This window comes from Scyliorhinus torazame, chromosome 4 (assembly GCF_047496885.1).
Source record: "Scyliorhinus torazame isolate Kashiwa2021f chromosome 4, sScyTor2.1, whole genome shotgun sequence".
In the NCBI taxonomy this organism is placed as follows: domain Eukaryota; kingdom Metazoa; phylum Chordata; class Chondrichthyes; order Carcharhiniformes; family Scyliorhinidae; genus Scyliorhinus; species Scyliorhinus torazame.
The window spans coordinates 171,209,271-171,353,449 of NC_092710.1; the positions used below are offsets into that span (position 1 = coordinate 171,209,271).

The 144,179-nt window shown below is 47.3% G+C and overlaps 1 protein-coding gene and 1 long non-coding RNA gene across 2 annotated transcripts; one reads left to right on the plus strand and one right to left on the minus strand.

The window, feature by feature from the left end:
* Positions 1–4,919: 4,919 nt before the first annotated feature.
* Positions 4,920–58,195, minus strand: tdrd15 (tudor domain containing 15). Its single transcript, XM_072498869.1, has 3 exons — positions 58,047–58,195; positions 30,408–36,572; positions 4,920–6,909 (listed from the first exon to the last, which is right to left on the minus strand). The coding sequence occupies exons 2-3, from the start codon at positions 36,565–36,567 to the stop codon at positions 6,890–6,892; spliced, it is 6,180 nt and encodes a 2,059-aa protein (XP_072354970.1). The 5' UTR covers positions 36,568–36,572; positions 58,047–58,195; the 3' UTR covers positions 4,920–6,889.
* Positions 58,196–58,847: 652 nt separating this feature from the next.
* Positions 58,848–64,066, plus strand: LOC140410591 (uncharacterized). Its single transcript, XR_011940694.1, has 2 exons — positions 58,848–59,266; positions 63,782–64,066. It is a non-coding gene; the product is annotated as an uncharacterized lncRNA (long non-coding RNA).
* Positions 64,067–144,179: the final 80,113 nt, after the last annotated feature.

Genomic DNA, 144,179 nt, shown 5'->3' on the forward strand with positions numbered 1-144,179 from the left:
GCCGTCGGATATGAGGGAGTGTTTGGGGCAGTTGGAATGCCCGGTGTTATGGGTGGTTGTGATAGGAGGAGCCAATGGGGGTGGAAGAAGTGTAGGCAGCAATAGGGAAGATGCAGATGGGTAAGGCACCAGGGCCAGATAGTTTTCCTGTGGCTCTTTCCACTATCCCCTCTCTCTCTCTCTTTCACTCTCTCATGCTTCATATCTTCCGTTTCCTTCGCAATTCTCCTCACATTTCCTGTTCTTCTCTTCCTTGCCTCTCTCACTGCCTTTCTGTCTTGAAGTGGGGTATGGATACATTGATGGTGATGTGAAAAGTTTATAAAAATTTTAAGTATAAGTTGGCGCCGTTGCTGGTAGAAATGTTGGAGGATACGATGCTCAGGGGTCCTTGCCAGAAACGATGGGTCAGGCATCCATTTCATTGTTGCTTAAAAAAGATAAGGATGCGGTGGAGTGTGGCCCATATCTCTGTTGAATGTGGATGCCAAGATACTGGCAAAGGTGTTTGCGTTGAGTTTGGAGGAGTGCCTTCCGAAGTTAATTGGGGACCATCAGACGGGGTTCCTTAAGAGTAGACAGTTGTCATTGAATGTGCAGCTGAATGTGGTGCTTTCTCCGGCGGAAGGGAGTTGGAGGTGGAGGGGCTGTTGAATGCAGAGACGGCGTTGGATTGGTTGGAGTTGAGCTATCTGTTTGCAGAGTTGGAGAAGTTTGGGATTGAGCCCAGGTTTCTGGCATGTGTGAAATTGTATAGGGATCTGATGGCCTGTGAATTCAAGATACTTTTTGCTGCATCGTAGAATGAGACTTGAATGCCCCAGTTCCCCTCTTCTGTTTTCGCTGGCGATAGAGCTCTTGGCCAGTGCACTGGGGTGCTTGGAATTATGGAAGGGGATCGTGAAGATGGGGTGGTGGAGCACAGGGTCTCTCTGTACACATGATCTGCTGTTATATATTTTGGACCCAACCCCTTTGGACATAATGGGTCTGCTTAAGAGATTTGGGGTGTTTTCGGGAGATAAATTTGGGGGAAAGCGAGTATTGTGTGGTGTCTTCTACAGGGGTGGGGGTGTTGCTGTTTCGGGTGGCAGCAATCCATTTCAGGTATTTGGGGTGCACGTGGCCCGGGATTGGGTGGGGCTTCGTAAACTGAACTTTATGAATCTGGCTGGGAGGGGACAAATGGATTTATTGAGGTGGGACAGTCTTCCCGTCGCTGGCAGGTCAGTGCAGGCAGTCGGTTTCTATTCCTACGTCAGTGCCTGCCGGTCTTTTTGGCGGTCGTTTTTTAAGGGGGTGGACAGGGTGGTTTTATCATTTGTTTGGGCATGGAAGATGGCCAGGAGAAGAAAGGCAGCACTTTAGAGGGGAGTGGGCGGTGTAGGTCCTTCCGATATTGTTGTATTATTACTGGGCGGCGAACACGGAGAAGGTGCGGGACTGGAGTAGGAAGGCGGAGGCTTTATGGGTGAGGCTAGAGGCGGGTTCTTGTAGGCGGTCGGGGTTGTGGGCAGTGGCAACAGCGCCGCTTCAGTTTGCCCCAGGGAAGTATTCGGGAAGTCCTGTGGTGGTTGCCATGTTGAAGATTTGAAAAATGAAAAGAAAATTGCTTGTCACAAGGAGGCTTCAAATGAAGTTACTGTGAAAAGCCCCTAGTCGCCACATTCCGGCACCTATTCGGAGAGGCTGGTACGGGAATTGAACCCGCGCTGCTGGCCTGCTTTAAAAGCCAGCTATTTAGCCCTGTGCTAAACCAGCCTCTTAATAATTGCTTGTCACAAATAGGCTTCAATTAAGTTACTGTGCAAAGCCCCTAGTCGCCACATTCTGGCGCCAGTTCGGGGAGGCCGGTACGGGAATTGAACCCGCGCTACTGGCCTTGTTCTGCATTACAAACCAGCTGTTTAGCCCACTGTGCTAAATGTCTTGTCTGTTGGAGGCAGTTTTGGCAGCATTTTAGGTTGGGAGTGGGGTCAAGGCTGATGCCGATCCAGGAAAATCATGGATTTGAGTCTGGGAGAATGGATGCGAGGTTTCGGGATGGGAAGAGAGAGGGGTGAAGGAGATGAAGGATTTGTTTTTGGAGGGGTGGTTCGCAAGCTTGGAGAGGGGTAGTTTAGGTTTCCGCGTGAGGTGGGTTTTCAGTGTATGCAGGTGCGGGACTTTACTACAAAGGTTTTCCCGACCTTTCCGGTAGTGCCTGCCTCCTTGTTATTGGAGGAGGTGCTGTTGGGAATGGGGTCAGAGTCATCTTGGCGATTTATGTATGATTTTGTAGGAGGATAAGGTGTCCATGGAGAGGGTTGAGGCCAAGTGGGAGGAGAAATTGGGGATGGCACTGGAGGAGGGACTGTGGTGTGAGGTGTTGCGGAGGGTGAATGCCTCAACCTCGTGCATGAGGCTGGGTTGATTGAAGGTGGTGCAAAGGGCACATTTGACGAAGTCAAGGACGAGCCAGCAGTTTGAGGGGGTAGGGTATACTTGCAAACAGTGTGGGAGGGGTCCAGCTAACCATGTTCTGGTCCTTCCCAAAGTTGGGGAAATTTGGGGGGTTGTTTTTCAGCACGTCGGCAATCCGGATTTGGAACCGGTCCCCTGGGGGCCATATTCAGGGTGTTGGATCTGCTGGAGTTACAGATGGGAGCGGGGGGGCAGATATTTTAGTCTTCGCCTCGTTGATCACTTGTAGACACATTATGTTGATGGAGGTTAGCTTCCCAACCCTGTGGCTCAGAGATCTAATGCATTTTTTACATCCTGAGAAGGTGAAATTTGCCCTAAGTGGAGCAAATGAGGGGTTCCACAAGAGACGGGGTTTGTTTATTTAGCATTTCGAAGAGAGCTAATTAGCATCAACTGTTGGGGGCAGAAGGGGTTGGTTCAGGGTTTATTGTATTTGAGGCTGTAATGTTTTTGTTTTGTAAAATGTTAAAAATTTGAATAAAAATACTTTGTACAAAAAAAGTCTATAAGAATTATTTGTCAATTCACTTATGTTGCAACTTCGAGCCAAGGAGCTGGAATTGACCGCTCCCTGGCCCAAGGTGCCTAAACTACTAAGTGAAAAATGAGCTCATCAGAAATTTAAAGCTAGCCAATTAGTCAGAGTGTGTTCTTCTGTGCAACACCCAACCTATGTACATTCTCTGATGCTCAGGCTACCAGAAGATTTGGAACAAAGAAAATTACAGCACAGGAACAGGCCCTTTGGCCCTCCAAGCCTGTACCGATGATGATGCCCCAACTAGAAAAAAAACCTTCTGCCCTTACTTGGCCCGTATTGCTCTCTTTCCTCCTATTCATGTGTCCATCCAGTTGCCTCTTAAATGTTGCTAATGTGGCTGCTTCCACCTCTGTATCCTATGGCAGCTTTTTCCAGGCACCCACCACTCTCCCTGTAAAAAACTTCCCCTCTCACCTTGAACCTGTGCCCCCTTGTAATTGACACTTCCACCCTTAGAAAAAGCCTCTGACTATCCACCCGATCTATGCCTCATAATTATGTCGACCTCTATCAGATCTCCCCTCACCTTCCGTCTTTCCAGTGAAAACAAACCTAGTTAAGTAAACCTCTCCTCATAGCCAACACCCTTGAGACCAGGCAACATCCTGGTGAACCTTCTTTGCACTCTCTCCAAAGCTTTCACGTCCTTCTGATAATGTGGTAACCAGAACTGCACGCAATACTCCCAAATGCGGTTGAACCAAGGTTTTATACAGCTGCAGTATGTTGCAGCCATTTAGGGCCATATTTTCTTGTATTCGATTGCAGTCTACTTGATGTTATCTGAAAAACTTTGCAATTGTACTTCGAATCCCATAGTTTGTTTATTTAAACACTGAAAAGCAGTGGTTACAACAGATTGCTGTGAAATATCAGTTCCACCATTATGCCAGTATGAGTATTTGCTTTTGACCCCTACTCTGATTTTTCACCTGAATTTGTTTGTTGCCAGCTTGCTATCTATTTTACTACATTTACCCTGACTCGATTCTCAGAGCTTAGTCATGAGCCTATGTTGAACCTTTTCAAAGGTCTTTTGAAAGTTCCGATAACTTAAATGGACTGCATTTTCCTTATTGATTCATTGTTACTTCTTCAAATAATTCAATAAGGACTTGTGCCTTGCGTTCCCTTCAGCCTTTGCATCCTGACTCTCCCTCTATAGTCTCTGGGGAGGTATCCCATTGGGACGACTTGGTCTTTGACCTGGCCCCTACAGTACTCAGCGGTCCAGGGCGGGGTATCAGTCCTGGACTGGGGGATGGGGGGGGGGGGCAGTATCATTCACCGGGAGAGGGTGTTTACCTCCATCCCCTAAGATCTAGGAAATTTACACAGCCTGAAGGTTTAGGGACGGTTCAGTTAGCAACTTACTTTGAATAGCCATGTTATTTCCGCTGCAGACCAAACGGTCGCGCAGCATTTCAGAAAGGGAAGTTCCGTATTCACAAAGTTTAACAATTTTTCATAGCTGTATCAAAAACATTGGTTACGGACACACCAGGGGTTCTCTCTTCGTATTAAAATGGTATCTTTGCAGTATTACAGACAGTCTAGGGTTGAACTGTTTCGCGACAGGGTTTACCAATTCTTCAACAGTTTTAGTGTCTGGAGCTACAGGATATGTAAAGCTTTTTATCACTCGTGCTCCACAGGCTGTCAACAATATTACTGTCTGTTGCTCATCATCTGTGATCGTGTTCACCCTGAAAAAGTAACGCATGCGTTCTGTGTACTGTGTCCAATCTTCTACGCTTGCAAACACGTCCAATCTTCCAAAGGCATATTCATTTTTAAAAAATTCCAGCCTTGGTCAAGCAGAGTAAAGGAGATGGTTCACCCAACGGTATAGCAGCAGACAGTCATCTAGTTACATCCTCGACACCCATTCTGTAGACCACAAACTAGTCCGAAGTGTTCATGGTTTATTGCAAAGCAATTATATTTACAATATACACCAGACCCCAGCCAGGTCTGCGCTGTCGGTTCCATACATGCCCGACTTTATACAGATCTTTTTGTTATTGTTGTTTTGTAAAATAAATTTTGAGTACCCAATTCATTTCTCCCCCCCCCCCCACAAAATTAAGAGGCAATTTAGCGTGGCCAATCCACCTACCCTGCACATCTTTGGGTTGTGGGGCCGAAACCCATGCAAAAACAGGGAAATGTGCAAACTCCACACGGACAGTGGCCCAGAGCCAGGATCGAACCTGGGGCCTCAGCACCGTGAGGCAGCAGTGCTAACTACTGCACCACCGTGCTGCCCCTATACAGATCTTAACCATGAAGGATTTAGAGCTCCCTGTCCCTCAGCAGAGCAATTTCATATTCAGCGTGACACACAGGGAATATGATTACTTCAACCTCATAGGTCTCGTACAATTTATAACCGCTCATTCCCAAAATTCAATATAAACATTAAATTCATGAAAATGCCTACTTTCACTCATGCTGTCTATTTGAATATATATTTTTTTTAAATCCAACTTTGTCAGGTTACAAGAACACTTATGGCCCTGTGGTTGTATTGACAGCAAAACCTTTTGTGCATGCCCTTACTCAATGAAACTGACATCTAGCATCCACACTGCACAGTTACACATAGAAATTGTCAGCGATTCTCCACTGATGGTGCATTGTTGAAATCCTTGTTGATGGAATTAAATTAGAAATCACTGATTTGACATGGACTTCATCGCACTTAAAAACCCATGAAAAAGGTTGAAAAGGGTGCAACTGGATTGTAAATTGTGCACCAAGTTATAATTACTGATAAACCTTAATTACATATTTAGTTTTGTGGAATGTACAATTTCTCCATGATAAAATGTCATAGTTTTTTTAAGTTTAGTTATGGTACTTCAAGTTCTACCTCCTTAATCCCATGTCCCAATCTTTATTTTGTTCTGTAAAAGGATTAAAAAGTGAAGGGCAATCACTGCATTTCACTCAGTGGTTAGTAGATCGGACTAGCTAGTGCTTTAGGTGCAAGTTTGTTTTAATGTTTTTGACAGACAAAAATCACATTTCATTTCTGGTTATATTGACTTCTAAGAAATAAACTAAGTGACATCGAAACAAACCTGTTGGACTTTAACCTGGTGTTGTAAAACTTCTTACTGTGCTCACCCCAGTCCAACGCCGGCATCTCCACATCAAGAAATAAACCATTCAATGTTTGTTATTCTTGTATTCTCCAATCCGTGTTTCACCTCGAGTTCCCAACATATATTCTCTACACTTTATTTTTCAAACAACATAAAAAATATACATCCACGTCTTTACAGCACAACACAAAGTAAACCTTTAATTTCAACAAGATAAATTTAAAAAATAGCATCCTTCACATCGTTGTTTCAAACATTGCACAATAACATTTTTTTTCCTCAAGATATGACTGACTGGATTTATTATCAAACATTTTAAATTAAATTTGACAGGTATTCTTGTATTGAAATATTTGAATAAGGACATCAATATTCATGGGAAGAAAAATGTCCTTTCAAGATTTCTGAAATAAATTTCAAACAAGCGAATTTTAACAAAAACAATCTGCAATTCAAGCAGTTTCAACAAAAGAAAATTAGTTTCATGCCCTGGTTAAACTAGTGATAGGTACTTAGTCTTCACTAACCTGTATGGACTATTTAACCTTATTTTTTTTAATACCTTAAAATAGTTACATTAATTACAACTTTTGCATTTGTGATATCGTTCAAAGATATACTACTTTGAAATGGTTGCTTGTTCCACTAAATTCTTCACTTTAATTGAAGCATTCAAGTATGTTTAACCAATTTGTGCATGATTCAAATCAAGACACTGAAGAAAATAACGTCACTACAGAGGCCAATCTTGTAATCTTGCAGAAAGACATCTTTATAAAGGTATGTCCACACCTAAAAATAAAAAGCATAATCTAGTACCGTACATATTTCTGCATGTATTTTTACCAGTTTGAAAAATAAACTTATTGGAAATTGCTAATTCATTAAGTAACATTTTTCCACTTTTTGTATCCAATGCTAGCAGATAACATTTTCTATGTTATTTAACTAATTAGAACATTATTTACGATTTAGTTATATTAAATTGTTTTGAGAAAGATAACAGATAAGGTACAACAGACCCACCAATGCATAATGTTAGCTGACTTTACATGACAATAAAGAGACAAGTTTTAAGTGAGGAATTTGAAATGTGATGAATATGTTCAAATAGATTTCACAATGTCTTTCTCAAAACAAGATTTCAATTCCATGTGCCAACAGCCTAAAGAAATTCCAAGTCTCTTTTCATTATAGTTATTGCTGTACCACTTCATCAATCAAAAATAAGGTGACAAAAATAATAGTATAATTGGGGATGAGATACTTAAACATTATTTAATGTATCAAAGACATGAGTATGTGATTTTTTAAAAAAGTTCATGTGGTGCTCTTAACAACAAATGATGAAAACATTAATAATATACTTAAGGATTTTATTTTCTTGGAAGCAAGCAGAATAATAACTACTAACTGTACTGAGACTAGTCTCCCAAGAGCCTCATCAAATCGAATTCTGTGGATAACTGTGTCAGAATGGTGGTGCATCTGTGTCTTTGATATTGTCACAATTAAAAGGTCAATGTTAAAGAGTGACTAACATCTGAAATGATTCATAGCATGTAATACAAATTTTAAAGCTTGATGTATGTTAGTGTTTTTCAAACTTTTTTTCCGGGGACCCATTTTTACCAACCTTCGCGACCCACGCCGGTCGACCTTCACGACCCACCATTTTCTCTTACCTTGTTTGTTGCTGACAAAAATGGAGGAAATGGTTTTGGGTCCCTTTAGCCCCCCGAACAAAAGGCTGCGACCATATTAAAAAAAATGCGGCCGCACTGCGCATGCGTGCCCTATCATCGGTGCGCATGCACATAGTTTTGCGCATGCGCACCGATGATCGGGCACGCATGCGCAGTGCGGCTGAATTTTAGAAATCTGTTCCTGGCCATTTTGAAGGCCGCTCGCAGCCAGCATTATTAAAAGCCGGCTGCTGAGGCTGTTGCGCGCTGATTTGCGTGATCGGGAGTGCCGCGACGGACAGCTCCGTGACCCTACCGACACCCACCCGCGGGTCGCACTGCTGAGTCTGACAATGCCTGATGCAAGTCAACAAAAGTGTTGGAAAATTTTGAGACTGCAAAATAAACAACAGGCGTGATTCACCAAAAACATTTCCAAGTCCGGTTTTGGACAGGGTGTTTTCTGGCGGTTGCAGTGTCGAGATTGACACCGCTATTCAACTTTGCCTTTTTTGGGCCTCGGGGAATTTCTCCCTGTTGAGGTCACACTTCGGACGTTTTCCTGCACTGGGGAAGAGCTCACCAACACGACCGGGTCCTCACAGATCGGGGTGCCAATTTGAAAGGCTCCCCGATCTCTTACACTCCTCCCCCACCCTTTCAGGACCGGCCACTATTATGAACCCCACCTCCACACCCATCGCCCCCCCAAACTCCTCCCCCACCCTTTTCAGGATGGCTCACTATCAGGAACCCCCCCCCAATCTTTCTCTGGCCCCTCTCAAACCCCTCTTTCATGGACGTGGTACTCCAGGCCCCAACCCTTGGCAGTGCTAACCTGGCACCTGGGCACCTTACTACTGCCCGTCTGACAACCTCACAGTGCTCCTGGCAGTGTCAACTGGGCACCTTGGCACTACCAAGCTGGTACTGCCAGGGTGCCTGGGAGGCACTGCCAAGGTCCTCGACCACCCGATGGGGGCTCCAATGGCCTGCAAGACCCTCCAGGATGCCATCACTCCTGGTTCACAATTATGGAAACCAGTTCTAAATAGTGTCCGGATATTTAAATGAGCCATTAATTTGTGTAAGGTTTTGTGCCTGGCTGGTGGGAAAATCGCACTCAAGAAATGTTTCTGGAATAAATTCTGAATTTTATTTTAATAAAACAATGATATTTTGGAACTTCACGGATATGGCAGACACACGTGTGCTGCCAATGAGAAAAAAACGATTGCAGGATGAGACTTTGCAAACTGCAAATACGAGATAACCCAACCACTCAGCAAAATCAAAAATATATGGAATAGTCATAGTAGGAAAAGGCTTGCATTTGGGGAATCCGTTCTATTTGCTGTAAATACACAGATTTATCCAAATTTGTATAATCTCTGTATCCTAAAGTTGATCTTTATATAACAGCATGATTGCAGGTTGTTTAACTACTGTAGCTCTTCAGAAGTGCAACTTTTGAACTAGTAAAAGCTATAAAATGGATGTTTTCTTGATTCTTTTTATATGTAGTACACATTAAGATGTTGAAAGACATACAAAATAAATAAATGTATTTTATTGGCTGGTAGGGAATGTGCACTAAATTTGAAAAAAAAAGAAATACTAATTAATTAACTAGGTAGTGATGGTTGGGCAGGTGACGTGCTGTAGCTGCACGATGTGGGAGCTGGTAGATCCCATTGCGAGCTGCAGTGACCACATCTACAGCAAGTGTTTACTGCTTGAGGAACTCCAGCTGAGTTGATGAGCTGGAGTCGGAGCTTCAGACACTGCAGCACATCGGGAGGAGAGGGTAGGGAGGGGTGGGGGAGAAGTGTTACCTGGACGCTTTGTTTCAGGAGGCAATCACACATGGAGATTAAGGACCTCAAATTCAGCTAGTAATCAGGGACATCAAGGTGTAACTGCAAGTGAGGCAGGTAGAGGGATCCTGAATTCAGAAATGGAGGAGTCTCAGCTCTTGACCTTGTTCAACAGGTACCAGTTACTTGCTCCCTGTGTGGTTGAGGAAAGGGGCTGTTGGGAGAATTGGCTAGCTGACCACTGCACCATGCTTCAGAAGGCCATTTAAACCGGTAGAGCAAAAAAAACAAGTGGTAGGGGATTCTATAATTAGGGGAACTGATCACATCCTTTTCAAGCAGGACCAAAAGTCCTGCATGTTATGTTGCCTTCCCGGTATCAGGTTGAGGGACATCTCTAACTGACTTGAAAGGATATTGAAGTGGGAGGGGGAGAATCCAGTTGTGGTCCACGTTGGGACAAACAATATAGGCAAGGTAGGAAAGAGGACTGTTTGGGGAATCTCAGGAAGTCACAGAGCCAGAGTTTTATACCAGGGAAAGAGGCCCTTTGGCCCATCGTATTTGTGCCAACCATCAAGCCCTTGGCCTGTAGCCTTGAATGCATTGGCATTTCAAGTGCTGATTTCAATACTTCCTAAACGTTGAGGGTTCCTGCATCTACCACCCTTTCAGACAGTGAGTTCCAGAATCCAACCACCCTCTGGGTGAAAAGGTTTTTGCTCTAAACCTCTTGCCCATTACCTTAAATCTATGTCCCACTGGTTATTGACCCTTCGCTAAGGGGAAATGTACCTTCCTGTCCACCCTATGTATCTCATAATTCATACACATCAGGTCCCCCCTCAGCCTTCTCTGCTCCAGAGAAAACAATCCCAGCCGATCCAGCCTCTCTTGACAGCTGAAATGATCCAGCCCAGGCATCATCCTGGTCAATCTCCTCTGCATCTTCTCGAGTACAATCATTTTCTTCCTATAGTGTGGTGACCAGAACTGCACACAGTACTCCAGCTGGGACCCAACCAGCGTTTTATACAGCTCCAGCATAACTTCCCTGCTGTTATATTTAATGCCTTGGTTAATAAAGGCAACAATCTCATAGAACCTCTTGACCACTATATCAAATTACCCTGCTGTCTTCAGAGATCTGTGAACCATCGTATATTCCCTTGTCTTGTTAGTCCTCCCAAAATGCATTACCTCACACTTTTCATGTTTAAATTCCATTTGCCACTCTTCTGCCCATCTAATCTGCCTCACTAGGAACTAGTAACAAAATTAAAGAAAAGATCCTCAAAGGTTATAATCTCTCAATTACTACCCGAGCCATGTGCAAATTGGCTTAGGGATGAGAAAAGCAGGGAAGTAAACAAGTGGTTAAAGGAGTGGTGCGGGAAAGAGGGGTTCCATTTCATGGGGCACTGGCATCAGTAACGGGACAGGAGGGATCTGTACCGCTGGGACGGTCCCCACCACCCGAACCGACCTGGGACTGGTGTACTAGCAGAAAGGATAAATGGGGTGGTCACAAGGACTTCAAAAACAGCAAATGGGGTGTGGGTAGAGAAAGAGGCCTCAGGGGAACTCAGTATAATTCCAAAAAGTAGCAGGGCAGAGAGTAAAGAAATACTCAGGAACCCAACTTCAGGAACTCCAGCTAATGACAAAACAACAGGTTTACTGGTTAAACCCAAAATGAAAAATAATAAACAAGCAAACACATCACCGCTTAGCGACAGCTTATGGGGAATAGCCCAATTAAGAGTTCTATATACAAATTGATGGAGCGTAAAGAATAATCTAAATGAGCTGCAGGCGCAAATGCAAGTGAAGGTTATGATGTAGTAGCTATTACAGACAGAGACATGGTTGCAGGACGGTCGGGACTGAGAACTAAATATAAAGTTTACAGGTGGGACAGAGAATATTGCAGAGGAGGAATAGCCTTACTGATTAGAAATTGGACACCATCACTTCAATGATGAGGGAAGATATAATGAGGGGAAAGCATATGGGTGGAACTGAGGAACAAAAGAGGATCTAAAATTGTAATAGGTGTTGTGCATCAACCCCCTGGTAGCAGTTCTGAGGCACTAGATTGTATAAAGGCAGAAATTAGGTATGTGTGTAACAAAGGCAGAGCAGTATTAATGGGGGATTTTAACTTACACATAGATTGGGAGAGGCTGACAAGCACCCGTCAGAAAGACAGTGAATTTCTGGAATGTGTTTGGGATAGTTTCCTGCAGCAACGTGTTCTAGATGTAACAAGGGGACAGGCAATATTAGATTTAGGAAGAGTAATGAGCCCAATTTAATTAACAGCCCAACTGTGTACAAACATTTATCAAATAGTGATCACAAAATGAATGAATTCAGTGTAGCGTTTGAAAGTGAAAATCACATTTCAGACACGAGAATTTTAGATTTGGGTAAGGCTGACTTTAATGGGATGAGACACAGAGACTGCCCACGGTAAACTGGGAAGCTCTGTTAATGGGTCAAATGACTGAAGATCAGTGGAGAATATTTAATAAAACATTTAACGAGATACAAAACAAGTATATACCCCTGAGAGGAAAAGGCTCCACGTCACAAAAACAAAATAGCCATGGACAACTAAAGAGGTTAGGGACAGCCTAAAACTAAACGAAATGGCTTCAGAAATGCAAAACATAGCACAGATCTGGATGAATGGGACAGATACAAAGACTCAGCAAGGGCCACAAAGCTGCTTACAAGAGCAACTACAATGAAAGGAAACTTGCAAGGGAGATCAATATCAATAAGAAGAAATTTTATATAAAGGGAAAGCAGGTGGCGAAGAGCAATGTAGGCCCACTAAAAGCTGAAAATGGAGATAGTCATTGATAATGGGGAAATTGCAGACATGTTGAACAATTACTTTGCCTCACTGTTTCCAGTTGTAAAGGAGGATAACTTGCTGGAAGCCCTGAAAAAATTAATAGTCGATAGAGGACAGGGACTTAATACAATTAACGTTAAGTACAACGTCACTAACCAGGAAATTGATGGAACTAAAGAGAGTGACAAGTCCCCAGGATTTGATTGTTTCCATCAGAGGGTGTCAAAGGAAGTAGGGGAGCACATTGTAGATGTTCTAATTATGAGCGTTCTAATTATGATCTTCCAAAGTTCCCTAGATTCAGGAGTAGTCCCTCTGGATTGGAAAAATGCACGTCACTCCAAGAAGGATGAAAGGAGGAAACCAGGCAATTTAGACTAGTTAGCCTAACATCTGTGGTGGGGAAATTGCTGGAGTTTATAATCAGCGATGGGGTAATTGAACATCTTGAAAATTGTTGGTCGATCAGGGAGAGCCAGCATGGATTTGTGAATGGAAGGTCTTGCTGAAAAATCTTATTGAATTTTTGAAGAGGTGACTGAGGCAGTGGACAAGAGAATGTCTATGCATGCTATTTATATGGACTTCCAGAAGGCATTTTATAAAGTCCGATATGAGACTGTTAAGTAAGGTGGAAGCCCATGGAGTGGAGGGCAAATTATTGACATGGTTAGGAAATTATTTAAGTGGCAGGCGAAGACAGTGGGGAGAATGGGTAGTTACTCTAATTGGCAGGAGTGGACCAGTGGTGTACCATAGGGACCTGTGTTGGGGCCTCACTTATTCACACTATTCATTAATGACTTGGAAAATGGCATAAAAAGTCATATATCCAAATTTGATGATACAAAGTTAGGTGGCATTATAGATAGCCTAGACAATAGCAAGGAGATATTGACAGACTAGGTGAATGGGCAAAATTGTGGCAGATGGAATTCAATGAATGCAAACGTGAGGCTATGCATTTTTGATCAAAAAAGGATAGAACAGAGTACATTTCTAAATGGAAAGAGGTCAGGTGCAGTGGATGTTCAAAGAGACGTGGGGGTTCAGGTGCACAGATGCTTAAAATGTCATGAACAAGTGCATAAAATAATCAAAAAGACTAACTCATTAATGACTTGGAACATGGCATAGAAAGTCATATATCCCAATTTGCTGATGATACAAAGTTAGGTGGCATTGAGATTCAGGCTACTAGACTAGAAGGGCTTGAGGTTCATAAGGAGGAGGTGTTAGCAGTTCTGGAAAGTGTGAAAATAGATATGTCCCCTGGGCCGGATGGGATTTATCCTAGGATTCTCTGGGAAGCTAGGGAGGAGATTGCTGAGCCTCTGGCTTTGATCTTTAAGTCATCTTTGTCTACAGGAATAGTGCCAGAAGACTGGAGGATAGCAAATGTTGTCCCCTTGTTCAAGAAGGGGAGGACAGACAACCCCAGTAACTATAGACCAGTGAGCCTTACTTCTGTTGTGGGCAAAACCTTGGAAAGGTTCATAAGAGATAGGGTGTATAATCGTCTGGAAAGTAATAATTTGAATAGAGATAGTCAACACGGTTTGTGAAGGGTAGGTCGTGCCTCACAAACCTTATTGAGTTCTTTGAGAAGGTGACCAAACAGGTGGATGAGGGTAAAGTAGTTGATGTGGTGTATATGGATTTCAGTAAAGCGTTTGATAAGGTTCCCCACGGTAGGCTACTGCAGAAAATACGGAGGCATGGGATTCAGGGTGTTTTAGCAGTTTGGATCAGAAATTGGCTAGCTGGAAGAAGACAAAGGGTGGTTGTTGATGGGAAATGTTCAGACTGGAGTCCAGTTACTAATGGTGTACCACAGGATCTGTTTTGGGGCCACTGCTGTTTGTCATTTTTATAAATGACCTGGAGGAGGGCGTAGAAGGATGGGTGAGTAAATTTGCAGATGACACAAAGTCGGTGGAGTTGTGGACAGTGCGGAAGGATGTTACAAGTTACAGAGGGACATAGATAAGCTGCAGCGCTGGGCTGAGAGGTGGCAAATGGAGTTTAATGCAGAAAAGTGTGAGGTGATTCATTTTGGAAGGAATAACAGGAAGACAGAGTACTGGGCTAATGGTAAGATTCTTGGCAGTGTGGATGAGCAGAGAGATCTCGGTGCCCATGTACATAGATCCCTGAAAGTTGCCATCCAGGTTGAGAGGGTTGTTAAGAAGGCGTACGGTGTGTTAGCTTTTATTGGTAGAGGGATTGAGTTTCGGAGCCATGATGTCATGTTGCAGCTGTACAAAACTCTGGTGCGGCCGCATTTGGAGTATTGCGTGCAATTCTGGTCGCCACATTATAGGAAGGATGTGGAAGCATTGGAAAGGGTGCAGAGGAGATTTACCAGAATGTTCTTATGAGGAAAGGCTGAGGGACTTGAGGCTGTTTTCGTTAGAGAGAAGAAGGTTAAGAGGTGACTTAATTGAGGCATACAAGATGATCAGAGGATTGGATAGGGTGGACAGTGAGAGCCTTCTTCCTCGGATGGTGATGTCTAGCACGAGGGGACATAGCTTTAAATTAAGGGGAGATAGATATAAGTCTGCTGTCATAGGTAGGGTCTTTACTCAGAGAGTAGTAAGGGCGTGGAATGCCCTGCCTGCAACTGTAGTGGACTCGCCAACACTAAGGGCATTCAAATGGTCATTGGATAGACATATGGACGATAAGGGAATAGTGTAGATGGGCTTTAGAGTGATTTCACAGGTCGGCGCAACATTGAGGGCCGAAGGGCCTGTGCTGCGCTGTAATGTTCTATGTTCTATTGTAGACAGCCTAGATGATAGCATAAAATTGCAAGGAGATATTGACAGGCTAGGTGAATGGGCAAAATTGTGGCAGATAGAATTTGATGTCAGCAAATGTGAGGTTATACATTTTAGAACAAAGAACAAAGAAATGTCCAGCACAGGAACAGGCCCTTCGGCCCTCCAAGCCCGTGCCGACCATGCTGCCCGACTAAACTACAATCTTCTACACTTCCTGGGTCCGTATCCCTCTATTCTCATCCTATTCATGTATTTGTCAAGATGCCCCTTAAATGTCACTATCGTCCCTGCTTCCACCACCTCCTCCGGTAGCGAGTCCCAGGCACCCACTACCCTCTGCGTAAAAAACTTGCCTCGTACATCTACTCTAAACCTTGCCCTCTCACCGTAAACCTATGCCCCCTAGTAATTGACCCCTCTACCCCGGGGAAAAGCCTCGGACTATCGACTCTGTCTATGCCCCTCATAATTTTGTAGACCTCTTTCAGGTCGCCCCTCAACCTCCTTCGTTCCAGTGAGAACAAACCGAGTTTATTCAACCGCTCCTCATAGCTAATGCCCTCCATACCAGGCAACATTCTGGTAAATCTCTTCTGCACCCTCTCTAAAGCTTCCACAACCTTCTGGTAGTGTGGCGACCAGAATTGAACACTATACTCCAAGTATGGCCTAACTAAGGTTCTATACAGCTGCAACATGACTTGCCAATTCTTATACTCAATGCCCCGGCCAATGAAGGCAAGCATGCCGTATGCCTTCTTGACTACCTTCTCCACCTGTGTATCCCTTTCAGTGACCTGTGGACCTGTACTCCTAGATCTCTTTGACTTTCAATACTCTTGAGGGTTCTACCATCCACTGTATATTCCCTACCTGCATTAGACCTTCCGAAATGCATTACCTCATATTTGTCCGGATTAAACTCCATCTGCCATCTCTCCGCCCAAGTCTCCAAACAATCTAAATCCTGCTGTATCCTCTGACAGTCCTCATCGCTATCCGCAATTCCACCAACCTTTGTGTCGTCTGCAAACTTAATAATCAGACCAGTTACATTTTCCTCCAAATCATTTATATATACTATAAACAGCAAAGGTCCCAGCACTGATCCCTGTGGAACACCACTGGTCACAGCCCTCCAATTAGAAAAGCATCCTTCCATTGCTACTCTCTGCCTTCTATGACCTAGCCAGTTCTGTATCCACCTTGCCAGCTCACCCCTGATCCCGTGTGACTTCACCTTTTGTACGAGTCTACCATGAGGGACCTTGTCAAAGGCCTTACTGAAGTCCATATAGACAACATCCACTGCCCTACCTGCATCAATCATCTTAGTGACCTCCTCGAAAAACTCTATCAAGTTAGTGAGACATGACCTCCCCTTCACAAAACCATGCTGCCTCTCACTAATACGTCCATTTGCTTCCAAATGGGAGTAGATCCTGTCTCGAAGAATTCGCTCCAGTAATTTCCCTACCACTGAAGTAAGGCTCACCGGCTTGTAGTTCCCTGGATTATCCTTGCTACCCTTCTTAAACAGAGGAACAACATTGGCTATTCTCCAGTCCTCTGGGACATCCCCTGAAGACAGTGAGGATCCAAAGATTTCTGTCAAGGCCTCAGCAATTTCCTCTCCAGCCTCCTTCAGTATTCTGGGGTAGATCCCAGCAGGCCCTGGGGACTTATCTACCTTAATATTTTTTAAGACACCCTACACCTCGTCTTTTTGGATCTCAATGTGACCCAGGCTATCTACACACCCTTCTCCAGACTCAACATCTACCAATTTATTCTCTTTGGTGAATACTGATGCAAAGTATTCATTTAGTACCTCGCCCATTTCCTCTGGCTCCACACATAGATTCCCTTGCCTATCCTTCAGTGGGCCAACCCTTTCCCTGGCTACCCTCTTGCTTTTTATGTATGTGTAAAAAGCCTTGGGATTTTCCTTAACCCTATTTGCCAATGAATTTTCGTGACCCCTTCTAGCCCTCCTGACTCCTTGCTTAAGTTCCTTCCTACTTTCCTTATATTCCACGCAGGCTTCGTCTGTTTCCAGCCTTTTATCCCTGACAAATGCCTCCTTTTTCTTTTTGACGAGGCCTACAATATCTCTCGTTATCCAAGGTTCCTGAAAATTGCCGTATTTATCCTTCTTCCTCACAGGACCATGCCGGTCCTGAATTCCTTTCAACTGACACTTGAAAGCCTCCCACAAGTCAGATGTTGATTTGCCCTCAAACATCCGCCCCCAATCTATGTTCTTCAGTTCCCGCCTAATATTGTTATAATTAGCCTTCCCCCAATTTAGCACATTCATCCTAGGACCACTCTCATCCTTGTCCACCGGTACTTTAAAACTTACTGAATTGTGGTCACTGTTACCGAAATGCTCCCCTACTGAAACATCTACCACCTGGCCGGGCTCATTCCCCAATACCAGGTCCAGTACCGCCCCTTCCCTAGTTGGACTGTCTACATATTGTTTTAAGAAGCCCTCCTGGATGCTCCTTACAAACTCCGCTCCATCTAAGCCCCTGGTACTAAGTGAGTCCCAGTCAATATTGGGGAAGTTGAAGTCTCCCATCACCACAACCCTGTTGTTTTTACTCTTTTCCAAAATCTGTCTACTTATCTGCTCCTCTATCTCCCGCTGGCTGCTGGGAGGCCTGTAGTAAACCCCCAACATTGTGACTGCACCCTTCTTATTCCTGATCTCTACCCATACAGCCTCACTGCCCTCTGAGGTGTCCTCCCGCAGTACAGCTGTGATATTCTCCCTAACCAGTAGCGCAATTCCGCCTCCCCTTTTACATCCCCCTCTATCCCGCCTGAAACATCTCAATCCTGGAACGTTTAGCTGCCAATCCTGCCTTTCCCTTAACCAGGTCTCTGTAATGGCAACAACATCATAGTTCCAAGTACTAATCCAAGCTCTAAGTTCATCTGCCTTACCCGTAATACTTCTTGCATTAAAACATATGCACTTCAGGCCACCAGACCCGCTGTGTTCAGCAACTTCTCCCTGTCTGCTCTGCCTCAGAGCCCCACTGTCCCTATTCCCTAGTTCTCCCTCAATGCTCTCACCTTCTGACCTATTGCTCCCGTGCTCACCCCCCTGCCATACTAGTTTAAACCCTCCCGTGTGACACTAGCAAACATCGCGGCCAGGATATTTATGCCTCTCCGGTTTAGATGCAACCCGTCCTTGTATAGGTCACACCTGTCCCGGAAAAGCTCCCAGTGGTCCAGATAACGGAAACCCTCCCTCCTACACCAGCTGTTTAGCTGCTCTATCTTCCTATTTCTAGCCTCACTGGCACGTGGCACAGGGAGTAATCTCGAGATTACAACCCTAGAGGTCCTGTCTTTTAACTTTCTGCCTAGCTCCCTGAACTCCTGCTGCAGGACCTCATGCACCTTCCTGCCTATGTCGTTAGTACCAATATGTACAACGACCTCTTCCTGTTTGCCCTCCCCCTTCAGGATGCCCTCTACCCGTTCGGAGACATCCTGGACCCTGGCACCAGGGAGGCAACATACCATCCTGGAGTCTCTTTCACGTCCACAGAAGCGCCTATCTGTGCCCCTGACTAGAGAGTCCCCTATTACTATTGCTCTTCTGCGCTTTGACCCTCCCTTCTGAACATCAGAGCCAGCCGTGGTGCCACTGCTCTGGCTGCTGCTGTTTTCCCCTGATAGGCTATCCCCCCCGACAGTATCCAAAGGGGTATACCTGTTCGAGAGGGGGACAACCACAGGGGATTCCTGCACTGACTGCCTGCCCTTTCTAGTGGTCACCCATTTCTCTGCCTGCACCTTGGGTGTGACCACATATATATAACTGCGATCTATGACGCTTTCCGCCACCTGCATGCTCCTAAGTGCATCCAATTGCTGCTCCAACCGAACCATGCGGTCTGTGAGGAGCTCCAGTTGGGTGTACTTTCTGCAGATGAAGCCATCCGGGACGCTGGAAGCCTCCCGGACCTGCCACATCTCACAGTCAGAGCACTGCACCCCTCTAACTGACATTGCGTCAATTAACTAAAATTAAAAGTTAAAAATTTTTTTTTTTATTTATATTTTACATTTTTTTTTTTCAAAGTTACTGTTAACTATCTGTTTCCTAGCACTCGATTTCTAATATAAATGCGGAAGCTAAATATAGTACTCTCCGATCTCTGGCTTAGATACCCCTCTAAATTATAATTAAGTAATTATGTTTAATTAGTTACCAATGCTTACTTTTTTAAATTTAGTGTAGATTCCCAAGCAGCCACTCAGGTCACAGCTTTTCTGTGATGTCACTTCAGTTTCCCCCCGACACACACAATTTGAAAAAGGTATAAAAGTAAAAATAAGTAAAAATCACTTACTTACCTTCTGAGTGTCTTAGATGTTCTCAGGTTCTCTCCCTGACAGAGACTGCTCCTCCTCCGAATGGCTCCCGAAACTAGGCCGCGATCTTTTAATCTCCGCTCTGACTCGCAGCTCCTGCGCTTTTTAAATCTCCCGCGCTGTTTTCAATGTCCCGGCTCACTCACCTCTCGCGCTGTTTTCACTGTCCCGGCTCACTCACCTCTCGCGCTGTTTTCACTGTCCCGGCTCACTCACCTCTCGCGCTGTTTTCAATGTCCCGGCTCACTCACCACTCGCGCTGTTTTCAATTTCCCGGCTCACTCAGCTCCCGCGCTGTTTTCACTGTCCCGGCTCACTCAGCTCCCGCGCTGTTTTCAATGTCCCGGCTCACTCAGCTCCCGTGCTGTTTTCACTGACCTGGCTCACTCAGCTCTCGCACTGTTTTCAATGTCCCGGCTCACTCAGCTCCCGTGCTGTTTTCAATTTCCCGGCTCACTCACCTCTCGCGCTGTTTTCACTGTCCCAGCTCACTCACCAGTCGCGCTGTTTTCAATGTCCCGGCTCACTCAGCTCCCGCGCTGTTTTCACTGTCCCGGCTCACTCAGCCCCCGTGCTGTTTTCACTGTCCCGGCTCACTCACCTCCCGCACTGTTTTCACTGTCCTGGCTCACTCAGCTCCCGCGCTGTTTTCACTGTCCCGGCTCTTTTGGACCAAAAAGATAGAGCAGAGTACTTTCTAAATGGGAAGAGGTTACGTGCAGTGGATGTCCAAATAGATTTGGGGGTTCAGGTGCATAGGTCATTAATATTCCACAAACAAGTGCAGAAAATAATCAAGAAGACTAATGGACTGCTAGCCTTTATATCTAGAGAATTGGAGTATAAAGGCAAGGGTTATACTGCAGCAATACAAAACCCTGGTGAGCAGTTCAGGCACTACATCTTAGGAAAGGTATTTTGGCCTTAGAGGGAGTGTAATGTAGGTTTACGTAGGATACCTTCATATCTTTCCTAAAATAGTGTCCAGAACTGCATGCAATACTCCAGCTGAGGCCGAACTAGTGCTTTATATAAGTTCAACATAACCTTCTTGCCCTTGTACTCGTTGCCACAATTAATAAAGGCCAAGTTACTATGCTTCATTAACCACTCTTTCAAGCTGTCCTGCCACCCCAACGACTTGTGTATACATCCAGGTTCCTCTGCTCCTGCACCTCCTTTAGAATTGTACCTTTTATTTTATATGTCCGTTTTCTTCCTACCAAAAATAAAAAATAAATCACTTCACATTTCTCCACATTGAACTTCATCTGCCACTTGTCCACATATTCCACCAATTTTTCTATGGCTTTTTAATCTTGTACACCATCCTCCTCACACCTGATGTTGCTTCCAAGTTTCACATCGCCCACCATCAATCCCCCATATAACTTAGAATGTCATATGCTAAAATGATGGCCCATTCAATTCTACAAAACTCAGGAAAGAAAGGGATTAAGAACAGTTTAAGAATAAAGCGCACCTTGGGGGTGGTTGGTGAAGAGGAAAACGACAAAGTATAATGTAACAAGAATTATGGATAAGGGTTCAGGCGTACCGAAGGTGATGTAGCTGTTTGCAGGGGGTGGTGCAGCAGATGTGTCATGGATTGAAAGGGGTGAAATTCAGTTCAGAGTTTATGCTGCACAGCAGTTGCGGTTAGCTGAATTCAATTGAACACAAGAGAGAATGGGGCTGGGACAATGGTACAGATTGAGAAACTTGAGTTTTCATCATGTCACCATAACTTGAGAAATTTGTGGTTTGCTGTCAGACAGGCAGTCTATCAACAGAGGGTGCTCTTGAAGAAGGTAGCAGTGATAATGTAGAGGTATTGTTCAAAATAACAAATATTTAAAAATTTTTATGACCAGTTTCAAAATAAATGTCCACTTGATTCAGTGACACCACTCACTTTTTAGTGTGTCTGACCCAGCGAGTGCAGCTTGGGATTCAGGTCGGTGTTTAAACTTGCTCACAGGTTCCAGCGGCCTTCATTTCCGGGAGAGAGAGAGCCGGAGCGCAGCGAGTGCAGCTTGCGATTCAGATAGGTGTTTAAACTTGCACCCAGGTTCCAGCGGCCTTCATTTCCGGGAGCGGGCTTGGGAATCAGGTAGGTGCTTAAGTGTGTGATTTTTACCTCTACTTAAATTGGGCGGTTGCTAAACCCGAGACACTACACTTGTAGTGTCTCCCACCCTTCCACCTCCTCTAACCTAAGGGGGTGAGTGAATATCAGGTAAGCCCTCTCTTTTCCTTTTCTTTTATCCGCAAGTTATAGCTTCAGATTTTCGGTGGGGGAGTGGCCAGGGGTCTGTCGGGAAGGTAAGTTTACCCTTTAAAAACTTACCTTGCAGGAGAAGCAGCCTTCAGATTTTCGGCAGGAGCAGTGGCCAGGGGTCTGTTGGGAAGGTAAGTAGCTGGGAGAAATTTAACTCTTCGTGGGTTGGTAAGTATTGTGATTGGTAAGTAAAATCCTTATTCCTTTCACTTATTCATTATTTGATATTATATTTGTAATCAGTTAAGGTAAAGTGTAAAAATGGCAGGAGATCCCAGACCCGTGTTATGCTCCTCGTGCTCAATGTGGGAGTTCAGGGACGCGGCTGATGCCCCTGACTCCTTCATGTGCGGGAAGTGTGTCCAGCTGCAGCTCCTGTTAGACCGCATGACGGCTCTGGAGCTGCGGATGGACTCACTTTGGAGCATCCGCAACGCTGAGGAGGTCGTGGATAGCACGTTCAATGAGTTGGTTACACCGCAGATTAGGATTGGTGAGGGAGACAGGGAATGGGTGACCAAAAGACAGAGAAAGAGCAGGAAGGCAGTGCAGGTGTCCCCTGCGGTCATCTCCCTCCAAAACAGGTATACCGTTTTGGATACCGTTAGGGGGAGAGGACTCACCAGGGGAAGGCAGTAGTAGCCAGGCTCATGGCACCGTGGCTGGCTCTGCTGCACAGAAGGGCGGAAAAAAGACTGTCAGGGCTATAGTCATAGGGGATTCAATTGTAAGTGTAGACAGGCATTTCTGTGGTCGAAAACGAGACTCCCGAATGGTATGTTGCCTCCCGGGTGCACGGGTCAGGGATGTCTCAGATCGGCTGCAGGACATACTGAAGGGGGAGGGTGAACAGCCAGTTGTCGTGGTGCATATAGGCACCAACGATATCGGTAAAAAACGGAATGAGGTCCTACAATCAGAATTTAGGGAGTTAGGAGATAAGTTAAAAAGTAGTACCTCAAAGGTAGTAATCTCAGGATTAGTGCCACGAGACAATCAGAGTAGAAATTCAAGAATAGTCAGAATGAATACGTGGCTTGAGACATGGTGCAGGAGGGAGGGGTTCAGATTTTTGCGACACTAGAACCGGTTCTGGGGGCGGTGGGACCATTACAAATCGGATGGTCTACACCTGGGCAGGACTGGAACCAATGTCCTTGGGGGTGCTTTTGCTAACACTGTTGGGGAGATTTTAAACTAATGTGGCAGGGGGATGGGAACCAGATTAGGAAGTTAGAGGTTAGTAAAGAGGCAGCAACTAAAGCCAGTATGGTACTAGATAATAAACTCAATGTGACTAAGGGGAAGAGTAGACAGGGAAGAGATGAAGAACGCAAAGGGACAGGTGGTCTGAGGTGCATATGTTTCAATGCGAGAAGTGTAGCAGGTAAGGCAGATGAATTTAGGGCTTGGATTAGTACCTGGGAATATGATGTTATTGGTATTACGGAGACTTGGTTGAGGGAAGGGCAAGACTGGCAACTAAATATCCCAGGGTATAGATGCTTCAGGAGGGACAGAGAGGGAGGTAAAAGGGGTGGAGGAGTTGCATTACTGGTCAGAGATGATATCACAGCTATGATTAAGGAGGGCACGATGGAGGATTCGAGCACTGAGGCAATATGGGTAGAGCTAAGAAATAGGAAGGGTGCACTAACATTGTTGGGACTTTACTACAGGCCTCCCAAAAGCGAGCGTGAAGTAGAGGTACAAATATGTAGACAGATTACAGAAAAATGTAGAAGCAATAGGGTGGTCGTGATGGGAGATTTTAACTTCCCCAACATTGACTGGGACTCATGTAGCGTTGGAGGCGTAGATGGAGCAGAATTTGTAAGGAGCATCCAGGAAAGGTTTTTAGAGCAGTATGTAAATAGTCCAACTCGGGAAGGGGCCATACTGGACCTGGTACTGGGGAATGATCCCGGCCAGGTGGTTAAAGTTTCAGTCGGTGATTACTTTGGGAATAGCGATCACAATTCTGTAAGTTTTAGAATACTCATGGACAAAGACGAGAGTGGTCCTAAAGAAAGAGTGCGAAATTGGGGAAAGGCCAAGTATAACAAAATTCGGCAGGAGCTAGGGAATGTTGATTGGGAGCAGCTCTTTAAGGATAAATCCACATTTGAAATGTGGGAGTCTTTTCAGGAAAGGTTGATTGGAGTGCAGGACAGACATGTCCCTGTGAAAATGAGGGATAGAAATGGCAAGATTAGGGAACCATGGATGACAGGTGGAATTGTGAGACTAGCTAAGATGAAAAAGGAAGCATACATAAGATCTAGGCGACTTAAAACTGATGAAGCTTTGGAGGAATATCGGGAAAGTAGGACAAATCTCAAATGCGCAATAAAGAGGGCTAAAATGGGTCATGAAATATCTTTGGCTAACAGGGTTAAGGAAAATCCCAAAGCCTTTTATTCATATACAAGGAGCAAGAGGGTAACTAGAGAAAGGATTGGCCCACTCAAAGACAAAAGAGGGAATTTATGCGTGGAGTCAGAGGAAATGGGTGAGATTCTTAATGAGTACTTTGCATCGGTATTCACCAAGGAGAGGGACATGACGGATGTTGAGCCCACGGATGGATGTTTAAATATTCTAGGTCAAGTCGGCATAAGGAAGGGGGAAGTTTTGGGTATTCTAAAAGGCATTAAGGTGGACAAATCCCCAGGTCCGGATGGGATCTGTCCCAGGTTCCTGAGGGAAACGAGGGAAGAAATAGCTGGGGCCTTAACAGATATCTTTGCAGCATCCTTGAGCACGGGTGAGGTCCCGGAGGACTGGAGAATTATTAATGTTGTCCCTTTGTTTAAGAAGGGTAGCAGAGATAATCCAGGGAATTATAGACCCGTGAGCTTGATGTCAGTGGTAGGCAAACTGCTGGAGAAGATACTGAGGGATAGGATCTATTCACATTTGGAAGAAAATAGACTTATCAGTGATCGGCAGCATGGTTTTGTGCAGGGAAGGTCATGTCTTACAAACCTACTAGAATTCTTTGAGGAAGTGACAACGTTAATTGATGATGGAAGGGCTGTAGATGTCATATACATGGACTTCAGTAAGGCGTTTGATAAAGTTTTCCATGGTAGGTTGATGGAAAAAGTGAAGTCGTATGGGGTTCAGGGTGTACTAGCTAGATGGATAAAGAACTGGCTGGGCAACAGGAGACAGAGAGTAGTGGTGGAAGGGAGTGTCTCAAAATGGAGAAAGGTGACTAGTGGTGTTCCATGGGATCCGTGCTCGGATCACTGTTGTTTGTGATATACATAAATGATCTGGACGAAAGTATAGGTGGTCTGATTAGCAAGTTTGCAGATGATACGAAGATTGGTGGAGTTGCAGATAGCGAGGAGGACTGTCAGAGAATACAGCAAAATATAAATAGATTGGAGAGTTGGGCAGAGAAATGGCAGATGGAGTTCAATCCAGGCAAATGCGAGGTGATGCATTTTTGAAAATCTAATTCAAGAGCTGACTATATGGACAATGGAAGAGTCCTGGGGAAAATTGATGTACAGAGAGATCTGGGCGTTCAGGTCCATTGTACCATGAAGGTGGCAATGCAGGTCGATAGAGTGGTCAAGGCATACGGCATGCTTGCCTTCATCGGACGGGGTATTGAGTACAAGGGTCAGCAGGTCATGTTACCGTTGTATAGGACTTTGGTTAGGCCACATTTGGAATACTGCGTGCAGTTCTGGTCGCCACATTACCAGAAGGATGTGGATGCTTTAGAGAGGGTGCAGAGGAGGTTCACCAGGTTGTTGCCTGGTATGGAGGGTGCTAGCTATGAAGAAAGGTTGAGTTGATTAGGATTGTTTTCGTTGGAAAGACGGAGGTTGAGGGGGGACCTGATTGAGGTCTACAAAATTATGAGAGGTATGGGCAGGGTGGATAGCAACAAGCTTTTTCCAAGAGTGGGGGTGTCAATTACAAGGGGTCACGATTTCAAGGTGAGAGGGGGAAAGTTTAAGGGAGATGTGCGTGGAAAGTTTTTTTACGCAGAGGGTGGTGGGTGCCTGGAACGCTTTGCCAGCGGAGGTGGTAGAGGCAGGCACAATAGCATCATTTAAGATGCATCTAGACAGATATATGAACGGGCGGGGAAGAGGGAAGTAGGTCCTTGGAAAATAGGTGACAGGTTTAGATAAAGGATCTGGATCAGCGCAGGCTGGGAGGGCCGAAGGGCCTGTTCCTGTGCTGTAATTTTCTTTGTTCTTTAAAGCTGATCTAGGATATGCTGGGACAGACCAAGGCGATTTCTACAAAGAGCCACCAGATGGCAGCGTCTGTTACATTTTCAAAAGCTCCCGTTTTAAATTATTTAGGCCTTCAACAGTAAATATTTGATAAGGAAAATTCACAAATTTCCTTTGATTATTACTATTTAAGACAAGCAAAGAAAACCATAATCTTCTCTATGAGGTTGCTTGGGTTCTTTCTGGCTGCTTGAAGTACATATTGTTCGGATTAAATCCCTACCTCAGCTGAAGTGCTCTTGATTTTCTGCTTCAATGTAACAAATTCAACAAGAACTGTTTTGCTATAGTCAGCCAAGGTCTCTTTCTAAGTAGGAGGGTAAGCAAAAGCTAAGTAGTCAGTTACAATTTTTTAAAGAGTTACTCATTTAAATTGATTTTCTTGGTGTTTGTCATAGAAATCAGAACACAAAACAGGCCATGTGGTACATTAACTCTGTGCTTATTTAATTTATGGACTCCACTTTAACAAAAACATGTGGTAGAGAATTCCATATTCAAAGAATTCAAGGGGATATTTTTTTAAATGTCAGAACGATTAGAATGGACTTGGGCAAGAATCTACTCAATGACTGGACTGAATGAGAGTAGGACGCAATGCCAACCAGTTGTTAATGGAACGGAGGAAGAAGTCAGGAAAAGAGTCCAAGTCGAACTTCCTGTATTGTACGAAGAGAGAAGCCCACTATTACCCATGCTGGTTCACATTAACCCAACCCACAAGTCAGGAATGTGATAGAATACCCTCCTCTTGCCTGGATGAGTGCAACTCCAACAAACAAAAGGCATTTTGCATAATAATAATAATCTTTTATTCTCACAAGTTACCGTGAATCGGTACCCTATCCACCATCATCTTAACATGCACTCCGTCCTCCACCAACACACCGTGGTTAGCGTGTTCCATCTACATATGCATTGTGGCAAATTGTCAAGGCTTCTCAACAGTATCCCCAAACTCATTACCTCCACCACTCAAAAGGACAAGTGCATCAGGCACACTCTGTAACACTACCACCTGCAAGCTCCACTCCCAAGTTATACACAATCCTAACTTAGAAATATATGTTTCTTTAGTGCCACGGGTTCAAAAGTCCTAGAACCCTGTGATAGACTAAGGTAAGGACTTCATACGACATCAGGTAGGCAAGATAACAACTAGGTTTATTTACTCTACTCGCAATAGTACAAGTACACTACTCCTCACCTCCCAGGGTCACCCTCCCTGACCTGCGCCCAGGTCAGGGTTTATATCCTGTGAGCTTCCTCCCATATCGGGGGTGGCGGAGCCTCCCCCACAATCACCTGGGGAGTTTGTGCTCAAAGATGTAGAAAGGGAACTGTATACAATGTAGGGTTTGGCTTCTGAGGGGGTTGTAACAAACCGATCTAACATTTCCCACACAACTTGCATCGTATTCAAACATGAAAATAATTCTATTCTGGAACTAAGGCAGTATCCCAATTTGTCATTTAAAACCCACAGCACACTCAAAAATTGCCAATGTCTACAGAACTGAAAATCAACTTTCCTGGAATATTTATTATCTATTAGCAGGCCTACATTACAAAAATCAAAAAAGATGCTTTGACAGCATTAGAATCCTGAAGGAGTTACATTTCATGGAATATACTTCCTGCTAAACAAAGATAAATAGCAATGAAGTCATTAAGTGATTATATTACTTAGAAATTGAATTATGGGAGAATATCTTCAGGTAATAATAATTGACTATTCTGTATTAAATAAGTTGCTGGTCAAAGGAATGCTTAGCCACTCGCTATTTTGTGAAAAAAGCAACACTAAATACACATAACCCCTTCTCCATAGGGAATAGCAGAAGTAGGCCATTCAGCTACTCGAGCCTGCTGTTCTCATCCGGTTAGATAGTGTCTGGTCAACATTTCAACTCTATTTACCTATCTTTAATAACTTTTAATCCCCTTGCTGAACAAAAATCTTTCAATTACAGCCTGAAAAATTCAACTGACTGAAAATCTACAGCATTTAGAAAGAGAATTCAAAGCTTTGCTATATTTTGGTAGAAGTGCTTTCGGGCATCACGGTAGCAGTGGTTAGCACTGTTGCTTCGCAGTGCCATGGTCCCGGGTTCGATTCCTGCTTGGATCACTGTCTGTGCGGAGTCTGCACATTCTGTATGTGCGTGGGTTTCCTCGGGGGGCTCCGGTTTCCTCCCACAAGTCCCGAAAGACATGCTGTTAGGTGAATTGGACATTCTGAATTCTTCCTCTGTGTACCCGAACAGGTGTTGGAATGTGACGACTATGGGACATTCATAGTAACTTCATTGCAGTGTTAATGTAAGCCTACTTGTGACAATAATAAAGATTATCATTACTGAATGGCCTAGCTCCAACATTAAAGTGGTGTTCCATGTTCTTTATTTCCACCCGCCCCCTCCCCCGCAAGAATTAGTTAATCTGTTTCTACCCCATTGAATTCTTTTATCATTTCAAATTCTCAATTATATAGGTCTTTCCTTAGTACCTGAACTTGGTAACTGGGACATTTGCATGGCAATCACAACCTGCAGGTCTTTGTGCCTCAAAATAGGGATGGAAACATCCACACGACTGCAGGCCAATAATTGCTTCAGGGTCTTCCAAGCGGATGTTGGAGCTGCTGCTTCAGGTTGAATGACCAAAGGGAAGTTGCAAAGAACATTACTTGCTAAATTTGCAGATGTTATAAAAATTCTCACAGGTTTAGGAATGTGAAGAATTTCATGGGTTGAGAGAGTGGGCTTGTATTTGTTAATAAAATATAGTGCTACTATTGGAGTCCTGAATCAATGGTCGGCATACCTACAGTTAGGACTAAGAACTGGAGTAAAAGAAAAAGATCCTGGTATCATGTTTCAGTGCTCTCTGAAGGTTTCAACTAATGTAGTCAAACCACAGCTGAAGGAAATAAAGTCCAGTATTGCATTCAGAAGGGTATCCACTAAAAAACACAACGTAATTTAGTATAGTGTCTGGTTTTCCACCCCCTCAAATGATTGGTAACTGAGGTTGAGGATCACACAAATGATTCCCAGTTTATATCACTTTAGTCACCCAGACAGACTTAAGGGGCGAAATTCTCCGTAATCGGTGCGATGTCCGCTGACCGGCGGCAAAAACGGCGCAAATTAGTCCGGCATCGGGCCGCCCCAAAGGTGCGGAATCCTCCGCACCTTGAGCGGCTGAGCCCTAACCTTGAGGGGCTAGGCCCTCGCCGGACTGATTTCCGCCCCGCCAGCTGGCGGGAAAGGCCTTTGGTGGGCGGCGCATGCGCGGGAGCGTCAGCGGCCGCTCACGGCATCCCCGCGCATGCGCAATGGAGGGGGTCTCTTCCGCCTCCATGATGGAGACCATGGCGAAGGCGGAAGGAAAAGAGTGCCCCCACGGCACAGGCCCGCCCACGGATCGGTGGGCCCCGATCGCGGGCCAGGCCCCCGGAGCCCACCTGCGCCGCCTTGTCCCGCCGGTAAGAGAGGTGGTTTAATCCACGCCGGCAGGCCAAGCATTCCAGCAGCGGGCCGGAGAATTGCCGGGGGGGGCCGCCAACCGGCGCGGCGCGATTCCCGCCCCCGCCGAATCTCCGGTGCCGGAGAATTTGGCAGCCGGCGAGGGCGGGATTCACGCCAGCCCCCGGCGATTTTCCGACCCGGCGGGGGGTTGGAGAATCCCGCCCAAGGAGTCTATAATCTTTCGAAGTATATGCGAAAGGACAATTTGATTGTGACCTAGAAAATAAAGAATTAGAATGGTCACAAATTGACAAATTATTTCAATTAGATTGGTTGAAGAGGATGAGTTATGTGCATAAATTTTACAATGGAAGAAATAGGTTGGATGCTAGGTAGTTCTTTTTCCAGCAACAGACGATCTCTGGAAAGCTTTGGTGGTTGTTGAATTACTTGAAAATGAGCTACTATGCCAGGTGCTATTAAGGAATAATGGACAATGATGCTTAATGTCTCCATAACTTCCATGCAACTCAAAAGATCTTCCTCATTTGTGATAAATTTTCAAAATTGTTGAATTAAATGCATCAACGACTTTGTAATATTAAACATTTTCAATATCATTGCCCAATTTAAAATAGCATTAATTTCTATTTATAAAACAAATAGCAATGCCATGCATTATAATATAAATATTGTAGAAAATAATTACTCACATTTTATTGAATAACTGGAGTCAAAATTCACAAAGGCAGGTTCTTCATTTTGTAAAGCCATTGTAAGCTCATCATTGCTTTTGTAGATTTGTTGCTCTAAAATAGGTTCAGTCAGTATTTGTGAGCTCTCTTCAGAACTAATAGAGTCTTCCATAAAGGAGTTGCCAATTTCTTTCCGAAAAGCAGCATGTCCCACAGCATGTAAATCTTCTGCGACACTCTTATTATTTACAAAAAGATCTACCTCCCAAAGCAACTCAGAAATACGTTGTCTGAAAAATACAGTCAAAGACTGTTCATTTAAGGATTTTTGAAAGAAAACAATGGCTTCATCTGTCCAGTTATGTCCAACTGAAGGTACCACATTATTTAAACTGCAGTGATTAGTCAAGCGTGGAACTTCTGCAAGTTCTTTCGGAAGTTCTCTTAGTCTGTTCAAATCCGAAGATGGCACAAATATATAATGTCCATAATCAACAGCTCTAACAAGAACAAACTGCTGACAAACTTCATAAATTTCCACCCTAGACCACTGCTCATCTGTGGCAAGCTTGATTAGGCAACCTACACCAGGATTCAATATGTCTTGAGATAAAGGATGAAATTCGTCTGATAGTTGAGCCAGGAGTGAAGAGATTGTTTCCATTATTTCAAAGGTATCTTCAAGCTGGATGTAGAATTCTGAAGGGTCAATCACAGAAGTAGCAAAGCCAGTGTACTCTACTCTTGTTTGAATAGGGCCACACAAAATTGGGTTCAATGACAAACACATCATGCTGTTATCAACAGAAAGCAAAGTTTTTGATGCTATATTGATCTCCGTTTCTGCAGAAGTAATTTTATTCATCCATCCATTCAAATCAGATGAACAATTTTGCGACGTAATAATACTGATATTCTTGTGGACCATTGCTGGATATTTTTCAGCAAGAGAAGTCGCATCTTGGCAAATCGCAATCTCCCAAAATCCAGAATCCAATTTTCTAAGTAATTCGATAAATGTCTGGTCATTTAATGCAAACACGGGAGGTAATAGATATTTTAATAGCTGCTTGTTTTCAATGGCGTTCCATGGCCACATCATGACTTGTTCAATAAAGTTCAAAATGCTGTCATTTAGTACTTTAATCCACTGCAATAAACTAATGTCAGTACGACCGAATTCCACCCATTTATCTTCCCAGTGAAGAAGTTTGATTATAGATTTGTCCTGCTCAGAAAATTGTTGAGACTGACATTTTCTTCTTTCAATTGCATTCGAAGATGATATATTTTCTATTTTTACATCTTCACCAACAGCCAGAGTTAAGGGAAACAACTCCTCGGTACTTGCATTAAGTTTGATACTGAAGCTTCCACTGTTTGACACACTTAGCAGAGTGTTAGCTTTAACAAGCCAAACAATTCTTCTTGAACAGACAAGCTTCTCAAGTAAATGATTATCTATCTGAAATACAAATTCTTTGTTGACTATACACTGGTGCTCATAAGACATAATTGCTGTGCAGTAGTGTTTATCCTCAACACTCATTTTCTCAGGTGCATTCCTCATGCCCTGCAAGGATAGATCTAGCTCAGAAATAAGAATTTCTATTTCTGAAGCTTTGTTAAGTGTTAAAGCCTCCTGGCTGGATGATTTACTACTTGCCATCTCACTTAAGAATTTGCCAGCTGAGGATCGAGTACAATGACCAAGATGAATCTTCCAAAACTGACTAAACTGTTGTACAAACTCACAAACTATATATTCCCTAGTTAGCTTATTTGTAAAATGTGAAACTTCAGAACACCGCAGTCCATCAGATTGCATACCCTGCAATTTTGGCTTCAAGAATTTCTTGAACAGGCCTGTTTTAGAATAAGTCAAATCTGGCATGGGATCAATGAACTTTGTGAACAATGGGTTCAATTTGATTTTCTTGACAGAAGAATGCAAAGCATCATTTTTGATTGACACATCACTATCATCACTTACGTGTGTACTCTGAAAATCCTTACCTTTAGATTTGGTAAATGCTGCACCACCCATCTCTTTTCCCTGGTCTGGGGTTCTGTGCTCATTATGTACTCGTTCTATGAAGGAGTCTGAAGAACTATTTCCACTTTCAATATATTTTTCAAACCTGGTGATCAGCTTAGCTTGAGGCAAATCCATCAGATTTTGAAGAAGCCATTTGCCCTGACAGTGTTTTCTAGTTCGACATATCATTTCAAAGCGATCCATTGCCTTTTGTGTTGCAGGACTGTTTTGCACAAGGTGGCAAAGTATAGTAGATGGCAACATTTCCTTGGAGTTAATCACATGATAAGATGTCATCTTCGTCTTCCTTGGTGGGAGTGTTACCTTGCCTGCCTGGCCTATTTCACCAGAGTTCTTTCTGCTATATGTTGTTTTTAGTTTTGCTAACTGTGCAGTAAATTTAGGGATAATTTCATTCTGGCGATGCTTTGAGTATTTATTTTTGTAATAGTTTCCGGTCTTACATGGAGTATTTTTCTTTTTAAGGTTATAGTTCTGGTCTTTATTTTTGTGTCCCATGTAGGAATGAATAAGTCGGTTTGTTTCTTTGATCAAGTGTGCTATGTAATCAGGTTTCTTATTTATCAGTACATCTGTGGAAGGAACATTTTTTGTCGGATGGAAAGATTTGCCATTTTGCCATTTTGTTTCATCAAGGCAAATTACGTCTCGTCGATAATGATGATGCATGTATTGTTCTGTTATTTGAGCACTAATTTTCACACTTCCATCATAAAGCTCAAGAACCAACTGACCATCAGACTTCTTTGCTATCACAAAGGCGGTGATAGGATTCCCAATTACAGTTTGTTTAATTACAGTTTGTTTAAACAAGGCAATACTTTCATCAGACAGTTTCGGAAGACTAAGAGGTAAACAGCACTTCACCGCTTGCATTGGTATCAAAATCAGGTCCTTTGCATCTTCGGGAATTGGAACCACATCATTTTTATCAACTATCTCCGTGTTTCCATAGTCTATGAAAAACACTTTAAAATGTTCAGGTGAATGCACTGAACGGGCTAAAGCACGGTACCACTGACCATCTTCAAAATACCTTGCTAAGCAGATACTGGTTTTGTCAAGGTCTAATCTTTGTTCTTGCATTTTTTTACTAACAATGTCCACCTCAGTCCTAAGTGTATCCAAAATTACAGTATTTTTATCAAGCTGACAATAGAATTTTGAGAGACTAGACACGTGAGTTACATATACTTTTTCTTCACTTCCAACTTTTAGACCATGAGCACTGTAATAAGGCGTGTATAGTTGAACTGCAGGACTAAATGAACATGGTGTTTCAACGCAAGCAGCTAGTCCCATATCTAAAAGTAACTGGCATACATTAATCAATGGTGTATGAAGGTCTACCACATTACATAGACCCTTTCCATCCATCAGAGCCATAGCAAATATTGTGCATTTAAGACGCCCACCAGAAATTAAATTGTCAATGAATCGCTTAAATGTACAACAGGAAATTTTATCCCAAACAGAAGGGTCATGGTTTACAGATCGAATTATGCTGTTAAAAGTGCACCTAAATGCCTGTCCTTCTAGTCGAAGAAATTCTGGATTAATAGCACGAAGATTTTTCATGGCTATTTTTTGTTGCATGCCATAATCAACAAACAATACAGTAACCTCTTCTTTTGGAAAATTCCTTTGAATAACAGATGCTCTGTACCATTGACCATCTTTAGAGCACCTTGCAACACACCCAATATGTCCAAGTTGAAAAGCATCCTTTGGAGTACTGTAATAATGCTGCATATTCCTCATAAGTAATTGAAGTTGATTTGAGTTTCTTTGCAGTTGGCACCAAAACTCTGCTGGAGAATTTACATGAGATACTCTCACATCAAGAACAGACCCAAGTTTAAACACTTGTTGCCTGTATGGTGATGCTATTTTGGACTCTCTAATCCACGTTGGCATGGTAAGATGTACAGATGAAAAGTTATTACTCGTTGTACCAGCTGGAAATAAAACAGTAGATACCAGGATATTTGAAACTGGAATGTCATATGAATTTTCCAACGTTGCGTTTTTATCTGTGCATTTCCTGTTCTCATTTGCAATGAATTTGGTTGTCCTAGCTCTCGAAGATTTCAACATACATCTCTGATGAAGCAATGCATCATCTGACTGCACATTCCAAAAATCAGCGTACCCAGCTTGAAGCATTAGTGTACCAATAGATGACTGCTCCCTGCATTCCATATCTTTCATATCAATCGTATATTTGCTGCCCTGTCTTGAGATTACTTCAATAAAAAGTTGTTTATGGAATACAGCATTCTTAAAGTAGTTAGTGGCATCTTTGGTCCACACTTCTTCAATAGGAAAAACATAAGCAACAGAACAATTCATAGCCATAGCAGGTAGATTTGTGTACTCAGGAAGCAGGGATTTCACAGCATTAAAATCTACAACTTCAGCATTTCCAAAATCAACAAAAAACACTCTGAGTTGGTTGAAAAGTACTTCAGTAATAACTGCTCTGTAGTAATGTAGATCTTTGCTATACCTAGCGCAGCAAAATAAACCAGGTACTGGTTCCTGAAGGAGTTCTTCATTTATGCCAATCTTGCTGTAGTGGTTTGTTATGCTCATCATTAAGCATTCAAATTCATCATTGTGTTCCGACGTTCGAATCCAAAAGTCAGATGGGTTAATTACATATTCAACAAATCCAACATAGGAAGCATTTATTTTCATCCCAACAGATCCTAATCTACGATGCATTGATTTACATGTCACTTTCCTAGGCGCTGTCATCTTAGTTTCTGAAAATTTTCCAAATTGACCATCAATATCCTTATTTTCCTTCTTTGGGCAACACTCAATCACTGGATTTGCTTCTGCCAACATTCCAGTCATCTGATGGATATGAATGTTTTTCTGCTTGTAAAATGTAACATAGTATAAATGCTCTTCACAGGAGTAGGAATCAATACAAATAATTAATGTTTCCTCAAACAACGATTCCTTGAAAATTTCTGTCTGCAATCTTATCCATTGTTTTGTTTGGTTTGATAAGCCAGTTAGTGCACAAGGAAATGACATCAGTGGCATCGTAAAAAAGTTTGGCATCAATTTTTTAATATGATCAGGAAATACAATTTCAGTCCTTCCATAATCCATGAACCAAACTTCTATCTGGCCAGAGGTTAAGAGTTGCTTTACAACTCCCCTGTACCATTTTCCATCTTTACCTTTTGCAGCACAAAGTGCACCAAAATTGTCAATGGGTTCATCGTTTAATTCTTTTCCTTCATTTTCATAGTAACATTTCAAGTCTCCAGTCATTGCTTCTAGCTCCGAAGTCAGCCTTTTCAACTGGCAATAAAAGTTATGAAGGCCTGAAGCACATGTTATTTTTACTGCCTCTGTAACACCAGTTTGCAAACTGGGACTCAAAACATCCAGGATACGTTGGAAACTAGGAGATAATGTAATTGTTTTATCGAGCACAGGCTTCCTGCAGCTTTTATTTATGTACCGAGTTTTAGTATTTTCATAACCAGATCCAAGTAAATCTTCTGAAATTTCCAGTATAAAATGGAAAGTGTTGCCATCAAGAATATTTGCTAAACCAAGGTCAAAAAGCTTTTGGTTAATATTGGGGACTTCCACCAACATAATTTGGTCCATTAAGATATCTTCAATGTAACCTTTGATTTGAAAAGTTACTAGTGACAAAAAATATTTGACTGCTGTTGGGGACCATGTTCCTTTTACTGGCACTATATTGGCAAATATTCCACATACCACTTTTGGAGGCAATTGAAATAAACTCTCCTTGGCAGAAGCGATGTGACTAGGTTCAACTGTCAATACCATACCAACATCTACGAGAAATACGTCGTATGATTCTTCATCTTTTCTTATGACCTTTCCTCGATACCATCCCGCATTGTAAAGGTCCTCTGCAAAACAAAACTCACCAATTGCGATGTTGGCACTAGTCTTTGCTGAATTCTGCACTTCATTGTGCAATATATGATAGTCCAATTCACATACGTTATTGCTCCGACCCCAGAAACGTACTAATAATTTTTCTGGACAACATTCCACATGGGTTATATTCAGATCAAGGTGGTTGGTGTGAACAGGCGAAGTAAAAGTTGAATACATAAGGCCTGTAAAGCAAAGATTTGAGAATAAATTATTGAAACAGGAAAATTCTAATATTTGAAAGCCTACCTTAAACTCAAAATATTGAAACAATTGTACATCAACACAAATGCAGACTGAACAAACCAAACATCAGGATAAATAGTTACAAGGATAAACTATATTACACAGGAACCATTGCTATTCTTAGTCAGTCAATAATCGAACTACTGCAAACAATTATCTTACGATTTCCAGTGGCGGCTATGAAGGAGTAAGTCGCACATTTGGTGGCTCCCGCTCGGGTCGGACTTTTGGACCTTTTCCCCCGATTTTCTACCAGACTTTGACATATCATAGAATTTACAGTGCAGAAGGAGGCCATTCGGCCCATCGAGTCTGCACCGGCTCTTGGAAAGAGCACCCTACCCAAGGTCAACACCACCACCCTATCCCCATAACCCAGTAACCCCACCCAACACTAAGGGCAATTTTGGACACTAAGGGCAATTTATCATGGCCAATCCACCTAACCTGCACATCTTTTGAACTGTGGGAGGAAACCGGAGCACCCGGAGGAAACCCACGCACACACGGGGAGGATGTGCAGACTCCGCACAGACAGTGACCCAAGCTGGAATCGAACCTGGGACCCTGGAGCTGTGAAGCAATTGTGCTATCCACAATGCTACCGTGCTGCCCTTGGGAGCTGTGAGCATTTCATGTGCCATGATGCGGGCGGTTGTTCTTGCCTAGCATCCCAATCAGGCTGTGAGGCCTGGACACTTGTCCTGAACTCCAGAGGCATCAACACCACAGAGGCAGCAGCCAACATTAGAGTACAGAAGAGCTGATCATCAGCACTGGGGACATCTCCGCGACTAGAGTGGTTGTGTAGACAGGCGAGGGAACCAGCGCCTGGTCCAGGGGACGTTACCAGCCTGTGACCGGGGTACAGGGTTTGGGGTCCGGTGCCCAGGACCAACTACTGCGACCAGGGTGTGTGTGGAGCGCGTATTCGATGGCACCCTGAGGGAAGCAGGGGATGCAGACTCGATGGGCCGAATGGCCTCCTTCTGCACTGTAAATTCTATGATAAGGAGCACATTCTACAGTGGGCCAAGCAGACATGGAGCTGTAAGTGGGACAATAGTATCCTGGGGGTCTACCAAGACCTGAGTGTGGAGGTGGCCAGGAGAAGAGCAGGCTTCAACCAGATTAAGTCAATCCTTTTTAAGAAAAAGGTGAAGTTCGGACTGTTGTATTCGGCCCGTCTCTGGGTCACGTACGAGGAACAGCACTTTTATTTTGAGTCTCCTGAGGACGGGCTGGACTTTGAGAAAAGGAAAGGACTGGTGGTGGACTGAGAACTTTTGAACTTTGCTGCAACGTTCATGTTTTTCTTTCTTTTTGTTTCTCTGTTCTTTAAAAAAAAGTTTCTCGTTTTTCGTTTTGTGGAAGCTGTTTGTAATGCCTTCTATATTGATTTGGGACCAGTGGCAGAGCTGAGTTAAGGTTTTCATTTGCACTGTTGGGGGATGGAGGTGTACTTGTTTAGATTTTGGTGTTTTTCTGTCGGGCAATTGTGGGGATTGTTTGATGTTGGTGTATGTTTGTATGAGCGGGGGTGGGGTGGGGAGGGAACAATAGGTGGGAGACTATCCGGCGCCAGGGATGGGGGCCACCAAGCTAGCTGGGTGGGCTAGCGCATGGAAGCACAGTGGGGGTCTGTGCATGTGTTTGGTTTATCAAAGAGGTTGGGTTACAGAGTGTTGTTACTGGGGGGGGGGGGGGTGGAAGGGAGGGGGAAATGTTCTGCTGACAAGGGACAGAGAGGAGGTTGGGGACGGAGGCTTCCTGGGGTGGGCCGGTGGAGGCGCAGAGCATGGGTTGGACATGGGCCAAAAAAAGGGCTTGGCTGATCGGCGAAGGCGGGGGGGGGGGCAAATGAGCCCCCCAACTAGGCTGATCACCTGGAATGTTTGAGGGTTAACTGGGCCAGTCAAGAGGGCACGTGTGTTCGCGCATCTTAGGGGACTGAAGGCGGACGTGGTAATGTTGCAGGAGACGCACCTTAGAGTAACTGTCCAGATTAGATTGAGGAAAGGCTGGGTCAGTCAGGTCTTTCACTCGGGACTGGATTCAAAGAATAGAGGGGTCGCGATCCTGATCAATAAGCGGGTGGCGTTTGAGGCGGGTAGAATAATTTTGGATGTGGGAGGTCGGTACATTATGGTCAGTGGGAAATTGGAGGAGGTGCAGGTGGTATTAGTAAATGTGTATGCGCCAAATTGGCATGATGTGGAGTTTATTAAGAGGATGCAGGGGAAGATACCGGACCTGGACCCGCACAGGTTGGTCATGGGAGGGGATTTCAACACAGTTATTGACCCTGGCTTGGGCCAGTCAAGCACGAAAATGGGCAGGGTGCCAGCAATGGCCAAGGAACTAAAAGAGTTCATGGAGCTGATTTGGGGGGGGGGGGGGGTATCCATGGAGATTTGGGCAGCCGAGGGTGAAGGAGTTCTCCTTCTACTCACACGTGCATAAATTGTACTCCCGGATCGATTTCGTAATTTTTAGCAGGGCCTTACTGGCAGGGGTGATGGACATGGGATACTCGGTGATCACAATCTCAGACCATGCTCCGCACTGGGTTGACCTGCAGGTTAGTAAAGACAGTAACCAGCAGCCGCACTGGAGGTTAGATGTGGGACTTTTGGCTGACAAAGGGGTTTGCGAACGGCTGAGGAAATGTATTCAGAACTACCTGCAGGTCAACGACACGGGGGCAATTTCAGTAGTGATTGCAATCGATGCAGAAAAGGCTTTTGATTGGGTAGAATGGGATTATCTGTGGAAAGTACTGGGACGGTGCGGATTTGGACGGGGCTTTATTGACTGGGTCAGGTTGCTGTATCAGGCTCCCTTGGCAAGCGTACGGACGAATAGCACAACATCGGACTATTTTAGACTGCACCGGGGGATGAGACAGGGATGCCCCCTCTCCCCACTGTTCGTGCTAGCTATAGTGCCATTGGCAATTGTTCTGAGAGCCTCAAGGGGCTGGTCCGGGAGGGAGGGGGGGGGGGGGGGGGGGGGGGAGGAGCACGAAGTCTCGCTCTATGCAGACGACCTGCTTCTGTATGTATCGGACCCATTAGAGGGGATGGAAGAAATCATGAGGGTTCTTGGGGAATTTGGCCGGTTTTCGGGGTATAAGCTAAATATGGGGAAAAGTGAGATGTTTGAGGTCCAGGCGAGGGGACAGGAGAGGCGATTGGGGGAGCTGCTGTTTAGATTAGTAGGGAGAAGCTTTAGGTACCTAGGCTTCAAGTGGCGCGGGAATGGGACCGGCTGCATAAATTAAATCTGGCTGGCCCGGCTAGTAGACCAAATGAAGGACGGGTTTCGGAGATGGGACACGCTCCCGTTGTCATTAGCTGGGAGGGTACAGACGGTGAAGATGACGGTCCTCCCGAGATTCCTGTTCGTGTTTCAATGTCTCCCCATCTTTAGTCCGCGGTGCTTTTTTAAACGGGTCAACAAAATGATCTCTGGCTTTGTTTGGGCGGGCAAGACCCCGCTAGTAAGGAAGGTAATGCTTCAGCGGAGTCGGAGAGATGGCGGGCTGGCGCATGCAAATTTTAGTAACTATTACTGGGCGGCGTATATAGCCATGATCAGGAAGTGGGTGGTGGGGGAGGGGTCGGCATGGGAGCGTATGGAGGCGGCTTCATGCACCAGTTCGGGGGCGTTGGTAACTGCGCCTCTGCCGTTCCTGCTGGCACGGTACTCCACCAGCCCCGTGGTGGTGGCGGCCCTGAGAGTCTGGGGGCAATGTTGGAGACACGTGGGAGCAGAAGGGGGCATTGTTCTGGTCCCCAATCTATAATAATCACCAGTTTGCCTCGGGAAGTATGGATGGCGGAGAGCAGGGATTGAGGGGATGGGGGATAAGTTTATAGAGGGGTGCTTTCCTGAGTATGAGGACGCTGGAGGAGAGGTTTGGGTTGGCGAGGGGAAACAAATTCAGGTATCTACAGGTGCGGGACTTCCTATGTAAACAGGTGCCGACCTTCCCGCTCCTACCGCTAATGGGGATTCAGGACAGGGTAGTTTCCAGAGGGTGGGTAAGAGAAGGGAGCGCCTCGGACATTTACAAGGAACTTATGGGGTCAGGGGAGACGCAGACCGGATGAGCAGATTCTTTGGGGTGGACGGCAGGTGTGCAAAATGTGCGGGAGGACCAGCGAACCATGTCCACATGTTCTGGACATGTCCGAAGCTTAGGGGATTTTGGCAGGGGTTTGCAGATGTCATGTCCACGGTGTTAAAAACAAGGGTGGCGCTGAGTCCAGAAGTGGCGATTTTTGGAGTGTCGGAAAACCCGGGAATCCAGGAGGAGGAAGAGGCAGACGTTCTGGCCTTTGCTTCCCTGGTAGCCCGGAGACGGATACTATTAGCTTGGAGGGACTCAGCTCCCGAAGTCAGAGACCTGGCTATCGGACATGGCTATCTTTCTCTGTTTGGAGAAAATCAAGTTTGCCTTGAGAGGGTCACTGTTAGGGTTCGCCCGGAGGTGGCAACCATTCGTCAACTTCTTCGCGGAAAATTAATCATCGGCAGAAGGGGGGGGGGGGTTAGTTTAGTTTAGAGTAGGGGTTAATAAAGCTGGGACCTGTAAGGGAGGGAGACGGCTTTTGTTTATATAAACTATGTTTATAGTTTCATGTACATTGTTTATTGTGTTGTTGTTATACCAAAAAATACAGCTTTCACTTGCGCAGGATTTCCCACAGCACTAGCCAGCCAACTGATAATTTAGGAAAACATGATATTGTGCATTTATGAACAAGTTCCTACAGAGAACAAAGAGTGGTCAGTTAATCTGTTTTGGGTGTTGGTTAAGAGATAAATGTTGGCCAGCTCTAAGAGAGAACTCACCTGCTCTCCTCTGGATAGCAGGTGGATATGTGGGTTAGTGGGGTATCAACCAAGATTATTGGACCTTTTCAGTCAATATTGATTGAATGCAATCACTTTGGTGCATTCTAAATGTCAACTTGTTTCAGTTTTAAAAATTGTAAATCTACACCAATGAAGAATATGGACACAGAATCCTCACAGATCCTAATGTATCCTTATGTTTACTACATTTTAAGGTTAAAGATATCACAGAAATACACAGTGCAGCAGAGAACTCTTCAGCCCATCGGGTCTGCAGTGACACATAAAAAACACATGACCTACTTAGCTAATCCCATTTGCCAGCACTTGGCCCATAGCCTTGAATGTTATGACATGCCAACTGATCACCCAGGTACTTTTTAAAGAATGTGAGGCAACCCACTTCTACCACCCTCCCAGCAGTGCATTCCAGACCATCACCACCCTCTGGGTAAAATTGTTTTTTCTCTAATCCCCTCTAAACCTCCTGACCCTCACCTGGAACTTGTGTCCCTTTGTGACTGACCCTTCAACTAAAGGGAAAAGCTGCTCTCTACCCACCCTGTCCATGCCCCTCATAATCTTGTACACCTCGATTAGGTAACCCCTCAGTCTTCTCTGCTCCAACAAAAACAACCCAAGCCTATCCAACCTCTCTTCATAACTTAAATGTTCCATCCAAGGCAACATCCTTATGAATCTCTGCACCCCCAGTGCAATCACATTCTTCCAGAAATGTGGTGACTAGAACTGCACAGTACTCCAGCTGTGGCCTCACCAAAGTTCTATACAACTCCATGACCTCCCTGCTTTTGTAATCTATGCCTCTTACATTTAATACATTTTAAAAATTCATTCATGGGGTGCGGGTGTCACTGACTAGGCCAGCATTTGTTGCCCATCCCGAATTGCCCTTGAGAAGGTGGTGATGGGCTGTCTTCTTGAACCACTGCAGTCACTGTAGTACACCACTATGCTGTTAGGGAGGAAGTTCCAGGATTTTGACCTAGCGACAATCAAGGTATGGCAATACATTGCAAAGTCAGAATATGATGTGGAGGTGCTGGTGTTGGACTGCTGTGAGCGCAGTAAGAAATCTTACAACACCAGGTTAAAGTCCAACAGGTTTGTTTCGAATCACTAGCTTTTGGAGCAGAGCTCCTTCCTCGGGTGAATCCTGAGGAAGGAGCTGTGCTCCAAAAGCTAGTGATTCGAAACAAACCCATTGGACTTTAACTGGTGTTGCAAGTCAGAATAGTGCGTGGCTTGAAAGGAAAATTCCAGGTGGTGGCATTCCCATGCATCTGTTGCCTGGTCTTTCTAGATGGTAATGGTCCTCTGTTTAGAAGGTGCTGCCTAAGGAGCCCTGTTGAGTTCCAGCAGTGCATCTTGTAGGTGGTGCACACTGCTGCCACCAAGTTGTGGATGGGGTGTCCTGGATGGAGCTGTAGGGAAATAGTTAAAAACCAAGTTTTCATAACATTGAGTCTGTGGGAACACATCAGTTTTGCAGAACCCAGACTACAAATGTGACAATGTAACAAAGGGAACACAGCCAGCAATATAGATACTAATGAGAGTGACGGTAAAGGCCACTATTCATAAGTCATGATTTAAAACTGTAAGCCAATAGGGAGCAGAGAAGAGGGTGGTATCAAACCATACAGGTATAAAAGGTACCGGAGCACGTGTTGCCCACTCTCTTCACCTTTGTTCTCTTTCTATTGTTTTCTTCCTTGTGCCCCGCTGAGCTTTTATTTATTTTGTTTTGTATTTTTGTAGTTTCTGAAGTGTACCAAGTTAAGTATCGTTGCTCTTATTAGCCTTAGTTTCATTAGCTCTAATTCTGTCACCTTTGCTCACGAGTCGCCAGGTATCTTTCTGATACCGCCACGTGGTTCAAGCTCTAGTTATGATTAATAAGACAGCACACCGCTTAGTAAGATTAAAATCAACGGTCATTTATTATGTACAGCAATAAATACTTACACAATAATCCTACTTTCTAGACTACTACCTACCACTACTGGCCAATACTTAACTTTTGGGAATGGCCCACCAGGTCAGGGAAACAAATGGTTTATCGAATTGGGTCTGGCCCGCGGGATTCAAAGGCTGATACAGGTTGACGGCTAGGAGTCTCTATCGGGTAGCGATCGCTGGAGTCAAACTTACGGTTGCTGGTCGATGGTTCTTGCGAAGGTTGCGAGGAGAAGAAGGGAGAGATCTGAACTTGGCCCCTATTTTTATAGTTCCCGGAGGCTTCTCGCCTCTCGGGGCGGACCTTGACCCTGGTCCCAAGTGATTGGACTTGTTCCCAATCACTGGGTTCGATATGCTCCAATAATGGGGCGATTCCTTGATCGGGGGAGTGGTCGTTCACCTTTCTTTGTCTCGGCCACTGCTGGCGCCGAGAGGTCTGGATCAGCATTCAATTGCTAATATGTTGCAATTGTTCCCGGGTATAGCCGATTAATGGCTGGGTTGATGCGCTGCTAATGGTCGCAGGTATCGATCTGGGCCGACTTCCCCAGAGCCGAATACACTGTTCTGTCTGCAGCTGTCCGTTTGTGCCCTGTTGGCTGCTTTTCCCATCAGCCTTTTCGGATAGCCATTTTACATCAGGTTTTGGCCAAATTAATCGGGGATCAGCCATTTTAGGTGGGTACATTCCCTACTTGTGATCCTAACGCAAAGCGTGAAGGATCACATAAATTTTGTCCTTTCCGTTCCCTGACCGGGGGGGGAACACCTCCTACATGGCCACTACTCTGACCCTAGCTATGCACAAAAATTTTTACCTAAACAATTCTACGGGCACTATGTCAGGCAGGGGCATGCATCTACAAAATAAAAAACTTGGAACCTCTAATTTTACCTAAATACACTATACTCACCAAACATTGCATTATCCTATCTTCCTAAAACATACAACAACAATCATCACATTCAATATACTCTTTCCTGGCTTGGCAGTCAAGCTCATGATCATACATTTTTTGTTTATGGGGGTTTTGTACATTTTTTTTAATTTACAGAAAAACGCAAGTGCATGTTCTTTATTATTGTGTTGTAGGTCACGGGGGTCTGGTCATACCCGAATATAGGGGATCGGATCCGATATACCGGGGTTCGAGTGCGGTACGCTCTCCTTCTCCATTTGCGGAGGCGCATAGTCTGCACTGCACAGCAGAGTATCGCCAACGCTAACAGTGCTTCAATCACGTAGGACAGGGAGTACCAGGTTATGAACCTGGCACAGCAGGAAGATGCAGTGTCACTGGTGACTGGGCTTTGGGTACTGCGGGGCAGTGAAACATTAACGGCAGGGAGGTTTGGAGTAATGGGGTCCGTGTTCCCGCGCAACCAAATGTCCAAAAAAAAAGATGTTGAGCACGATGAAATAAGCCCTCATGGCTGGCCTCTTTCTTTTTCTTTCTGTGTTCTCTGTTTTCTCCGGTCCTGGAGCTTCTGGAGTTCTGTAAAACAAGCATAGTATCTGGAACTACCGTGGTATAATATCCGGTATGTTAGTGCAGTCTTACCATTTGGGTATTTGATTTTATATACCGATGGGCGTACTTTATCCGTAATGGAGTATGGACCCGAGTATTTCGGAGACAGGAATGTGCTGGGGTTATACACAGCCAACATCACTTGTTGTCCTATATCATACTCCGTTGCATGCACTGCCTTCTCAAAACAGGCCTTGCTCTGTTTCTTTTTGGTGCCCAATTTAACTGCGGCTGCTAACTGAGCCGTTTTTACATTCGCAACTAATTGCTCAACGGCTTTCTCGTGGGTGAGGGCCGTAACTTCAGTGCTGGTCAGGTCTAAATCTAACAAGGGGCAGCACGGTAGCATTGTGGATAGCACAATTGCTTCACAGCTCCAGGGTCCCAGGTTCGATTCCGGCTTGGGTCACTGTCTGTGCGGAGTCTGCACATCCTCCCCGTGTGTGCGTGGGTTTCCTCCGGGTGCTCCGGTTTCCTCCCACGGTCCAAAGATGTGCAGGTTAGGTGGATTGGCCATGATAAATTGCCCTTAGTGTTGGGTGGGGTTACTGGGTTATGGGGAAAGGGTGGAGGTGTTGACCTTGGGTAGGGTGCTCTTTCCAAGAGCCGGTGCAGACTCGATGGGCCGAATGGCCTCCTTCTGCACTGTAAATTCTATGATAAGTATTCTGTCCCTTTCATGGGGCGTCCGGTCATGAGGGTGTGTGGGGTGTAACCTGTGGAGGTGGAAACAGTGTTACGCAAAAACATCAGCGCAAAGGGGAGGACTGAATCCCAAGTGGTGTTGTTCTGCTGGACCATTTTTCTGAGGGTAGTTTTTAGGGTCCGATTCATGCGTTCCACTATACCACTCGACTGTGGGTGGTATGCAATGTGAAATTTTTGGTTTATGCCAAATATCGTGAGGACGTTCTGCATGACCCGTCCCGCAAAGTGAGAACCTTGGTCCGATTCAATACTGCGGGGGAGTCCCCATCTTGTAAAGATGTGGTGGGTTAGGATCTTGGCTGTGGTTTTCGCGGTGTTGGTGCAGGCTGGAAATGCTTCCACCCACTTTGTAAAAGTGTCTATGACCACCAGAACATATTTATAGCCATTCCTGCAAGGGGGCAATGGACCTATAAAATCGATCTGGAGGTTATTCCAGGGGCCGTTAACGGGTCGGGTGTGGCTGAGTTGTGCCTTTTTGGCATATCTATCTGGGTTGTTCTGTGCGCAGATGAGGCAATTCTCAATGTAATGGGATATATCTTCCTTGAGATTTGGCCACCAACAAAGCTGTTTGAGGTGGGCTGTAGTGGGATCGATTCCCTGATGTCCGTGACCATCATGGAATAAACAGATTAATTGGTTCCTATCCTGCTCAGGAACTACATAAAGGGTGTCCTTTAACACCACACCGTCATGTGTGGTTATCGTATTTCTGTACCTCTCGTATGAGGCTGGAAACTTCCCTTTCATGATCTCAGTGAGAGCGCTATCCTGCTTCTGGGCCTCTACTAGATCCTCAATCCTAGTCTGCGTGACCTGAACTGCACTCACTGGCACGCTTTCGGGGGGCTTCCAAAAGTACCCATGTCTGGATCCTGCCTTAGCCAGTGCGTCGGCTTTTACATTTCCGGGGGGGGGGGGGGGGGGGGAGGAGGAACGATGGTGGCTGCGGACTTTTATAATGCCAAAAGTCCTGTCCTTGGCTTTTTGCAAAATATGGCGGAGTAATGGGGCTGAGGGGAGGGGTTTCCCACCCGCGGAAACAAATCCTCTTGTTTCCCAGAGGGGCAGAAATTCTGTGAGGCTGTTGCAGACGTATAGGCTGTCTGAATACATGTCTGCTGGGCTGGGGAAGGAATCTGGGTGCTCTACAATGTAGGCGATGGCCGCAAGCTCTGCCGCCTGCGCGCCTAAGTGTCCAGGTAATTTTAATGCGATTTCCTCGAGGGCGCGTCCCTGCGTGTCCTCCACATAAATCCCGCAACCTGTTATGCGTTGCCCATCCAAGACTGTGGAAGATCCATCCACATAGATCCTAATGGGGTCACACGTGTCTGGGTGAGGGGGGCTCTGAGATGGAGTGGCTAGTTTTCTGGGGGGTGTTTTAGCTATAAAGGGGCCTGTATTATGGTGGGGCGAGATGATTTAACACTCATGGGGGGTTCCGGGGTACTGTAAATTGTCCGCTAAGTATGTGTGGGTCTTTGTCTGTTTTACTGTGATGTCCCGTCCCTGCAAGAGAAGGGTCCACCTAGCAGCGCGGATTTGGCTGACGGTACCGTCTTTAATTCGTCCGTCTAGTAAAAGTTGGGTGGGGGTGTGCTCGGTCAAAATGGTGATGGGGTTCAGTCCGGTAATGTATGAAAAGTACTGGACTGCCCAGAAAACTGCGAGCAGGTGCCTCTCACAGGCTGAAAATCCCTGCTCCACAGCGTCTAAAATTCGGGAGGCATAAGCCACGGGTCTTAGCTGGTCATGCCGTTCCTGCAGGAGCACGGCTGAAAGGGTGCGGTCTGTGGTCGCTACCTCTATGGCGTAAGGGGAAAGCGGGTCTGGAACTTGTAGTGCGGGGGCGGCTATGAGTGCCTGTTTTAATGATTCCACAGCATTCTTATGCTGCGGAAGCCATTCCCAGGGGGCTCCCTTCTTTAGGAGGTCTGAGAGGGGCGCTGCCTTGCTGGCGAAACCGTCGATGTGGTTTCGGCAGTAGCCAACCAGTCCTAAAAACGACCGGAAGGCTGAAACGTTTGAAGGGGCAATTTAGCGATCGAGTCAATTCTTTTGTGCTCGATCCCGCGTTTGCAGTGTGTGATAATACTACCCAAATATACCACTTTTTCTTCCAATATCTGGGCCTTTTTGGGGTTTACTTTACATCCAATGGAATGTAGTAATTCCAGGAGTTCGGACAGAAGCTCAATGTGCTCTTCCTTAGTGTCTGTCTGCAGTAGATGATCATCTACATACTGTACCAGACATTCGGGGCGAGAAAATTTAGCTAGTCCATTTGCCAGCTGTCGGTGGAAAATGGAGGGGGAGTTGTGGAAGCCTTGTGGCAGGCATGTCCACGTGTACTGCTGTGCTCTGAAAGTGAAGGCAAATTTATACTGGCACGCCTTTGCCAATGGAATGAACCAGAATCCATTACTGACGTCCAAAACCATGAAATATCGGGCATGGAATCCCTGTTTGAGCATGGTCTCGGGACTTGCTGCAATGGTGGGGACTGCTGCGGGGGTGACTTTATTGAGTTCCCGATAATCAATGGCCAAGCGCCATGATCCGTCGTGCTTCCTTACTGGCCAAATCGGGGCATTATTAGTTGAGGTTACCGATCTTAGGACGCCCTGCTCTAATAAGCTCTCTATAACCTTTAGGATTTCTCCCTCGGCTTCTAGGGGGAATCCGTACTGCTTTTGGGGTCTAGGGTCCGGTCCTGTTATTTGTACGGAGCCAGTCATCCGTCCACAGTCGTGCTTGTGGGTCGCGAATGCTGCCCTGTTTTTTTGCAGGACTGCCCTAACCTGTCGGTCTGTGCTGAGTGTGGTGCGGTTGAACCAAAACTCGCCTACTGCGCTAATTTTGTTCATGTAGTCCCCTATGGTGAGCGTTGCGGGGGCTCTAGCGGATTTCGCCATCTTCCAGACACACTGGTTGACTGGATCGAAAGATAGGTGGTGGGAATTCATGAAGTCGATTCCCAAAATGTGTTCTGCTGTTTGGGGCAGGTCGACTAAAACTATGTTTTGTGCTAATGGTTCCGATTTGGATGGGTACAGGGGCTGTGATGTGTCCCTGCTGTGAGTGGCCTGTGAAGCCGCTGAGGGTGATAGTGGCTGTAGTGGGCCATGTGTCCTGACCAAGGGTGGAGGAATTTAAGGTGGTGCGGGACCCTCCTGTGTCCCAGAGAAGCTCGATAGGCTGTCCCCAAATTTTCGCTGCGACTACGGGTTGTCCTGACCTATCCCAAAGGGTATCGCAGACCCAACTGGGGGAGCCTGTACACCGTCAGTCCGTTCCGGTCAAGTCTGTCTGATCCGACCGGGGGCTAACGCTATGTGTGGGCTCTGCCTTTTTCTTACTGAGAGTGCCTGTCTGTTGGGCTCTCTGTGGCTTTTTAGGGGCATTGCACTCTTTGGCAAAATGTCCCAACTGTCCATTGCACTCTTTGGCAAAATGTCCCAACTGTCCGCAGTTGTAACATTCTTGCGGTTTTGCTGGGGGCTGCTCTTTCCCTCATTTACCCAGGCGGGGGTGTGAAGAGTGGTTCTTACTGCCTGCACGTCTGCGGCGGCTTGCTTTTCCGCGGGGGTTTTACCGGCAGGTTTATTGTGAGCAGACTGTTCCCAAACGCGGGACAATCTTTTTACCACCCACTTCTCATTATGAGCCTCCTCCGAGGGGTCATAATTACTACAGGCATTCTGTCCTGCCTCTGTTGCATGGGAGATAAGGGTGCGGGTCCATTTGGCCATATTATCTGGGGACAAATGGGCACGGTCTACGTTTCCGAAAACGGCTTCAAAGTGAATCCACAAGCGTCCTGCGAACGCTGTGGGGTGTTCAGACTTCTTCTGTCTGCACTTATTTAGGCCATCTACGGGGTCACCCCGGTTATACCCGATCGCATCCAGGATCGCGGTATGCATTTCTGCAAGGGTGCCTCCTCCTACGTTCTATGGGTCGGGAAGGGCTGCTGCTACTGATGGGTCTAAGCTTAGGACCATGGGCTTTACCTGCTCTTTCGCATCCAGGCCGTACAAGGTCGCCTGGTGTTTGACGGTGGCAAAGAAATGGTGAGAGGCGGGGAGGAACGGTGTGATTTTCGCACACGCGTCCCGTAATTGGGTCACTGAGGGGGGTGGAATATAGGAATTCCACCTCGTCTGATGTGGCTGTGCGGTGGGTTGTTACAGGGTTCATGGGAGCCTGAACTACCTGCTGTGTGGGGGGTGGGGGTGCTTTCCTCCTTTGGGGCTTTCCCTGCGCACAGGTTCCCTGAACATATCTCTGCGCTGTCTCCTGCAATTCTTCCCAATCAGGGCCGTCTTCCTGTTCTAAACTTTCCCCAAAGGTTTCTTGGAATCCTTTTTGGACAGAAAGCAGTGATTGCAGGTCTGCAATTTGCTTTTGGCACTTTGCATGGTATATGGTACTCTGCCTTTGTTCCGTGGTTGCAGCGTGGAGCGCTCTCAAGGCTGCCTTGAGATCACGACATTGCTTCTGTAGCGTCTCCACCTGCTTCTCGGTCTCTTTCTTTACCAGGACTGCACGCTGCGTGTCCTGATAAGCCTTCTCATACTGTGACTGGAAACTACTCAAATGAGCCAGACAAGACTGGTGACCCCGTTTGGCGTCAGCCACCTCTTCGTCCTTTGACACTAATTTCCGCCTTAACTCCAGATTCTCTTTCTCCACCTCGCATACATCGACTTTACTCATACGATGTATGCCCTCTACCTCTTTGCGGAGCGTCCTGACGACCTCCTCTGTGCCTCACAATTGTGCCAGACAGGACACAATTGCCATTGGCTTGCACGCTTTTGCTAAACTCTTCTTCTGGATTTCACTCATGTTCTCCCCCCCAAGTATGCCCTATACATCCGGGACCTGAGTCATCATTACTGCAGAAATCATCCCACATGGGCCATCCTTTGCCCTTGAGATATTTCCGAATCTCCTCCTCCCAAATGGGACACTGTCCCACTCTACTGCTGCTGGTCGCTGCGACCGCAAATTCTTCGGGATTCATGAGGCGTTGCATTGCCTGCATGGCCATCTCTCTTATCTGCTTGCTTTGGTCGAATTTGGAACAGGGGGCTAAGGTGGTGTCGTAGATGCGGGTATGGCTTGCGCTAATTTCCGAAAATACCGACTTCCGACAGTTTTGACGCGACAAAATCTATCAGTTTTACCTTATAACACTGTTAGTTACGCATGCATGCACACACTTCCGAATTGTGAATTATTAACCAGAACCGCTTGAACACTTGTGGGTTTTTTTTTTTGTTTCCAATTGGATTCTATTCAAATTTCTTGGGTTCTCCCAGAGTGTTTTTCTACTTCTAGATCGGGTCCCGGCGGAGTTGCCAATTTGTTGCTCTTATTAGCCTTAGTTTTATTAGCGCTAATTCTGTCACCTTTGCTCATGAGTCGCCAGGTATCTTTCTGATACCGCCACGTGGTTCAAGCTTTAGTTATGATTAATAAGACAGCACACCGCTTAGTAAGATTAAAATCAACGGTCATTTATTTTTTACACCAATAAATACTTACACAATAATCCTACTTTCTAGACTACTACCTACCACTACTGGCCAATACTTAACTTTTGGGAATGGCCCACCAGGTCAGGGAAACGAATGGTTTATCGAACTGGGTCTGGCCCGCGGGATTCAAAGGCTGATACAGGTCGATGGCTAGGAGTCTCTATCGGGTAGCGATCGCTGGAGTCAAACTTACGGTTGCTGGTCGATGGTTCTTGCGAAGGTTGCGAGGAGAAGAAGGGAGAAGGGTCGATCTGAACTTGGCCCCTATTTTTATAGTTCACTGGGTTCGATATGCTCCAATAATAGGGCGATTCCTTGATCGGGGGGGTGGTCGTTCACCTTTCTTTGTCTCAGCCACTGCTGGCGCCGAGAGGTCTGGATCGGCATTCAATTGCTAATATGTTGCAATTGTTCCCGGGGATAGCCGATTAAGCTGCAGATGGCTGGGTTGATGCGCTGCTAATGGTCGCAGGTATCGATCTGGGCCGACTTCCCCAGAGCCGAATACGCGGTTCTGTCTGCAGCTGTCCGTTTGTGCCCTGTCGGCTGCTTTTCCCATCTGCCATTTCGGATAGCCATTTTACATTGGGTTTTGGCCAAATCAATCGGGGATCAGCCATTTTAGGTGGCTACATTATTCTGCAATAAAACGCAATCTCGCACTACCACTAGACCCTCGTCTCTTATTTGAAAATAAGAGATCATATGGTGTTAAGTTTCATGAGTGATGTTGGAGCTGACTCATATCTCGTAGGCGGTGGACAGGCTTTTAGGAGCCAGAAGGTGAGTTACCCCCATAGGGTTCCTAACCTTTGACCTTTTCTTTCAGTCACAGTACTTAAATGGCTGGTGCAGTTCAGTTTCATGTCAATAATGGTATGACATCCTGGGCAAGTGCACGGTCAATTCCAGCCCCACTCATCACAACACAAATGAATTAACCAATAAAAATTCTCAAAGTCTTTGGACCTTGGCTGCCCAATAATTACAGTCACCAGGTTTGTAATTTTAAACATTATTACTGTTCATTTATACCGGGAACTATGAAATGTGTAGTACATACAACTGGATAACGACAAGCACACACACACAACACACGACAGACAAACACACTCCGGGTGTGGGGGATGGTGGTTCTTTAGCACACTTTCTCCACAGCATGCTTGCTGGTTAAAATCTGTGGTTTACAGCTTGTAATGGTCTTCTTTTCAGAATCATTCATTCTGGATCCCCGCAGGTTGAAAGATGCAGTACTCACAGGCTTTCTGGAGGGACACTTTGCTGCTCATGAAACTGGGCCTTCAGCTCAGGGTTCGCATTCAGGCCTCTTTCTGTAGAGACACTTTATTTCACATTAAACCTTGCTTTCAGCTTGTAGTTTGTCAGACCTCTGCAGTCTCAAGAGAATAGCATCCAGAAGCTGAAGAGAGTGTCAGCCCTCACAGTGGCCTTCTGAAGAAAATTAGTTGAATCTTTTTTGGAGAGGATCAGCAACAGCTTTTTGAAGAGGATTTAGCTGGATCTGTTTAGCACAGGGCTAAATCGCTGGCTTTGAAAGCCGACCAAGGCAGGCCAGCAGCACGGTTCAATTCCCATATCAGCCTCCCCGAACAGGCGCCGGAATGTGGCGACTAGGGGCTTTTCACAGTAACTTCATTTGAAGCCTACTTGTGACAATAAGCGATTTTCATTTCATTTCATCTTTCAACTCAGTGTTGCCAAAATCAAAACTGAAAGCTCCTTAGGTCTCTGAACCATTTCAGTGGGACATGATCCAATTACCACCTGTTACCAAGCAGAGCTCAATCTTTTGGACCAATTCATTGGCCACCAGACAAATCAATTAAACTGAGTCCCAGCCAATCTCTGCCATTGGTGGTGGTCAGTCTACCGCTCCTGTTTGATCTCTCCTGCTTCTGAAATCCTCTGCTTGAATTAAAGTCCCAGGCCACTACTTTCTTCTGCTTGAATTAAAGATACAGGCTATCTTAAAGGCACACATCCATAAATCATCCATGGATCAAAAATGTAACGGCAAAAATAAAAGGGGAAATAAGGGAATAAACAGGAAGGACCCTTACAATAATAACCCCTAGGATTTGACAGTAGGGGATTCAGCAATTGTAACGTAATTCAATATCAAGGGGCAATGGTTAGATTTTTCCTTATTGGAGGTGGTCATTGCCTGGCACTTGTGTGAAATGAATGTTCCTGCTCACTTCATCAGCCCAAGCCTGGATATTGTCCAGGTCTTGGTGTATTTGAACATGGACTGCTTCATTATCTGAGGAGTCACAAGTGGTGCTGAATATTGTGCAGTGAACAGCCTCATTCTGGCCTCATGATGGAAGGAAGGTATTTAACGAAGCAGCTGAATATGGTTCGGCCTAGGACACTACCTTCAGAAACTCCTGCAGTGTTGTCCTGGAACTATGATTTACTTCTAACAATCACAACCGTCTTTCTTTCTGCCAGGTATGATTCCAACCAGCAATGAGTTTCCTCCAATTCCAGTTTTGCTCAGGTTCCTTGATGCCACATTCAGTCAAATGTTAAGACCAGTCACTCTCACTTCACCAGTGGGCTGTGTGGCATAAATGGTACTCAGCACCTAATTGCCAGACAATATCTATCTTCACCAAGAGATCCTGACTTTGACATTCAATGGTATTATCTTCATCATCAAACTCCCATTATAGTGTTGGGAGCTCCCATTAATCTAAGAATTCAACATGAGTCACATAAATCCCATTGTTACAAGAACAGGTCCGAGTCATGTGTCACACATTGCATCACAGCTCCAAAGACACTTTCTGGAAATTTCCTATGTTGATTATACTTGACCGACTGGTCCCAAAAGAACATGGAATGTCGTACCCAAAAAGGTGTCAAGGTATACTTCGGAGAGAGACACTGGAAAGAAACAAACTTGAATACCCTGTGGTTGTACAGACAATGCAGATGATTGCAACATCTCAGCAGACCTCCAAACCCCTTCTCCTTTGACAGTAGGAAGTCTTACAACACCAGGTTAAAGTCCAACAGATTTGTTTTGAATCACTAGCTTTCAGAGCACTGCCCCTTCCTCAGATGAATGCTGTTGAGTTGAAAGAAAATGGACTCTGGCGAAATACATGTTTGTATTCCCCTTCCAGGAAGTGGATTAAAAATCTAGCTGCAGACCTGATCTGTGTGATTGATCTGTCATTGTGCGAGTGATAATAGAAACTTGAGTCCTGTTCAGCTCAGATGGCTGGACAGGTAACATAGAACATACAGTGCAGAAGGAGGCCATTTGGCCCATCGGGTCTGCACCGATCTACTTAAACCCTACCTTCCACCCTATTCCCCTAACCCAATAACTCTTCCTAACCTTTTTGGACACTAAGGGCAATTTAGTGTGGCCAATCCACCTAACCTGCACATCGTTGGACTGAGGGAGGAAACCGGAGCACCCGGAGGAAACCCATGCGGACTCTGCACAGACAGTGACCCAAGCCGGGAATCAAACCTGGGACCCTGGCGCTGTGAAGCCACAGTGCTAACCACTATGCTACCATGCTGCCCACAGGTGATAAGTGATGCAGAGCGAAGCCAACAGTGCTCGTGTAATTCCTGTACCGGTAGAGCTTATTCATGAAGGCTTTCTTAATCTGTCCCTTGCCCAAGGTCTGGTGATCCTCACCACCAGTCAGCTCTCCCCCATAAATGGCGAAAGCAGCCTATGGTCATCTGGTACTATGGTTACTTTACAAAAACTAGAAGAAACAGTGAGTCACTCCTGCAAAAAGACAAGCAGGTGAAGAAGCATCTCCCTCTCTCTTGCTGGAGGAAAACCCAGCACACCAGTGTCTCCAAGCAAACTGCCAAATTGCAAGAGTCAGCTCGACTGGAATAGTAGCACGGGGCTGAATGCCCCTCGAGCATGTCACACCATTCAATGAGATCATGGCTGATCTGTGACCCAACTCCATAAACCTGCCTTTGGCCCATATCTCTTAATATCTGTCTCAGATTTAAAATTAAGAACTTATCAAGCTTCAACTGCTATTTGTGGGACAGCTCCAAACTCTTTTGAGTGTAAAGTGCTTCCTAATAAATCTCTTGAATGGTTCAGCCATTGTTTTTATACTATAGCCCCCAGTTTTAGAATCTCCAAACAGTGTAAACAGCTTACCTATACATACCCGGTCTTTCCCTGTTAATATATCAGATCACCCTTATTTATCACCCCTATCACTCCATAACCTTCTAAATTCAAGCAAAAACAGGTCTAATTTGCATATTCTCACCAAGCAACTCAACTCCTGTAATCTAGGTATAATTTCTGTAAACCTACGTTGCACTCCCTCCAAGGTCAAAATATCCTTCCTAAGTTGTGATGCCCAGAACTGCTCAAGTGGGGTCTAACCAGGGTTTTGTACAGCTGCAGCATAGCCCCTGCCTTTATTCTCCAATCCTCTCGATATAAAGGCAAGCATTCCATTATCCTTCTTGATTATTTTCTACACTTGTTCATGGCATTTTAAGGACCTATGCACCTGAACCCCCAAGTCTATTTGAACATCTACTGCACCTAACCACTTTTGATTTAGAAAGTACTCCACTGTACTTTTTTGGTCAAAAATGGATAACCTCACACTTGCTTACATCAAATTCCATCTGTCACAATTCTGCCCATTGACCTTGTCTGTCAATATCTCCTTGCAATTTTATGCTATCATCTAGGCTGTCTACCATGCCACCTAACTTTGTATCATCAGCAAATTTTGATATTTGACTTTCTGTGCCATATTCCAAGTCATTATTGAATAGTGTGAATAATTGAGGCCCCAACACAGATCCCTGTTGTACACCATTAGTCACCTGCCAATTAGAGGAATTAACTATTATCCCCACTCCCTGTCACTCAACCAATTTCCAAACCATGTCAATAATTTTCCCTCAACTCTGTGGTTTTCCACGTTAGTTAACAGTCTCTTATGTGGGAAGTCCATAAAATGACATCCATAGACATTTCCCTGTCCAATCAACCAACTTAACAGGTGTAACCTACTACCATCTTATACTCAGAAAAGGCAAAGACTGATTTGTATATTTGTTCTCTTACCTGGCCTCTTAACCTCTCTCACTTTTGGTCAGAATGTGTGTGTGGGTGTTTCATTTTCATTACTTTTTTTTTTAACAACCCTTGGGATTTAGTAACTAACTTTTTGTTCTGATTCAACAAAACCTGAAGGCAGCTCAAGAGTAACATGGAGTGGGCAATATATATTTGACTTGTTAGTGATGCCCACATCCTAAGAATGAACCTCAAAACATGCAATAGATAAAAAAGGATTTAATGAGAGGAACCAAGAGGAATTTTCTCTGTAGGATAGGTGCTTAATTTTATTATTCTACCTTTATTAAAGTTACCCCTGGGCTGTGCACAAAGCACCGATTGGCAACTGATTGCACCTGAACTCCAGCTACCTAGATATAAATTGTATTATAATAGTTTTTTTTTCAGATTTACAAATATTCAATCCCATCCAGAATTCTCTCACTAATCACTCAAAGCAAACAGTAGATAATAATGGCATGGTCGCATGTGCCTCTATAGACTGATGCTCTAATATATAATACAAAAAGTCAAGCCAGCCAAAGTGGCACAATACTTGGCTATACCCACTCCCCACTCACCCTGATAAATTACAGGTTCCAAATCGCACAGCCTGGTATTTTACCACCTTGCAATATACTTCACTGTACCTGGGCACTGTAGAAACGTACAGAATTATTTCTCAAAATGTGTGAAAGAGGTAATCAGAATACAATGAAATATAAAAGAATACCATGGGTGTTGCAGATTGAAAAGAAAAACAGAAAATGCACTGAAGAGTCATACAGACTAGAGTTAAGCCAATTTCTTGCTCCACAGAAAATGAAATGAAAATCGCTTATTGTCACAAGTAGGCTTCAGTGAAGTTACTGTAAAAAGCCCCATGTCGCCACATTCCAGCGCTTGTTCGGGGAGGCTGTTACGGGAATTGAACCGTGCTGCTGGCCTGCCTTGGTCTGCTTTCAAAGCCAGCGCTTTAGCCCTGAGCTAAACAGAGAGCTGCCAGTCCTGCAGATCTTTTCCAGCATTTTCTGATTTTGCAATGAAATATATTTGTGCAACAAATGGAGCTTAAGCCAAATGATTCATGGGGGTAACACTAAAATTGGCAAAACAAACCACGATTAGTGAACGTATTAAAAGAACAATGTTCTTAACATTTTTGATCAATGACTTACATGCACCAAACCATCCTCCAGATGTTTCTCATAGTCATCACTATGAAGTGAATTGGATTGCTTTAAATTTTACAAATTGGCAAAGATGACACGCCGCATGTGAAAGCCACAGGCAAATGAAATGAAAATCGCTTATTGTCACAAGTAGGCTTCAATGAAGTTACTGAAAAGCCCCTAGTCGCCACATTCCAGCGCCTGTTCGGGGAGGCTGGTACGGGAATTGAACCCGCGCTACTGGTCTGCTTTAAAAGCCATCGATTTAGCCCAGTGTGCTAATGCTGCGAAATAAAGGCTTTCGAAGAGCAAAATAAAGTGTACCTAACGAACAAACCCCACTTAAAAAGTGAACAAAAATTAATTGGGGTGGGGGCTGCTTGGCCACCGTTGTAAATACCTACAGAGTGCGCGCCTGTACACAGCTGACGCCGAAATATTTATGTCCCAAGTGAACTTTTTAACAATTCAACACAAGTTGTCGACTTTTATTTCTTACCGGCACTATCCGCCTCCGTGGCTGAGCTCTCCCGTGGTCACGCTGCTTGCCCGAGCTGAAGCCTCCGACGTCCCAACTTCAGTCTCTGCTCACTATGGACACAAACTCCCCATCACAGCAAACCAGCATCGCAACAGCCCCGAGCATGGTCAGGTCCGCCCCACCCGCCAACGTGCGCAGCGTCTCGCCCCGCCCCCACCCGCCAACGTGCGCAGCGTCTCGCCCCGCCCCCACCCGCCAACGTGCGCAGCGTCTCGCCCCGCCCCCACCCGTCAACGTGCGCAGCGTCTCGCCCCGCCCCCACCCGCCAACGTGCGCAGCGTCTCGCCCCGCCCCCACCCGCCAACGTGCGCAGCGTCTCGCCCCGCCCCCACCCGCCAACGTGCGCAGCGTCTCGCCCCGCCCCCACCCGCCAACGTGCGCAGCGTCTCGCCCCGCCCCCACCCGCCAACGTGCGCAGCGTCTCGCCCCGCCCCCACCCGCCAACGTGCGCAGCGTCTCGCCCCGCCCCCACCCGCCAACGTGCGCAGCGTCTCGCTCCGCCCCCACCCGCCAACGTGCGCAGCGTCTCGCCCCGCCCCCACCCGCCAACGTGCGCAGCGTCTCGCCCCGCCCCCACCCGCCAACGTGCGCAGCGTCTCGCCCCGCCCCCACCCGCCAACGTGCGCAGCGTCTCGCCCCGCCCCCACCCGCCAACGTGCGCAGCGTCTCGCCCCGCCCCCACCCGCCAACGTGCGCAGCGTCTCGCCCCGCCCCCACCCGCCAACGTGCGCAGCGTCTCGCCCCGCCCCACCCCACCATCCTGCACTTGGCGCCCGCAGCCACCTCCCCTTCGGCGCGCGCCGCATGTTCTCGCTCTCACGCCAATTGGTCGGCTCCAATCCAATCCGAGCTCCGGACGCCGCTTGTTGTCAGGCGTGTCGACTGTCAGAACAGCCAGGAGCCTGCGCGCGGGAAAAACGAGTGGGCTCTTGCTGGTCCTGGCAAAGCTCGTGCGCCGCTGCTCATACGGGAAGGCGGCAGCTCCTCAGGAACATCAGCCCGGGCTCGACTGGAGGTTTCACACCAAAGCTATCCATAGGCTCGAAACGTTAACTCAGTTTGTCTGTCCACAGATGCTGCCGGGCCTGCTGCTGATATCATCCAACGTTTTCTGTTGTTTTTTATTCCTTATTCGGCGTTGCTTGGAACAGGAAGGTCTTGGTGGATGCAGCTAGACGGTAATTCTGGATTAACCGAGTGTATTACTCCAGCTTTAAACTCCTCAAGTTTTTATCTTTATGAAAATTAACAATCAACTGTCATAATTTAACGGAACTTTTTAAAAGAGTGATTAATAACTTGTTCTCTTTATTCTCGATTCTGTACATTCCCCCAGTTTAAATTCCTCAATACCGACCTCTATCGTCCAAGCTTTTGGTCATCTGATTTAGTGTCTATTTCGATCAGAGTCAAATTTTGTTTGATGTTGCGTAAAGCAACTTAAAGGTTTTCTACAACTCCAAATACTACAGTGTCGCTTTGTTATGTTTGAAACCACGAGCGTCCTACTTCAGCAAAGGTTGGTAGGCTAACCTGGAGACGGGCATTAGTTACTACATGGTTTGTGGTTGCCAAAATTTCAACATAATCACTGTTTTAGACTGAAACGGGAGCTTCTCGTCCAATATACTTAGTAGACCCAGCCCTGCGCGGTGGACTGATATATTGTTGCTCGACAACTGACTGATGCAGCCATGAATGTGGCATCTTGGACACATATGCTTGCAACACGAGCAATAAATCATTTTGGACCAGTACAACAATATCATTCCCCTTTGTTTTAAAAAAAATGACTTTTTACCTCAATTTACATTTTGCAAAGATTGAATTTTTCAGTTTTGAAGAAAATTAACAATCAACCATCACAAATAAACTGAACATGTCGTGTTATTCACCCTGGGGTAACACGGACTGCAACTGGATGCAGTTGTACTGGAAAGTAGACACCAAACTTAGACGTTAGTTCAATACTTTTATTGAACTTCTGGAGCAGTGCACACAGCTTGCTGTGGGTTGACACTCTACCAATCTAAGTGTGCTAACTATGACTAACTAGACCAGACTAGCTCTGAGCCACGTGTAGAAGGTGCTAACTGATATATACACCCTGACTGTCACTACAGTTGTCACCAGTGGAAAGAGGCGGAGTGCTGATGCCTTGTGTGTTTTCTAGTTGGAAACCCCCCTCTACTGTTCTGCCTGATGATTGGTTGCGTTCTGTCCTTTGTGTTGATTGGCTGTACTGGGTGTCTCACTGCCTGTCTGTATCTCATTATGTGCATGAGTGCATATCATGAAATCACCCCTTTTTAAAAAAAAATGTTGTTTGCTTAGAGCATGTGCGACAGTATGTACATGGATAACTATTTACATCAAATGGCGAGTGAATGGATATGTACATGAAAGGTGTCTAGCGTGCAGATGCAGAACAATATTTACAAGATAAATGTCTATCAGTCCAATCTTTGGGGCTGGCTTCGGATCCTTGTTGACCTTCTGAGAGGTGGAGGTGAGGACGACGGCGCCTTGACAGGTGGGATTGCTGCCAGGTTGGTGACCTCGTGGTGTGAGGTATCCGGAGGAGGCATAATAACATCTGGAAAGGTGCGATTTGGTGGTGGGCAGGCAAGTTTGCGTAGTGCCCTTCTGTTGTGCCCGACAATGGAGCCATCAGCCATACGAACCAAAACGATCTGGGAGCAGCCTGTCGAACCACAACAGCTGGGGAGGTGATCCAGGACTGGTAAGTGTATGGCCGAACAGTCGTCCGCAGTCCTCTATTCATGACGAGTTGTGCCGGAGACATATCGGTGGACAGAGGGGTTGCCCTGTACGCCAGCAGCGCAAGGTTGAAATCCGAAGCAGTCCGCAGCCTTGCAGAGCAGTTGCTTCACGATATGGACCCCTTTTTCGACCTTCCCGTTGGACAACGGGTAGTGTGGGCTTGGGGTAATGTGTTTGAATTGGTACAGCTTGGTGAAATTGGACCACTCTTGGCTGTGGAAGCAGGGACCATTGTCACTCATGACAGTCAGCGGAATATGATGCCTGGCAAATGTCTCCTTGCAGGCCTTGATGACTACTTGATGTGAGGTCTGACAGCTTCACAACTTCCGGGTAACTTGAGAAGTAATCTATGATGAGCATATAGTCACGTCCATTGGCGTGAAAAAGGTCGATTCCCACCTTGGACCATGGAGAGGTCACAATCTCGTATTGCTGGAGTGTTTCTTTCGCCTGAGCAGGCTGGAAACGCTGGCAGGTCGCACAATTGAGGACCATGTTGGATATGTCCTGGTTGATTCCAGGCCAATAGACAGCCTGCCGGGCCCTGCACCTTCATTTTGCGACACTGAGGTGTCCCTTGTGGATTTGTTTGAGCACTAAGCTCTGCAGGCTGCGAGGAAGAACGATATGATCTAGCTTGAGGAGGATCCCCTCGACAACAGTCAGGTCGTCCTTGACATTAAAGAACTGAGGGCATTGCCCTTTCTGCCAACCATTTGCAAGGTGATGCATTACACGCTGCAGAAGAGGGTCCATGGCAGTATTGCACCAGGATGTCATCAATGTCAGCCTGAAGATCCACATTGGAAGAGGGCATGGCATGGACTCGCTGTACGAGGTTGAGTAGCTTGCATGCATGGACACCAAGCAGGGATGCCTTGTCCGGCTTGACGATTTTGAATCGCAGTGTGGCATTGATGGTCTTGTTGGAGACAAACCGATGACAAGATCCTAATGCAGTTATGGCATTGCCATTATAATCATAGAGCTGGCAGGCTGGCGGAAGAATTTTGGGTTGCTTCTTAATGCGGTCAAAATCAGCTTGAGAGATGAGATTGGCTGAAGCACCAGTGTCCAGCTTGAACTGGATGCTGCATTGGTTAACGTGTATGACAGCACGCCATTCATCCGCAGAATCCACATTGAGGATAGATAGGCGTCTTGCTGAATTTGAGGAGGCATATTCACATGTAGTGATGATGCCCACACGATATGGGGATTCCAGGCAGTCGTCCTCTGGAACCGTAGTGCTACCAGGATCAGAATCCAGTGGACCGCGCTGTACACATCGAACGCGTTTGCGTTGGAAATGGGATCGCTGGCCCTTGACCGGTGGTGCAGACCTGCACAAGGCTGCATAATGTCCAGGCTTCCGACAATTTAAACATTGCCTGCCTTTTGCAGGGCATTGCCGCTTTAAGTGGGGGGTGCCGCAGTTCGGGCACGTCATGATGTTGACGTTGTTACGCACATGCGCAGTGCGGTCAGCCGACGTTCGCACTTGTGGAGTTTGGTCTTCGTCCGCTTCGTTCTCCCGTTCGTGGTGCACATGCGTGGGACCCGGGGGAAAGCGCGCAAAATGGTCGCCTTCATCGATACTTAGGCGCCGCATCCGGGCGATGGCCTGTACACACTCTACCTCGTGGGAGGCAAGTTGTTCATGTTCTGCCGATTTGAAACGGGAGTACCGATTTCTCGCCTGTTCATGCACTTTACACGTCTCGATTGTGACTGGCAGGGTCATGTTTTTAATTTTGAGAAGCTGCTCCTGCAAAGAGTCGGAGTGCACCCCAAAAAAGATCTGATCCCTGAAGATGGAATCAGCAGTGTTGCCATAGTTGCAGGACTGCGCTAATATATGGAGATGTTATAAAGGATTGGAAAGATTCATTCTTACCCTGAAGGCGTTGCTGGAAGACATATCGCTTAAAGCTCTCGTTCGTTTCGACTTCACACTGACTGTCGAATTTAGCTAAAACGGTCATGAATTTGGTCTTGTCCTCGCCGTCGGCAAAAGTGAGCGAGTTGAAAATTTGGATGGCTTGGTCCCCCACAGTTGATAGGAGCAGCGCGATTTTTCTGGCATCGGACGCATCCTCAAAGCCTCAATGTAGAGAAGGAACCTCTGCTTGAAGACCCGCCAGTTGGCGCCAAGTTTGCCGGAGATCCGTAGCTGTGGAGGGGTCTGGATCTTCTCCATGCCGCTGGAAGGCACTTGCTGGTTGTCACTGAATCACTCAAGGTGAACCACTTAGATAAAGTTAGACGACTGGTACCATGTCTTGTTATTCACCCTGGGGTAATCCGGACTGCAACTGGATGCAGTTGTACTGGAAAGTAAACACCAAACTTGGACGTTAGTTCAATACGTTTTATTGAACTTCTGGAGCAGTGCACACAGCTTGCTGTGGGTTGACACTCTACTAATCTAAGTGTGCTATCTATGACTAACTAGACCAGACTAGCTCTGAGCCACGTGTAGAAGGTGCTAACTGATATATACACCCTGTCTGTCACTATAGTTGTCACCAGTGGAAAGAGGCGGAGTGCTGATGCCTTGTGTGTTTTATAGTAGGAAAACACCCTCTAGTGTTCTGCCTGGTGATTGGTTGTGTTCTGTACTGTGTATTGATTGGCTCTACTGGGTGTCTGTCACTGCCTGTCTGTATCTCATTATGTGCATGAGTGCATATCATGACAAGACACGTTTTAAAAAAGTTTTAATAGCTTGATTTCTTTTCTCAAAATTAATGTTTGTGGTGCTTACATGGAGGTTTGCCTCCATCTTGGGTAATTGGAATCCATCGCTCTCAGTGAAGGGTTGGCACAATGTACTAGTGATGTGCCTGATGTTGATCTGTTGCTGGTGTTAATGATTTTTTTCTGTGTTTCTATCTCTGCTGTAGGTCGAATATGGACTCTTATTTACTTACCAGTTTCAGTCTCAATGATGTATGGATGATCTTCCAACTTTATCAATAACCGTCACTGGGTTCCTTTCGAGAATGCTGTGTCCTCTTGCAGAATGGTGATGAGGTGGCAATTGTTCTAATATCACTTGAGAGAATATGCAAATATGAGCAGCAAACGTTCTGAGTTGCTTTCAGTTTAGTTGTTTGAAGGAGTGGCAGTCGTAATTTCCTGTTAATAATAGCTGATGAATGATTTTAATAAATCTGTCTGCTGAGCAATCCTGCACTACATGTTTAAATTTAATTTACGGCTCAGTGTAAGATGGGTAAGCTTACATGAAGTAACATGAAATGCAACATGGAAAGCGGCAGTAATTCCTTTTAAACAGATTTGAAGATCACAGGAAATGCCATAGACAAGATTTGTTACGTTCATTGAAGACTCTGGGAGACAGAATCCCAAAAAAGACTCTCACAGAGCAGGGAATACATGATTTGGGGGTAGCTGGATCGATGGTGAATCAGGCAGTCCATTTGAGTCAAACAGTACAACCTGTAGGACATTGTAACATCTTTCGGCCCCATTCCTGTGCAACAGACACCATACACAAGAGAAAAAAATGTCCAAGCTCCAGTATACAAAAAAGAGGGGAAACAAAGACTGTCGCATTGCAGACTCTTCCTATGGTATAAAGAAGCTTAGACTCTTCTACAAACCAACATCATTCGTAAAAGGCAGGAAATGTCAGGAAATTCAAATTCCCCAGCATGAATTTGAAGGCCACAGGTGTCATATTCCGGAACTTAGGCTTTTTAATAAAAGAATGGAGCACTGGTTATTAGATTTATCCGTAATTAAACTGATAACGAAGTGGTGAAAATAAAGGTATCCAATGGAAAGGAGGATTTTCACAGGATCAACACTTAAGGCTTGGCTGAACATAACTTGGCAGGATAAATCTGCTCATTCTCAGACGAGCCTTATGTAAAACTGGAGGATCAGCTTTACATAAAGGTGAACTTCAAAATAAATGTTTTACAGATTATCGTTTACAGAAAACAGACCTAAGAATCAATCAGTTCGTCAGTAGATCCTGTGTTAAGAACAAGGACTATGATTTCTCAGAAGCTGAGCAGTCCGAACAAATAATGGATGTGTTATAGCATTAATGCCAACAGAAGCTTTATAAAAAGAACTTGGAGGAAAATAAAGGTCATGATATTTGCACTTGTTATAAGATGGCGGAAAACATGAAGCAGTTGTAGCTGGACAACAACACCTGCACACATTAGATGGAATTACCAGTGTTGGATGTAGCCAGGACACACAAACCAAACAATTCTGGTGGGAAGTGTGACCTGGTGCTTCCAGTGCCAAGATGTCTAAATTACAAGAATTTTGTAAATTGTATGGTTTTAATGGACATAGGACTCAGATATGCAGGAATTCTGGCTTCAGAGGTGCTACCAAACAAAAAGTATGTGCAGCAAATTGCGGCAACAACAGAGAGTGGGGAAGAGATCCACACAAGAGCAAGATTAGCAGCAAGTCAGACCAGGTGAAGATGCAAAGTATAAAGACATTCAATTAGAAACTGATCAGGCTGTCCATATTAGGGAATTTATTTAAATTATTCCATATGAATTTTCCCTTTAGAGAAAGAAATGTGCCACCGTTACCCGGTCTGGCCTACATGCAACTCCAGGCACATAGCAATATGATTGACTCTTAACTGCCATCTGTAAATGGCCCAGCAAACCACTTACTTCAAGGACAATTAGCGATGGGCAATAAATGTTTCCCAGCCAGTGATCTCCTCAAGCACGTCCTCATCTACGATTGTATCACAGTTTAGGAGTTCTTAGAAGTAGTCTACATCAAAGGTTAATCTTTTCTCTGTCCCAGAAAGGTTCTGTCCTTACTCTGCACCGGTTTGTCCTTGCCTGGCACCAGTTTGAGGCCAAGGTCCACATATTGCCTTGGTGGCCCTGAGGAAGCCCAGGCGTCGTGCTTGTTGGCGTGGAGTTGGAACTCAGTCCACCATTGGTTTTTGATTTCCCTAGTTCTTGTTTGTTCCTCTGCATTGGCTGATTACTAAGCTCTCCTCTTTGTCTTGCCGGTGTTGCCATTTTGCTAGTTGCGGTGAGCTTTCCTCTCCTTGCCGATAAGTCTCATCAAACCAGTCTTACTCTTTCCTAATCTTGTAGTCGATGGTTTCTTCGCAGATTGAGATTATGACTGTCTTCAGCTCTTTCCAGATTTCCCCCAGTCCATTAGAATGCATGCTTAGGAGATTTTGGTGAAGACATTGTTGGACGTTCACTGGCATGCTTGGCTCTTGAAGCTGCTCAACGTTGATCTTTTTGCTTAGCTGTTTCTTCACCTTCCTCTGCTTCTGGTGGAGTTTGATGGACATAGAGGAGATGAACTGGTGGTCTGTCCAGCAGTCACCTGCACTGGTCATTACTTCGGTGATGAGGATATCCATTTGGCCCTGGGATTGCACTTTGACAGAGTCGATCATGTGTCAGTGCTTTGATCCTGAATGTCTCCAGGAAGTCTCGATCTTGTCTTTTTGGCAGATCGGTGCATTGGTGATGACAAGCATAGTGCTCTGTACAATTGATGAGCAGGTTGGAGTTGCTGTTCCTAACAATCATTCCTTTCCAGGCTTGGGAGTCCTTTTTGACCCTGGCATTGAAGGTTAGAAGGAGGATGACCTTTCCCCTTCGGAATGTTGGAGAGTATGGAGTCCAGGGTGGAGTAGAAGCCTTGTTTGGACTTGTTATTGACATCAAGGGTTGGGGCATAAGCGCTCACAACTGTTTCCTGCTGTCGGAGTGTCATGAGACACTCGTTGATGCTGACAGGGTGCTTTGAAAGGCGGTTGATGAGTTTGTCCTTGATGGCAAATCCAATTCCATGTGTCCTAGGCTGATCCTCGAGTTGTCCTCTCCAGAAGAAGATGTAACCACCGCCGTGTTCCTTCAGCAGCTTTTCACCTGCTCTTTATGTCTCTTGCAGGGCAGCAACGTCAACGTTAAAGTTCCTGAGTTCACAGGCAACCAGGACTACTGTTCTCCGCTCCAATCAATTGTTCTGCATATTATCCATAAGGGCTTATGCATTCCAGGTTCCTAAATTCAGTTATCTTTGATTTTCTGATCACAGGTAGATGAACCTGCTTGATGCGGTTTTCAGCCAAGTTGGGGACGGAACAGACTGTATTTAGAGAACCTTTTCCCCTGCAGGGTGAACAAAGTGGATCCTAAAGAGGGATGCTCATTCATGAGGAAAGCTGCCAAAACATCCTCCTGTTCCTATTCCAAGAGCGAGACAACTGATTCAAACTCCACTGCCTACGTGCCGGTCCAAAGCTAGGGACTTCCAGATTATCCTGTCCTCGTCACCTTGCTGAGCGCTGCAGGACTTGCTTGTTTGGGGATGTTTTAGTTTCCCTGTAGGTGGGCGTCTTGTGCAGGACTTCTTTTAATGTGGGAATGCCGTTTCACATCAGCAGACACATGATACTTGATGGAAGACTCGTCCAGTTCCAGTGGCAAGGGAAACCCAACGACTGAGGAGCTCACAGCTGCTGCAGCCGTCATTCGCCATCACAACCATTGACATCACATTAGTATCTTCCGCCTAATATGCTGTTGAGGACTTGTTTTTGAATTGTGCTTTGCATGGTTCCTCCCCACTGACCTTACCAGCATGGCTGTTGCGAGTTAAAGCTCCTGGCTGCATTGTTCTCGGGATCAACAGAGAGTTCAAGTCTCTTCAGATTGGCCTGATATGGTACAGAGATAAACAAGTATTCCAAATGTTATATTTTTCAAGGGAAAACAGGTGTTTATACCTGAAGCTTTTCGCCAGGACATATTTGCACAGTATAATCAGGGACATATGGACTTAGGGTGAAGAATTTGCCTGGCAAGGTGTACCGTGTATTGGGCTGCGATCAACAATGACATTAAGAAGACAGTGAGGATGTATGAAGCATGCCAGAGACAATAGCCAAATCAAGGAACCTATACATGCACATTACGTTTCATTATATTCTTGGTCTAAAATTGCAACAGATTTATTCACTATCCATGGTGACGATTTTGTCCTTGTCATTGACTACTTTTTGAAGACAATTGAAGATACCAAAGACAGGAATCTTCTGCTCCCTCCAGCAAAGAAAAATGTGTGTGGGGGCAAATTAGGTTCCCAGCATATTAGATGCCCTGCCAGCATCTAATTAGGATGTTTTGTTTGTGAGGTGTTTTGAAAATGTGAATTCCGGTCAATAGGGAACAAATCTCCCATTGTTCACGGGCTTTCTGTGCTCTGTGTATGCTTGGAGGTCGAGCTTTCGCTGCGGAAAAGATAAGAATAGACTTCCTATAATGATACAATAGAAACTAAATTTAATTATTATTGTTCTGACTTTTTGGCGAAGCAGCTGCAAATATTCTTCTCGTGTTGAAAGCAGAATGCAGTTAGCTCATAACTTTTACCTGTTAACTGGGGTGGCAGCTGATAATTACACATCAAACCTTTTTCTACTTGGGGCACAGAATCAGATGTTATGTCTCAGGATTTGTACTCCAGAGACCTGGATTAATAATCTGGGGGACAAGAGTGTCAATCCCATTATGTAGTTAGAGCATTTACATTCAACGAATTAAACTTGATTAAAATTCAGCTATCAGTTACCACAAAAGTACCAGATTACTGCAAAAGCCCACATGGAGGGCAGGAAATCTTTACATAGTAGTGTGCAAGAGTGGGCGTGCTGCATTTTTATTCTTTATTCATAGGCAGGTAGTACAAGGCCTATATTGTGCAACATGTTTAAATGTCCCTGTGAGTGATATTTTCTGTGTTATGGCCGTGGTAATGATCTACACAGACATCTTGTTCTTTAACTAGTGAGATGATTTATTAACAAAGACGTGGAAAAATAACTAATAAACTATAATACGAACGGTAACTAACAAATTATTTCAGTGAATTAGTGCGACTGTCCTCCAGTACGAGTTACTACCAACTGCCGAATCTATCTAGTCAAATGATGGCTCTCTCTCACCACCTGCTGATCGAAGGTCGTACCGATAACTATATCTATTGATAGATAACTATATACATTGATGTGCACATACATATATACATTGATGTGCACATACATATCACCACAAGTGAGGATGGGAAGACCCTGCTGGGGGAATCATGTTAGGATGACTTGGAAAAAGTAGATCTCCAGTCACTAAAATCTGGACACCCCTGGTTCACAGATTTCTGAATAAAAGTTGTGACCACTGGGTGAGCCCACTTCACCTATGAATTAGAGGTCAGTAGTCAAAGCTTTCACACCATCCAATATATTGTGTGCCCTTACCACAATACGAGAGGGGAAGGATAAGACTTGAGGTATGGGAAGGTGGGGGTGGCAAAGACCAGAGGGGAATGGCGAAAACTGTCCATGAGGAAATGACTGTTAACCTGGTGTTGTAAGACTTACTGTGCAAAGTAACAGACAGTACATGCAGCAAAGTGGCAGCAGGAACAGGGCGTCAACATTCGGCACGAGATGTGGTTCCCAGAAGTTAAAAATAATCACTGTTTTTGACAGATGGGAGAGCTTATCACCCACAGGGTTCCCTTCCCATGCTGTTGATTGATGTATCCTGGATCAAGACCTGAGTAATGCAGCCGTGAGCATGGCATCTTTGACACATATGTATTCATACACAATACAAGCACCAAAACATGCTGGAATGGTAGAACAATATAATGTTCTTTTCCTTAAAAATGCCTTTTTGCCTCAATTTACCTTTTGCAACATTAACGTTTTTAAATCTAAAGAAAATTAACAATAAACTTGTTAATTAAACTAATAACCTTAATACTGTTTTATAGCTTGGTTTCCTTTCTCAAATTTAACACTCTTGGCATTATTTACATGAATACTCTGCCTCAACCTCATGGATTTAGCATTAATCGCTGAGTGAAGAGTTGGCACAATGTACTGGTGATGTTGTATCTGATATTGCCAATGTATTTTTTGACGTTACAACACGACTTCCGGTGGCGGCCATGGAATGAGTGGTTGCTTATTTGGTAGCTCCCGCTCATGGTGAACCTTTGGGACCTTTTCCCCCAATTTATGGTGGATTTGACTGACAAAACAATAGACTGGTGAAGTAGATAAGGATTCCCCACCAGTGTATGGATTTGTGGACCAGAAGTGGTCTGAAAAGGAGAGATCGTTGGTCGAACACTGGAGTGGAGTCTGCAGCGCAGGAGAATATGACGGAGCGTCAGGGATCGAAACTGCAGGCCCAGTGGTCAACGGAAAAGCTGGTGGTCTTTCTCCAGGAGAACTTTGCTCAGCAAAGAAAGGAATACCTGGATCTGATTAAGACTGGGATTGACGGTGTGGAGCAGAGATTGGAAGCCCAGGGCCAGGCGATCCAGAAGCTGGGAGAGGCGGTTGCTGGGCACGAGGAGCAGCTAGCCGCGATGGTGGTGGAGATGGGCTGCAAGAGAAAGTGGAGGATTTGGAGAATAGGCCGCGCAAGCAGAACCTGAGGATTGATGACCTTCCGGAGGACAGTGAGGGATTGGATGCAGGGTCATAATGTGGCGCATATGTTCGAGAACCTGCTGGGGGAAGGTGCGTTTGCTTGACCCTAGAGGTGGACAGGGCGCTTATGAGGAAGCCGCTAAGGAATGAGCCGTTGAGAGCGATGGTGGGATGAATGCACTTGTTCCTGTACAAGGAACAAATCTTGAGGTGGGCCAGGCAGACGAGGAGGTGCATATGGGAAGGCAATGAGCTGCGTATTTACGAGGACTTGGGTGAAATCGGCCCTCTTTTAGAAGGGGGTGAAGTTCGGCATGCTATACGCAGCGTGTTTGTGTGTCACTTATGAGGGCCAGGAACTTTATTTCAGATCGGCAGATGAGGCGATGAACGTTGTTAAGGACAGAGGACTGGCTGGTGATGGAGGACATTGAACTTGGGGGCAAATAGTTGTGTTCTTGATATGCTGCTAAATTTCTTTTTTCTTTGTGTTTTGTATGTATTTTCCACTGAATTTGGGGCCGTTGCTCCGTTTTGTTTGCGGGTTAACTTTGTTCTGAATGGGGGATGGTGGGTGGAATTTTCTTTGTGTTTGTTAGGGATTGTGATGTTTTGGGGGGGAGGGAGATCAGTAGGTGAGTAGGATGCTTGGTGCCATGAGCGGGGTCTACCAGGCTAGCTGTGCGGCCTAGCTCACGGAAGCACAGTGGGGGGGGCGAGCAGGTGATCAGTTTGTTGAGGGGATGGGATTGCTATTTTGTTGTGGGGGGGGGGGGGTATTAACCTGCTGACGGGAGGGACTGGTGCTTGGAGACAGATTGGTGGTCAATGACGGTTGCTGCCCGAGGGCAGGCCTGAGGAGGCACGGGATGCGGGCTGGAGGCTTGCCTAAGAAGGGTTATGGTTGATTGGCAGGGGGTGAGGGTGGGTTGTCCCCCCCTTCCCCCGACCAGGCTGATCACATGGAATGTGAGAGGGTTGAATGGGCCGGTCAGGAGGGCTTGCGTGTTCGTGCACTTGAAGAGTTTGAAGGTGGACGTGACAATGTTACAGGAGATGCAGCTGAGGGTAGTGGATCAGACTAGGCTGAGGAAGGGGTGGGTTGGGCAGGTATTTCATTCGTGGCTAGACTCTAAAACTAGGAGGATAGCGATCTTGACCAATAAGTGGATGTCATTTGATGTGGGGAACATAGTGGCAGACCTGGGGGGGCGGGGGGGGGGGGGTGGTAGGTAGGTACGTTATGGTAAGTGGGAAGCTGGAAGGGATGCCAGTGGTATTAGTGAATATGCACAAAACTGGGACAGCGTGGAGTTTATGAGCTGGGTGTTAGGGAAGATTCTGGACCTGGACACTCGCATAAGCTGATCATGGGAACGGACTTCAATACCGTTAGAGATCCGAGGTTGGATCGGTCGAGTTAAAGGACAGGAAGGGTGCCAGCAGCGGCCAAAGAACTAAAGGGGTTTATGGAACAAATGGGAAGGGTAGATCCGTGGAGGTTCAGACGACCAAGAGTGAAGGAGTTTTCATTTTTCTCCCATGTACACAAAGTGTACTCACGGATTGATTTTTCTGTTTTGAACAGGGCTTTGTTGGCGGGGTTGGTGGATGCCGAGTATTCGCCGATTGTTGTGTCTGACCATGCCCCACGCTGGGTGGATTTACGGGTGAGCAAGGAAGGGAGGGGTCTGCGCTCGCAATAGAGATTCGATGTAGGAGACCTCCGGTGGCGGCCATGGAGGAGTAGGTCGCACATTCGATAGCTCCCACCTGTAACGGATTTTCAGACCTTTTCTCCCCGACGTTTTTCGGATTTTATGGGATAAATCAATAAAACTGCTACAGTAATGACGATTCCCTCTCTGGTGCATGGAGAATTGGACCAGAAGTGGCAGTGGGAAACGACTCAGTCCTGGTAGTGAGAAGCAAGCGGAGCTGGTTCCGCGGGACAGCATGGTGGAGGGCAAGGGCCGAGGAGAGACGGCACAGTGCTCAACGTAGCAGCTGGTGAAGTGTTTTGAGGATTGCTTCGCCAAGCTGAAAAACGATATGCTGGACCCGATCAAGGCTTCGATTGATCAAGTAGTCTTGAATCAGGAGACCCAGGGGAAAGCGATACAGGAGATCAAACAAAAGTTATCCGACCACGAGGACTCTATAACCGTGTTAGGAACACGTCTGGCGGTGGGCCAAGAAAGAACGGAGCAGCAAGTGGGAGAACTGTGAGTTATGTATTTATCAGGACCTGGGAGCGGAGTTGGCCAAGAGACGGGCTGGGTTCAATCGGGCAAAGGCGACCCCCCTCAAGAAGGGGGTGAAGTTCGGGATGCTGGACCCAGCGCGGCTGTGGGTTATGCACGAGGAAGGGGACTTTTATTTTGAGACTCCGGACGATGTATGGACATTCATTAAAGAAAAGAAGCTGGAGACGATTTAAAGGACATTTAAGCTGCGGAGACGTTTTGTAGCAATGGTTCGTAATACTGTACTGTTTTTTTAAAAGAAAAGAGATTTTATGTCGTTCTGGATGAAATAATGGGCTGTGGTACTGGTTGTAGGGTGCTTTGTCTTGCAGGGATTTGATGCGGGGGGGGTGTCTTGAGGTTAGAGCTATTCCTCGGGAGACTGGGTTTTGTTTTAAGTGACTCTCTTCGCTGGTTTATGTTAATTTTGTCTCGTTTCTTTTTGCTGCTGTTTACTTACTGCGGATGCTGTTAAAAGGTTTATTCATGTGGGGGGTGAGGTTCGAACAATAGGGAGACAGACTGTTTGGCGCCGGGGTGGGGGTTATCGGGGTCAGCGAGGTTCAGCTGAGTCTCGGAAGCGCAGTGGGGGGGTGAGCAAGTGTTAAACTGGTACTTGACCTGGGGGATGAGGTTTCTGGCGCTGTTGGGAGGGGCGGGGAGGCTGCTTTGCTAACAGGGGAGGAACTATTGTCGGGGAAGAAATGGGAGGTCAGGAACGGCTGCTGCTCATGGGGGTACTCGGGGTAGCGGGGGGGCATGGGCTCGGGCTGGCCTAAAAAGGGTGATGGCTAGTTGGCGGGGGGGGGGGGGGGGGTCGGTGGAAGCCCCCCGTCCAGGCTGATTACGTGGATCGTGAGAGGACTGAATGGGAAGGTCAAGAGGGCTCGCGTGTTCGTGCATCTAAGGGAACTGAGGGCAGACGTGGCAATGCTACAAGAGACACATCTAAAGGTCATAGATCAGACAAGATTGAGGAAGGGATGGGTTAGCCAGGTGTTCCACTCGGGGCTGGACTCAAAGACCAGGGGGGTACCAATTTTGATTAGTAAGCGAGTGGCATTTGAGGCTGGGAGAATCGTGTCAGATAAGGGGGGTAGGTACATAATGGTGAGTGGAAGTGTGGAGGGTGTACAAGTGGTGCTGGTGAACATATATGCTCCGAACTGGGACGGCGTAGAATTTATGAGGCGCGTGCTAGGTAAGATCCCGGACTTAGTGTCACATAACCTGATCATGGGGGGGGGGGGGGTGGGGAACTTTAATACAGTCATTGATCCGGAATTGGACCAGTCAATATCCAGGTCAGGGAGGATTCCGGCTGTGGCAAAGGAATTGAAGGGCTTTATGGTACAGATGGGGGGTATAGACCCATGGAGGTTTACACGGCCGAGGGCGAAGGCGTTTTCTTTTTTTTCTCACGTCCATAAGGTTTACTCTCGTATTGACTTTTTTGTTCTGAGCAGGGCGCTAATACCGAAGGTGGCGGGGACGGAATACTCGGCAATTGCAGTGTCGGATCATGCCACGCATTGGGTGGATTTGCAGGTTAGTGAGGAGAGAGGGCAAATCCGTTATGGAGACTGGATGTGGGGTTGCTAACGGATGAAGCGGTCTGAGGGCGGGTGGATAAATCCATCCAGAACTACCTGGAAACAAATGACACGGGAGAGGTATCTGCAGCGACGGTTTGGGAAGCTCTGAAGGCAGTTGTTAGAGGGTAACTAATTTTGATTCGGTCCCACAGGGAAAAGGGGGAACGGGCAGAGATGGAGAGATTAGTGGAGTAGATACTCCGAGTGGACAGGAGATACGCGGAGGCCCCGGACATGTGGCTCCTGAGGGAGTGGCGGACGTTGCAGGCGGAGTTTGAATTGTTGACCATAGAGAAAGCAGTGGAACAGTTGAGGAAGGTGAAGGGGGTGGTGTATGAGTACGGGGAAAAGGCGAGTAGGACGAGTAGGATGCTGGCGCAACAGCTTAGGAAGAGCGAGGCGGCCAGGGAGATTGGTAAGGTGAAGAATCTGTCCGGTCCCGGGGCCTTGCCCGACTGCATGGCCTCCAATCCCTCTATTCCACAATCCCAATCGGGGCTCCCAGCTCCCGCCCTACCAACCCATGGTAACATGGTCTTAGACCCAGGGGGGGGTGAACAAAGTTTTAAAATAATTTTACAGTAAATTATATGAGTCAGAACCGGCTGGAGTGGAGGGGATGAGGCAATTCCTGGATCAGTTGAGGTTTTTGAGGGTGGAGGAGGACATGGTGGAGGGACTGGGAGCCCCAATTGAGATTGAGGAAATTATCAAGGGGCTGGAGAGCATGCTGTCGGACAAAGCTCCGGGGCCGGACGGCTACCCGGTGGAATTTTAGAAGAAGCTCTCAAGAGATATTGAGCACACTACTGGTGAGGACATTTAACGAGGCTGGAGAGAAGGGAATCCTCCCCCTGACAATGTCGCAGGCCTCAATTTCACTTATTCTTAAACGGGAGAAGGATCCTGAGCAGTGTGGGTCATTTGGGCGATCTCGCTTTTGAATGTGAATGCGGACGGCCTAAGCAGGGTCAGTTCCTCCTCATCATGTGCCAGGCTTAGCCGAATACAATTTAAGGTGGTCCACCGGGCACACATGACGGCGGTGAGGATGAGCAAGTTTTTCGGGGTAGAAGATAGATGTGCGTGGGAACCCCAGCAAACCATGTCCACATGTTCTGGGCATGCCTGAAGCTCAGGGTTTTGGCAGGGGTTTGCGAAGGCAGTGTCCACGGGGCTAGAAACTCTGGTGGTGCCGAGTCCAGAGGTAGCGATCTTTGGAGTGTCAGAAGATCCGGGAGTTCAGGGAGTGGAAGAGGCCGATATCCTGGCCTTTGCTCCCCTAGTAGCCCGGAGACGGATCCTTTTAAAGTGGAGGGACTCAAAGCCCCCGAGTGGAGAGACCAGGGTGAGTGACATGGCTGTGTTTCTCAGTCTTGAGAAAATAAAGTTTGCCTTAACAGGGTCAATGTTGGGGTTCTCTCGGAGGTGGCAGCCGTTCATCGGCTTTCTCGGGGAAAATTATAATGTCGGCAGAAGCAGCACTCTGAAGGGGGGGGGGGGGGGGGGAGGTCGGATAGGTGTTAGATGGTTGAGGTGTGTGAAGATTGGGGGTTGGGTCGGGTGGGGAAATGTTTATTTTACCATGTCAATGTTGATTTTGTTATTGTTATAAAAATTTTGCAAATACCTCAATAAAAATATTTTAAAAAAATGATTGGATGTAGGATTGTTGGCAGCTGAGCAGATGTGAGGGAGGCCATCCAGAATTATTTTGAGATAAATGACATGGGAGCTTTAGGCAGCAACGGTATGGGAGGCACTGAAGGTAGTAGTTAGGGGGGGAGCTGATTTTGGTGCGTGCTCATAGGGAGAAGGTGGAATTGGTGGAAATGGACAGGCTGGTTAGGGAGATTCTCTAGGTGGACAGGAGGTACTCGGAGGCCCCGGAGGCCGGGGCTATTGAAGGAGCGGCAGAAGCTGCAGATGGAGTATGGTCTGATATCCACAGGGAAGGCGGTGTGGCAGTTAAGGAAGGCAAGAGGGGCGGTATATGAGTATGGGGAGAAGGCCAGTAGGATGCTAGCACACCAGCTCAGGAAAAGGGAGGTGGCCAGGGAGATAGGAAGAGTGAAGGATAGAGGGGACCCAGCGGGGTGAACGGGGTGATCCAAGAATTTTACAGTTGGCTGTATGAGTCGGAGTCCCCAGCTGGGGTGGAGGGAATGAGGCAATACTTGGAAGGGTTGGAGTTTCCAAAGGTGGAGGAAGGGTTGGTAGGGCGGGAGCTGGGAGCCCCGATTGGGATTGTGGAATAGAGGGATTGGAGACCATGCAGTCGGGCAAGGCCCAGGGACCGGACAGATACCCAGTGGAATTTTATAAAAGGTTTTCTGGGGTGCTGGGTTCGCTGCTAGTGAGGGCATTTAATGAGGCTAGGGAGAGGTGAGGTTCTTCCCCCAACAATGTCACAGGCTTCGATCTCATTGATCTTGAAGTGGGTGAAGGACCCAGAACAATGCGGGTCATACAGACCAATCTCCCTATTAAATATTGACGTTATATTTTGGCCTTGAGACTAGAGGATTGCGTTCCAGGTGTGATAGGGGAGGACCAGACGGGATTTGTTAAAAGAAAGCAGCTAACTGCAAACGTTAAAAGACTCTTGAATGTCATCATGATGCCCTCCGAGGGGAGGGAGGTGGAGGTGGTTGTCGCTATGGACGCGGAGAAGGCCTTTGGCCGGGTGGAGTGGAAGTATTTGTGGGAGGTCCTGGGCAGGGTTTTGTAGACTGGGTCTGGTTGCTGTACCAGGCGCCGGTGGCGAGTGTGCGGACGACCCGGGTGAGTTCTGAATATTTCAGACTGAGCCGGGGGACGATGCAGGGATGTCCACTCTCCCCACTGTTGTTTGCCTTGGCGAGAGAGCCACTGGCAATGGCATTAAGAGCGACAAAAGATTGGAAGGGGGTAGACCGGGGGGGGGGGCGGGGGGGGGTGGTGAACACAGAGTCTCGTATGCGGACGACCTACTCCTGTATATTTCTGACCCATTAGGGGGAATGGAAGAGATTATGCAGATTTTAGGGGAATTTGGCCGGTTCCCTGGGTACAAATTGAACATGGGGAAAAAAAGAGGTTTTTGATTCAGGCAAGGGGGCAGGAGAGGAGGCTGGGGAAGTTGCCATTTTAAGTGGTGGGAGGGAAGAGTTATCGATACTTGGGAATTCAGATGGAACGGGGATGGGAGCAGTTGCATAAATTAAATCTGGTCCGGTTAGTTGAGCAAATGAAAGAGGACCTTTGGAGGTGGGACATGCTCCCGTTGTCACTGGTGGGGAGGGTACAGACCGTAAAGATGACGGTTCTCCCGAAATTTTTATTTGTTTTCCAGTGTCTCCCTATTTTTATACCAAAGGCATTTTTTAAGCGGGTTAATGCGGTGATCTCTGGATTTGTGTGGGCGGGTAAAACTCCCGCGAGTCAGGAAAGTGGCAGCTAAAAGAGAAAACCACTCTTTCCCATCTTGTTTTTCTCAGAATTAACCAGTGAATTCTCACCAAAAAGTCACCGTGGAAATCAACCCTCTCTGCAGAAAAGGCAAGCAGAATCCAGTATCTGTGAACTCTCTTTGCAGTAAAGATTTGATGTGAAGCCAGGGAGCTCTCCTGAAAAGGCTGTGAATAAGATATACTGCTAAACTGCAAAGCAGATCGTCACAAGCTGTAGACCAGAGATATGAATCAACACTCATACTGTCAGTATTGGTGCTGTAGCCAGAATGTGGAAACCAAGCAAGTCATATGAGAAGTGTGGCCTGCTGCACCCAGCACGAAGCTCTCTGCATTGCAAGATATTTGTAAGTTAGACTGTATAAAGAATCCCTACAGTGCAGAAGGAGGCCATTCAGCCCATCAAGTCCGCACGCTCCGAAAGAGTACCCTACCTCATCCCAATCTCCCACCCAGTCCACACAACCTGCAGATCCCTGGAGGCTAAGGGGCAATTTTATCATGGCTAATCCACTTAACCTGCACATCTTTGGACTATGGGAGGAAAGAGGAGCACCCGGAGAAACGCACACAGTCACTGGGAGAATATGCAAACTACACAGACAGATTCTCGAGATTGGAATCAACCCGGGTCCCTGCCGGTGTAAGATAGCAGTGCTAACCACTGAGCCACCGTGTTGCCATCAGGCACACCAATGCAGTCAATCTGGCTCCGGAGGTGTTACCAGAGGAAAGATGGAACCAAAGAGAAAACACTCGCTGCATACCAGCAGCAATAACAGAGAGTGCAACAGAGATCCACATTAGTGCAAGCACCTACACGAGATTAGCAGCAAGACAGACCAGGTGAAGATATAAAGTGGGAAGCTCTTCACCAAGAAACTTGGGATACAATGTGTGGATGAAGTCAAACAGTTATATGCAACGTGGCAAGCAGCAGGTGCTCACAGCCGAAGCCGACACAAGCAAGCATGAATATCTTGCCAGTCAGATGCCGAAGGGCAAGGACCTGGATCATTGAAAGTAAGTGCTGTAACCTATGGCAGACAAACTAATTGCGTACAATGGGTCACCTATTCATTCCACAGGTACATTAATATTGAAATACAGATATAGAAAGTCTGCATGGACACTACAAGAATTCTACCTAGTGGATGGAAGCGGACAACTGCAGTAAGGCTGTAGGTGCGCAAGGAACTAAACATTGTGATCGAGTTTGCACCTTCTCAAGTTTTCGTGGGTTCCCTCTGGGTGCTCTGTTTTTTTTCCCACAGTCAAAAGATGTGCAGGTTAGGAGGGTTGGCCATGCTAAATTGCGACTTAGTGTCCAAAGGTTAGGTGGTGTTACGGGGATTAGGTGGGGGCTTGGGCCTAGGTAGAGCGCTCTTTCAGAAGGTTTGTGCAGCCCAGATGAGCCAAATGGCCTCCTGCACCAAAGGGATTTTATGATATTTGGAATAATTTATTTTCTGGTCAGGATAGGTTGGAAAGGCTGGACTTGCTTCCACTAGTGTTTAGAAGAGTGGCTCGATTGAAATATATATGATCCTCCAGGGTATTGACAAGGTGGATGTTGAAAGGACATTTCCTGTTGTGGGTGAGTCAAGAACTCGGAGGCTCCTATTTTGAATTTGGAGATACCCCTACATGATGAAATTAGGAGTGAAGTTTGTGCGACTTTGAAACTCTGCTCCAGACGGCGGTGGAGGCTGGTCATTGAATACTTTTTAAGGCAGAGGCAGGTATGATTTTAGTTAGGCAAGGGAAACAAGGGAATGAGGGATAAGAGGATAAAGTCATGAAAACACGGTTAAATGGTGCACACCTTCATAGGTAGCAAATGCTGGGACAGGCAAAGATCTGGGGTAGATGGGGAATGTAGATCTCAATACCACAGATCGGCCATGATGTTATTGAATGGCAGGGCATGTCCAAGGGAACAAACAATCTACTTCTCCTATTCCGTACGTTTGTATTTTCATAAATCTGTCTGCTGGGCAATTTTGTAGTACATCTTCAAATAAATTGAACCCAAATTTACTTGTCCAGAGTTAATTTGGTAAGCTTGCATGAAGCAAAATATAGAAATACAAAGCAGCAGTGATTCCTCTTAAACAATTGATAATGTTTGAAGATCACATGAAATGCCACACAAGATTTTGTCTACACAGTGAAGACTGCGAGATGGATCCCTCCAAAGACTATTTCACAGAGCAGTGAATACCTGATTTGGGGGTAGCTGGATCCGTGGTGAATCAGAAGTTTTACAAATAATGCAACAAATCCTTAGGAATGATACAGCACAGCATATATGCCTCAGGATCTATTAATACAGAAAAAGACAATACAGTTGGTTTGGCTTAATCATTAAACTTTGTGCCTCCGTATGTACCAACAGTTAAGCGAGAGAATGAGGGATAAGAGGATAAAGTCATGAAAACACGGTTAAATGGTGCACACCTTTTTTGGTAGCAAATGTTGGCCCAGGCAAAGCAAATATAGATCAGCTTTCTGCGCCATGTTCAGAAACAGAACATATCTCCCGAACTCCAGTCATACCAGAGGCATCAATAACACATTATGGCGTCTTTCTTGGATTTAAGATCTGTCTGTAAATTTGCAGGAACCAGTCATTGTTTCCGTAACCCCAAAATAACAAAAAAGAAATAGAGAAAAAACTCACAAAGACTTCAGTTCTAACCGCAAGATGCAACAAATCCCACAATGCAGAACGATCATCGTTTAAAACATTTGTACCGAGAAGACCAGCAAATATTCGTAGTTGGTTCAGATTGTAATCATTGCCATTGGTGCCTCCCAACACACGGACATGGACAGGATTAAAAAGGTACTACCAAAAGCAGAGGATCACAAGATAACTGGATACCAGAATATGCCATGAGCACATGGTCTTTGGCACACGCCACCCCACCAGAAGACAAGAAGAAAAAAGCATGATCGAGTAAGTTAGGACAGTAATAACTATGTTTTGAAACCTAACTCTGCCTCCCAAGACATCCAGGCAAACAAGGAACATCCCAAGCAATGGAGAATAACAGGATGCCGCCCTCAATACAACACATGGATTGGTACTTTACACTCTCATATAAATAAGGCAGTAAACCAAGTACACCCACACCCATTCGCTACACGGCACAACTTCTTTCCAGCCACACCAGAGGCATCGCTCCATACCTGTCTATACTGGAGGATTCAGACCATCGTCCACCGAGAAAGCCCCACCAACAAGGAGAAGAAGAATCGTCATGGCACCCACCAACTGGGCTTCTTGGGAGAGGTACGATCCTCGGCCTCCCCCAAACACGGTAAGGAAACAAAACGTAAAAGTTAGGATCTATGAAGCCAGGTTCCATCCTGCGATCTGACATGTCCAGCAGTAACAGCTGGGATTGTAACACAGGATAAAAGGACATTGGGCTCGACAATGCAGCAAGTCTGGTTCCGGAGGTGTACCAAAGGAAAAATGTAAACAAACAGTAAGTATATACAGCAGCAATAGTGCATCAGAGAACCACATAAGGCAAGCACATACATAGGATTAACAGGAACACAGACGAGATGAAGATGCAGAGCGGGAAGACCTTCAACTAGAGAATGAACAGGCTTTCAATATTGTGAATGTGATACAATGGGTGGATGAAGTCAAGCGGTCAGAAGCTCTTGTTACTGTCAACATCATATGCCCAAAGAAATGCAGCAGAAACACTCAGACAGAGTCGACACTGGGGCGAGCATGAATATCAGTCAGGATCCCAAAGGACATGTATCTGGATCGGCAGAATCAATGATCCAACCGATGGCAGAGAAACTAATTGCGGAGAATTGGTCACCCAAACATTCCATTGGTATGTTGGCATCGAAATACAGGTACACAGGTATGCCAGGAATTCACAAGTATTTTAGCTGTTGGACACATACAGTAGTAGCAAGCGTATAGGCAAGCTTAGAACTCAACATTGCGACCAAACACACAATCACCAAAATACCCATTGCAACAGAAGAGGTTAAGAATAATTGCATTAAGTCCATCCATGACCTATAACAGATGTACCCAGAAAAATTTGATGTCAGAGGTGGTGATTCAAGATATGAAATTGATCAATTGACTCCCCGAGGAAATGCAGTGATCACGTACAGGAGAAGCTAACGATTGAGTTGGATAACATCACGAGTAATGACATCACCCATCATGTGCTGGAACCCAAAATGTTCAATTCAAGTTCTTAGTTCTGTTCTAACCCAAGCAAACCCAATAAAATAGCAGGCATGCCTCATGCCCAGGATTGAAAGGAAGTGCAGAGATGCTTCAGATGTTTCAACTTCCTAGCACCATACATACACAATTTTGTTAAGGGAGCACAATCACTTAGTTGCTAAGGAAGGATGTGCCATATATATGGCTGGAAGAAGGATGTGCCATATATATGGCAGGAGGGGGGGGGGGGGGGGGGGCATCAACATGTGTTTGATTCACTTCAACAGGCATTTCCTGAAAATATATTTTTCCAGAGCACTATGATCCAAGAATACTGTGAACAGTGTTTGTCCCTGTAGCTAAGGAAAGATATACTGGCATTGATGGCAGTCCAGACAAGATTCACTAATTTGATCCTGGGTATGGAGGGATTTTCTTATGAGGAGAGGCTAAGTAGGCTGGGACTATAGTCATTGGAGTTTGGAAGAATGAGAGGCAACACTTGAGAGACATATAGGATTCTCAGGAGGCTTGACATGGTAGATGCTGAGACATTGTTTCCCCTTGTGAGAGAGTCTAGGACCAGAGGACAGAATCTCAAAGTAAGGGGTCACCCATTTAAGAGAGAAATGGAGGAATTTATTTTCTCAGAGGACAGTGAATCGGTGTGTAATCCTTTACCCCAGAGGTCTGTAGAGGCGAGGTCGTTAAGTACGTTCAGGGCAGAGTTAGACAGAATTTTAATCAGTAAAGTGATCAAGGTCGGATAGTGGAGTTGAGGATTATCAGATCAATCATGATCTCATTGAATGTCAGAGCAGACTCGATGGGCTGAAAGGCCTCTTCTGCTCTTACATCTTGTGGTTTAATGGAGATAAAATGGATGAGCACTGTTGCAAGAAGGCAAACTGACTTTCGCAAGCACAATCCGATTATTTGAACAAAGAACACGAGACACTTATTCTGTATTCAGCATCACAATGTTCCACATGTGCCTTTTGATGATGACTCTTGAGAAAACTGACCACAAACCACTGGAGATGATTTTTAACAAGCCACTGACAAATGCACCGCCCAGACACCAATGGCGTCTGATAACAAGTCAGAGCTACAACTTTGAAGTCCATTTCAAGTTTGATAGCAAAATAGTTACTTCACACACAATTACCAGGTTGCCCAATCCAAAGAAAAGTGCCAATGTCTCGCTAGACCTATAAGTAGATGACAGTGATCAACATAGAAGGTGTGCTCAATGACAATTTGATGAATTGTGGCCAACACAAGTGCAATCAACTTCAGGATAAAGTAGCAAATGATGCATGAGTTAGTGAATTATGAGACTCATCGTAGGAGGTTTGGTTGATATGATAAAAGGAGTACCAGACATCCTCAGATGGCTTTGTTTGTGCTGAGCTGTACTAAGTATTTCAAGAGGTGTGATTTTCAAGGGAAAACAGATGATTTGACCTGAAACCTTTCAGCAGGACCTACTTTCACAGTTATATCAGGAACATATGGGCATAGAGCGAAGAATGTGCGCATGATATGCGTGTATTACTCTGGGATTAAATATATCGGAAGACAATGAGGAGGTATGAAACATTCAACCACATTGAGACAAAGAACTTTTACTTGCTCATTAAGTTCCAAAGAGCGCCCAGAGGAGAAGGGTGGGACAGAAACAGGCTGTGTGGTGAGGCACAGGTACCATGGTGAGGTGGTGAGGCGGAATCAGGACAGGGCAGTTGATGTCTGATAACAAGACAGAGCTACAAACATGTGATGGAGGCTGGAAAAGGGGGTGCAAGAATGAGGGCACGTGTGAGATTGAGGCAGCACTGGGTGGGGTGGAGTGGGGGTTGGGGGGGGGGGCACAGTGGCCAGACGGTAACGTTAAGTTGGAGGCATCACGAGTTTTCAAGATGCATAGGGGATGGGATGGCAAAGAGCCAGGACTCGGTGTGGGAAAGGCCGAGAGGGCAGTAATTAGACTGAGGCAGGATATGTTTGGTGGATTGGGGAAAGGGCCAGAGATGAATTGTAAATGACTATCCATGAGAAAAATGTAATAAATTGTCCATGGAATGGTGAAAGACCGCCCAGGTGCTTATCAAAGAGATTGTTTGAAAATTAGGTCATGCTGTTGAGGGCCTTTTTAATAGATTGTCCGGGGAATGTACCACACTACTGGCGCATTTAGAGAACTGTATATTGCATACATACCTTGAGCTCTGGTGTCCTCTTTGCGGAGTGCAGTTTTGCCCATAATGGCATGTCATTTGCATTTGGTAAATCAGTATTGAGTCATCAAGGGGTGGGGGTTATTGGACGGTCTCGTTGGTTGGGTTGATCTCAAGGCATGTGAGGAATTCAGGATCAGTATTTTGAGCTAATTGAAGGGTACCCTATTAATTATTTTCTCAGGCCATGGAGAACAAATGTCAGCTGATTTCTGGTTTCAAGAGCCAAATGCCCATTGATGGAGTTTGGTCATTTATCAATGATGCACATTCAGGGATGAATCCATGAGGTTTTTGTGTTACAGTTGAGTTGACCGGATTGGCCATCTGTTCCTGACAAGGTAACAAGGAAGTACGATCGAATAATCAAGAGCCAGGGCTGCTGGACAGAAGCTCCATGAACACTACTCAATGTTGCCATTTTAATCATCATGGCTTACGTTCCATGGCTTATTTTGCAATGCTTATGTGGTATTTGTGTAAGGCAAGGTTATTTATTGTGAGGCTTATGGAGCCAAGCTGACAGTTGCCTGCGGTCGGGCGGGTTCTTGAACATAGTGTTATGGGTCAGGGTTAAGAGATCCCCAAAGTGTATTATGGAGTTCATCTGACCCACAACTTTTAATAGATTGTGGTATGGGGAGCACACGGCCCACTCTACAGGTGTGGTACAGCAGAAAATGGACAAGTATTTTTTAAAAACAAAACAATGTTTATACTATGAACTCGAGTTAACCTTGTTAAAAAAAACAGTGAATATCTTAGCAACCATTAATTCAAAGATAACCCCAAAGACTGCAACACTAAGTAACCCTGTAAGCTGTCCTTTTCACACCCAAAAGATTTAACAAACCTTCAAACAGGAGCACATTAGGTTTACATTCAATACTGAGACCTTTTACAATTTTGAGTTCACCAAATTATCCATAGATAGTCTTTGGATAGCAGAGATCAACAGTACAGCTCTACTTCAGATGCAGCTCACTGAAAAACACATCCACCCAAGCTTTTCTCAAACAAACTAAAAAGCAGAAGTAGAGCTCAGCTCCCCCCACACTCTGACATCACTCCAGTAACATGAGCAGCTCCATTTCTTAAAGATACATTTCTTAAAGATACATTTCTTAAACGCCCATTTCTTAAAGGTACTCTCACATGACACCTTCCCCCAAGAAAACAAACCCCATCAACTTCAAGATGGTTTCATTTTCACCAACCTTTAAGAAATGCACACAGTAAATATACTTAGCGTTTCAAAAAATAACACACACAAACAGGTATAATAATATAGTCCATTTTTTTTGTTTGTTCTTCTTCCTCCAACTGAAACTCTTTCTCGATTGACAGTCTCTTTGAACAAGAAGGTCTCTTCGCGATCAGTCCATTTCTCTACGCCTCGGCATTTCTCTTCAAAGTCAGATACTTTAGCTCAATCTGATCACAGAGTCCCTTGTAATTCTCTAAGAAATGCGATCCAGCAGAGGGCAGTAGAGCTGAGATGCTGATTGGCTGTTGCGGGGGAAATTTGCATAAGTCCGTGTGCTCACCCTAACTTGAAGGTGTACCTCAGCAAGAGACCCTAGCTGTTAAAGTGAAGACAAGCATCCAGTAGAGTGGAGCTGCTGATTGGCTGTTGCAGGGGAAATTTGCATACGTCCGTGTGCTCCCCCTAACTTGAAGGCGTACCTCAGCAAGAGACCCTAGCTGTTCAAGTGAAGACAAGCATCCAGTAGAGTGGAGCTGCTGATTGGCTGTTGCAGGGGAAATTTGCATATGTCCGTGTGCTCACCCTAACTTGAAGGCGTACCTCAGCAAGAGACCCTAGCTGTTCAAGTGAAGACAAGCATCCAGCAGAGGGCAGTAGAGCGGAGCTGCTGATTGGCTGTTGCGGGGGAAACTTGCATACGTCCGTATGCTCACCCTAACCTGAAGGTATCCTCAGCAAGAGACCCTAGCTGTTCAAGTGAAGACAAGCATCCAGCAGAGGGCAGCAGAGCAGAGATGCTGATTGGCTGTTGCGGGGGAAATTTGTATACGTCCGTGTGCTCACCCTAACATGAAGGTGTACCTCAGCAAGAGAGCTTAGCTGTTCAAGTGAAGACAAGCGTCCAGCAGAGGGCAGTAGAGCGGAGCTGCTGATTGGCTGTTGCGGGGGAAATTTGCATAAATCCGTGTGCTCACGCTAACTTGAAGGTGTACCGGAGCAAGAGACCCGAGCTGTTCAAGTGAAGACAAGCATCCAGCAGAGGGCAGTAGAGCGGAGCTGCTGATTGGCTGTTGTGGGGGAAATTTGCATACGTCCGTGTGCTCCCCCTAACTTGAAGGTGTACCGCAGCAAGAGACCCTAGCTGTTCAAGTGAAGACAAGCATCCAGCAGAGGGCAGTAGAGCGGAGCTGCTGATTGGCTGTTGTGGGGGAAATTTGCATACGTCCGTGTGCTCACCCTAACTTGAAGGTGTACCTCAGCAAGAGACCCTAGCTGTTCAAGTGAAGACAAGCATCCAGCAGAGGGCAGTAGAGTGGAGCTGCTGATTGGCTGTTGTGGGGAAATTTGCATACATCCGTGTGCTCACCCTAACTTGAAGGTGTACCTCAGCAAGAGACCCTAGCTGTTCAAGTGAAGACAAGCATCCAGCAGAGGGCAGTAGAGCGGAGCTGCTGATTGGCTGTTGCGGGGGAAATTTGCAGACGTCCGTGTGCTCATCCTAACTTGAAGGTGGTTTGTGGATGATCTTTTCTCAAGTGACACTTAAACCCGAAACACTTCTTCAGTGTTTCCCTCCCTACTCTAACCCCCAAAAGAACAACTGCTGTAAAGATCAAGAGGAAGGCTCGTGGGCAGGTAGAAGTCGAAAGAAGTTGAACCGTGGCGTCACTGCCTGCAGGTAAGGGACTGGCTGGTGACTGGTAAGTAGTCTTTCTTTTATTTTCCCTCTGGTGTTATCGTGCGGGGCGCAGATGTTGCTGAGTGGGTGCTTGCTGAGAATGGGAGTGAATAACAGGTAAGCTCTTTCTTTTTCTTTTTTTATTTAGAGGGGATGGCAGGGAAGGTAGTGCAATATTCCTCCTGCAGAATGTTCGGGGTGAGGGACGCCGTCAGTGTCCCTGCTGATTTCGTCTGTAGTAAGTGCACCCATCTCCAGCTCCTCAGAAACCGCGTTAGGGAACTGGAGCTGGATGAACTTCGGATCATTCGGGAGGCGAAGGTGGTCATAGATAGAAGCTTCAGGGATGTAGTTACTCTGAAGAATAAAGATAGATGGGTGGCGGTGAGAGGGCCTGGGAGGAAGCAGTCAGTACAGGGATCCCCTGTGGTCGTTCCCTTAGTAACAAGTATACCGCTTTGGATACTGTTGGGGGGGGGGGACTTACCAGGGATAAACCATGGGGTACAGGTCTTTGGCACAGAGTCTGTCCCTGTTGCTCAGAAGGGAAGGGGGGAGAGGAGTAGAGCATTAGTCATTGGAGACTCCATAGTTAGGGGGTTAGATAGGAGATTCTGTGGGAACCAGAGTGACTCGCGGTTGGTGTGTTGCCTCCCAGGTGCCAGGGTGCGTGATGCCTCGGATCGTGTTTTCGGCATCCTTAAGTGGGTGGGAGAGCAGCCCCAAGTCGTGGTCCACATAGGTAGCAACGACATAGTTAGGAAAAGGGATGGGGTTGTAAGGCAGGAATTCAGGGAGCTAGACTGGAAACTTAGATTCAGGACAAACAGAGTTATTATCTCTGGGTTGTTTCCCGTGCCACGTGATAGCGAGATGAGGAATAGGGAGAGAGAGGAGTTGAACACGTGGCTACATGGATGTTGCAGAAGCGAGGATTTCAGATTTCTGGATAATTGGGGCTCATTCTGGGGTCGGTGGGACCTCTACAAGGGATGGTTTACACCTGGACCAGAGGGGTACCAATATCCTGCGGGGGAAATTTGCTAATGCTCTTCGGGAGGGTTTAAACTAGTTCAGGGGCTTGGGAACCTGAATTGTAGCTCCAGTATACAGGAGGTTGAGAGTAGTGAGGTCATGAGTAAGGTTTCAAAGTTGCAGGACTGTACCGGCAGGCAGGAAAGTGGTTTAAAGTGTGTCTTCTTCAATGCAAGGAGCATCCGGAATAAGGTGGGTGAACATGCGGCATGTGTTGGTACCTGGGACTTCGATGTTGTGGCCCTTTCGGAGACATGGATAGAGCAGGGTCAGGAATGGTTGTTGCAGGTGCCGGGGTTTAGATATTTCAGTAAGCTCATGTAAGGTGGTAAAAGAGGGGGAGGGGTGGCATTGTTATTCAAGGACAGCATTACGGTGGCAGAAAGGACGTTTGATGAGGACTCGTCTACTGAGGTAGTATGGGCTGAGGTTAGAAACAGGAAAGGAGAGGTCACCCTGTTAGGGGTTTTCTATAGGCCTCCGAAAAGTTCCAGAGATGTAGAGGAAAGGGTTGCAAAGATGATTCTGGATAGGAGCGAAAGCAACAGGGTAGTTGTTATGAGGGACTTTAACTTTCCAAATATTGACTGGAAATGCTATAGTTCGAGTACTTTAGATAGGTCTGTTTTTGTCCAATGTGTGCAGGTGGGTTTCCTGACACAGTATGTAGATAGGCCAACTAGAGGTGAGGCCATATTGGATTTGGTACTGGGTAATGAACCAGGACAGGTGTTAGATTTGGAGGTAGGTGTGCACTTTGGTGATAGTGACCACAATTCGATTAAGTTTACTTTAGTGATGGAAAGGGATAGGTATATACCGCAGGGCAAGAGTTATATCTGCGAGAAAGGCAATTATGATGCGATGAGGCAAGACTTAGGACGCATCGGGTGGAGAGGAAAACTGCAGGGGATGGGCACAATGGAAATGTGGAGCTTGTTCAAGGAACAGCTACTACGTGTCCTTGATAAGTATGTACCTGTCAGGCAGGGAGAAAGTGGTCGAGCAAGGGAACCGTGGTTTACTAAAGCAGTCAAAACACTTGTCAAGAGGAAGAAGGAGGCTTATGTAAAGATGAGACATGAAGGTTCAGTTAGGGTGCTCGAGAGTTACAAGTTAGCTAGGAAGGACCTAAAGAGAGAGCTAAGAAGAGCCAGGAGGGGACATGAGAGGCAGGTAGGATCAAGAATAACCCGAAAGCTTTCTATAGATATGTCAGGAATAAAAGAATGACTAGGGTAAGAGTAGGGCCAGTCAAGGACCGTAGTGGGAAGTTGTGCGTGGAGTCCGAGGAGATAGGAGAGGTGCTAAATGAATATTTTTCATCAGTATTCGCACAGGAAAAAGACAATGTTGACGAGGAGAATAATACTGAGATTCAGGCTACGAGACTAGAAGGGCTTGAGGTTCATCAGGAGGAGGTGTTAGCAATTCCGGAAAGTGTGAAAATAGATAAGTCCCCTGTGCTGGATGGGATTTATCCTAGGATTCTCTGTGAAGCTAGGGAGGAGATTGCTGAGCCTTTGGCTTTGATCTTTAAGTCATCTGTGTCTACAGGAATCGTGCCAGAAGACTGGAGGATAGCAAATGTTGTCCCCTTGTTCAAGAAGGGGAGTAGAGACAACCCCGGTAACTATAGACCAGTGAGCCTTACTTCTGTTGTGGGCAAAATCTTGGAAAGGTTTATAAGAGATCGGATGTATAATCATCTGGAAAGGAATAATTTGATTAGAGATAGTCAACACGGTTTTGTGAAGGGTAGATCATGCCTCACATACCTTATTGAGTTATTTGAGAAGGTGACCAAACAGGTGGATGAGAGTAAAGCAGTTGATGTGCTGTATATGTATTTCAGTAAAGCATTTGATAAGGTTCCCCACGGTAGGCTACTGCAGAAAATACGGAGGCAGGGGATTCAGGGTGATTTAGCAGTTTGGATCAGAAATTGGCTAGCTGGAAGAAGACAAAGGGTGGTGGTTGATGGGAAATGTTCAGACAGGAGTCCAGTTACTAGTGGTGTACCACAAGGATCTGTTTTGGGACCACTGCTGTTTGTCATTTTTATAAATGACCTGGAGGAGGGCGTAGATGGATGGGTGAGTAAATTTGCAGATGACACTAAAGTCGGTGGAGTTGTGGACAGTGTGGAAGGATGTTCCAAGTTACAGAGGGACATAGATAAGCTGCAGCGCTGGGCTGAGAGGTGGCAAATGGAGTTTAATGCAGACAACTGTGAGGTGATTCATTTTGGAAGGAATAACAGGAAGACAGAGTATTGGGCTAATGGTAAGATTCTTGGCAGTGTGGATGAGCAGAGATCTCTCGGTGTCCATATACATAGATCCCTGAAAGCTGCCACCCAGGTTGAGAGGGTTGTTAAGAAGGCGTATGGTGTGTTAGCTCTTATTGGTGGGATTGAATTTCGGAGCCTTGAGGTCATGTTGCAGCTGTACAAAACTCTGGTGCGGCCGCATTTGGAGTATTGCGTGTAATTCTGGTCGCCGCATTATAGGAAGGATGTGGCAGTATTGGAAAGGGTGCAGAGGAGGTTTACCAGGATGTTGCCTGGTATGGAGGGAAGATCTTAAGATCTTATGAGGGAAGGCTGAGGGACTTGAGGCTATTTTCGTTAGAGAGAAGGTTAAGAGGTGACTTAATTGAGGCATACAAGATGATCAGAGGATTGGATCGGGTGGACAGTGAGAGCCTTTTTCCTCCGATGGTGATGTCTAGCACGAGGGGACATAGCTTTAAATTGAGGGGAGATTGATATAGGACAGATGTCAGAGGTAGGTTCTTTACTCAGAGAGTAAGTGCGTGGAATGCCCTGCCTGCAACAGTAGTGGACTCACCAACACTAAGGGCATTCTAATGGTAATTGATAGACATATGGACGATAACGGAATAGTGTAGATGGGCTTTAGAGTGGTTTCACAGGTCGGCGCAACATCGAGGGCCGAAGGGCCTGTGCTGCGCTGTAATGTTCTATGTTCATTGGTTATCACAGGTTTCAGGCAGTCAAATGCCTGTCGAAAGTCTGCTGTCCATTGAAATTTTTGACGCTTCTTAAGCAAGTCCATCAGTGGAGCAATCACGCTGCAAATCATTTGCACAAATGTTCGATCAAATCCACTCATGCCAAGAAATCACATTATTTCCCTTTGTCTTGAGGGTATCAAAAACTCCTCAAGGAAAGTGACTTGGGCTTTTCCAAATTTACTTTTGGCTAGGTTTATCACCAAACCCGCCTCCTGAAGTCGATCGAATAACTCCATAAAATGTTTTAAATGTTCTTTCCATGTCTGGCTGAAAATTACCAGATCGTCGATGTATACTGCACAATTGGGTAATCCTGAAACAACTGTGTTAGTTAACCGTTGAAATGTGTCTGTGGCGTTTTTCATGCCAAATGACATAACTTTGAATTGGAATATACCATCTGGAGTCACAAAAGCTGAAATCTCCTTCGCCCTTTCGGATAAAGGTACCTGATGGTAACCTTTAAGTCAATCCAATTTGGAAATAAAAGCTGATTGTCCCACTTTCTCAATGCAATCCTCCAAACGTGGGATAGGATAAGAGTTTGTTCTTGTAACTGCATTAACCTTTCTATAGTCCACACACAACCGTTGGGTACCATCTGGTTTTGGTAACTTCACTATGGGTGAGCTCCATTGGCTGCAACCCACTTCAATTATGCCATTTTTAAGTATACTCTCAATCTCTTTATTAACCTGTGCCAATTTTAAAGAGTTAAGTCTGTATGGATGTTGTTTGATCGGAACAGCATTTCCCACATCTACATCATGTATAGCCATTTTAGTGCTTCCCAATTTATCTCCACAAACTTGCCCATGTGATATCAATAACTCTTTCAGGTCAGTTTGCTTTTCCTCTGGAAGGTAACTCAACAATTTATACCAATTTTTAAGAACATCCTCGTTTTCCAATTTACTTTGAGGTATATCAAATTCAGTCATCTGGATTTGGTTCGTCACTTTGAGTTAGAATCATTAAAACCTCCTTTTTCTCTCCCTTTCAAAGTACCTTTTAAGCATATTCACATGATACACTCGGTGAGTCGTCCTTCTGTTTGGTATTTTTAGCGCATAATTCACCTCACTTAATTTCTTTTCAATCTGATAAGGTCCACAAAACCTAACTTTTAAAGGTTCACCTACCACTGGTAACAACACTAAAACTTTGTCTCCAATGGCAAAATTACGAACTTTGGATTTCTTGTCCGCGATCCGTTTCATCACATTTTGTGCAACTTTCAAATGTTGTCTAGCCAATTCACCTGCTCTATTTAATCGTTCCCTAAAATTTGACACGTAATCCAATAATGTAATTTCCAATTTCTCACCCACCAATTTCTCCTTAATCAATTTAAGTGGTCCTCTTACCTCATGACCAAAAATTAGTTCAAAAGGACTAAATTTGGTTGACTCATTAGGTCCATCCCTAATTGAAAACAGTACGAATGGAATTCCTGTATCCCAATCCTCTGGATAATCTTGACAATAAGCTCTCCACATGGTCTTTGATGTCTGATGCCACCTTTCTAACGCTCCCTGCGATTCTGGATGGTACGCAGTTGATTTAAATTGTGTTATTCCTAAACTATCCATAACTTCTTTGAATACCTTTAAGGTAAAATTTGATCCTTGATCCAATTGTATTTCTGTGGGTAGTCCATATCTAGTAAAGAATTTAAGTAAGTCCTCCACAATGTTTTTAGCTGTAATATTACGTACTGGAATGGCTTCTGGAAACCTAGTAGTCACATCCATTATATTCAAAAGATATTGATTTCCACTTTTTGTTTTAGGAAACGGTCCTACGCAATCAATTAGGACCCTTGTAAAAGGTTCCTCAAATGCTGGAATGGGTATTGAGGGTGCTGGTTTTATCACTGCTTGAGGTTTCCCTATCACTTGACGTGTGTGACATGATTGACAGACTTTAACTACATCTTTATGAAGTCCGGGCCAATAAAAATATTTTTGGATTTTAGCTTGAGTTTTCCTTATTCCCAAATGACCTCCCACTGGTACCTCATGTGCAACTCGCAACACCTCCTTTCTATACCCTACCGGCAATGCTACTTGATGAACTTCTGCCCACTTTTCATCAGCCTGCATATGTAAATGTCTCCATTTTCTCATCAAGACATCACTTTTACGGTAATAACACTCTGGTATGCACTCAGATTCCTCTTCCGTATCTACTTTCTGATACATCCGTTTTATTTTTATGTCTTTCTGTTGTAACTCCGCCAATTTTCCTGAACTAAAAATATCTGCCTCATCCTCCACCTGTTCTTGGTCTTTTTCAACCATCTGATCAAAAATCGTTTCTGATAATTGCACTTCAACTTCATCTTCACTCTTTGATTTCTCCTCTTGTCTTAACCTGTGACTTAGCGACCTTATTACTGCACAATCCGGAACAATCCCAGGATATTCGTCCTTCAACATTTCAGTTGTCTGATTTTCCACTGGCTTATCAACCACAGTAGGCATCACCCCCCACTTGCAATCCAGCTATATCATTATTCAAGATCAACTGTATTCCTGGACAAGGTAGTTTCGCTATTACTCCTACTACCACCTCACCACTCTTCACTGGACTTTCCAACCTTACCTTATATAATGGAACATTACTCCTCTCACACTGAAGTCCACATATTACCACCTTTTCTGGCAACATTCTTCCCAAACTACATAACTCCTCATCTCTTACCATTAAAGATTGACTAGCTCCCGTATCTCTTAAAATTGTGACTTCCTTACCTGTTCCTCCTGATACACATGAGTAAACTTTACCCACACAAGTAAATTCTTGAAAGCCATCTGGCACCTTCTTATCAATCACCTCTTGATCAGGCTGTACAATCTTTCGCATCTCCTTCGCTTCACTTGGGCTTTCCTTTATCACTTTAACAAACATTAAGCCAGGACCAGGTTGGTAATTCAGTGGTGATCATCATAATAATAATAATCTTTATTATTGTAAGAAGTAGGCTTACATTAACACCACAATGAAGTTAATGTGAAAATCCCCGAGTTGGCACATTCGGGTGCACAGAGGGAGAATTCAGATTGTCCAATTCACCTAACAGCACGTCTTTTGGAACTTGTTGGATGAAACCCGGAGCACCCGGAGGAAACCCATGTAGACACAGGAAGAACGTGCAGACTCCGCACAGACAGTGACCCAAGCGGGATGCGAACCTGGAACCCTGGCACTGAAGCAACAATGCTAACTACTGTATTACCACCTCTCTTTATGTTTGTATACTTCTGGCGTAAGCCGCATGTATATCATGCTATTGATGTCATTGCAGATGACTATCTCGTGCACACATGATATGTCTCTGAGACTGTACTCCATTTTTATGTGGCTTCATTTATATTCTGGAGAAATTCTCTGCATTGTTTTGTGTAATATTTTCCTCGATCTGTACAGAAGAGCATCATCGTCCAGTGCGATGTCAACTCTGATCAACCAATACTGTTGTATTACTGGCTGTCTAGTTTATCTTAGCATGCCATCCATGGATCTGTTGCTGAGAGGAGGATCTGTAACTCTTTGTTGCTTGACTCATATCAAATTTGAGCCAGTTTTGGTGGTGTTGCATCACTGCATTCTCGACCTATACACTAGGATATTTTATCTTCTGCTTCTCATTAGGCAGAAATTAAAATAGTGCTTCTACCAACATTTCTCTTCCAAGCTTGTACTTCAGAGCAAAGTCATAACTCTGCAGCCTTGCTGGAGTTCTGCATAGATTTTCTTGTAGATATGCTCAAGTCGACAATGATCACGCTCCGAAATGAACTTGCTTCCATAGAGGAATGTCCGTAATTTCTCACATTCATACACAACTGCAAAAAGCTCTCTCGATTATTGCGTGCGGTTTTGGTCTCATGAATTCAGGAAGAATAAAAGGAGCAATTGGTTTAGATGAGGTTTACTAGATTGATACCTGAAATGTGTGGGTTGTTTTATGAGGAAAGGTTAGACACTGAGCTTATTTCCACTGGAAGTTTGAAGAGTCAGGATGACTTGTTTAAAGTATGCAAGATACCGAATTACAAGGTGGACATGGAAAGGATGTTTCCTCTTGTGGGTGAGTTCAGAACTAGGGGGCATTGATTTATAATCAGCGGTTGCCCTTTAAGGACGAGGATATGGAGAAAGTTTTCTCTTTAGAGTTGTGTGACTTCGGAACTTTGCCGGCGGAGGCTGGGTCATTGAATATTTTATTCATTTTTGTAAAATTTAGAGTACCCAATTCATTTTTTTTTCCAATTAAGGGCAATTTAGCGTGATCAATCCACGTACCCTGCACATCTTTGAGTTGTGGGGGCAAAACCCACGCAAACACAGGGAGAATGTGCAAACTCCACACAGGCAGTGACCCAGAGACGGGATCGAACCTGGGACCTCAGCGCTGTGAGGCAGGAGTGCTAACCACAATGCCACCGTGCTGCCCGGGTCATTTTAAAGGCGGAAAGGTAGATAGTTTCTTGTTGGGCAATGGACCCAATGGTTATCAGAATGTAGAACTTGGAACACAAATAGATCAGCCATGATCTTATCGACGAGCCGAATTGTCAATGGGATGACACATACACAGAAATGATGATGCATTCAGCAATATTGTCTGCAAGGTATGATTCCATAAGTATGTTATTTCTGGCTGTTACTTCAGTAATTTGTGGGACAGCTCCCCCAATGTTGGTACAAACCCCCAGAAGTTAGTAAACAGGTCAGGATTGACAATGCTGGGTGTGCTGTTGCTGTTTCATGTACTTAGGTTCGTGGTCACTGTTAGACTAAGTTGGCGGTCTTGCAATTGGCGTGAGAACAACAGATTACGCAAGCCTGGAATTCGAGGGCTTCTGTAAATGATACCTTAAGTTAAATATAAATAAAAACAAAATAGTGCATGTCAGACAGCATCTGTGGAGAGGGAACAGAGATAACATTTTGAGTCCGCATGATCCTTCTTCGAGCTAAAAGTTATGTTTCTCTGTCCACAGATGCTGCCAGATCTGCTGAGTTTGACCATCATCTCCTGTTATCATTTCAGATTTCCAGTATCCATTGTATATTGCTTTTACTGATTTCAGCCAGTATTGGAGTTGGTGCATGTGATCCTCTTGCTGATGAACATATTACCTGCAGCCAAACTGCCAAGAAATACATGGATTAAAAAAAACAGGACAAATGAAATAACCAGATGGCAGAAAGGCAAGTTTGCCGAAAGGAAGAAAATTCTGTTGACTTCGAGCCATACCAACTGTCACTCATGAATCAGCATCCACAGCCAAGGCAAATGATTATTAACCCAGAAGTGACATTCATCCCGGATGCTCTCAATTGTCTGCAGGCAGGTGACAGTATATGAATCTTAATGGACTAATCTTAATCAGAGCTGAATTTGGTTTGATAACTGGGCAGAGGGATCTGAGTGTCTTTATTCATGAATCGCAGAAAGTCGGTATGCAGGTACAAAGTGTAATAAAAAGACAAATGGAATGTTCATGTTTAATACAAAAGGACGGAATATAAAGGTAGAGAAGTGTTGCAATTGTATAGGGTGTTGGCGAGACAACATCTAGAGTACTGTGTCCAGTTTTGACTTGTTATTTGAGGAAGAATGTGGAGGCAGTTCAGAGGAGGCTCACCAGATTGATTCCGGGGTTGAAAGGACTGACGTATGAGGAGAGATTAAACAGTTTGGGATTATAGTCGCTGGAGTTCAGAAGGATGAGAGTGATCTGATCTAGGTATATAAAATACTAAGTGGGATTGATAAAGTAAACGTAGACCAAATGTTTCTCCTTTGAGAGGCGGTAGATTTAGAACTGAGATGAAGAGGAACTACTTCTCGCAGAGGGTGGTGAATCTTTGAACTCGCTGTCGCATAGTGCAGTGGAAACTGAGTCATTAAATGGTTTCAGGAAGGAGATAGATATATTTCTGATTTTTTAAAAATGGGCTAAAGGGATATGGGGAAAAGGTGGGGAGGTGGATTTGAGACCAGGAAGCGATCAGCCATGATCTGAATGAATGGCAGAGCAGGCTCGAAGGTCTGAATTGCCTACTTCTCCTATATTCCTATGTTCCTATAGTGCTCCTCGAAGACATCTTAAAAGTGTTGTATAAATTCAAGTTGTTGCTGTTGAAATCTGAATGAATTGATGCCACTTTGTCACAAACATCCTCCTGCGAAGGTTGGTAAGTTTTTCCTTTCCTAGGATTGGTGACAAGATGTCTTCTGGTTCCCTGAAGTTCAAAACAATAGTTTTTTTGACAGATGCAGGAACTTATCCACTGTACTTCATAACTCTCGCCTCATGCTGTGGACTGAAATATTCTTGATCGACATCTGACTGAAGCCATGGAAAATGCACCTTGGACAGATGTACTCGTACACACAACACAAGCACCAAATCATGCTGGAACAGTAGAAAAATATAGTATTCCTCCGGTTCACAAAAATGCCTCTGCCTCAATGTACCTTTTGCAACATTAATGTTTTAGAACATAATATTCTTAGTATTGTTCACATGGATGCTCTGTCTCCATCTCGTGGATTTGGCATTAATCGCTGTCAGTGAAGAGCTGGCACAATGTACTGCTGATGTTGCTGATGTGTAGCTTGTTGATGTTGCAACACATGTCAGTGGTGTCAAAGACCTTTTTTGTTTTTGCAGCTCTGCTGCTGGATGAATATGGACTCTTTTCCTTTTCACTTTACTTACTGGTTTCTGCCTCAATGATATGTAAGACCTTGAAGTCTCAGCTTCACAAATTATTTTGCTGAGGTTCTAGGTTTCCATGATTGGATCATGTACATGCAATGTTTGTCCTCTTAGCAACTCAGGTAGGGAAGTGGGATGCATGTTGAAGTGTTCAGCTCCTCCTACCTGGGCATAAGTGAGTTATCTTACTCTATTTGGACTATGCGCCTTTATTTGGTGATATTGACTTGTACTTTCTAACATTGTGTACCTTTGGCAGTCAATTTCATGTTAACCTTGAGAGGTGTAGCCCTGAGTGACAATAGGACAATGTCTGTGTCTTCCTTTGTTTTTTGTCATTTTCTTGACTATTTCAAAGAACAAAAGAACAAAGAAATGTACAGCACAGGAACAGGCCCTTCGGCCCACCAAGCCCGTGCCGACCATGCTGCCCGACTAAACTACAATCTTCTACACTTCCTGGGTCCGTATCCCTCTATTCCCATCCTATTCATGTATTTGTCAAGATGCCCCTTAAATGTCACTATCGTCCCTGCTTCCACCACCTCCTCCGGTAGCGAGTTCCAGGCACCCACTACCCTCTGCGTAAAAAACTTGCCTCGTACATCTACTCTAAACCTTACCCCTCTCACCGTAAACCTATGCCCCCTAGTAATTGACCCCTCTACCCTGGAGAAAAGCCTCTGACTATCCACTCTGTCTATGCCCCTCATAATTTTGTAGACCTCTATCAGGTCTCCCCTCAACCTCCTTTGTTCCAGTGAGAACAAACCGAGTTTATTCAACCGCTCCTCATAGCTAATGCCATCCATACCAGGCAACATTCTGGTAAATCTCTTCTGCACCCTCTCTAAAGCCTCCACATCCTTCTGGTAGTGTGGCGACCAGAATTGAACACTTTACTCCCAAGTGTGGCCTAACTAAGGTTCTATACAGCTGCAACATGACTTGCCAATTCTTATACTCAATGCCCCGGCCAATGAAGGCAAGCATGCCGTATGCCTTCTTGACTACCTTCTCCACCTGTGTTGCCCCTTTCAATGACCTGTGGACCTGTACTCCTAGATCTCTTTGACTTTCAATACTCTTGAGGGTTCTACCATTCACTGTATATTCCCTACCTGCATTAGACCTTCCAAAATGCATTACCTCACATTTGTCCGGATTAAACTCCATCTGCCATCTCTCCGCCCAAGTCTCCAAACAATCTAAATCCTGCTGTATCCTCTGACAGTCCTCATCGCTATCCGCAATTCCACCAACCTTTGTGTCGTCTGCAAACTTACTAATCAGACCAGTTACATTTTCCTCCAAATCATTTATATATACTACAAAGAGCAAAGGTCCCAGCACTGATCCCTGTGGAACACCACTGGTCACAGCCCTCCAATTAGAAAAGCATCCTTCCATTGCTACTCTCTGCCTTCTATGACCTAGCCAGTTCTGTATCCACCTTGCCAGCTCCCCCCTGATCCCGTGTGACTTCACCTTTTGTACTAGTCTACCATGAGGGACCTTCTTCTGAAACTGTGTCCTCTTGGGGAATGTGGTAATCAGATGATGATTGTTGTGTTATCACTTTAAGAGATAATATGCTCATAAGTACCGAGGATGTAAATCATGTGACTTGCAAACGTTGTTCAAAGTTGCCTATGGTTTAAGTAGTAACATGTGGTGTTATGAAGTTGCAGCTGTAATTTCCTGTTAAATATAACTGACGGATTATCAGACTTGAAGGGGAATAAACATATTAATGTGCAAAGATGAGTGGCAGCTCAGAATATAAAGAATGCAGAGAATGACGACAATGTTAACCCGGAGGAATAAATTAGAGTATGAGAGGAAGCTAGCTAGGAATGTTAAAACAGAGAGCACGATTTCTCCAAGTGTTAAAGCAGCAAAAGAGTAAGTAAAGAAAATTGGTCCTCCCGTGGGTGAGAATAGGGAGTTTATTGTAGATAGTCAGGAAATGGTCGATGAACGGGACGGATATTTTGTTTCCATATTCACTATAGAGGATAAAGTAAAAAACAGGAGCCAACTGAATGCCACATCTGAAATGAGAATCTGGCTCTCCAAAATCACCCCTGACATCAAGCGGTTCTGTGCGCACCAGAGGCAGCAGCGACCTCACACTGAAGATGACAGGAAGGTCAGCCTTCAGTAGTTAATAGTAATGTTTGCATTAGTCATTGGAGACTCCATAGTTAGGGGGATAGATAGGAGATTCTGTGGGAACGAGAGAGACTCGCGGTTGGTGTGTTGCCTCCCAGGTGCAGGGTGCGTGATGTCTCGGATCGTGTTTTTGGGATCCTTAAGGGGGAGGGGGAGCAGCCCCAAGTCGTGATCCACATAGGTACCAATGACATAGGTAGGAAAAGGGATAGGGATGTAAGGCAGAAATTCAGGAAGCTAGGGTGGAAACTTACATCAAGGACAAACAGTTATTATCTCTGGGTTGTTACCCGTGCCACGTGATAGCGAGACGAGGAATAGGGAGAGAGAGGAGTTGAACACGTGGCTACAGGGATGGTGCAGGAGTGAGGGTTTCAGATTTCTGGATAATTGGGGCTCATTCTGGGGTCGGTGGGATCTCTACAAACGGGATGGTCTACACCGGACCTGAGGGGTACCAATATCCTGGGTGGGAAATTTGCTAATGCTCTTCGGGAGGGTTTAAACTAGTTCAGCAGGGGCATGGGAACCTGAATTGTATACAAGAGGTTGAGATTAGTGAGGTCATGCGTAAGGTTACAAAGTTGCAGGAGTGTACCGGCAGGCAGGAAGGTGGTTTAAAGTGTGTCTTCTTCGATGCCAGGAGCATCCGGAATAAGGTGGGTGAACTTGCGACATGGGTTGGTACCTGGGACTTCGATGTTGTGGCCATTTCGGAGACATGGATAGAGCAGGGACAGGAATGGTTGTTGCAGGTGCTGGGGTTTAGATATTTCAGTAAGCTCAGAGAAGGTGGTAAAAGAGGAGGAGGGGTGGCATTGTTATTCAAGGACAGCATTATGGTGGCAGAAAGGACGTTTGATGAGGACTCGTCTACTGAGGTAGTATGGGCTGAGGTTAGAAACAGGAAAGGAGAGGTCACCCTGTTAGGGGTTTTCTATAGGCCTCCGAAAGGTTCCAGAGATGTAGAGGAAAGGATTGCAAAGATTATTCTGAATAGGAGCGAAAGCAACAGGGTAGTTGTTATGGGGGATTTTAACGTTCCAAATATTGACTGGAAACTCTATAGTTCGAGTACTTTAGATAGGTCCGTTTTTGTCCAATGTGTGCAGGAGGGTTTCCTGTCACAGTATGTAGATAGGCCAACGAGAGGCAAGGCCATATTGGATTTGGTACTGGGTAATGAACCAGGACAGGTGTTAGATTTGGAGGTAGGTGAGCACTTTGGTGATAGTGACCACAATTCGATTATGTTTACTTTAGTGATGGAAAGGGATAGGTATATACCGCAGGGCAAGAGTTATATCTGGGGGAAAGGCAATTATGATGCGATGAGGCAAGACTTAGGATGCATCGGATGGAGAGGAAAACTGCAGGGGATGGGCACAATGGAAATGTGGAGCTTGTTCAAGGAACAGCTACTGCGTGTCCTTGATAAGTATGTACCTGTCAGGCAGGGAGGAAGTGGTCGAGCAAGGGAACCGTGGTTTACTAAAGCAGTCGAAACACTTGTCAAGAGGAAGAAGGAGGCTTATGTAAAGATGAGACATGAAGGTTCAGTTCGGGCGCTCGAGAATTACAAGTTAGCTAGGAAGGACCTAAAGAGAGAGCTAAGAAGAGCCCGGCGGGGACATGAGAAGTCTTTGGCAGGTAGGATCAAGGATAACCCGAAAGCTTTCTGTAGATATGTCAGGAATAAAAGAATGACTAGGGTAAGAGGAGGGCCAGTCAAGGAGAGTAGTGGGAAGTTGTGCGTGGAGTCCGAGGAGATCGGAGAGGTGCTAAATGAATATTTTTCGTCAGTATTCACACAGGAAAAAGACAATGTTGTCGAGGAGAATACTGAGATTCAGGCTACTAGACTAGAAGGGCTTGAGGTTCATCAGGAGGAGGTGTTAGCAATGCTGGAAAGTGTGAAAATAGATAAGTCCCCTGGGTTGGATGGGATTTATCCTAGGATTCTCTGGGAAGCTAGGGAGGAGATTGCTGAGCCTTTGGCTTTGATCTTTAAGTAATCTTTGTCTACAGGAATAGTGCCAGAAGACTGGAGGATAGCAAATGTCCTCTTGTTCAAGAAGGGGAGTAGAGACAACCCCGGTAACTATAGACCAGTGAGCCTTACTTCTGTTGTGGGCAAAATCTTGGAAAGGTTTATAAGAGATCGGATGTATAATCATCTGGAAAGGAATAATTTGATTAGAGATAGTCAACACGGTTTTGTGAAGGGTAGATCATGCCTCACAAACCTTATTGAGTTATTTGATAAGGTTCCCCACGGTAGGCTACTGCAGAAAATACGGAGGCATGGGATTTGGTGTGATTTAGCAGTTTGGATCAGAAATTGGCTAGCTGGAAGAAGACAAAGGGTGGTGGTTGATGGAAAATGTTCAGACTGGAGTCCAGTTACTAGTGGTGTACCACAAGGATCTGTTTTGGGGCCACTGCTGTTTGTCATTTTTATAAATGACCTGGAGGAGGGCCTAGAAGGATGGATGAGTAAATTTGCAGATGACACTAAATTCGGTGGAGTTGTGGACAGTGCGGAAGGATGTTACAAGTTACAGAGGGACATAGATAAGCTGCAGCGCTGGGCTGAGAGGTGGCAAATGGAGTTTAATGCAGAAAAGTGTGAGGTGATTAATTTTGGAAGGAATAACAGGAAGACAGAGTACTGGGCTAATGGTAAGATTCTTGGCAGTGTGGATGAGCAGAGAGATCTCTGTCCATGTACATAGATCCTTGAAAGTTGCTCCCCAGGTTGAGAGGGTTGTTCAGAAGGCGTACGGTGTGTTCGCTTTTACTGGTAGAGGGATTGAGTTTCGGAGCCATGAGGTCATGTTGCAGCTGTTCAAAACTCTGATGCGGCCGCATTTGGAGTATTGCGTGCAATTCTGGTCGCCGCATTATAGGAAGGATGTGGAAGCATTGGAAAGGGTGCAGAGGAGATTTACCAGAAGGTTGCCTGGTATGGAGGGAAGGTCTTATGAGGAAAGGCTGAGGGACTTGAGGCTGTTTTCATTCGAGAGAAGAAGGTTAAGAGGTGACTTAATTGAGGCATACAAGATGATCAGAGTATTGTATAGGGTTGACAGTGAGAGCCTTTTTCCTCGGATGGTGATGTCTAGCACGAGGGGACATAGCTTTAAATTGAGAGGAGATAGATATAAGTCAAATGTCAGAGGTAGGTTCTTTACTCCGAGAGTAGTAAGGGCGTGGAATGCCCTGCCTGCAACAGTAGTGGACTCGCCAACACTAAGGGCATTCAAATGGTCATTGGATAGACATATGGACGATAAGGGAATAGTGTAGATGGGCTTTAGAGTGGTTTCACTGGTCGGCGTAACTTCGTAGGCCGAAGGGCCTGTACTGCGCTGTAATGTTCTATGTTTTATTGGTGATATATGCATAGAGATAGCTGGAAAAGACTTGTTTACATTTGATTTCAATATTTGCATCTTTACCATGGCAAAAAGGGATTGTCAAGATTGTGAGAATGTTTGGGGTTCCCTGATACTCTTGGCAGGACACGAGGAGTTCAGCAGCTGGAACAATTTGGGAAACCTGGTCTAGAGGATACAAGCAACATTCCAGTAATAGCTGTAAATAGGAGGTGAAGCGGAAAGAGGAACTTGGTGAAATAAAAATCATTAGTGAAGCAGCCTGAGCCAACTAATGGGGCTGAGCGCAGACAAGTTTTCGGATCCTGATGGATTTCATCCTCGGGTCTGAAAAGAGGTGTTGAATTAGATGCCTTGGTGTTAATTTTCTAAAACAGGATAGATTGTGGAAAGGTTCAATCAGACTGGAAAGCAATGAAGACCACTCTTTTCAAAAAGGAAAGAGGCAGAGAACAGGGAATTCTAGACAAGTTATCTTGATATCTGTCATGTTGAGGTTTAAAAATCAAATCTAAAAAGAGTTTTTAGTGGGCATGTGGACAAGCTCAGGGTAATTAGGACAAGTAAGCATACTTTTATCAAAGTAAAATCATGTTTAACCAATTTACTGGAGCTCTTTGAAGGAGTAACATATGCTGCGGATAGAAGTAAGCATGTAAACTAACTGTTCTTCCAGAAAGTATTTGATAAAGTGGCACATCAGATGTTATTGCAAAAAATAAATATTTATTTTCTAGGGTATAAGATGTTAGCCTGGCTTGAGTATTGGCTCGCTGGCATAAATCAGAGTGGTTAAATGGGCCTTTGTCTGATTGGTAGGATGTGATGAGTGGAGTCCATCAGAGGTCTGTTCTGGGGCCTCAACCTTTTATAATTTACATTAATGACTGAGATAATTTAGCTAAAATCTTCTGCATGAGACACAATGTTAGTATGCAGGTGTAGCTTGTACTCAAGAAGGCCAATGGAATGCTATCCTTTATTAAGAGAGGAATAAACATAAAAGTATGAATGTTATGATTTAGTGATACAGGGTATTTGGGAGAACGCCTGTCAAATACTGTGTGTAATGGAGGATGGAGCTATACTTATCAGATGTATCCATAATTAAACTGATTAAGAAATGGTGTAATTAAAGATATCCATTAGAAACTAGGATTAACAGAGAGTTAACAGTTAAGTCTTGTCCGAGGACAATCAGAAAGATCCTGTCAAGTTATGGAAAATGCTGTCAGATCAGCTCTACGTGAAGGTGAACTTCAGACTACATCTTTTACAGCTGATGTCTTACAGACCACAGGCCCATGAATCAATTCGTATGAATGGGGTGATGTTCCATAATCCCTCATGGTTGACAGAGTCGAAGGTCTTTGCGAGATCGAAGAAGTCAAGTACAGAGATTGATGCTGCTCCTGCACTTTTCCTGGATTTGTCATGCGCTGAAGTTCATGCCATTGACCTCCTGATGGGCGGAAGCTGCACTGAAACTCAGCGAGGAGCTCTTCAGTTACTGGGAGGAGGTTGTTAAGGAGTATTCTCGCGATAACCTTTCCCGTGGCGGATCGTAGTAAGGATTGAATACGATGTTATTGTTTTGTGTGCCTAGGTTGATGCTGGGTGGTCCATCTGGTTTAATTGCAGTTTCATTCAGTGGCTCGAAGGCCATTTCAGAAAGCGCATGTTTTGTGGGCCTGAAGTCACTTGGAGGCTAGACCAGTTAGGAGAGCAGATTTTGTTCCCCATAGTGAAGAGATACCCAGATAGGTTTTTTACAGTAATCGGCAGTATTTTCATGGTCAACAATAGCGAGCTTGCTATTGGCATGAGACCAACAAGTCACCCATGCCTGCGATACAAAGACTTTTTTCAGCAATACCTGAAGCTAACCAGAAATAGAAACAGAAAATGTGAGATAAACCCAGCAGGTCAGGCAGCATTTGTGGAGAGGGAACAGAGTTAAACTTTTGAGTGCTTATGACCCTTCTTCAAGCTAAAAGTTCTGTTCCTCTATCCACAGATGCTGCCAGACCTGCTGAGTTTATCCAGCATTTCCTGTTTTCCTTTCATATTTCCAGCATCTGCAGTATATTGCTTTTACTGAAGTCAGCAGTATTGGAGTTGGTGCATGGGAAGCTCTTGTTGATGAACAGGTCACCTGAAGACAAGCTGCTAAGCAACTCGTGCAAATACAGAGAACAAATGAAATAACCTGATGGCAGAAAGGAGAGTTTGCCGAAAGGAAGAAAATCCAGTTGACCTCGAGCCAATGCCAGCTGTGGAATGGATTGTCACTCACAAATCAGCCTCCACAGTGAGGACAGATGATGTTTAACCTAGAAATGACATTCATCCCGAATGCTTTCCATTGTCTACAGGCAGATGTTAATATATGAAGCTTAGTGGATTAATTTTAATGTAGATCAGAGCTGAATTTGGTTTGGCTCCTCAAAGACATCTTAAAAGTGTTTTGTAAATTCAAATTGTTGCTGTTTTAATCCAAATGAAATGATGCCAGTTTGTTATGTTTGATATAAACATCCTGCTTCAGTGAAGGTTGGTATGTTTTTCCTTCCCTGGAGGCTAGCATTTTGAACTAGATGTATTCTGGTTTCTTGAAGTTAAGTTCAAAAGAATCACTTTTTTGATGGACGCAGGAGCTTATCATCCAATGTACTTCACAAATCTCACCTCATGCTGTGGACTGATATATTCTTGATCAACACCTTACTGATGCCGTGGAAAATGTATCTTTGACAGACATGTACAAGGACCAAATCCTGCTGGAACAATATTGTATTCCTCTGGCTTAAAATAATGTCTCTTTGCCTCAATGTACCTTTTGCAACATTAATTTTTAAAAACATAATATTGTTAGTATTGTTTACATGGATGCTTTGCCTCCATCTCGTGGATTTGGCATTAATTGCTGTTGGTGAAGAGTTTGCACAATGTACTGGCGATGTTGTGCCTGATGTTGGTGATGTGTTGCTTGTTTTGAAGTTGCAACACATGTCAGTGGTGTTAGTGCCCTTTTCTGTTTTGCAGCTCTTTTACACATTGAATATGGACTAATTTCTTTGTCATTTACTTACTGGTTTCAGTTTTGATGATGTGCATGACCTTGATGTCTCAGCTTCACCAATATCTTTTGCTGAGTACCAGGTTGTCATGATTGGATCCTGTGCATGCAACCTTTGTCCTATCAACAACTCAGGTAGGAAAGTAAGATGCTTGTTAAAGTGTACACCTCCTCCCCACCTATGTATCAATGAGTTGTTATCTTACTGACTCCATTTTTTTTTCGATGACGATTAGGACTTTCTACCATTGCGTAGCTCTGTAGGCAATTTTATGTTTGTCTTCAGAGGTGTAGCCCTGAGTGACAATAAGGCAGGTGGAGTTTGGAGCAGCCGAGGGGCTCGACGGTCGGAGGGCAGCCCAGGCCCAGCAACCAGCTGCCACCCAGACGGTTCCCGGGTTCCTGGATGTAGTTGACCCACCTGGACAACCGATGCGTGTGGACACCCAGGGACTGAGTAACGGGATGAGGGCCATCTTCCAGGCCGACACCGCACGGGTGGCGTCCGCGGTGGAGTCAATGGGTGAAGGGGTTTCGGCCGTGGGTCAGGTTCTGCAAGGCGTTGGGCTTCACGTGCACGCGTCATCCATGGCCCAGGAGCGGGCTGCCCTCTCACAGGCAGCCATCTCACAGAGCCAACACGACATTGCCGCCGCTCTCCGGGCCCTGGCTGAGTCTCACCATGCCCGGTCCCAGCAAGCGATGGTTCAGTCCCAGCAGTCAGTCGCGGAGAGCATTGACCGCCTGGCGCACGTGATGGATGGCGTCGCACACTCACAGGTTGAGATTGCACAGACCTTGGCAGGAATGTGGCACTCCCTGGGCCCCGTCTCGGTGAACATTCGGACCGTGGTCGATACCACTGCAGGCCTCCAGGACTGGCAGCGCCAGGTGTCGGGGGTGCGACGGAGCATGTCTCCGAGCGCATCTCCGTCCCACAGTGAGGCCCGGGGGCCACCGGGCTCGCGAGGGAGGAGGGGGTTCTGTGGCCCGTAGCTCCACCAAGGGACGTCCCGGTACACTCGGCCTTCCCCCGTACCGTCCCTGGCACATCTGGTGGGGAGCGGGCAGGTTAGGGTGGCACCACGCCATCCAGCACGCCCGCAGACCAGCCTGGCCCATCGAAGCCAGGCCGCCCCAGGAAACGTGTGCCGACGGGGAGCCATGTCGAAGGGCGTGATTCACAGCAGTCCACCTCCACTCCTGCTGTACCATCTGGGAACACACCGTGACGTAGTGGTCGGGCCCGTAAGGCAAAGTCGTTAGGCACGTAAGAAGTTGGCACGGGTGCAGGGCACAGTCTAGTTGTCATGGGTAGGGCACCTATGTTTACCACACGAATAAACGCACTGTTAAATCTGACTTGTAAGACTGTGTGCTATGTCCGGTGTGTAGCGCACAAAGACTCCGAGAGACGAATAGAGTGAAGTCGATGAGGCTTTATTAAGCGTGACTGTTTCCCCCGCAGTTCAGTAGTAGACTACCTGCGGGGGAGGGCTCCAGGTACTTATACTCCGCCTTCAGGGCGGAGCTAGAGGTCAACGTCCAACCAGGACCCGGGATCTGTCAGCCAATGACATCATGGCGTCACAGTCCCACATGACCCCTAATGCATACTACCACACGGTGCCAGGGAGCTCGTGAGGGTGCCCGATTGGCGTAGTGGTATACGAGCTGTTCAAGGTCTGTTCCGGATGTGCTGACCCCCCCGCCCTCCATAATCGAACACCGTTGTTATCAGTACACCGACACCAGCCACCCCACGGGCATGTGGTGAAATATCCGTCACGATGGCTGTGACCACCGGAGTGCATGGCTCAGCTATAGCCATGAGTCAGACCTCGGCTGGCGAATCTGAGCACACAACTCATCGCAGAGCGGGCTGTCATCATTCAACATGGCATCAAGCGCATCTTCAGCAGCCCAAAGCACCGCTCCACCACACCCCTGGTTGCTGCATGTGCCTCGTTGGTGTGAGGCCTCCGTATTGACGTCAGCAGCCATGACCTCAATGGATAGCCCTTGTCACTCAGCAACCAGTCCCTCAGTCGGGGGGAGCATCCATCGAACATTGCGGGGATGAACGACTGTGCCAGAATGTAGGCGTCATACACACTGCCGGGGTACTTTGCACACACGTGCATGATCTTCATGTGGGGGTCGCACACCACCTGAATGTTCATGGAGTATGCGCCCTTTCTGTTCATGAACACGTCCCTGCTGTCTGCAGGCGGGCGCATGGGGACGTGCACACCATCGATGACACCCTGGACCGTCGGTATCCCGGCACCTTGGCGAATCCACAAGCCCGTGCTTCCTGCTGTGCTCTGTCCTTGGGGAATTGAATGTACCTGTCCGCGATGGCTTACAAGGCATCGGTGACGGCCCTGATGCACCTGTGGGCCGATGCCTGTGATATCCCGGATAGGTCCCCGCTCGGCGCCTGGAAGGAACCGGTCGCATAGAAGTTTAGGGCCACCGTCACCTTGACGGAGACTGGTATCGCGTGTCCTCCTCCCTTTCCACGTGGTGCGAGGTGCGCCACGAGCTGGCATATATGTGCGACCGTCTCCCTGCTGAACCGTAGTCTCCTCCTGCATGTGATGTCCGTTAGGGCCTCGAACGACATTCTGTCACGGTACACCCTCGGCCTTGCTGGACGCCTGTGGCGCCCTGGCACCACCATCAGTGGATCCACCTGCTCCTCCTCCCCCTTCCTCCTGCTCCCCCCCCCCCCCCCCCCCCCCAAGCACTTCCTCTGCATTCCTCGCCGTCTGGCGGTCAATGTTCCCCTCGGCATCCCCCTGTACATTTGGGTCCTGAGCGCCTGCGGCCTGCGCGGCGACGACGGGCCACTCCGCGGCCATCCCCTCTGCTGCACCGGCGACCGCTGCATCTGCAGCCACTGTGCGCGTCCAACTCTATGCTGCCGGATGGCAAACTCCAGAGCTGCTGCTCCAACCACGGCAGTGAACATCGCTGTCTGGTTGGCATACATGGGTGGTGGGGGGCAGAGAAACGACATGTTAAACGGAGGTTCTTCCACACCTCGTCAGCCGGGCTGCATGGGATACCTGTGTGTCCCGATGGCCTGGTCGCGCTGCAGACACGCAGCCAGCCTAACACCTGGTCACTGTCTGCGCCCAACGGTCAGTTCACACTGTACTGCTCACCAGTGTGCCACTCTCCTGTGTCCATCAGCCACACGCACCCTGCGATCGTGTCCTCGTCACCGTCCTGCCATATCAGGGCGGCTGACCTGTGGCATCCGCGGATGGACGATACCATCCACACTCTCCTTCACCCCCCTCCCACCTGCACGCCGCTCCCTCATCCCCCCCTCCCACCTGTACGCTCTCCCACCCCCCCCCCCTCCCACCTGCAGGCTCTCCCACCCCCCCCCCCCACCTGCACGCTCTCCCACCCCCCTCCCACCTGCACCCTCTCCCACACCCCTCCTCCCACCTGCACCCTCTCCCACCCCCCCCCCCCACCTGCACACTCTCCCGCACCCCCCTCCCACCTGCACACTCTCCCACTCCCCCCTCCCACCTGCACGCTCTCCCACCCCCCCTCCCACCTGCACGCTCTCCCACCCCCCCTCCCACTTGCACCCTCTCCCACTCCCACCTGCACCCTCTCCCACCCCCCCACCTGCACACTCTCCCACACACCCGCCCTCCCACCTGCACCCTCTCCCACACCCTCCCCCCCCCACCTGCACACTCTCCCACACCCCCCCTTTGACCGCAGCCTTCTCGGGTAAGCCAACCCGGTCTCCAGGCGCTACGCAACAGTCCGCTCACCTCCTCCCTGCTCAGCGTCAGCCAGCACGACTGGCTGACGACTTTAAAAAGCAGATGTGAACGGCGATGGCGTGAACTGCGGTCCCGCCGTCGGGACTTCGGCCCATCCGGGCCTGAGAATAGCAGGGGTGCTGGAGAATCGCCGTTTTGGGGGTCTCGGGCGATTCTCCGGCCTGCAGCCCGCGAAACTCGACCGGGCCGTTCCCGCCGCTTGGGAGAATCGCGGGAGGGCGTCGGACCGGCGTCGCGGGACATTTTGGCGGCCCAGGCGATTCTCCCAACCGGCATGGGAGTGGAGAATCGTGCCCCTTTGTTATTGTAACAATAAAAGCTACTGGTGTTGGGGATAACATATCAGCCTGGATTGAAGATAGGCTCGCTGGCATAAAACAGAGTATGCATAAAGGGCTCTTTGCATGATTGGGAGGGTGTGATGGGTTGAGTCCTCTGGGGAATTGCCTCTTTGTGTCCAAAGGTTAGGTGGGGTAATTGGGATATGTTGGGCTTAGGTAGATTGTTCTTGTTCATAGGGTCGGAGCAGGCTTGATGGACCAAATGGCCTGCTTCTGTACTGCAGGAATTCTATGATATTTGGAATATCTTCTTTTCTGGTTGATAGTTTGGAAAGGTTGGACTTGCAGAAGGCGGTGGAAGCCAAGTCACTAAATATTTTTAAGGTGGAGGTAAGTAGGATTCTTGTTGACAAGGGAATCAAAGGTTATCTGGGGAATGTGGAACTCAGCACAAACTCATCAGCCATAATGTTATTGAATGGCAAAGCATGCCCAAGGAAACAAATGGTCTACTTCCCCTATGTTGGACATTCGTATTTTAATAAATCTGTCTGTTCAATCTTGTCGTACATCTTCAAATAAAGTGAACCCAAATTTATTTGTCCAGTATTAATTTGGTAAGCTTGCATAAAGCAAATAAAGAAATAAAATATGCAATATGCAAAGTAGCAATGATTCCTCTCAAATAAATAATAACGATTAGAAGATCACAAGAAATGCCACACACAAGATTTTGTATATACATTGTAGACCTTGGGAGACAGATTCCTCCAAAGATTGTTTCACACAGAAGTGAATACCTGATTAAAGGTTAGCTGGATTGGTGGTGAATCAGGCAGTTGATTTTTTAAAAATATATATTTTTATTAGAGTTTTTCCATTGTTAAAGATCAGGGAATAAATCTGCAGGAATGGAACAGTGCAGCACAAGTGCCTCAGTCAGTGTACATGAATACAGAAAAATACAAAAGAACGAAAACACTTGGTTCAGCTTCATCATTAAACTTGATACCTCCATATGTACCAGCAGCCAAGATAGAGATTGAGAGAGAAGAGGATAAAGCCATGCAAACATGGTGAAATGGTGTATACCTTCATGTGTAGAGAATGCTCGTGCAGCTAACCAAAATATAGGATTTGATTTTTAGGCCAAGATCGGACATGCACCAGAACATATCTCGCCCAACTCCAATCATAACAGAGGCATGAATAACACACGACATATTTTTCTCAGACATAAGGGGCTGGATTCTCCAGTCCCCGGCGCCAAAATTTGCATTTGGCAATGGGGCAAAGAATCAGAATCCGTTGTGCCACCCATATCGGGAGCGGCGCCGGATTTTGAATTCTCTGCCCCTTGAAAAGCGACATTCTCTAGGAGTATGCCGCGCTGATTATCCACAGCCTCAGGCCATTGCCTGAGGCCCGCCCCGCGAAGCTCCGTCCCCGACCGGCCGAGTTCTCGACGGCGCGGGCTACATGTGCTAACACCGTTCGTGAACTCGGCGTGGCGGCTTCGGACTCATTCGGGGCTGGGGGCACTTGGGGCGGGCGGTCCGGGAGCGCAAGTGGCCGAAGGTGGGGCACTACTTTAGCGGTTCAGGTCCGCGGGCTGAGTCCACCATGGAGCACGGCGCGGCTGCTGCAGGCCGCCACCATGCGCATGCACAGCCTCGGAACCGGAAGTGCTGAGGGTATATCGGCAGCCAGAGCTGCGTGCTCTACGCTTGCTCCCTGCTCTCCCCCAGCAAAATGGGGAATCAGTGGTCATTTTACGGCAGTTTTCCTACACTAGAAGATTGCGCAATCTGAGGAAATGCCAGCAACAAGGAGCAGGAAAATCATCAAGACACCCACCAACTGTGCCTTGGGAGGGTTACGATCCTTTTCCATGACACAATAAGGAAATCCCCCAAGACATAATCAAATAGGAGCCTGTATTAGCACACTTACAAGTAAGTAAAGGAAACCCCAAAAAGAGAGGAACTCTCGAATTAGCCAAAGAATGTGTGACAAGGTATGATACTGTACACATTCACAAAGGGGATACCGGGATAGTTAGCATACCCTCACAAGAACAGGACTTTGCGCCCTTGGGGGATCCTAGGAGTCAAGAAGGAGGGAAATCTTTATATAACACCAGTTGTCGGAGGGGGTCTACCTCACCCACCCAGCCTACCCTCCAACCGCAGACAGACTCCAACAACGCTGCTCTACAACACTCAGACGCTGCAGCCCACAGGTTATCCCCCCCCCCCAGTGGAATCGTCTCAAGAAGGAGAATGGATGAGGAGCCCCCAAAAGGGAACATTCTGGGGAAGATGTTAGATTGTGGGAAGGTTCAATCAGACTTGAAAGTAACAAAATACCCTCTTCAAGAAGGGAGAGAGGCAGAGAACAAGGAATTATAGGACAGTTAGTTTGATATCTATTGTGGGAGGTTTGAAAATGAATTTTTAAAGATTTTTTAGCTGGGCATGTGGACAAGCTCAACGTAATTGGGAAAAATCAGCATGGTTTTATGAAAGTAAAATCATGTTCAACTAAATTGCTGGAGTTCTTTGAAGGAGTCTCATATGCTGTGGATAGATCCTTCCAGAAAGCACCTCGGATGTTATTGCAAAAAATAAAAGCTCATAGTCCAGGGGATAACATATTAGCCTGGATTGAGGATTCGCTGGTTGGCATAAAACAGAGTACGGATAAATGGGCCTATCTGATTGGTAGGATGTGACGTGTTCTGAGCGACCTTTTCTGAGGCCTCAACCTTTTACAATTTCTACCAGTGACTTAGATAAGACAGCTAAATTTGCAAGCGACACAAAGATGCTAGGAAAGTGTTGTGGAAGATGACGTAGTGAGTTTGCAGATGGATAAACATCATTTGAGTGAGTGGGCACAATATGAGAGTACAATATAAAGTGTGAAATTGTTCATTTTCACAGGAAGAATACAAAAGTAGAGTATTACTTAAAAAGAGAACAATTGCAGAATGCTGACGTATCACGAGATTCAGATGTTGTGCATGACTCACAAATAAGTTTGGAGGTGCAGCATGTTATCAAGAAGGTAAATGTAATCCTATACTTTATTACAAGAAAAATTAACAAAAGTATAAATGTTATGAATCAGTGATACAGGGTATTTGTGAGAATGCTTATGGAATACTGTGCAATGGAGAATTGAGCTATGCTTATTAGATTTATCCATAACTAAACTGATTCAGAAGTGATGTAAATAAAGATTTCATTAGAAACCCGGATTTGTATAGAATCAACAGTTAAGGCTCATCTGAGGAAAATCAGAAAGATCCTGCCAAGTTGTGGAAGATGCTGTAGGAACAGCTTAACGTACAGGCGACCTTCAGAATACATCTTTTACAGCTGATGTTTTACAGACAACAGACCCAAGAATCAATTTGTATGTCAGCACATGCAGTCATAAGGACAAGGACTGTAATATCTTAGAAGTTGAGCAGTCAAAACAAATAATGGATCAATGCTAATAGATCCTTTGGTGGAAAATAAAGGTGACGATGCAGGCACTTGTAAAAAGATGGTGGGAAATTTGAAGCATTTGTAGATGCACAACAGCACCTGCATGCATTAGCTGTAACTATCAGCATTAGCGCTGTTGGCAGAATGCAGAAACTAAGCAAGTCAAGTTGGAAGTATGGCACACTGCACCCACCGCGAAGCTGTGCATTGCAAGATTTTTGTAAGTAAAAAAGGACATCGAATTCACCTATAAAGGAAATCTGATTCCACTCGTGCCACAAGAGGAAAGATGGAATCAAAGAGAAAGTGCGTGCTTCATACCTGTAGCCACAAAAGAGAACACAACAGAGATCCACATAAGTGCAAGAACCAACATGAGATTAGCAGTAATACAGATCAGGTGGAGATGCAAAACGAAACGTTCTTCAGTGAGAAGCTGATCAAGCTTTCCATGTTCTGAATGTGATGCAATGTGTGGATGAAGTCAAATGATTAGAAGCTTTTGTTATTATCAACATCAAATCCCAAAAGAAAAGCAACAGAATCTCACAGCCAAAGCCAACACGAGTGAGCGTGAATATCTTACCGGGCAGGATCCCAAAGACCATGCATCATGATCTTTGGATGTTTATGATACAATCTGGGCAGACAAACTAACTACTCATGGCTCGCCTATTCATTATGTAGGTACATTGCCATTGAAATACAGATGTGAAAATCTGCAAGGAAACCACAAGAATTCTACCTGGTTCTCATGATGGAGCGAGCACCAGCAAGGCTATAGGTGTGCATGTAACTCTACATTGTGACCATACACAAAATCAGCAAAATACCAATCGTGGCAGAATAGATCAAGATCACAATTATTTAATTATGTCAGTCTGTGACCTACACCATATCTACCCAGACAGATTTGATGTCAGAGGTGATACTGTACTGTCTGTCATTCGTGTGAGCAACTTGTTCCATCATTTGAGTATTGAGAAATAATGGTACAATCCAAGTATGCTTGGACATGAGTCAAATTCTCACTTTGTGCCCACACAGTATTCCACCTCCACATAGCAATGGCTCATCGTGAAGGACTCATCTTCAACAACAAGAAATGCCAATTAATGTGGATCAGATTAACTTTATCTGGTTAATAATAATAATCTTTATTGTCACAAGTAGGCTTATATTAACACTGCAATGAAGTTATTGTTAAAAGCCCCTAGTCACCACATTCTGCCACCTGTTCGAGTACACTGAAGGAGAATTCAGAATGTCCAAATTACCTAACAGCACGTCTTTCGGGACTTGCGGGGGGAAACCAGAGCACCCGGAGGAAACCCACACAGATACGGGGAGAAAGAACAGACTCCGCACAGACAGTGACCCAAGCCGGGAATCGAACTTGGGACCCTGGCGCTGTGAAGCAACAGTGCTAGCCATGCCACCCATCCAGATCCGGAGGGAAGCAGATGTACCTTGTGGCAATCCTCAGCAAAGTTGCGTTGCCAATCACCCAGATAACAAAAATGGACAGGAGAGCGTGGCAGTAATGTGTTTGAAGATGTGACTGTTGCTGGTCGGAATGGAGCAGGTGGTAGAGTTGCTACCATTGTCAGTGGTCGCATTAAAATTGCTAGTGTTTGGGTTAAAAGCATCTTACATTGGGAGGCTAATGCCCCATGGAGATAATCCATCCTGCTTGGACAAGATTTGCGGTCAGGTGGAATAAATCCAGGTGATGGGAAGATGAATGAATCTCCCCTTCAGTCTCATTTCCAGGTGGCAGATATTCTTCGGTAGTTATTGTGATATTCAAAAGCTGAAACATAAAGAGATCTAACACAGTCATGCAAATATGCAGCTCCATTCTTTGAAAAACCAGGACCGGAATTCTCCCCTACCCGGCGACTGGTGGGAAAGGCCTTTGGCGCCACGCCAGCCGGCGCCGAAAGGACTTCGCCGGGCGACGCAAGCGCGGGAACGTCAGCGGACGCTCACGGCATCTCCGCGCATGCGCAGTGGAGGGGGTCTCTTCCCCCTCCGCCATAGTGGAGACCATGGCAAAGGCGGAAGAAAAGGAGTGCCCCCACGGCACAGGCCCGCCTGCTGATCGGTGGGCTCCGATCGCGGGCCAGGCCACCGTGCGGGCACCCCCCGGGACCAGGTCGCCCCGCACCCCCTCCAGGACACCGGAGCCCGCCCGCGCCATCTGCCCCCGCCGGTTAGGTAGGTGGTTCAATCCACCGGCTGGCGAGGGTTGACAGCGACGGGACTTCGGCCCATCGCGGGCCGGAGAATCGCCGGGGGGAGACCGGCGCGGCGCGATTCCCGCCCCAGCCGATTCTCTGGTGGCGGAGAATTCGGGACACGGCGGGGGCGAGAGTCACGCCAGCCCCCAGCCATTTTCCGACCCGGCGGGGGGTCGGAGAATCACGCCCCTTGTTCTGAGCACAAAATGTATAATGGTACCAGCACTGATGCATTTTATTCAAATGGCTGTTTTTATGACTTCTGTGGTGTGTGGTTGGATGTTTTCCTGCTCCATCAACTTATTACACAAGATATTTGAATAACAACTGCAATCATCTCACAGTGGTATGGAACCAAAATCTGAATATCCTGCATGAGGAGAGCATTCGTAGTGTTTATATGTATTTTATCATTTTTAAAATCGGAATGTTTTATTATGTGAAGTGACATCTTTCAGTGTAAGGTGCTGCTTGTCCTTTCCTGTTGGTCAGTCAGCTGGGCTTGTGTGCAAGAAATGCATTCCCTTGTCAATTTACTATTTCTATAAAGCCGACATATGCTTCTAATATTTTTGACTATGAAATTGGGAGCTGGAGATTTATCGGTTTTCACATTTTACAGGTGGTTGGGGAGGGGTGGTCTCTTCACAGGGAAAATAAATATTTATGCAGAATTCAATGTATGATTTTAAAAATTGTAAACATTTTGAGGAAAATACAATCTTGTGTATTTATTTTTAAAGTTCGCACCCATTAATCGTGGCGTGGGACCTGAAAGTCAGCCAGTTGGCAAAAGTGGGTCTTGGGGGAAAAAAAGTTTGAAAAACACTGGTGTAGACATCCAAGAGAATGCATTGTTTGGGAGTAGATTCCAAGGTATGTTTTTCATATGCAAAGTCTGGAAACACTTACGTGAAAGGCAGAGTTTCCATGCGACTAGTTGGCTGACAGTGTGACAAGTGTTTAGAGGGAATCAATGAGAAATCCATAAATGTTGTTTTGGATGGCATCTGTCACTTGGTTTCAGGCTTTGGGGAGCCTGATCACAGTTTTCCTATTGGTTCACATGTACTCACTGAGTTAGATTTTGCAAGTTGTGTTAACCTCAGAAGTCTGTCTATATCTCTATATCTGCCGGGGTGAAGGAGCCATGTATTATCATTAATCTCATCAGCAGTCCTGTTACAATCTGTTCAATTGCTGTGTTGCACATAGCTAAGCAGGTCCGGCAATTTGACTCGTCCATGTGGGATCATAACACAGGATAAAAGGACATTAGACAAAGCAGGAAATCTGGTTCTAAAGGTGTCACCAGAGGAAAGATGCAGGAAAACAGTAAGTATATACAGCAAACTGGCAGCAGTAACTGTGTCAGAGAACCACCAAAGTGCAAGCAACATTAAGACAGACCAAGTGAAGATGCAGAGCGGAAAACCCTTCAGCTAGAGACTTAACAGGTTTTCCACATTGTGAATGTGATACAATGTGTGGATGAAGTCAAAGGATCAGAAGTTCTTGTTACTATCAACATCATTTTCCCAAAGAAAAGCAGCAGACACACTCACAGCCAGAGTCGACACGAGCGCGAGCATGAATATCTTACCAGTCAGAATCCCGAAGAACATGTATCTCAAAGCCGGAATCAATGATACAATTCTCTGATAGCAGAGAAGTTAACTGCATAGAATATGGCACCCATTAACTCCATATCTATATTGGCATTGAAATGCAGACACAAGTTTGCATGAAATTCACAACTATTTTTCCTGGTGGACACGTGTATCCCAGCACTAGCAAATATGGCCAAACTTAAAATCACTAAGATACCAATCACAACAAAAGAGGCCAAGAATAATTGCATTAAATCTGTCTATGACCTATAACAGATATACCAAACAAATTTGATGCCAGAGGTGGTGCATCAAGATATGAAATTGATTGATTGACTCTTCGAGGCAATGCAGTGTTGGCATACAGGAGAAGCTAAAGATTAAGTTGGATGACAAGATGAATAATGTAAGAAATCTTACAACACCAGGTTAAAGTCCAACAGGTTTGTTTCGATGTCACTAGCTTTCGGAGCGCTGCTCCTTACTCAGGTGAACACGTGTATCCCAGATTCACCTGAGGAAGGAGCAGCGCTCCGAAAGCTAGTGACATCGAAACAAACCTGTTGGACTTTAACCTGGTGTTGTAAGACTTCTTACTGTGCTCACCCCAGTCCAACGCCGGCATCTCCACATCAAGATGAATAATGGCATCATCCGTCATGTGCTTGAACCCAAATGTCAGCGACTCATCAGGAAGGACTCGTCTTTAACAGATTAACTTTATTTGTTCCACATAGTCAAGTTCATGGATCTGTTCTAATCCAAGCAAACCCGATGATATACCAGAAATACTTCGTCCCCAGGAATGAAAGACCTTGAAGAGATGCTTCTTATGTTTCAACTTCTTCGCCTCATACATACCCAACTTTGTTAAGGGAGCACAATCACTTAGAGAGTTGCTAAAGAAGAATGTGACTTATATATGGTGGGAAGGCCATCAACACTTGTTTGAGTCACTTCCACAGGCATTGACAGCAAAGACATTTTTTCCAAAATACTATTAGTATTATAGTATTATATTAGTATTATAGAATACTATGAACAGTTTTTGTCCCCATATCGAGGTAAAGATATACTGACATTGGTGGCAGTCCAGAGGAGGTTCATTGGATTGATCCCAGCATGGAGGGATTTTCTTATGAGGAGTGGTTGACTCGGTTAGGCCTGTACTCATTGGAGTTTAGAAGAATGAGAGACAACACTGAGAAGCACATAGGATTCTCAGAAGGTTTGACATGGTAATGCTGAGACATAGTTTCCCTTTGTGGGAGAGTCTAGGACTAAAGGACATATTCTCAGAATAAGGGGTCTCAGAGAACAGTGAATTTGTGGAATTCTTTACCCCAGAGGGCTGTAGAGTCAGGATCATTAAGTATGTTCAAGGCTGAGATAGACAGTATCTCTGGAATGTTTCAGACATCCTCATGGTCTTCTTGATATCATTGCTGATCCCTGACTAATACACCGTATAGCATCCTTCGTTCTATGCCCATGTGTTCAGGATCAGTAAGGGGATCAAGGGTTAATTGGATAAGGTGTTGAAGTAGAGTTGAGGATTGTTAGATCAGTCATGATCTCAATGAATGGCGGAGCAGACTAATGGCTTATTTTGGCTCCTCCTATGTCCTAATGGAGACAACCTGAGGGCTGATACATGTCAAAACGAATGAGCAGTCTGCATTATGCAAGAAGGAAAACGATCACAAACAAAATCAATGATTTGAACATGGAACATGAAATACTCACTGTGATTCGGCATAACAATGTTCCACATGTATCTATTTGTGGAAACTGGCCTGATCTAATAAAAGCAGTACCAGACACTCGGGTGGTTATGTTCGTGTGGAGCTAAACTAGGTTCCAAGAGGTGTGATTTCAAGGAAAAACAGGTTCTTTTACCTGAAGCTTTTCACCCAGATCTAATTTCACAGTGTAGCGCACAAAGACTCACGAGAGACGAATAGAGATGAAGTTGATGAGGCTTTATTAAGCGTGACTTGTTCCCCGCAGTTCAGTAACAGACTAGCCTGCGGGGGAGAACTCCTGGTTCTTATACTCCGCCTTCAGGGCGGAGCTAGAGGTCAACAGCCAACCAGGACCCGGGATCTGTCAGCCAATGACATCACGGCTTCACAGTCCCACATGACCCCTAATGCATACTACCACATTCACCCCTTGTTAAAAATGAACCCGGCGGGGTGGTGCTTCGCATGGTGGTAGGGGTTTACAAGGCTGGTCCTGGGAGGAAAACTTTTGCATGTCATCACAGTATGTACAGGGTTTTTTGTTTTGCACTATTTACAGTAGTCGTAAGGGGGAAAAAGAAAAAAATGTTCTTGTTAAAGTCCACAACATTGTAGTGTTACATCGACGCCACGAGTCGGTCGGGCGGTCTGGTCGTCCTTGTCGATCGCCTCGGCCCCGGTGGTAGTGCTTGTTCCAGTGTTGTCGTCTCCGGGAGCCTTACGGTTTCTGCTTCAGCTTCACTTCTGGTCGGACCTGGGAGGAGGACCGGTCCTCCCGGGAAGGGGGCGATCGCGGGGTGCGCCGGTGGCAGGGAGGGGGTGATTGGTGTCGGGGGGGTGTGCGTGTTGCCGGCGGGCGCCAGATCTCGCAGGGAGACCGTGTCCTGTCGGCCATCGGTGTACTGCACGTAAGCGTACTGCGAGTTCGCGTGGAGGAGGTGAACCCTCTCGACCAACGGGTCCGACTTGTGCGCCCGCACATGTTTTCGGAGCAAGATGGGTCCTGGGACCGCCAGCCAGGTCGGCAGCGACGTTCCAGAGGAGGACTTCCTGGGGAAGACAAGGAGGCGCTCATGAGGCGTTTGGTTAGTGCTAGTACACAGTAGCGACCGGATTGAGTGGAGAGCGTCCGGGAGGACCTCCTGCCACCGTGAAACTGGGAGGTCCCTGGACCGTAGGGCCAGTAGGACGGTCTTCCAGACCGTGCCGTTCTCCCTCTCTACTTGCCCGTTCCCCCGGGGGTTGTAGCTGGTCGTCCTGCTCGAGGCTATACCGTTGCTGAGCAGGAACTGGCGCAGCTCGTCACTCATGAAGGAGGACCCCCTGTCGCTGTGGACGTATGCGGGGCAACCGAACAGTGTGAATATGGTGTTAAGGGCTTTAATGACTGTGGCCGCTGTCATGTCAGGGCAGGGGATGGCGAAGGGGAAACGGGAGTACTCGTCCACCACATTCAGGAAGTATGTGTTGCGGTCGGTGGAGGGGAGGGGCCCTTTGAAATCCAGACTAAGGCGTTCAAAGGGATGGGAAGCCTTGATCAGGTGCGCACCATCCGGCCTGAAAAAGTGCGGTTTGCACTCTGCGCAGATGTGGCAGTTCCTTGTGACTGTACGGACCTCCTCCACAGAGTAGAGGAGGTTGCGGGACTTTATAAAGTGGTAGAACCGAGTGACCCCCGGGTGGCAGAGGTCCTGGTGGAGGGTTTGGAGGCGGTTAATTTGTGCGTTGGCACATGTGCCGCGGGATGGGGCATCGGACGGCTCGTTCAGCTTTCCGGGACGGTACAGGATCTCATAGTTGAAGGTGGAGAGCTCGATCCTCCACCTTAAGATCTTGTCGTTTTTAATTTTGCCCCGCTGTGCATTATCGAACATGAAGGCTACCGACCGTTGGTCCGTGAGGAGAGTGAATCTCCTGCCGGCCAGGTAATGCCTCCAATGTCGCACAGCTTCCACTATGGCTTGGGCTTCCTTTTCCACTGAGGAGTGGCGGATTTCTGAAGCGTGGAGGGTTCGGGAGAAAAAGGCCACGGGTCTGCCCGCTTGGTTAAGGGTGGCCGCTAGAGCTACATCGGAGGCGTCGCTCTCGACCTGGAAGGGGAGGGACTCGTCGATGGCGCGCATCGTGGCCTTTGCGATATCCGCTTTGATGCGGCTGAAGGCCTGGCAAGCCTCTGTCGACAGAGGGAAGGTCGTGGTCTGTATTAGGGGGCGGGCCTTGTCTGCGTACTGGGGGACCCACTGGGCGTAATATGAAAAGAACCCCAGGCAGCGTTTTAGGGCTTTTGAGCAGTGAGGGAGGGGAAATTCCATGAGGGGGCGCATGCGTTCGGGGTCGGGGCCTATTATCCCATTGCGCACTAGATATCCCAAGATGGCTAGTCGGTTTGTGCTAAAAATGCACTTGTCCTCGTATGTGAGGTTCAAGGCTTTAGCGGTCTGGAGGAATTTTTGGAGGTTGGCGTCGTGGTCCTGCTGATCGTGGCCGCAGATGGTTACGTTGTCGAGATACGGGAACGTGGCCTGCAACCCGTGTTGATCAACCATTCGGTCCATCTCTCGTTGGAAGACCGAGACCCCGTTTGTGACACCAAATGGGACCCTTAGGAAGAGGTATAATCGCCCGTCTGCCTCGAAGGCTGTGTACTTGCGGTCACTTGGGTGGATGGGGAGCTGATGGTAGGTGGACTTGAGGTCCACGGTGGAGAAGACCTTATATTGGGCAATCCGATTGACCATGTCGGAAATGCGGGGGAGAGGGTATGCATCTAGCTGTGTGGACCTGTTGATGGTCTGGCTATAGTCTATGACCATCCTTTGCTTCTCCCCTGTCTTTACTACTACCACTTGTGCTCTCCAGGGACTATTGCTGGCCTGGATTATGCCTTCCTTCAGTAGCCGCTGGACTTCGGACCGAATGAATGTCCGGTCCTGGGCGCTGTACCGTCTGCTCCTAGTGGCGACGGGTTTGCAATCCGGGGTGAGGTTTGCAAACAAGGATGGGGGCTCAACCTTGAGGGTTGCGAGGCCGCAGATAGTGAGTGGGGGTATTGGGCCGCCGAATTGGAAGGTTAAGCTCTGCAGATTGCACTGGAAGTCTAATCCCAGTAATGTGGGTGCGCAGAGTTGGGGAAGGACGTAGAGCCTGTAGTTTTTAAACTCCCTTGCACCGTTAGGGTCACTATGCAGAAGCCTTTAATCTGTACGGAATGGGATCCTGCAGCGAGGGAAATCTTTTGCGCACTGGGACGGATGGTCAAAAAACAGCGTCTTACCGTGTCGGGGTGGATGAAGCTTTCTGTGCTCCCGGAATCGACCAGGCATGGTGTCTCGTGCCCGTTTATCAGCACCGTTGTTGTCGTCGTCTGGAGGGTCCGGGGCCGTGCTTGGTCCAGTGTCATTGAGGCCAGACGTGATCGTAGTGCTTGAGCGTCTTCCTCGAACCCCGTGGAGCCATCGACACTGGGTCCGTTGTTGCCGTCCAAGATGGCGGCGGGGGTGAACAAAATGGCCGCCCCCATGCATCGCACATGGCTGGGGGGTCACAAGATGGCGGCGGGGGTGGACAAAATGGCGTCGCACAGGTCTGGGGGGTCCCAAGATGGCGGCACCCCTCCTCCCCTCGTGGTGGCCGGGACCCAAAGTGGTTGCGCCTGCGGGTCGTACATGGGGCGCTGGGGGGGGTTGGGGAGCGTTAGAAACGCGCAGGACTCCTTGTTCTCCGGGGACAGCGGCGACCTCCCGGGACCGGCACACAGCCGCGAAATGGCCCTTTTTCCCGCAGCTCTTACAAATCGCTGCGCGGGCCGGGCAGCGCTGCCGGGGGTGTTTCGCCTGGCCGCAGAAATAGCAGCGGGCTCCCCCGGGACGACTTGGCGTCTGAACCGCGCAAGCCTGTGGGGTGGGGTTTGTCGCGACGGGGGTCCACGGAGCCCAAGGGGCTGCCGTGCGGTCGGGGCCGTAAGCGCGGGCGTTTCGCGCGGCCACATCCAGGGAGGCTGCAAGGGCCCGTGTCTCTGAGAGTCCTAGCGACTCTTTTTCTAAAAGTCTTTGGCGGATTTGGAAAGAGTTCATACCAGCCACAAAAGCATCGCGCATTAACATGTCCGTGTGTTCAATCACGTTTACCGGCGGGCAGCTGCAGGCCCGTCCCAAAATTAGCAGCGCGGCGTAGAATTCATCTATCGATTCTCCGGGACTTTGCCGTCTCGTTGCTAGTTGGTAGCGTGCGTAGATCTGGTTCACTGGGCGAACATAGATGCTCTTTAGTGCTGCGAACGCCGTCTGGAAATCCTCTGCGTCTTCGATGAGAGGGAAAATTTCTGGGCTTACCCTCGAGTGCAGGACCTGTAGTTTCTGGTCTTCTGTGACCTGGCCAGGGGCCGTTCTGAGGTAGGCCTCGAAACAAGTCTGCCAGTGTTTGAAAACTGCTGCTGAGTTCACTGCGTGGGGGCTGATCCTCAGGCATTCCGGGATGATCCTGAGCTCCATAGTTCTTTAAGCACGCTTAATAAATTGTAGCGCACAAAGACTTACGAGAGACGAATAGAGATGAAGTCGATGAGGCTTTATTAAGCGTGACTTGTTCCCCGCAGTTCAGTAACAGACTGGCCTGCGGGGGAGAACTCCTGGTTCTTATACTCCGCCTTCAGGGCGGAGCTAGAGGTCAACAGCCAACCAGGACCCGGGACCTGTCAGCCAATGACATCACGGCTTCACAGTCCCACATGACCCCTATTGCATACTACCACACACAGTTACATCAGGAACATATGGGCGTAGAGCGAAGGAGGTGCGCTTGAAATACCATGTATTCGTCAGGGATCAACAATTATATCAAGAAAACCATGAGCATGTGTGAAACATTGCAGAGACACTTGCCAGATCATCAGAAATAACTTTTACTTGTTCATTAACTAAATAGCTTGCACAGAGGAGAAGGGTGAGACAGAGGCAGGAGTGGATGGAGGGGCACAGGTACCAGGGTGGAAGGCTAGACAGAGTCAGGACTGGGAAGTGGGACCAGGACCCGAGTTGCAGACTTGTGATGGAGGCTGGAAAAGGGGGTGCAAGAACGGAGGGAAGAACATGAAGTGACATGAAGGCAGAGATAAGGGGCAGAGGGAAAGGTTGTGATGGAGATATGGGGCGAAATTCTCCGTTATCGGCGGAAAGTCCGCCGATCGCCGCAAAAAACGGCGCAAATCCGACTTGCGTCACGTCGGAAAAATGGGTCGATAGTCTCCGGCCCGAAATGGGCTAGCAGCGGCGTAACGGGATCCGCGCTTGCGCAGTGGTTCATGCCGTGCAGCGTCACATGCGCTGCATGGCGTGACGGCTCATAAGGCCGCGCTGCTCCCAGCCCACCCGACCGGAACACCCGACCTCAACACCCGACTGGATGGCTGGCCGTCGCTCAGCCCCGAGGTTCGAGTCACGCGATGTGGAGGCGCTCCTGGACGCGGTGGAGCAGAGGAGGAACGCCCTGTATCCCGGGCACGGCCGCAGAGTTGCCCCACGCCACAGCCGGCATCTGTGGAGGGAAGTGGCAGAGGCCGTCACCGCTGTGGCCCTGACACCACGGACAGGCACCCAGTGCCACAAGAAGGTGAACAACCTCGTCAGAGCAGGGAGGGTGAGCCTCCCCATATCCCCCCCTCCCCCATATCCCCCCCTCCCCCATATCCCCCCTCCCCCATGTCCCCCCTCCCCCATATCCCCCCTCCCCCATATCCCCCCATCCCCAATTCCCCCCATCCCCATATCCCCCCCTCCCCCATATCCCCCCTCCCCCATATCCCCAAGTGAATCCAGCCCTAACCTTAACCTCTGCAATGCACGCGCAACCGATGGCGTGCATTCATATACCTGCCTAACACTGTTGCCTTTTACCCCTGCCCCCCCCCCACAGGAGAAACGTGCACACAACAATAGGGAGCATGTGAGGACTGGAGGAGGGCCCGCTGATGAGAGGCCACTGACCGTACACGAGGAAAGGGCCCTGGAACTGGCTGGCGGACCTGACGACCGGAGGTTGCTGATGCAGAGGTCGGGGGCGTACTAGCGAGTGAGCCACCGACAGCCCGTCCCCATATCCCCCCTCCCCTATATCCCCCTCCCCCGTATCACCTGATCACTATGATGTCTAACCATGCATGCTTCATTGTGTATCGCAGGACCAAACGTCCAGGCACCCATCCCCGCAGATGCAGACCGCCCGCAGGATGCCCCTCGGAGACCACAGGAGACGGAGAGACCCGCACCCTCCAGCATGCGACGCCCGCAGGATGCCCCTCGCACACCACGGGAGACGGAGAGACCCGGACCCTCCAGCATGCGACGCCCGCAGGATGCCCCTCGCACACCACGGGAGACGGAGAGACCTGGAGCAACAGGGAGACGACACCCCCGTCACGTGCGGGAGCGACCACCCAGCGACGAGGGGGGCAGCCACAGGCCCTCGTCACATCCGAGCCAGGACACCACTACCCAGGACACCACTACCCAGGACATCACGACCCAGGACACCACGACCCAGGACACCACGACCCAGGACACCCCTACCCGGGACAGCACTACCCAGGACACCCCTACCCGGGACAGCACTACCCAGGAAGACGAAATACCGGACAGTGACTCAGAGTGGATGGGTGGAGACGAACCCCCACCCCAAAGTGCCATGGACTCAGAGTGGGACGAAGAGCACGACACAACGCCACTGCTGTCACCAACACCCTCCACCATCGCAGAAACACTCACCACGGTTGGGCACTTTAGTGATGAGGCGCCTGGTACACTCACTGGTGCGCACAACACAGCCGTCCCGGTACAGCAGGTGGAGGTAGGAGCAGCAGAGGGACCGGGCGGTCGGAGGGCAGCCCAGCCCAAGCGAACATCTGCCGCCCAGATGGATCCCAGGTTCCTGCAGTTACCACACCCACACATAGATCTGATGCAACCACCGACCCGGAGACGAGCGAAGAGGGTGACGGGCGGCTTGCGGCGGCTGCGGTCGCAGGTGGAGGAGTCCACCCGCGTCCAGGAGCTGGGAGTGGTGCCGGTCATGCATGCCACCCAGGCTGACACCGCACGGGTGGCGTCCGCGGTGGAGGCAATGGGTGCGACGGTGTCAGACATGGGGAACGGTTTGCGAGGCCTGGGGCCTTCCGTGCAGGCGGCGTCTGTGGCCCAGGAAATGGCTGCCCTCTCGCAGGAGGCCATGAGCCAGCGCCAGATGGCAGAGGCGCTCAATGCCATAGCCCAGTCTCTGCAGGCCATGGCCCAGTCTCAGCAGGCCATGGCCCAGTCTCTGCAGGCCATCGCTGACGGCATCGGCTCCAGTGGCCATGTGCGAGCCAGCGTCGCACTGTCACAGACAGGGTTTGCCAACCCCCTGGGCTCCATGGCTGCAAACCTGCAGACCCCTGTCGATACCAGCACGGGCCTCCAGGACTGGCAGCGCCAGATGTCGGGGGAGCGTCGGATGGCCAGTCCGTTCGCATCCCCCACCCATGTCGAGGCCTGGGGGCCATCGGGCACCCCGAGGGAGGAGGAGGTGGTGTGGTCCGTCCCGGCTCCCTCTGTAGGGGAGGTCCCGGTACACCGCGACACCTCGGACTCCCCCCCCTTCCGTCCCAGGTGCATCGGGTGGGCAACGGGCAGGACAGCCTGGCAGCTCGCCATCCCAGTCGCCCGTGCCGCAGCCTGGCCCATCTAGGCCAGGACGCCCCAGGAAACGGCCGCCAAAGGGATCCAGTGTCAGAGGGCAGGAATCACAGGAGTCCACCTCCAGTTCTGCTGTACCGTCTGGGGAACCACGTAGACGTAGTCAAACGGCCCATAAGGCCAAACAATTAGACACTGAGTAAGTTGGCACGGGTGCAGGGCACAGGTGAGTTTTAGGGGCTAGGGCACGTGCATGAACTCCTTTGGTTATTAAAGTCAATGTTACACCTACAGAAGCTGCCTTTGTGCTCTGTCCAAAGTGTGCGGGGGTGTCATGTACGTCGAGCGCAAGTGTGTGCGTGAGGGGTGGTCTTACCTCAGCCCCAGGTGAGTCTACCCCCTTCCCCCTGGGCCGCCATCAACATCCCCCGGGCAGAGGACGGGACCGTGCGCTGCAGTGTCACAGCCGCATGCAGGGATGGTCCGGGTGGATGGTGGTACTGTGGCCATGGGTCAGACATAGTCCAACGATGTAGAGCCAGGAGCTCATCGCAGGGCGGGTTGTCATCATCCTCCATGGCCTGCGATAGACACGCGTCCACCCGCAACTGTGTGAGCCCGGCCCGTTGTGCCGCAGGTGGATCGGCAATGGGGGGGGGGGGGTTGGTGAGGGTGCTGGGGGGGTGGGGGTGGTCGGCTGTTGCCATGGTGTGTGGTCTGTGGCCATACTACCCGATTCCCACGCCCATTTAGTCAGTAAAGCGGGCGTCTATCAGTCTGTCCCGTGCCCGCTGGGCCAGCCGGTAACGGTGGACAGCCACCCGCCTGTGTCTACCCCGTCTGCCCTGACCATTGCCCCCATCCCCCTCATCTGGGGAGGACTGGGCCTCTTCCTGCTGCTCCTCCACTCCGCCCTCCCCTGCCTGCGGCACATCGCCCCTCTGCTGGGCTATGTTGTGCAGGACGCAGCACACCACAATGATGCGGCCGACCCTATCTGACCGATACTGGAGGGCGCCCCCAGAGAGGTCCAGGCACCTGAAACACATCTTCAGCACACCAAAGCACCTCTTGATCACTCCCCTTGTCGCTACATGGGCATCATTGTAGCGGTTCTCCGCCTCATTGCGTGGCCTCCGTATTGGCGTCATCAGCCACGATCGCAATGGATAGCCCCTGTCGCCCAGCAACCAGCCCCTCAGCCGGGGATGGCGTCCCTCGTACATGCCGGGGATGGATGACCGCGACAACACGAATGAGTCGTGTACACTGCCTGGGTGACGGGCGCAGACGTGCAGGATCATCATGCGGTGGTCGCAGACCACCTGTACGTTCATCGAATAGGTCCCCTTCCTACTAGTGAACACGGCCCTGTTATCTGCAGGTGGCCGCACGGCGACGTGCATCCCATCGATCGCGCCCTGGACCATGGGGAACTCGGCAACGGCAGAGAAGCCCACGGCCCGGGCATCTTGGCTGGCCTGGTCCACGGGGAAGCGGATGTAGCGGTGCGCCATGGCATATAGGGCATCTGTCACTGCCCGGATGCACCGGTGCACCGATGTCTGCGATATGCCGGACAGGTCCCCACTCGGTGCCTGGAATGACCCCGTTGCATAAACGTTCAGGGCCACCGTAACCTTGACGGACACGGGGAGAGGGTGTCCCCCGCCAGTGCCACGCGGTGACAGATGTGCCAGCAGGTGGCAGATGCGTGCCACGGTTTCCCGGCTCATCCGGAGTCTCCTCCTACATTCCCGGTCCGTGAGGTCCTGGTATGACTGCCGTGGCCGGTACACACGGGGCGCCCTCGGGTGCCTCCGTTGCCGTGGGGCCGCGACGTCCTCCTCCCCTTCCTCGTCCTGTCGGTCAGGTGTCCCTCCAGCCTGGGCGGCTGCCGCCTGCCCCTCTGCGGCAGCCTGCGCCGCCTCTCTGGCACGCTCCTCCTCCTCCTCCTCATCCAGGGCAACATAGACATGAGCGGCTGCCACCACGGCGGCCAACATCGCTGGATGATCTGAAAACATGACGGCCTGGTGTGGGGGAGGGGAACGACGACATGTCATCATTGCCCATATCCCCTCCTCCCCCCAGCCAGGTGGCATGGACCGCATGGGTCCAACTGTTGGAGGCTGGCACCTGGCCAGGTGGACCAACTCACTTGCCCTCCCATCCCCCTCCTCGGCACGGACCCCCCCCCCAACCTCCACCCCAGCACGGACCCCCCCCCAACCTCCACCCCGGCACGGACCCCCCCAACCTCCACCCCGGCACGGCACGGACCCCCCCCAACCTCCACCACAGCACGGACCCAACCTCCACCACGGTACGGACCCCCCCCAACCTCCACCCCAGCACGGACCCCCCCCCAACCTCCACCCCGGCATGGACCCCCCCCAACCTCCACCCCAGCACGGACCCCAACCCCCAACCTCCACCCCGGAACGGACCCCCCCCCAACCTCTACCCCGGCACGGACACCCCCCCTCCAACCTCCACCCCAGCACGGACCAACCCCCAACCTCCACCCCGGCACGGCACGGACCCAACCCCCAACCTCCACCCCGGCACGTCACGGACCCCCCCCAACCTCCACCCCAGCACGGACCCCCCCCCCCCAACCTCCACCCCGGCACGGCACGGACCCCCCCCCAACCTCCACCCCAGCACAGCACGGACCCCAACCTCCACCCCGGCACGGACTCCCCCCCCCCCAACCTCCACCCCGGCACGGACCTCCTCCCGGCACTCCCCCGGAGCCCAGCCTACTCTAACCACCAACCCCCCCCCCCCCCCCCCCCCCCCCCCGCCCGCCGCACACACACACACAACCCGAGACACACCTCTCCTCACGCAATCAGACTGCGGCCACGCCATTGCCTGCCCAGAGCCAACCCCCAGGCCGTCACTCACCTCCACGCTGGTCGGCGTGAGCCTGGAGCACCGGGTCACGCTGATGAAAAGGAGGTTTGATTCACCGTTCACGTCGACGGGACTTCGGCCCATCCGGAAGGGAGAATATCGGCAGGCCGAAAATCGGCTGCCTTGCGCAGACCCGTGACATTCTCCGCGGCAGCGGCGCCATTAACGCCCCGCCGACTTTTCTCCCTTCGGAGACTTCGGCAACCGGCGGGGGCGGGATTCACGGCGGCCAACGGCCATTCTCCGACCCTCTGGGGGGTCGGAGAATGACGCCCATGATAAGAGGTTTCAAGGTCATCGGGGATGGGATAGCACAGAGCCAGGACTGGAGGAAAGGACACGATTGGGGGTTTGGGACAAGAGGCAGAGGGGAAGTGTGAAAGACTCCTTCAGAACTGTCTGCATATGTTGAAGGCCTGTTTAATAGACTGTACAGGGAATGCACCACATTGTACAGGCGTAATTATATGGTTGTACATGGCCTACACGACTCAGTTCTGCCCATAATGGCGAGGCATTTTAATTTGGTCCGTCTAAAATTGAGTAGTCATGGGGGGAGTAGGGCATTGGATGGTCTCTTTGGATGGTTGTGAGTGCTGGGGTGGAGAAATGTAGGAGGTATGTTGGAAGTTAAAGCTGGACTCGATAAAGAGGGGGGTTCTGGTCAACAATATGCTATGGGGCATTAACTTTAACAGGAACTGACTTCCAGGGCGGCATGTAGGAGGAGCTCGCACGTTGGAGGGCTCCCGCTCGAGACTTGATTTTTTGGAGTTTGATACCCGGTCCCAGGGGCAATGTTTGATTAAATAAGTGAAGGAAGACATAAAGAAGAAAGATATTCAAATCCCAAAGAAAAACGGCCGTGAAAAAGGGGGCTAATGAAGATTATTTGTCGAGTGGAAAGGTCAGCTCTGGAACTGGAAGGAAGACGGAGGCTGGGTCGCCGGGTGAGGTTCACGGCAGAAAGGATGACCGAGGCGATGGCCGTGGAACTTGGAAAACAGTTCACAAAGCACATGGAAGCGATGAGGAAGGAGATAGGCGGTACTGAAAGTGCAGGTGGAGGAGGCGATTGCTCTGGTGAGGACGGCGGTATCGAGAGCATCAGCCGACGTGTCGGAGCAGGGTGGGACACTGAAGGAAGCGGAAAAGGCATTGATCAACTCACCTCGATGGGTAAGGTGCTGCGGAGGGTGGTGGAGACCAAAAAGGGTCTGGGAGCCAAAATGGAGGACCTGGAAAACCGATCCAGGTGGCAGAATCTGAGGATCCTGGGTCTGCTGGAAGGGGTGGAGGGCCCAAGGCCGACGGAGTATTTTGCCACCATGTTAGCGGAGCTATTGGGGGAGGGGAAATATCCCACTCGGTACGAACTGGATCAGGCTCATAGGTCGTGGAGGCCTACACCAAAGGCGAGTGAGCCACCCAGAGTAGTGGCTATTTGTTTCCGTAGGTACCGCGTGAAGGAGAAGGTCCTGTGCTGGGTGTGGTGAACCAATGTATTAGGGGATGTACGGTTGGACCTGCACTACAGGTTCTCCGGTAGCCCCTGCCGGCTGGCTCAGCCCACTAAGAACTGTATAAATATGCATGACCTCCATTGCCCTGCCATTTCGCCAGCTGCAGCAGGTGGCTACGTATCTGACTGCAATAAAGCCACAGTTGTATCCAATCTGCGTCTTTGTGCAATTGATTGCGCATCAATTTATTGCAGTCAGATTTTTCCACAGAATGGATATCAGAATCAAACCTGATCGCCTGCAGCTGGATCCGCACTCGCCCGACGCCAGAATAGTCTTTACTCACTGGCTGGCATGTTTTGAGGCCTACATCAACGCTGCGGACCCCGCACCAATGGAGGCTCAGAAGATAAACGCCCTGTACTCCAGACTGAGCTCCAGTGTGTTCCCGTTGATCCAAGACGCTACGACTTACGCAAAAGCAATGGAACTCCTTAAAGAACACTGCTCAGAAGGCGAACAAGCTCTTCACCAGGCATCTCCTACCTGGTGAGTTCATCGAAGACTTCTGGCGCGCCCTAATTCCACTCGTTCGGGACTGTGACTGTCAGGCCGTTACGGCCGCTGAACACGCGACCCCCCTCATGCGCGATGTTTTCGTGATGGGGATTGCGTCGGACCGCATCTGAGAGCGATTACTGGAAGGGGCCACACTCGAACTGGCGGAGACGAAAACCATTGCATCCCGTAATGTACAATCTTACACCTTCCGCCGCGCTGCCCACCTTCCTACCTCTCCTGGGCGCTGCCGATGACCTCCTCAGCTGGGGCCCTGCCTTCCCAATACGCCTGCGCCACACGCCGATCCGTGCGCCCCGGGGGTCCCTGCTGCTACTTTTGCGGTCAGCAGAAGCACCAACACTGCCCTGCCCGCACTGCCGTTTGTAAATCCTGCAGTAAGAAGGGCCACTTCGCGGCTGTGTGCCAGGCCCGAGCAGTCACTGCGATCGCGCCCGCTATCGCCCCCTCCCCCACGCCAAACGCAAAATGGGAGCCGCCACCTTCTCCCGGGGCCATGTGTGACCAATGGGCACCGCCATCTTGTCCCCCTTCGGCCATGTGCGCCGCCATCTTGTCCCGACCCCGCAATGGGCGCCGCCATCTTGTCCCGACCCCGCATTGTGCGCACCATGGGCGCCGCCATCTTGTCCCCCAGAGGGTCTCCGGACATCCCGAGATCGGAACCGCACACGCTCGCCACCCGAAGCATCCGACGACTACCCGCAGCTCGCTTCGATGAAGCTGGACCAATCTCGCCCGCACAACCTGGCAACCGCGTCGACGACGGTGAAAATCAACGGCCACGCGACCTCGTGCCTGCTGGACTCCGGGAGCACCGAAAGCTTCATACACCCAAATACGGTAAGGTGCTGTACCCTAGCGGTCCATCCTGCCAATCAAAGGATCTCCCAAGTCTCCGGATCCCACTCCGTCCCGATCCGAGGCTTCTGTACAGTCACTCTCACAGTCCAGGGCGTAGAATTTAGTAACTTCCGCCTCTATGTCCTTCCTAATCTCTGCGCTGCACTCCTGTTGGGCCTGGACATCCAGTGCAATCTCCAGAGCCTCACCCTCAAATTCGGCGGGTCGATCCCCCCTCTCTTTTTGCCAATCTAACTGCGGATTGCAAGCCCGTTGCCACCAGGAGCAGACGGTACAGCACCCAGGACAAGACCTTCATCGGGTCCAAAGTCCAGCGGCTGCTTAAGGAGGGTATTATCGAGGCCAGCAACAGCCCCTGGAGAGCCCAAGTGGTAGTGGTTAAAACTGGGGAGAAACACAGGATGGTCATGGACTACAGCCAGACCATCAATCGGTACACGCAGCTCGACGTGTACCCCCTCCCACGCATATCTGAGATGGTCAATCAGATTGCGCAGTACCGGGTCTTCTCAACGATTGACCTGAAATCCGCCTACTACCAGCTCCCCATCCAGAAGTCGGACCGTCCATACACGGCCTTCGAGGCTGACGGTGGCCTCTACCACTTCCTTAGGGTCCCTTTCGACGTCACAAATAGGGTCTCAGTCTTCCAAAGGGAGATGGACCAAATGGTCTACCAGTACGGTTTGCGTACTTGAGATACTTAGATAATGTCACCATCTGTGGCCATGACCAGCAGGACCATGATGCCAACCTCGATAAATTCCTCCGCACTGCCACTCTTCTCAACCTGACCTATAAGAAAGAGAAGTGTGTGTTCAGCACGACCCGGTTTGCCATTCTCGACTATGTAGTCCAAATCGGACTTCTCGGACCCGACCCCAACCGCATGCGTCCCCTCATGGAGCTTCCCCTGCCCCAAGGCCCTCAAATGCTGCCTAGGGTTCTTTTCCTACTACTCCCAGTGGGTCCCAAACTATACGGACAAGGCCCGCCCACTCATTCAGTCCACCCAATTCCCTCTCGCGGCCGAGGCACAACACCCTTTCTCCCACATCAGAGCAGACATCGCCAAGGCCGGGATGCGCGCAGTGGACGAGTCACTGCCTTTTCAAGTAGAAAGCGACGCTTCAGACAAAGCCCTTGCCGCTACTCTAAACCTGGCAGGCAGACCCGTGGCATTCTTTTCCCGCACCCTTCATGCCTCTGAAATTCGACACTCATCCGTCAAAAAGGAGGCCCAAGCTATCATTGAAGCGGTGCGGCATTGGAGGCATTACCTGGCCGGTAAGAGATTCACTCTCCTCGCTGACCAACGGTCGGTAGCCTTCATGTTCAATAACACAGTGGGACAAGATCAAAAATGAAAAAATCTTGCGGTGGAGAATCGAGTTCTCCACCTATAATTACAAGATTTTGTATCGCCCCGGTAAACTCAACGAGCCCCCAGACGCCCTCTCCCGAGGTACATGTGCCAGCGCACAAGTGGACCAACTCCGGGCCCTACACGACAGCCTTTGTCACCCGGGGGGTCACTCAATTGTACCATCTGGTCAAAGCTCGCAATCTGCCCTACTCCATCGAGGAAGTAAGGACAGTCACCAGGGACTGCCAGGTCTGTGCGGAGTGCAAGCCGCACTTCTACCGGCCAGACCGTGCGCACTTGGCGAAGGCTTCCCGCCCCTTTGAACGCCTCAGCGTGGATTTCAAAGGGCCCCTCCCCTCCACCGACCGTAACACGTACATTCTCAGTATGGTCGATGAGTACTCCAGATTCCCCTTCGCCATCCCATGCCCCGATATGATGTCTGTCACCATCATCAAAGCCCTCAACACCATCTTCACTGTTCGGTTTCTCCGCTTACATCCACAGTGACAGGGGATCCTCATTCATGAGCGATGAGCTGCGTCAGTTCCTGCTCAGCAGGGCTTTAGCCTCCAGCAGGACGACCAGCTACAACCCCCGGGGAAACGGGCAAGTAGAACGGGAGAATGGGACGGTTTGGAGGGCCATCCAGCTGGCACTACGGTCCAGGAACCTCCCAGCCTCTCGCTGGCAAGAGTTCCTCCCTTGCGCTCTACACTCCATCCAGTCACTATTGTGCACCGCCACTAATAACACACCCCAAGGACGTGTTTTTACCTTCCCCAGGAAGCCCACATCCGAGGTGTCGCTCCCGACTTGGCTTGCAGCTCCAGGACCAGTCCTTCTCCGTAGGCACGTCCGACTCCACAAGGCGGACCCCTTGTTGGACAGGGTTCACCTGCTCCACGCCAACCCTCAAAATGCCTACGTTGAGTTCTCCGACGGCCGCCAAGATACTGTCTCACTCAGGGACCTGGCACCCTCAGGTTCCACCCCAACACACTCCCCCACCCATGCGCCCTCCCACCGCGCTGCCAACACCGACCCCAACAGACCACCCCCCCCCCCCCCCCCCCGCCTTCCTGCACAAGAGGACGAAGAGGACTTCGGCACGCTCCCGGAGGTCCCCGATGACTGGCCAGCATCAGCATCGCCACCACCGCCATCGGTGCCACCTCCAGCACCGACTTCGCTGCCACCGTTACGCTGCTCCCAATGAAGCACCAAAGCACCGGATCGGCTGACCCTTTGACGGACTCCGGACCGTCAACATGGACTTTTTTCTTTTTTTTCTTCTTAACACTGTACATAATTGCACTATTTGTACATAGTTTCACATCACCCCCGCCGGACTCATTTGAACAGGGGGTGAATGTGGTGAACCACTGTATTAGGGGATGTAAGGTTGGACCTACACTACATGTTCGCCGGTAGCCCTGCCGGCTTGCTCCACCCACTAAGAACTGTATAAATATGCATGACCTCCATTGCCCTGTCATTTCGCCAGCTGCAGCAGGAGGCCACTCATCTGACTGCAATAAAGCCAGAGTTGTACCCAATCTGCGTCTTTGTGCAATTGATTGCACATCACTGGGCAAAGCAGAAGCGGGAGGTGCAGTGGGCTGGAGCTGGTATACGCATATACCAGGATTTTACTGTGGAGTTTGCGAGGAGGCGGGCGGCCTTCGGCCAAGTGAAGACAGCACTATAACAGCAAGGTGCGGTGCGGCATAGTGCACCCAGCTGAGTTGAGGGTGACCTACAAATTCAAAGACTTATTTTGAGACGGTGGAAGCGGCGGAGGTGTTTATGAAGGCAGAAGGACTGTGGCAGAACTGAGAAATGGGACTGAGGATTGGTCTTGTACTGAGGGTAGGGGGTTGATAGGAGTGTACGTAGCTTTATTTTTTCACTGCATGTTGCTATATGTACTAAATGAGTTGATGTCTATTTGGACAAGGTAAGAGTTGGGATTCTCTTTTGTAATGATGGTTCTTTGGAGCTTGTGAATTTATGCTGGGGTTGTGTGTCAAAGGGGATTTCTTTGTTTTCCTGGGACCGGGCAGGGGGGAGGGGATGGGAGGGGATTGAGACCCGAGCAGGAGCCGCCACACTGGCTGGTTTGAGCTGGCCAGTGAACAGGAGTGAGGTGGGGAGAGCGGCTGCGGCCATCAGAGCCTGATAGAACAGGTTTCGATGAGCCAAGCCGGGGTGAAAAGTTGGGGAAGGGACCGATACTGGGTGAGGTGTTTTCGAGGAAGTGGAGGGGAGGTGTCTGGTAGGGGGAGGTGGGGGGGTTTACAATTCATGGGTGTCATTCATTGTACACTTTTGGGGATTGGATGGCCTTGAATATTAGCGTTGGGGGGTGGACTATATGTGTTAATGGTGACACTGTGCGATTCCTGATTCCTTTTTGTTTATTTGATGTTTATATTGTCATGCGTGCTGTTGTTTGGGGATTGGTGGGAGGATGGGATCGTTGTTGTTAATAAGGGGATTGACATTGTATTCGTTACCATTTACTGTTTGTTGGGTGTAAATTTTGAAGAAAATGTGAAAACAAATTTAACAGGTGACAAACTGAAATGTCAATGTGAACAATGATGGGCTCAAGGGTAATAGGCGTAAACTGGAGAGTAATGAGAGAGATGGGAATTTGGAGGCAGTAATACTTTGGGAGGATGTGAAGAAAGTGGTGGGCATTTGAAGCTGTCAGGTACAATTTTTCCTTTGTTACTGAGTGATGGTGCAGTTGGAAAATTATGTTTGGAAAAAAGGATAAAGGAGTGAACTTGAGGCATGTGAGAGGGGTTCAGGATCAGTATTTTGAGCTGATTGAAGGGGTACCCTATTAATATTTTCAAAAGCCATGAATAACTAGTGCCAGCTGAGTTCTAGTTTCATGGGCCAAATGCTCAATGATGGATTTGACCCTTTAATAATGGTGCACATTCAAGTGTGAATCCATGAGGTTTCTGTGCTAAATTTTACTTGGCCTGTTTGACCATCGTTTTCTGACAGACACCTAATGGTGAAAGTATGATTGAATACTCAAGAGCCAGGGGGATTTGATGAGAAATCCATAGATATTGCTTTGGATGGCATCTATCACTTGGTTTCTGAGTGTGGAGAGTCTGATCACAGTTTGCCTATTGGTTTACACGGACTGTACTTACTGGGATATTTTTTGTAAGGTGTGCTATCCTCATAAATCTGCGTATGTGTATGAATGTATTGCTGGGGTGAAGGAGCCAGATTTGATGCCAGAAGTGGTGGTGTACTATCTGTCATGTGCATTAATATCATGTTCTATAATGTACGTACTGAGGATTAATGATTTAAGCCAAATATGCTTGGACCCAAGTTGACTAAATCTCACTTTGCGCCCATACAATATTTCACCATCATATGGAAATGGTCATCGTGAAAGACTTGTCTTCAACAGCATAAATGCCAATGAATGTGGGTCAGATTAACTTTATTGGTTTCACTATTCAAGTACTTGGATCTGTCCTGAGCCAGGCAAACTCCAAGATATGAGGCATGCCTAAGAAAGCATAATCAATTAGAACTCTTCTAAGGATGTTCCATATCTATGGCAGGAGGATATCAACACACGTTCGAGTCACTTAAAGAGGCATTGCCATAAGAGACATATGTCCAACAGCACCATGACCAAAAAAAAATCAGACGATCTTAGAAGCTGATGAATGTCAGAAAAGATTAAAGGCGTGCATTGTACAAGAAGGAAAACCGACTACCACAAGCGCAATCCAATTATTTGAACATAGAGCATGACACTCATTCTGGTATTTGGAATCAAAGGTCCCATATCCACAAAATCACTACCGTGCTCTTGGAGGCTATTCAGCCCACTGAGTTTCTTCCTCCCCCCCCCCCGCCCCCCAAACCGAAAGAGTACCCTATCTAAGGCCCGTCCTACCTTGGTAATCCTACCCAACCTGCAGTTTTTTGGACATTAAGAGGCAATTTTGCATGGCCATTCTACCTAACCTGCACATTTTGGACTCTGTGATGAAACCTGAGCAAAGAAACCCCATGCAGACATGGGGAGAACATGTAAACTCCACACAGTCACCCAAGGCCGTAACCGAACCCAGAGCCTAGTGCAGCAGTGCTCACCACATATGTACCGATTAACTGACCACAAACCACTGGACTGGAAATGATTTGGCACAAGATAATGTCAAGTTCACCACCCAGATCACAGTGACTTCTGATAAAATAAGGGGCCACAGCATTAAGGTCTGTTACAAACCTGGTCGCAAAATGGTTACTTCAGAGACACTGACCAGCTTAACCAACCAGAAAACAAAATGCAGATGTCTTGCTAAACCAACAAGTAGATGGTGTAGACATTGCATAGTAGATACGCATAATTTCAGTGTGATAAATATCAGGCATTAGTGAAACTACATGTCGAATACTTCCTGCAGTATTAGTCTCCTTATTTATTTTCTGATGAGGATCATTTGGAAAGGCTGGGCTTATTTTTCACTAGTGTTTAGAAGGGTGAATGGTGTCTCCATTGGAATAATTATGATCCTCTAGGGTATTGACAAGGTGGACGTTGAAAGGATGTTTCCGTTTGTGGGTGAGATCAGAACTCGGAGGCTCCGTTTTTAAATTTGGGGACACCCCTATAGGACAGAAATGAGTTCCAGGAAGTCTGTGAACTCAGAGGAACAAAGAACAGGAATCTGATTTTTAAAATGGTCCTGCTCAGCGGAGGTAAAGTAAGAAGCAGGAAAAGAGCTCTGATTTAAAGGCTCAGTTTTAGGAAACAGATTTAAAGTCAGCTTGACAGGAGCCAGAGATCTGGGTGACCCAAAGGTTGGTGACACCTTGATAAGACCTGTGAATCAATGTGTTCTGTTGACATGATTTGGTACCTGAGTGATTGCGTGGAAGCTTGAATGCACGTGGCAATCTCTGGCAGGAGAGGTTGGAAGCCTGGAGGTGGATCTTTGGTGTCGACCTCCAAGAGAACAAATTTTTTCGAAGTAAATTCCGAGGCATGTTTTTCATATGCGAGATTTGGAAACCCTCATGTGAAAGTCAGAATTCCAGGGAGACCTGTGGCTCTCAGTGTGACAAGCATTTAGGGGGGATATGGCATCTATCATTTGGTTTCAGATTATGGGGAATCTGGGGCGACATTCTCCGACCCCCTGCCGGGTCGGAGAATCGCCGGGGGCTGCGTGAATCCCGCCCCCGCCAGTTGCCGTAGTCTCCGACACCGGATATTCGGCGGGGGCGGGAATCGCGCCGGTTGGCGGGCCCCCCCGCTCGATTCTCCGGCCCGGATGGGCCGAAGTCCCGCCAATAAATTGCCTGTCCCGCCGGAGTAAATTAAATCACCTACCTTACCGGCGGGACAAGGCGGCGTGAGCGGGCTCCGGGGTCCTGGGGGGGACGCGGGGCGATCTGACCCCGGGGAGGTGCCCCCACGGTGGCCTGGCCCGCGATCGGGGCCCACCGATCCGTGGGCGGGCCTGTGCCGTGGGGGCACTCTTTCCCTTCCGCCTCCGCCACGGTCTCCACCATGGCGGAGGTGGAAGAGACTCCCTCCACTGCGCATGCGTGGGAAACTGTCAGTGGCCGCTGACGCTCCCGCGCATGCGCCGCCCGGAGATGTCATTTCCGCCCCAGCTGGCGGGGCAACAAAGGCCGTTTCCGCCAGCTGGCAGGGCGGAATTTCCTCCGGCGTTGGCCTAGCCCCTCAATGTTGGGGCTCGGCCCCCAAAGATGCGGAGCATTCCGCACCTTTGGGGCGGCGCGATGCCCGTCTGATTGGCGCCGTTTTGGGCGCCAGTCGGCGGACATCGCGCCGTTTCCGGAGAATTTTGCCCCTGATTAGAGTTTGCCTATTGGTTTACATGGACTGTGTACTTATCAAGGTAGATTTTGCAAATTGTGCTATCCTCGTCTATCTGTATATATCTAAAGGTTTTGCCGGGGTGAAAGAATCATGTATTATCAGTAACCTTTTCTGGTTTTACAAATGTTTGACTCTTGTGAAAAGTTCATCAGCAGTACTGTTACTACTCTGTTCAGTGGCTGCTTTGCACATAACTAAACAAAAAGTATAAGTTGGGATATATGAAGCCAGGTTCCATCCTGTTATCTGACTTGTTCTTTTATGAAAAACTCATCAGCAGTCATGTCACTCTATTCAGTCGCTGTCTTCCACATATCTAAGCAAAATGTATAAGTTAGGTTCTATGAAGCCCGGTGCCATCCTGCAATCTGACTTCTTCAGCAGTTATATCAGTTTCGATCGTAACACAGGATAAAAGGTCATTAGGCTCGCCAATACAGGAAATCTGGCTCCACATGTACCACCAAAGGAAAGATGCAAACACACAGAAAGTATATGCAGCAAACTGGCAGCGTGTCAGGTGACCACATAAATGCAAGTACATACACAAGATTAGCAGGAAGACAGACCAGGTGAATATGCAGGGCAGAAAGACCTTCAACGAGAGAATGAACAGGTTTTCCAAATTGTGAATATGATGCAATGTGTGGATGAAGTCAAAGGGTCAGAAGATTTTGCTACTGTCAACATCATATGCCCAAAGAAATGCAGCAGTCACACTCACAGGCAGAGTCTGGATCCCGAAGAACATGTGTTTGGATCTCCGGAATCAATTTTACAACCGATGGCAGAGAAACTAACTGCGCACAATGGGTTATCCATTCATTCCATAGGTGTGTTGGCACACCTAGTTCAAACTCTATGTTTCGGCCTGAGACCTAAATGTAGTCGATGAGATGAATACCGAAGAACAGTGTTTCATCGATCTCATCATGACCAGGGACCAGAAGAGTCTGAATAAAAATGATGAAAACAATATTTTCAGACTGAAGCTAGCAAGAACTCTCCGGAAACCATTAAAACTAGATGGAAATCAATGGTATTCCTGAATAACACATTATTTTGATGCGACTTCGACACGATAATGAGACCCAACCTCCTCAGTCGGTCTGCTCTGCAAAAGCTGAACATGCAGCTGAAAGTCGCTGATCGGCCAGGGCTGCCAGTGTACTTTGGAACAAGCACAATGGAGACCTTTGGTGCATGCGAACTTAAGCTCTCCACAGACGACATGAGGTACATGTTACTGTTTCATATTGTAAACATGGACATTGAATCCATCATAGGAGCAGATTCATGTGGATCCTTGAATTTAGTTGAGCGACTGTGTGTCCCAGAAAATTGCTGGCTAGCTGAACAGTACGGATCCCTACAAGATATTACAGTGCGCACGGTTGATGAAGATTCAGAAGAAATCCAGGTGGAAGACGACAAATCAGATGAAGAGAAAGAACAGCCAGTGAGCATTCCGCAATTCTGGTTAACAGTCTTCAAGAACATGCCTGTGCTCAGTGGCATAGTGCAGGAGCATGAGGAGCCGTATTAAAGCATCTGCAAGATGTGAATGTTAAATGGACAGAGCATGAGAAGTCGTGGGTCTTCACTCTGGAGTTTAAGTTCAAGCCGAATGACTATTTAACAAATGAGGTGATCGCATCAGTTGGATTCGCGGCCACTTAAATCATTCTTTGATAAACCAGAAATCATGGGGTGCACTGGCTGTAAGATTGACTGGAGGGAGGACAAAAATGTAAAAATGAAAGCAACTAAAACTGAACCGAAGCACAAAGATTGAAGCGCTCGCAGAACAATCTCGAAAACTGTACCATAAGAAAATTAATTTCTTCAGTCCTCCTGAAGTTCCACAGCATGGAAAGTTAAGCTAAAGTTCAGCAACCAAACTCAAGGTGGACTTTGAACTTGGCGGCCTACTGCGTGAACACATAATTCTGTGTGCCATGTTATATTTTACAGGGGGGATCATTGCAGATGATGCTGAATCCTATGATGACTGTTTGAAGATTTCGAAGAAGAATGCAGACAGCAATGGCATGGAAGGTGAGACAGATGAAGACCAGTATGAACTGCTTGTAGATCGTTTTCGCAGGAGCAAAGATGGGCTCGACGAAAAGGCTGAAGAAGTGCTACTCCAGTGGTTTGGACGGAATGACAAGGTGGTCACGGGGGCCATCCAGACCGCGCTGGACACTGCGAAGAGCGGGAGCTCAGAGATGGCGCACTCGAAATTAGAAGCTGCAATTGAAGCTGCTGATACCACAGAGGACCAGCCACTGACCAAGCTAGAAACAGAAGAAATAATCCCAATATTAGAGAAACTGGCTCCAGAGGTACATGGTGACTCGCTCCATGTCTTTGAAATGATTCCTCAACGGGGTCTCACATCCATGCCCATGGCCAATTTCCACCCCGCCAGTCTCCCTTTCCTCTGGACCTCCAACCACGTCTAGGGCCCACTGCTCAGTCACAGTGAGGGGCCACAGGTCCACCGGTCCCTCTCCAGTTTTTTTCCACTCCTGGAGATTATGAGCGGCCTTCTGGGAAGGTGGCGGGGCAGGAGGGACAGAAAACGACAGTGTTAAACAGTCCGATGCATGCAGTACATGGGGTGGGTAGCTGGTGGCCTCAGTGGCCGGGCACCCAGCTATGGCGGCTGGTATGGGTGCCGACATGTAGTGCTCACCCTGGCCACCCTGAGGAGGTTATGCAGTTTTTTTCCAGCAATGCCGGCCATTCCGGATGGTGCTGCTGGTGGCGCTGACTGTCTCTGCCACCTGCGCCCAGGCACGGTGAATGGTGACGGCTGGTAGCCTCCTTCCCAGGCTGGGGTACAGGGTGGCCTAACTCTTCTCCATCGCGTCCAGCAGGCTCTCCAGCTTGGCGTCCGTAAATCGTGGGGCCGCACGTTTTTTTGCCATCTTATTGACTGGGATGGTCTGAGTGGGGAGTGCAGTGTATATGCGGCTGCAGCTTGTCTGCCTCCTGAGTGTCAGTCACGAATCTGACGAATCCTGTCCCGTTTCTCACAATATAACAGATCTGGTGATAGTTTCAACACCATTCAAAACTTCGCAAAAAGATCTTTTAAACGAAGATAAATGTCATGATATAGTCACACTGCAGAAAATATGAAGCATTTGTAGCTGGATAACAACACCTGCACAGATTAGGTGCATCTTTCAGTATTGGCATGGCCTCCAGGATGCAGAAAGAAAGCAAGACATGCGGGAATAGTAGCCTGCTGCACTCAGCAGGACACCAAGACTGGCTCAGCTGTTTAAATCATGTTTTGACTCAACCATTTGTGACAAGGCCGCCCTGTTCACAGTAACTGCAGTCGTGGGTACATTCTTCATCACCGAGTTGCTCTTGGTGGATCTGTTGGAGCTGGGTCTTGCTGGCTGGTAGGTCTGTGGGTTTGGTCTGAGAGTAGTCCTCCAGCTCAATGACAAAGCCAATATCGTGTTTGGTCAGAGGTTCCACAGTGGCCCTTGGAAATGCATCTGCCATTGTCTGATTCTCTCCCTGGATGTAAATGGTCTCGTAGGATAATCTCATGAGTGTAGATGAGACCTAAAACCATTTAACAAGGAGACCAATTGTTATTGATCTGTCTTGATTGTAATTTTGAGGCAGATAATGTAGACAGAGAAATTCTCACAGACCCTTCCTTCTCAATGATGACATAGCTGGTTTCTGTGTGCAATAGTCCTCTAGAAGTGTAGCAGACTGGTCGACA

Excerpts from the sequence above, each read along its gene's own strand:
- tdrd15 (XM_072498869.1), bottom strand. The coding sequence starts at position 36,567 with ATGTATTCAACTTTTACTTCGCCTGTTCACACCAACCACCTTGATCTG. Across the intron at positions 6,910-30,407 it reads CTCCAGTTATTCAATAAAAT|GTGTGGACATACCTTTATAA; the intron begins GTGAGTAATTAT and ends TTTTATTTTTAG.